Below are 144,179 nucleotides of genomic sequence, written 5' to 3'. Positions count from 1 at the left end.
GTCAAAGAAGTCACCAGCTTCTCTGGTGTGGGTTTTTACTCAGCAGCCTTGAGTAGTGACTCAGAGCCTCTAATTAGAGAAGTCCCAGAGCATAGCAACACCTCTAAAAACCTATTTTGGCTTCCATCCCCCAAGACAATACTCTTGTCACTGTCCCCTCATGCCACCTGGGTTGCAGACAAGGTGAGCGTTAGCAAACACTGCTTTCAAAACCCTGTGAGGTTCTCAGCTCCCACTTGATTACCCTCAGCAGGTGTCCAGGCACCAAACACTGCAAAACATTCCCCCAATCTTTCAGAGCACCTGCTCAGACAAGAAAGATTTCTGAGCTCCTCAAAAACCCCAGTGATTAATGCTGCAGAAATTATAGTAAAAACAGAACATCAAAATGTGTATTGAATGTACATTCCCAATGTCGTCCAGCACTAGATCAATGTAAATATATTTCTGTTCCTATTAAACTTACGAGGACAAATTCATCCTTTTAATGAAGCCATGATGATTTACACCAGCTGATGTTCTGTCCCTTTATGCTCTTCTCTTCTTATTTTCAGAACAGCAGGGAAAATTTCACTATTATAAAAAAAAAACCACAGATGCTGTTATTAATTTCCTGTAAGTTTTGGAGGATAGCGGTTGTGATTTGCTTCTGTTTTGCTCTCTCTCTCTCTCCCCCAAGAACAATCAGAATAATAGAAAAATATACCATGTTGTGATTACATCTTTTTTTTCATGCCTTCGTCTAATTTTTCTTACACTTTTGTTTATACCTTTCTGGAAGTAGGAACTCTTCTTTGAGCAAGAATCCTTACAAAGAGAAATTATAGTCATCTTACACCTAATGCATCACTGAAGAAGAAAGAGGATTTATTATCCTTCAAGTATCTTTTCACGAAGAATTTATCCCAGCAGGTGGACTCAATCTATGTGGGGTAGGTAAGCGTAAAATTTGATCCACAGATTTTAGAGCTACTGTAAAATAGCCATTTATGTTGGTACCTCTACTAATAAGTGTTTCAATTTATACTGAAAGAGATTAAATTGAAGTTCCTCTACTTCTTGATGAAGTATACTTTGGCAAATGAGGGTTAAAAGTATTCTGTGGCCGGAAAGACTTATTTCCTTACACAAAATTGTAATAAATTAAAAAATGTTTGTCCTTTTTGTGTTTTCCTTTCTTCTTCCATCCCTTCATCTTTCCTTTCCTTTCCTTCCTCTTGAAGTGCCGTAGTTTGCACACACACACTATTAGCTTCACGCTTTTTAGATTATTATCTATGAGCAGGAATAGCTTAAATCTTTGCAATACCGGTCAAGGATAACATTCATACCCTTGACAAGAGACTTTCTCAGCTCTAATCTTCAATTCTAGCTGCTGAATTATTAAAACCAGAGACCCTGTTGTCAATACCTACCTTGCTGCTGAAGCACCAGCAGCGACTGTGGAGCTGTTGCCAGCTCTGAGCTTGCACCACACCTGCTTTGGAATCATTTGGGAAGGATCAGCTATTTCAGATGAGCATGAAGAGATTCCCTTTGTATGTTTGAACTAGTTAGAAGAAAAATTCTTTGTCTTCAACATGTCCACTATGAAGGCATAGCACTTGCAGAATATAAAGTGCTCTTCAGATAACAACCCACCCCAAACCTTACAAGGAAAGCTGAGCTACTTATCTGAGCTCACAAATAGCCTCCTCCTTGATTTGACAAAAAACACATGAGGATAGGTATTGACTTGCTCATGTCCAAGCAATATTCAGGTGGGCCCAGAACTGCAGCACCTGGGACTGGGTCAAACCTGTTCTCACAACCAGAAGAACCATTCCTAGTTCTGCTTTTGCATGTGCACTGAAGTAAAGCACACCCAGAAACAAAGCTAAAGGACTGAGATGGGACAGCGCTGGTCTGTGCCACGCTTGGCTATCTGCTCATAAAGACCATTACAACAGCTCAGGTTGTACAGCATTTCTAGGCTGCTCTATCTTCATAGTTTGCAACTGATACAAACATCAGAGACCAGTGTAATTTATTTTCCCGATGCCTGACTTTCAGCTCCTTCTGGACCTGTTCATGGTAGTCAGAGCATCAGTGAAAGTTGTGATATCACATTAACTGTAGGCATGGAGATGAGCTTGTGCCATGGTGCTGTGTGGTAAGAATTTTCACACCACCCTGCTGACCTTCTCAAGTGTAAACCGAAGCTATCTTAGTTTTAGCCAAGCCAGTGTTGTGATTGCAAAGGCTGTTTTGAGCTCATTGTTTATACGTTTATTTGCTTTGCAGTTAAAAAAGAAAAGAAAACATTTCTGCTGGCCTTAGCAGCAGAAAACACTTGTTTTTTATGGAACCTATAATTTGAGTCTAATTTGACCTGACAGAGTCAACTGACCATGCAGTTACTTGGCACCTGCTGAATGCCTCCCCATTAAGCCAAATTTATAGTAATGAGCAGCAGTCATTACCATTCACTGTCATTACGTTAAATCAGTTACCTGAGACACCTCCCAGTAAACATAAATCTTGACAAGATACATTCCAGTTAAGAGCCAAATCCTTCTTTCTCATCCATTTTCACTGCTCATGTTTTTAAGGTCCAGCCACCCACCAAGCATGTTGCACATACATCTGGACACTCGTGTGCCACCTCTATTGTTGTGGATCATCGGGAGAAGGAAGGGTACAGCTGTTTGCTGCTGACATATGCTAACAGCAAACTGCGATGGCTTTTTGGCAACCACATCTGTGCCGCCCTGCATATTGGGGAGTAGACCTCAGGCTTTATTTTTTCTATCCCCACCATGTGTAGGAGAAACGTGGGATCAGAACTATTTGAAGCCTTCATTTTCCATCTCCTGAGTTTTTAATTTGTTCTTATTTTCTAAATAAGTATTTTGAGTATATTTATGTTTCCAAAAATTCTGAAATGTACCTTCTTAGACTATTGTAATATTTTATTTCATTTTTACATTATTTTTGTATTACTTTAAGACATGCCAGAAATAGAAATGCATAACGTGATTTATACAGTTCAAAGCTGTTATGCTGTATTCTGTCATGGCGTGATACAATTGTTAAAACATTAACATAATTTAAAGTTTATTGGGTTTAGCTTACTGTAAGAATAATTAAGTATAACCACTACATAGTACAGCTTGGAATGTCTTTTCCAGATGAATGTGTGCCTTCATTGGACAGCAATGACATTGCCTGACAATCTGCTTGTATTTTGTTTTGAATGTCTCCTGTTCGCGTTGAAATGAAATGGTTTGGCACTTTTAGCAAGAGAATAAGTTAATGTAAAACTTTTGTTTCAACACAAAGTGGTGGCATTTTGATATAGAAAACAAATATTTAAATACATATTTTGTACTAGCTGCCTTAAGTGATTTTAAAAATAAAATGGGGCAAAACATAACATAAAATAAAGTAACAGAATGTTTCAGCTACCATTAAGTTAATGTATCGGAAGTAACAAGGAATAACTATGACTTAACAAAGTAACAAACAAATTTTGATTTTTTTTTCCCCAGCAAAGTCATATGAAAGGAAAAAATAATTGAAAACAGTAGTTTAGGTGCAAAGCTTTGTCAGAAGTGACACCACATACTCAAAAAAAATGAAACTTTTCCAAAACACTTTTTCTTCAAATTAAAGATTTCCTGGCATCTCTAAAAATTTCCCCCTATATCCTGATCTGGATAGCTTACACAGAGATGGAAGGAGGCTTTTCACCTTTACTAGTATTCTTCCATTTCAGTTCAGACATCCAGTGATACAGGTCTACAGACCTTTTTTTCCTAGGTGACAGCATTGGAGTTTTCACTGTCTTTCATCTTCAGCTACTGAATGAACTGATCCGAGTTGAAAACACTGTTTTCAATCAACTACAGCTGAGGAGGTGGTTCATGGGAGGCGGGGTGGGGTGGGGCGGGGCGGGGCGGGGCGTTGTGGACCAAGCAGCTGGAAGCACACACCTGCTAGTGCAGGAGGGGGTTTGCTGAGTCATGGTCACACTATGGCAAGCATGTGGGCTCTGTTCCCAGGAGGAATTGTGGTATAGAATTATAAAGTGGTTTGGGTTGGAAATGACTTTTAAAGGTCATCTAGTCCACTCCTCCTGCTATGGGTAGGGACATCTTTCATTAGATCATGTTGCTCAAAGCCCCATCCAGTCTGATCTTGGACATTTCCAATGGTGGGGCATCCATGACTTCTCTGGGCAACCTGTTCCTGTGTCTCGCCATCCTTATTGACAAAAATTTCTTCCTTATATGCAGTCTAAATCTACCCTCTTTCAGTTTAAAACCATTGTCCCTCATCCCTTACAGGTACTGGTAAAAAGCCTTTCTCTCTCTCTTGTAAGCCCTCTTCAAGTCCTGAAAGGTCACAATAAGTTCGCCATAGAGCCTTCTCTTCACCAGGCTGAACAACTCCAGCTCTCTCAGCCTTTCTTCATAGAAGAGGTGTTCCAGGCCCTCTGATGATTTTTGTGGCCCTCCTCTGGACCTGCTTTGACAGGTCCATGTCTGTCTTGTACTGGCAACCCCAGAGCTGGCTGCAATACTCTAGGTGGGGGTCTTCCATGAATGGAGTAGAGGGGGAGAATCACCTCCTTCAACGTGCGGGCCATGCTTCTTTGCATGCAGCCCAGGATACATTGGCTTTCTGGGCTGCAAGCGCACATTGCCAGATCACGTGTGTACCCTAAGTCCTTTTCTGCAGGACTGCTCACATTCCATTCATCTCCCAGTCTGTATCGATATTGGGAATTACCACGAGTGAAGTGCAGGACCTTGCACTTGGCCTTGTTGAACTTCGTGAGGTCCAATCACATGGGCCCACTTCTTAAGTTTCCTTTGCATGGCATCCATTCTCTCAAGCAAATCAGCTGCACCACTCAGCTTGGTGTCATCCATAAATCTGCTGAGGGTACACTCAATCCCACTGTCTATGTCATTGATGAAGATATAAAATAGTAATTGTCACAGTATGGACCCCTGAAGGACACCACTTGTTATTGTTTTCCATTTGGACATTGAGCTACTGACTATAACTCTTTGGATTCTGCCATCCAGCCAATTTCTCATCCATCTAATCATCCATTCATCAAATCTGTATCTCTCAAATTCAGAGGCAAGGATATTGTGGGGGACCATATCAAAGGCCCTGTAGAAGCCCAAGTAGATGGCGCCAGTAGCTCCTCCCTTGCTCACTGATGCAGTCACTTCATTCCTATGCAAGGCAGAGGAAGAATGAACTCAAACACACCCCAAGTTCTTCATCTTTGTGAACATTTGTATTTACAGAGATGTGGGGGAAGTTTTATATCTTGTTCAGGGTTTCTTGGACACTCTTACTGAGTTTGAGGGATTTTTTTTCCATTTATCCAAAAATTCCCATGGGCAGGCCAGAGATATTCTTGCCAGATGTGCACTAAAAAAGTACACCACCTCTCAGAAACATTGGACTTAATGATGTGGCATGGGCACTTTTTTGTTCCTAAGAAACTTTTGATGTAAATAAGGAGGCCTTAGCACATGCATGTTTCTAGAAGCAATCATCATGTTTTTTCCAGGTAACCGAGCAGTTCAAAGTGACAGTCTAAGCCTCTTCCCCAGTGACCCAATTAGCACACAGGACCACAGTAATCCTACAACTAAATACAGGCACCACTTGTATACACAAGTTTTAATCCTCTCAAAATTAGCAATAATAATACCTGGCTCCTAGGCAGCACATTTCATCAGATCTCTGAACGCTTTACAAAGGATCAGCATCCATCTCACAGCTTTATGGATGGCGAAACAGAGGCATCACAGGGCAAGATGACTTGCCCCAGTTCACCCTCAAGGCCAGCAGCAGAGCTGGGAACAATTCAAGTCTTTCTGGTGCTAAATTTCCCACCTTCTCAAATAAACCAAATGACCTCATTGTCATTTGTGATGAATAACCCATTTATCGTAAACAATGAATGAAGCATTATAACAGCACAAATCCGTCATTTTCATCTGGAGTAGATTCTTCTTAGGCTGTCATGAAGAGTCCCTTGAAAATGTCCTTTTTTTATCCAAATGTGTACCCAGGGTTAAAATTCTATGTATGCAGATGTTTATTTTTAGATATCATCTCTATTGGTTGTTAGTGAATGCTTAACTTTCACAGAGGGTCAGAAAAGGTCATCACTATAGAAAAGCTTTATCACTATAGAAAAGCTTTGTATAAACTAACAACTCCGCCTTGGTCTCTTATTTAAAGGGAATAATATATTGCATGGGAAAAAAAATGCCTCAAGTGTTCTATTACAAAAAGAGATGACAAATCTATTTTTATTCAAGCCTGAAGCATGCCATAAAAATTTTATTTTTTGAATATGCTGAATGACATACACCCATAGACATATCAGATAATTTACACAGTATGTAATGGGAGTGATAATGATCTTACATCCTCAGAAAAAAAAGCTTTGTTAAAGCAAAGTTAAGCTCATGCATATATCACAATTAAACTAAAAAAACCCACTTTGGTTCTAAAAAGAAAACATTGGCATGCGTGGAAAGTCCCTGTTAATGCTGAATTCAAATTTTTAAAATATGAGGGTCAGGAAGTTCATTCTTTAGGTTCTGCAGTCAACGACAATCCCTTCCTATCCAGCATCAATCTCCACCCGCCATTTAGCTCACAGCAGACAAAGGACATAACTTGGATTTGCAGATCTAGGGTATCACAATGTCGTGGTTTAACCCCGGCAAGCACCACGCAGCTGCTCACTCACTCCCCTCCCAGTGGGGTGTGGGGGAGATGATTGGAAGGGTAAAAGTGAGAAAACTTGTGGGCTGAGATAAAGACAGTTTAATAGGTGGTAAAGCAAAAGCTGCACACACAAGCAAAGCAAAACAAGGCATTCATTCACCACTTCCCATGGACAGGCAGGTGTTCGGCCATCTCCAGGGAAGCAGGGCTCCATCACACATAACGGTTACTTGGGAAGACAAACACCGTGACACTGAACGTCTCCCCCTTCCTTCTTCTTCCCCCGGCTTATATACTCAACGTGATGATCTATGCCATGGAATATCTCTTTGCCTAGTTTAGGTCAGCTGTCCGGGCTGTGTCCCCTCCCAGTTTCCCATGCCCCTCCAGCCCTCTCGCTGGCAGGGCCTGAGAATCTGAAAAGTCCTTAACCCAGTATAAACATCACCCAGCAACAACTGAAAACATCAGTGTGCTATCAACATTGTTCTCACACCAAATCCAAAACACAGCACTGCACCAGCCACTAAGAAGAAAATTAACTCTATCCCAGCTGAAACCAGGACACACAATCATGCAAGAACTTGATTCCCAGTATCTGCCTACTTGTTTTGTGTTATCTGATACTCCTAGAATCCCACCAAGAGGGTGTCTTAAACTGCTGGTGGCATGGAAAGCTATTTTTTAGCATATCCTCTTCCAACACATTTGAAGAAGGTGTTTTTAACTACCTTTAGAAGAGAGGTGGAAATGCCATTTGTGAATCAGGCTCATTTGCTTCTGTCACAAAAGCAACTAAGATATGAATACACTTATTTGGTGCCCATGTAATGTGAAGCAGAAGAGAATCTGGTTCTGTGATATGTATGAGGATTGTTTGGAGTAAGCGGAAACAAAATGTGCTGGTTCAGGATTAGGCAATCCCAGGAGTTCAGAGTCTTTATATTCACAGGTTTAATACTGTTTTGCTTGTCCGGTGCATTGCTTTTGAAGAGGCTTGAATGATTAACAACTTCAGCTTGTGAGACATTTGACTGAGCAGCACTACGTCATCTTGGAAAGAGTGGGGACAAAGGCACTGAAAGTCAAACCAAGGAGGGTATTTGGCATAGGGTGTCATTTGCATTAGTTACTTGGATAGAAGGAACTTCTGGAGTTATATCCAGTCCTATTCTAGTCCTTCAGATTTCCCCACTGAAGAGTGTTTGGTACTGCTGCAGCTGTGTGCTTTTCAGAGTAATCAGACAATTGTGGACATGGTTGGACCAAGTCATTTTCTGTTTTTTCTGTTTCTGCGCTGGAGTGTATGAAGTGTATATGATTTAGAAGAAAGCGTGTTGTACAGAGTTACCTTGGGGGGGAGGCAGGGTGTGAGAAGAAAAGAACAAACAAACCTTATCAGTGCCAAGGATTTTGAAACAGTTAGATTTAATTGACAAGAAAGAAGTTATTTTTAAATATTGCCTTTTGTGAAATCTCTAGTTTTCCTTCAAGCTGCATCAAGTGGCATAATAAAGTTGCCACAGACATGAGAGGTTGTAGCAATTTCCCCCAGCTTTTCTTTTCCTTTGTATAGCAGCCTTGGGCACTGTTAGTTGTGCTCATTTTGTAGCAAAGCTTCTTGCAGTGGGAGGGAAATGGTGGGAGAGCACTTGTGGAACGAGAAAATTAAAATAACAATGGAGTCCTGTCGTGAGGTGCAACCTTCTGCCACTGACTCAGCCTCAGCGTGTTCATGTACATGTGGGCGATGGTCCATATGACTTATACTGACCTAGCTGACTAAATCAAAGAATCTGAAATAAAATGTTACTACCAACTTTGGGACTTCAAGGGGTATCCAAAGTCTTTACAAAGATCTTGTGCACATTGAGCTGGAAAAGGAAGGAAATAAATGTAGAAGCAGAATGTGAAAGAGAGATTCAAGAGAGAACTGCGGAATAATCAGGAATGCTGTTTAGTGTTTCTAATTTAATATACAGGCACATTTGTTCTAGACAAAACTGGATAGAACTCATAATTTTAGCATAGTTCAGTGTGTGAAATTTTTCACCAAAGCGTAAGTTCTTCAGTTGCCTTAAACTTTAATAGAAAACACAATACCTCTTCTTCATATGAATTAGCAGCAGAAAAAATTGGGGGGGGGGGGGGGCAGTATCTGGGATGCTGGGACGCTCAAGAGGGGACACAGTATTTACAAAAGACAATGAGATGAGTACATGGTATAAGAAAAATCCTCTGACAGTTTGAACACACGTTGAAGGAAAGCAGCAGGAGACTAGGGCTTTTGGGGAGTCTTCTGAACCTGCCTCCCTTAGCATCCTTGTTTTGTCCCTTTCAGATCCTGTCTCACTCTTTTCTGCCTCTTTCTGTTCTTCCTACATCAGTGCACTATGCTGGGTCTGACCTTAGCAGGAAGCACCAAGAAGCGAGGAAGGGAGTTTGTCCTGTTCTCTGAAACCAGACATCCATCTGTCCCCTGCAGTCTAGGGAAACCCACAGCCCAATGCACTGCAACAAACCTAAGCTGGGTTGGGAAAAAAGATGGAAATAACGCTGTCCCAAGTGTCCCAAAATAACTGTGGGCTAGCCTGGCCATGCCTCATAATGCTGACAGGGCGGTGCTCACCCACTCTGCCATATGTGCATGTTTGGAGTAGTGAGATAGAGGGAAGAAGGCAGGAGGAGGGGGCATAGCAAGAACTGCAGGCTTTCCATCAACTCTTGCTCCTATACAGCCATACCCGTGGTGGGCAGGAAGGCCGGGCCATAGCTGGAGGCATGCAGGTAACTAGGCACTTCAGCTCTGCTAAGTGCTGCCACACCGAGACCTGTCCTTCACAGCCTCTGCTAGCAGCCTGCTTCCCTTCCTCACCTCCATGAGCATTGGCCAGCCAAGTCCTGCCGGGTGATGGCACACCAGTGGGGGAGCACAGAAAAATTGTCTGTAGAAACATTCATAGAATATACCTGCCTGTCTCCTTGTTCAGAGAGGGTGTGTCAGGGATGTGTGGGAAAGGGGAAGGAAAAGAAAAACATCAATATGACTTTATCAGCATGAGTTTAAAGGGAACAAATACAAAAGTGTTTCTGGCAAGGGAGAAATGAACGTTTCATCAAACTTGGACTCTTTAGCTGCACTTAGACTCAGTTCTGAGCTTTGGCTTGGACACCTGAAAGCATAGAGAGATAGGTTTGTACTGAGTTGTATTTGTAAGGTTTTTATTGCAGCTACCAGGATTAGATGTTTTTGTTGTTGTTGTTTTTTTAAAGGAAAAGAGAAACATTGTGGAAATTACTAGGCTTCTAGGAAGTGCAGCTAGTGGAGTACAGTTATCAGCAGATTGCATGCTTTGATTTGGTCTGAATATGTTGGGTGCATGAAAAAAGAAAAAAACAACATTGCGATTTACAGATTTCTCGACAGTTTGCCCGTTTTATAAGGTTGACTCATGCACAGCAGATTAGATTGGTATGGAATAATCACCCTGGAAAGAACATGTTGCATCTTTAAATGGTCTCCCTTTGAAGCAACACTGTACAATACATAAGTTGGAACTGAACTAACTGTTTGTTCTGAGTATGTCTTGATTCAAGTGTATCCTTCAATTCTGTTGATGAATTTCTCTTCATACTAATTATTGTTAAGCTTTCCCTTTTCTGCAAGTATATTTCAGTCTTGATTTTGCTTCACTGAGATGAGTGCTGTGAGGGAGCATTTCATATTTACCACTCTAAACTGGGCTATCAGAAGCTCAGGCTATTGTTTTTTTTCTCTGAGTCTAAAACAACACATTTAAAATTGACCTAGTATTCTGTAACTTTCATAACCTTTTCTCTTCTGCTTCCCTGTATAAAAGGATTATTACTACATACATGTACTTCAGACTTTTAAATATCCTGTGATCCTTTTCCTGGCTTCCATTCTCACCTAGATTTTTCCCCTCTATGTTGGGCAGCCAAACAATTGCATTTCTTTTCCAATTTTCCTGTTGCAATGTCTGATTCCTGAACAGACACCCCAGAGACTATAAACAGAGCCCTCCAGGACTAAATGAACTGGTTTAGCATACGGCTGAGAGCTCAAACCTTGCCAGTTACCATCCCTACAGATATCAGCAGGGCTTTCAAGTCACCAGAAAGTTCTGTTCTTTCTCATCCCACTTTTAATAATGTTATTCTTGGAGATACCTTCATTGACTCTGAAAACTCACATGAAGCCTTCCACCAGGTCTCCTCTGTACCTGTGGGGTGGGTTGGCCCTGGCAGGATGCCAGGTGCCCACCAAAACTGCTTTATCACTCCCCTCCTTAGCTGGACAGGGGAGAGAAAATATAACAGAAGGCTTTTGGGTCAAGATAAGGACAGGGAGAGATCACTTACCAGTTACTGTCACTGGCAAAACAGACCTAACTTGGGGAAATTAGTTTAATTTATTACCAATCAAATCAGAGTAGGATAATGACAAAATAAAAACTAAATCTCAAAACCACTTTCCCCCCCACCCCTCCCTTCTTGCCAGGCTTACCTTCAGTCCCAATTTTCTTTACCTACCTACAAGGGTATGGGAAATAGGGGTTGCAGTTAGCTCATCACACGTTGTTTCTGCTGCTCCTTCCTCCTCAGGGCTTCTCACACTCTTCCACTGCTCCAGCATGGGGTCCCTACCACTAGAGACAGTCTTCCATGAACTTCTCCAACATGAACCCTTCCTACAGACTGAAGTTCTTCAGGAACTGCTCCAGTGTGGGCCCCTTCCATGGGATACAGTCCTTCAGGAACAGCACAGGTCCCCAACAAGGTCACAAGTCCTGCCAGAAAGCCCGCTCCAGCCTGGATTTCTCTCTGCACAGGGCCACAGGTCCTGCCAGGAGCCTGTTGCAGTGTGGGCTTCCCACAGGGTCACAGCCTCCTTCAGGTATATCCATCTGCTCTAGCATAGGGTTCTCCAGAGGCTTCCAATAGATATCTGCTCCACCATTAACCTCCACGAGCTGAAAGGGGATAGCCTGCCTTACCATGATCTTCACCACAGTTTGCAGGGGAATCTCTGCTCTGGCACCTGGAGCATCTCCTCCCTGCCTTCCTCACTGACCCTAGTATCTATAGAGTTGTTGCTCTCACATAGTCTTACTCCTCTCTCTGGCTGCATTTGTAGTTGTGCAGCAGCTTATTTTCCCTCTTAACTATGTTATCCCAGAGGTGCTACCACCATCACTGATGGGTGCAACCTTAGCTGGTAGTGGGTCCAGCTTGGGGATGGCTGGCATTGACTGCATTGGACATGCGGGAAGCTTCTAGCAACATCTCACAGAAGCCACCCCTGTAGCCCCCACCACTACTAAAACTTTGCCATGATAACCCAATACAATTTGGCATTACAGAGATGTAAAGAGGCATTTGGGGCTTGAATTTGGCAGAACAGTTAAAGAGGTTTTTTCCCCCATTGTATATCATAGAAAAAAATACATCCCTCTTACTGCTGCATACAAACTGGCTTTCCATTAAAATCAGAGCCACTCTGACTCGAGAAGACCAAGGAATTCAGAGAAGAGCAGTTGTATTGAGACAGTCTTGAAAGAGAGAAAGAATACTGCTTGGAATCCAAAACATTTGGCAAAGTTAGGGCCTGGAGGTGGAAGCAGCACATGCTTACAGCCTAAATCCCCAGTATGACAGAGTCATTGTGACAAATTCAAATCCTCCATTCAAGGGATTTCTCAGAAAACAGGGCAAACTTGCCTGGTCCGGATAACATTTGCCCCCTACACCATGGTGACTTTTAATCTAAATATTCAAGGAGACCCATAATAACACCAGCCTAAAATCTTAAAAATCTACAGGGCCAGATGGGATTCACCCAGGAGTACTGAGGGAGCTGGTGGAAGTGCTCACCAAGCCACTTTCTGTCATTTATCAGCAGCCCTGGTAACCGGTGACATCCCAGAAGACTAGAAATTAGGAAACATGATGCCCATCTACAAGAAGGGCCAGAAGGACAACCTGGGGAACTACAGGCCTGTCAGCCTGACCTCAGTGCCAGGGAAGGTTATAGAGCAGAAGAGCCTGAGTGCCATCGCATGGCCTGTACAGGACAACCAGGTGATCAGGCCCAGTCACTATGGGTTTATGAAAGGCAGGTCCTGCTTGACGAACCTGATCTTCTTTGATGACATCGTGACCTGCTTAGTGGATGAGGGAAAGGCTGTGGATGTTGTCTACCTGGACCTTAGCAAAGCCTTTGATGCTGTTTCCCACAGCATTCTTCTGGAGAAAGAGGCTGCTCAAGGCTTGAACAGGTCTACTCTTCAGTGGGTAAAAAAACTGGCTGGACAGCTGAGCCCGAAGAGATGTGGTGAATGGAGTTAAACCCAGTTGGCAGCCACTCACAAGTGGTGTTCCCCTGGGCTCAGTACCGGGGCCAGTCCTGTTCAATATCTTTATCAATGATCTGGATGTAGGGGATCTTGTGCACCCTCAGGAAGTTTACAGATGACACCAAGCTGGGCAGGAGTGTTGATCTGCTGGAGGGTAGGAAGGCTCTGCAAGGGGATCTGGACAGGCTGGACCCATGGGCCAAGGCCAGCTGTGTGAAGTTCAACAAGGCTCAGTGCCGGGTCCTGTATGTGGGCCACAACAGCTCCACACAGCGCTACAGGCTGGGGCAGAGCGGCTGGAGAGCTGCCTGGTGGAAAGGGACCTGGGGGTGCTGGTTGACAGCCGGCTGAACATGAACCAGCAGTGTGCCCAGGTGGCCAAGGCAGCCAACAGCATCCTGGCTTGTATCCGAAACAGTGTGGCCAGCAGGACCAGGGCAGTGATCGTCCCCCTGTGCTCAGCACTGGTGAGGCCGCACCTCGAGTCCTGTGTCCAGTTTGGGCCCCTCACTACAAGAGGGATGCAGAGGTGCTGCAGCGTGGCCAGGGAAGGGCAATGAAGATGGTGAAGGGTCTGGAGCACAAGTCTTATGAGGAGGGAGGTTGAGGGAACTGGGGTTGTTTAGCCTGAGGAAGAGGAGGCTCAGGGGAGACCTTATCGCTCTCTACAACTACCTGGAAGGAGGTTGCAGCGACGTGGGTGTTGGTCTCTTTTCCCAAGTAACAAGTGATAGGACAAGAGGAAATGGCCTCAAGATGTGCCAGGGCAGGTTTAGATTGAATATTAGGAAAAATTCCTTCACTGAAAGGGTGTTCAAGCACTGGAGCAGGCTGTCCAGGGAAGTGGTTGAGTCACCATTCCCGTAGGTATTTAAAAGAAATGTAGATGTGGCACTTAGGGGCATGGTTTAGTGGTGGACTTGGCAGTGCTAGGTTAAGGGTTGGACTTGGTGATCTTAAAGGTCTTTTCCAATCTAAATGATTCTGTGATTCTATTCTATTCATTGATTGTATGATATCCTGATTGTCTCTTAAAGGAAGAAACTGACGAGACATTTTTCTACAAGAAAACTCACCCTTTGTGCCAGAAGGTGAGAGCTGACCTCTGGATGCTAGAAACTTCGCCCACAGATAACATGCATATTGTATTTGCCCACAAACAGGTTTTCCCTATTTGGAAAAAAAAATATCTTTTCCGTCTCAGTATTTTCTGCATTTATAAAGTTCTTTTGTTAATGAAAAATCTTCAGCAGGGGTTCACATACTCTTAGAGTAAACACTCAGTGCAAGTGAGGACCAGAGGTGTACGCTTCTATGAAGCTGCCCTCTTCAGTTTTCACTTTATCAAATAAATTAAAGGTGCTTCATCTATACTTATAAGTACATCATTACTTCTAAGTGCTATATTATTATTATCGAAGTGTTCTTACACTGTCACAGAAAGACCTTGACATGCTGTAAATAACTTTGCCTCTCGCTTTGATACTACATAGACTCCTGCAATTGTGTTTATTGTCTGGATGCCTAATATGAAAGAACTGGAGAGCTCACACTCAAAATGAATGGATATACATTCTTTTTCTATTTAAGCCGAATCTCTACCTCAGGGAATATTTGATACATCATCTTGGGCTTTGGGACTGAACAGGCTGAAAGGGAAAGAAAAAAAAAACCCATACACCGACTCTTTCAGAGATTATTTTTCTTCACCACCCTTCAGTAATTGAAGGAGAGATAAAGCATTATGGAGGTAGCCATGGCTGAACTTCAACAGCTTCTTAGGTACAGGGTGGATGCTTAATTGTCAGCTCATGTGAAATCTTCTCATCACTAATCTTGTACTAAACATTCATATGATTCCTGGTAACTGCTGTCTGGAGCTGTCCAAGGTAGCCTGCAAAAAGAACTTGAAATATCACAGTAATTTAGTATTACAATATCCAGTTCCAGAGGGAACCACAAACAAACAAACACCACATAAATGACCCAACAGTGGGTCAAACTGCCAAGATACATTAAAGACCAAATTTTAACCCATGAACTGAGTGTCTATAACTCTAGCAAGATAAAGTCTGTAACAGCAGAAGGGAGAATGCTCATAAGCATGAATATCTAGCTTGGGAACAAAATAAAGAGCAGACAAATCCATAACCTCATCACCTTTCAGAAAGAATTGAAAATTTTACTTGGCCAAAGAGCCTTTTCCAAACATTGAAACTTTCATCTGTTCACAGACCAGCAGCCAGAGACTTTTCGGAGACTGTAAGAGCCTTTATTGTATTGCATGTTGTTTGCAAATCATTCAGATATGGGGGAGAACAATGACAATATAAAATCCTTACAAAGAGAGTTCGTGTTATTTCCAGCAACAAGAAAAGTTTTTACAAGACATTCTATAATAATCTGTAAATACAATGGAACCACTTTCCATCTATTGAAAAATCAGACGTATCTACAAGGTGACAAAAAATTCTTGCATCTCTTTCTTTCACCAAATTCTGTATCTATCTTTTCCTAGTAATGGCTGATTTTCAGTAACTATCCCCGTGTCTGTAGCTTCATATAGTCCAGCCACTGACAAAGAAAAAAGACTGAAAATATCAACAGCATTAGATGTAAAAGAAATATCCGTCCTGGCTTTATATATAAAGCCATCTTCCTTGTTATATATAAAAAAAAAATAATCTAGATTTACAGCTGCAAAGATAAAAAAACCCCACACCAAATATATAGAGAGAGAATATGAACGAAATTGCTTATAGTTACTTCTAGCTACCAGCTCTAGAATAACTTTCCAGTATAAGAATCATGGGCAAAACCTCCAGGCAATTAGTTTTCTAATGAAGCTTGATACATACAAGAAGAGGATTATACAGCTTCACTGCTTGTGACTGGGGGCCTGCTGATGACCTGCAGGGTCCCTTCCAGTGCTGTATCTTAATTTGCAACTAGGTTTGTTTCTGCTCAGATAGCAGAGCCAACCCAGGGCTCGAAAAGTTGGCTGGTTCAGATCTGCTTTCCTTTATCAAACAGTGGTTGCAGTATCTTTGTTATTGCTGAGATGTAAGCCAGAAATAAATCCCCTTAGGAAGAAGAAAAAGGCTACTGTGCTTTCACTTCTGTTTTACTTACTGTCTCTGTGGGTCAGAGCTACTCCTAAATTCCCCGCTATTGAAATATATTGATTTATTAGATTATGTATGGGACTGAAATGTAACTAACATAATTAGTTTAATCCCTGTGTATCTGTCTTTAAATGCTGTGCCCATCACAAGGGAATGTGCACACTTTGGTAGCTGAGTTGCAAGCTAGAAACAAAAATGCTGACTTTCAACTGTTACTTCAAAAGGTGCCAGCAGTTTATTAGGATATTTGCCAGAAAAATCTGAGTGACATCATTAGAACTTGGTGGCTTTTCTAGTGATTAATGTAGAGAACAAAAATGTATTTTCATGTGAATAGGAAACCATTTGCTTTCAAAAGTAAATACGCCTGAGTTGCACTGAGAGTAGCCAGAGTTTATGGTTACATCAGAGGGAAAAAAATTTATTTTACTCAAAAACATATTGATCACATTAAGTAAATATCTAAAATACTGCCTTTTTCAGAGCCAGAAGTTTAATTCTGTACATTAATGAAGTACAAATCCATGTTCTAGAAGACTGTAATAGCTTCCTACGTAATGCCTGCTAGGGTTGTGGGTTTTTTCAAGGGACTGCATGGGGTAGAGCGCAACCCTTTGCATGGCCTTCATAGGGTTATAGAAAATAACTTTAAATTTCAATGGCAATGCGTGTTATATGTTCACCACCACCTAGGCAATGACATTAGTTGCCATAGTAACCTCAGGTTGCATCATTATGAATTTTAAATGTTGACAGTTGGGAAGCATAGCTTGAAACTCTGGGAGAAGAGCAGGAAAGAGGCAGGCTTGAGAAAAGTGTAGAAAGCAATCAGAGGGCTGAGTGCTGTCTGTTGTGCCAAGACTGGCTGGGGGAACAATGGAAGAAACCGATGGCATGGATATATCAAGCAGCTTTTCTGTTTTTCTCCTGGATCATTGAAATAGAGGGGAGGGAAACTTCTTCAGCTTTCTTATTCCTCCTTTTTTACAATCAAAAAGAAAGGCAACATGTCATTTGAAACTGGTTACTGATGATCTCCTTTTGCATTTTAGACAAACCAGAAGTGCATGTGGCTGGCTGGGGAACCGTGTCTGGCTTCTCTGGAAATGGTGGTGTTTCTAGGAACGTGGTTATTCTGAGTTCCAGTTTGTTTGCACTGCTGTTGCTGTGCTGGTACTGATTACTAATGCATTATACCCTATGTTAACCAGGACATTTACACCACTGCCTTTGCCACAGCATAAGGTGTCCTTGTAAGTGTCAAGAATATCCATCATTTATAATAGGCCTTGTCTTCATCAAATCCCTCTTTAGCCACTGAACTGAATATTCACATGGGCAACACAGCTTTTAGAAGTACTTTCCATCTAAATTAAAAATAAATAAACCCAAATTTTATCCCACGAATGAGTGATTTCTATTCAGATATATTCCTGCTTGATCCCCCCTTCTGTAACCCTGCTTTTCCCAGTGGATTTGTGGTGAAAATAATGGAAGGCTGAGGTGAGAGCCAGAGGGACCTGAATGAGGTGCTCCGGTCCAGTGTTCAGACCTTTATGCCACCTAGTCTCTCCTGGCTTTTTTGCCTTAAAACCCAGTAGCTGTTGCTAACAGGCTGGCTTTGGAAAGGGATGCTGGAATTTGAGTATTTGTCTGGGAAACTACTCTGGAAAATCTTGAAGGAAGTCAAGTGTGGCAGGGAAGTTCCATGTTTTCATTGTTCAGTTATTTTACAAACATGAATGCAGTTATATTTGAATGCTATAAACACATGAAGGAAAATTCAGTTTCCAAACACAATTTCTGGATGAAGTATGAACAGTTCTGAGAGTTTCCCAGGGCATGTCATGCAGGACCTACTTTCATTCTTCCTTTTTTTTTTTTTTTTTTTTTTTTTTCTGGGGGGTGGGGGGCGCTCTTTCTGCATCTTTCTTTCTATCCATGTTCCAAATATCTGGCTATAGTGCATTCTTAGGAGTAGGAACCTCTCCCCTAATCAACCTCTAAAAATTTCCAGGCAACAAGAAAAGGACAGCAAGGTAAATACGTTAAAAAACCTAGGCTCCACAACTGCATTGGCTATAATTAAATATCTAGAACCCAAAATGTATCAAGACAGACCCTCTCCTGAGATGTCAGCGCAGGTGTTTCCTGTAACCGGCACTAGTCATTTCTAGTCATACACAGCTGAAGTCACACTTTATTTTGATGCTTTAGGAATATAAAATACAAATTTCCACCCATGATTTATCACTAATTTGGGATATAAGAATCTAAACGGGACATTAGACAAGCATATTAGTGCAAAGCCTAGCTGCTATGAAATGGCTATTAGGGATTACCTTTAAAAATATATTTTACAGCAGATATGCTCATCTTGTGGTTGAATAATCAATGGCTGCACCTCTGTGTTAAATTTATTAGCATATCTACAAGGTGCAAGTGCATTTTCATTATAGAAAAATGTACTGGATGGCTATTTTCAAATTAAGAATAAACACATGGTGAGATATATTAAGCAAAATGGAACTGATAGCAGCACTGATGTGTCACACACACTGCTATTGGGTTTTGCATTAGAAAGTATATTTCTTTGCTGTCGTTTTCTTTTTAAACACACTAAATTGTCTCACAAGCATATACATTTCTGAGTCCTAATAGAAGAAAAAAAAATCTTCCCTAGTCAGAAGTAATTCTTGGCTTTGGGGTGTTTGTAAATAAACTAAACACAATTGAATCAGAAAATTGGGAATTTCATGCTATTCCTACCAGACAAACATGTATTGTGACTAAGTCAACATGTTCTACCATAGGCACAAATGTACAAGTTCACTTTAATAATTGAAGACTTAGATGAAATTGTTCAGATTAAAGGCTAAAGAATAAAACAATCCTATCAATTGCCTGTTGTTGAAATTTACCATGGAAATGTAACACACTGAATGAAGATGTGTTTCTCCTCATATTCTGCTTCAAAATTCTGGTAGTGAAGTGGCTATGAAGAATGGCCACATCAGCTTGTCTCATGTCCCTCTCCAGCAACCCCCTACTCTATGCACGGCATCTCTCTGTGACATCTCCAAGCCTCTCATGTCCAGGAAATGGACAGCGTGATTCACATGCTGGCACCATAAAATGATTATCACAACATTTTTTACAGTGGTGTCAAGCTGATCTTCTAGGTACCATGAAAAATTCTTGAGCCAGCTGGGAGCTTTCAAAGGACACCATGAGGGAGCTGAGAATGCAACTAACTCCTTGTGGACGCTGTGGTTACTGAGATAATGCTGGGTTTCAGTAGGAGGCAAGCACTACTGGCAATGTTTATTTGTACAAATACAAATACAAATACAAATACAAATACAAATACAAATACAAATACAAAACATGTAGTTTGTCAGGCCCATGGATGTCAGTGTCACCGAGTGGGAGAAGAGTAACCCCATATTTCAAGGAACAGAGACACTGCAGAAGACAGAATTCTCATGCTCACACATCTACCATTGGCTGACATGAGTGCCAGGACCCTGGGGAGTGACAAGTGAGAGCAAGGAGTGTGAGTCGTGGCCCATGTGCTTAGGCTGAAACCCAGGAAGCTCTTGTAGGGGAGAATCGTGTGAAGCTGTGCCCCATCAGTGCTGTGGCAGAGCAGGCATCATTGAACACAATGTTCTGAAATCTGAGATAACATTTGGAGTCATGTGAATGATGCAGGAGAATGATGGCCTCCCAGATCTTTTTTGCCAATGCCAAACTGGTAGTGTGGATGTTCTTGCAAGAGGCGATCATTAGGAGTGATCTAACAGAGAAGTATAGAGATGCCAGTAACAACTGACTCCTCTGAACAGACTCAGTGTTGGGCCCTGACATGACAGCTGGAGAACTGGTTCAGTGTTTTATTGCAGAGGGCAGGAGAAAAACGGCAGCTGGTGGGAGACTAGATGCCATCTGAGGTGTATGGTTGACCCTGTTAGATACAGGCATTCCTGAAACCATCTCAAGCTGTTCCAGGCAGGAGAGCTCTTGTACTTGGCTCTTCCTTGGGAAGACAGTTCAGTTCTCACACTATTTTTTTTAGTCCGTTAATGAAAGTGCTTTCCTAGGGTGCAAAAAGTACAAGGCAACAGGACATAATAACATGTATTAGCAGTCTCTGGTATTAATAGTACAGATTGTCACATGATATGACAGTGATTAAAGTGGGCATGGGTGGAGGTCTCCCTTTCTCCTGGGAGGCACTGTTCCCCTCTGCAAACAGAAAATAAACACAGCCCTTCCAGAGCATAAATGCCAATAACAGTGAAATTTTGATTAAATAATAGATATGTGTTCAGAAGCACTTTTTATAGTATGTGATTAAGAAAGATAACTAGACATCCTTACAGCTATAATGATAATAATTACCACAACACATAAAGTGTAGAATATGACACTGGAAAGGCCACTATTAACCTTTCCAAGAGTTATTTTATGGTGTGTTTTTGACACTAGGGACAGCAGTGTTCAGAGAACTAAATAAAACTATGGCTGTGACAGTTCTTTCCAGCCATTCTCTGCTATATTAAAGAGGACTTGCAAAGGGGAGTGAAATATTTTCTATTCAAAACAGATGTTTGTTTAATATCAAACATCTGGGTAGTCTTAGAAAGACTGTTTTGCTAAGATTTCTGCAACTCTCGGTAATTCAGAAAACAGACAACAGTGCTTCCCTGTTTAAATTAGGCAATAAATATCAGCTCCATGCCCCAGACCAAAGACTTTTTTACTGCTAGCAAGCAAATTTCATGTCTCTAAAGTGTGATGCCACGTTGTCCGGCAGATCACATACATTATCAGATAACTCTAATCTGTGAATTCCACGTTATGACATCTCTGTGCCTGTGGAGAATTACAGACCATACACGATTGATCATAAATACTGAACCGCTATTTTAGATCTTACCAGAATTACTTGGTGTAGAAGGTCTGAGTAATTAGGTTGGGGAAGGCAGAAAGGATTGGCTGTGATGGCATCAGCTTTCCTAGTAAAAGAAGCAAGAATGGGTAAATTCCAGGAGTCTAAACATGAGACAAAGCAGAACATGTGAGTACAGTGAATAGATAATATTGGTACAAATCACCTTAAAGGTTCCTGTGACTGAAAAAAGGAGAGCTGGCTCTGGAGCTTTGTAATCCACCTGTAATAGAGGCTGGCTTCTGTAAATCAGTCAAGCTTGCAAACATGCCACTGACGTTCAGTTCTGCTTTTTATATGATAAAAACGTCCCTATTAGTCAGAGTCTTCACAGCTGCAAAAATGATTTTGTATGAAGGCGAGAAGATGCCGTTATTTTAAATGATGGCGTTGCAATGTAATAGATGGTGTGAAAGAAGGCTGTAAATTCTGGGTCAGTCCTCTCTGCAGTGTCCTGCAAATAGCACAAGCAATCCAGTAGTCCAAGCTTCTCAGGATGGAGTTTTTTAAACACATTAATTAAATCAAATTGAAGTAAATTCAGCTAAGCCAAGATTTCTTCAACACTTTATTATTGAAAACACAATTAGCTTGAGGCATTTGGAGGAGTTTTGTGAAATCAAAGGCTGTACTGCAACTGAGAGTTAAGTTTTCAAGCCGTCAACTCATTAATAGCAGAAAATGGATGTGCTGCTGCAAGGCACCAGATCAGAAGTAAAAATATGGAACTTGTTACTGTGAGTTCAAGAACAAATTCTAAATAGACTGTTTCCAAGCTGCTGTCACCAATGCCCTGACTTCATTCTTAAAGTTGAAACTCAGACCATTTACACCCAAAACTGCCAGTCTTTGGGCAGATCAAGCAGCTAATGGGTACAGCTATTGGGTTCAAACCTCTTTTGACAAGAGTTTTCCTGATTTTTCACTGTTTTCCCAACTCTTATTTCTCCCAGTTTCACTATCATATCTCAAGTTACTCACTTTCTGCATTGCATACAGAGATGCATCAAAAATAACTGTTACTGGAATAAGGGCCTGTTAGTCAAACTCAGGGCATAAGAAAGAAACCTGCTGCTTTCATCCGTGCCACCCTGGGAACCATGTACTTTGGCATCACAACTTCTCTGTGAAAGGAGCTGAGAGTTCAGTCCACAATAGCTGCTGAAAGGAGCAAATAGCAGAGGCAGCAAAATGTTCTTTAACTAGCAGAGCAGGGCCTGACACTCTCTGCAGGAGAGAGTAGCTGCGTAGGCACAAAGGAAAAGCAATTTTGCATTAAGTGTCTGCGGGTAGAGAGGACTGAAACCACCATTCCCATGTTCAGTCTGTAAGGGTGCCCCAAATATCCATGGTCCCATAAAACTTTTGTCCTAATAGGAAGAAAATTTAAACCCAGCTGACACATTAGTATCTGAACCTCACTGTGCAGAAGCATAGCAGGAGTCCATCCCTGTCAGCCTCAAGATTCATATTAATGTACTTCACGTGTTTCACTGACTTGATGTCAAAAGCCATTTGAAGTGAATGCTGTCACAAGCTTGAAGCAGATTTCACCTGGATGTTCAGAACTGTCTTAGGGGTAAAGAATCATCTTCCTTCGGCTCATAAACAATCCCTGTTGATGTGGGCTGTTTGTAAACTGAAAGTAAAAGTTCACTTTGTGTTCTGTCTGCAGAAAAAGCTGCCTTTCCATTAAATTTTGGTTCACACATCTGAGTTTGTTCAAAAAGAGGACTTGGGATCCTCTGATTCAGCCAGAAGCATGTAGACAGGCTAGACTTCATCCTTCCCAGTCCAAGCTGTCAAATATAAGCCCAAGTCCACATGGACCAAATAGTGTGTATGACACAGTGTCCAGACTAGTAAACTCACCTGAGCATTAAGCTGACAGGAACAGCTTATTTTTCCCTTGAGCATGCTGATTTAGGAAGAGAGCTATGCAATTTCTGAACCATAGGGGGTTTTACATCCATAGAGCTGAGAATGTAAAGCAAAGCTCCTTTGTGTAGACATGAATCCTACTTCATTTAAAGTTATGAATTGTCCTCCATGCTGCATCCTCTTCTGTATTACATTGAAAGCAAAGGTATCAGGATTAAGGAATTTTGCCTTCCTACCCTCAGATGCATTTAAATGAATCAATGCAGAAGAGAAAATGTTCATTGCTTTGTTTTTAATTCCTACTGACTTCCACTGTTCCTTGCTTTCGGAGTAGATTTAGAAAAGCTATTGTAATTCAAGGAAATCGCGTGACTGTAATAACTTTGAGTAGGAAGTACTAGAAATCTCAGGCAGGCCCTGATAAGGCTACATTTATTTTGTGATATTTTTTTTTTTTGATGCACTAAGTTCTTAAACCCCAGTTTAGCTCCAGCTCTGGGGTCACAGCATTGCAGGTTTTATCTTAGTCTGATTTGCCAAGGAAATTAGAGTTGTGGTGTTCTCCAAATTTGTGCGTGTGTGCTCATTTCTCTTTGTAACGCTGGAACGCAGTGCCCAGTTTCAAGCAAAATTACCTAGAGATCCTACCAAATATACTAACTTTTGGTCAGTTTTGTGGAAGTAGTTGATCAGATGGAAGAGTGAAACTCACATTAGTGTCCTGCTATGGAAAGGGATGCAAACTGATCTCACCAGCATCATTTGACACAAGAAAAAACAAATTGGTTAGCAACATTTCAAATGTCATTGGAAGAGAAGCTACAATCAAAGCTTATTTCTCATCAGCTTGGGACAACCCAAGTTGAAGACACAGGGCCAGGGCAGCAGCATTCAACTTCTGCTGCTCTCTGGACTGCTTGGCATTTGTCAACCAGAAGTTTCTAGGTTTCTTGAGTTTAGAAGGAAATTTTCAGAATTATAAGTAGTCATTAGAGGTGGCTGGCAACTGCTGAGGTTCAACACTTAAAGTTGGCCACACTCTGCTTGTAAAGCACCACAGCCATGCAAAGAAATTGTGTGAATTTTCTGGGTTTCCTCTTTTTTTACAGATTTAAGTTAAAGATGCATATACCTTAAGGCACAGAGGGAAACTCAGGTAAAAACAATGTTGACTTATGAAAACAGGGCTATAGCCTACCTTTTAAAAAACTGAAACAGAGGAAAACATGGGGAAAACAAAAAATGAAAAAATGGCACAAGATTTGGCAACCAATGTTTGTGGTGAAAAGTTAAGGAATTTGACCTTGCTTAGAGAGTGGAAGGGAGATAGAAGAGCAGTTTCTAGACATGGGAAGAGATAGTGAAAAGACCAGTAATCCATGAAGTCACAACAAAATATAACCAAGTACAAGCAAATGATACCTTGCTTTGAACACAATGTAATCATACCTTGCACAAATCCCTTTGTGTCATGCTTCACTGGCAACTCTGAAAACAGTAAAAACAAACAAAACAAAACAAAACAACAACCACAACAAAAATTATGAAGCTTTTGTCCCAAGCTTGGTTATTGTTAATACTTCTCCAGCCTAGTCCCTTGCTTACTTGCCCAACAGCCACAGTCCAGCCCCATATGTATCCCAATAGGACACAATAGAATACTCGTCCCACCAGAGGACAGATAATTTCTACTGCCGTGTACTTTTGAGTTCCCCTCACCGGTTTGGGTTACTCCATGGTGCCATGTGGGAGTCTCTAACACACTCAATTCTCAGGTAGGTGAGCTGGTCTCATTAAATCAGCTCGCTGCTACTGCCCAGGGCCTTAGACACTTCCCTGTAATTTATACATGAAATGAGGATGAAGCAGGTAAAAATAGCAAGATCTGAAAATGCAGAGATGACTATAGATTGGAACAGTCATTTGGATGAGTGGGTTAGTAAATCATTAAATTAATGCTATTACAATGCAGGGGAGAGGACTATATTAACCTTTAAAGGTCCCGCAGAAACAAGGGGTGCTATAGGATTCATCATGGTTGAGGAAAATGATGAATAACACAGTTTATCAAACACACATACATATAATTTTTTTTCAAATACACAATGATGGTGAAGATCATATTATGTACTTATGAACTGCCCCTCACCGAATCATTACTGCCTGTTTCCAGAGGTGTTTCACACATAGCTTTCAGACAATACAAATTGCATTCAGGAGCCAACTGAAGTAAGCTGAGCAAACTGGATATAGGGCAAGGATTAATTACAGAGCTTTTCTGAATTTCACTGCTCATGCACCCATGAGATGTCTGACAAAGCATTTTTTCATATTTGACAAAGAACACATTGCTTTTCACTGATACCATGAGCACACAGAAGCTGCTTTGATCTCCAAGAGTGAAACATCCAATATGCAGTTAAGAAACTTCTAAAAGCACGTATAGAAACTTTAGGCAGCTGCATAAAAAGCAAAGCCTGAGCAACAAAGAGTAGAAATTAGTCTGGAATTATTTTCATGTTCTCACTGGTCTGAATTCTGACCCCCTGGAAGCTGCTAGAAATACTGTCACTGCCGGTACTGAAACATGAGAAGACCTCAAGCTGCTCTTGAAATATTACCACTGATTTCCTGATGTGAACTCCCTGACTTCACAGATATGGATGGAATTTGGCCATGTGTGTTTAAGCTGCTTTTTGAAATTTCTAAATCTGAGACATATTCGAAAAACAATACATATACATGTAGATATGGGTATATATCTCAATTAGTAATGTAAAATTTTGCTTTTTTGGCACAAGTTCAACATGGTGAGACTTTTCTGTCTCCGTCCTCAAATGCTAAAATGTCCATATAAAATATATCAGTTTATGTCAGGATGTGGCATTTCCAAGAAAATGTAGAGGTTTTTTCCCTGGGCAGGAAATGGAACGGAACAGCAGCCTTCCCTATTCTTCGCTACCCCTCAGGTCGAATTTCAACCCCTAAAAGTATGTGTCGTGGACATTATTCTTGGAAAGACAGCTGTAACGTAGGATTTCCACTCTTAGTGGAAAAGTTTTGTGTTGTTCAATGCCAAAAGTTTAATACCTGGAGATCCAAATAACCACATGGGCACTTTTATTTTTGAAGCATGTACCTGACACATAAAATAATTTGGGCAGTATTTTCTTGCTAGCAAAGTGTCATGGTGTAACTCCAGCCAGCAGCTATGCACCACCCAGCCACTTGCTCTCTCCCCCCCACACCAGGATGGGGAAAGAGAATTGGAAGGTTAAAAGTAAGAAAGTTTGTGGGTTGAGATAAGAACAGTTGAATAATCTGAATAATAGTAATAATAATAATAATAGTAGTAGTAGTAGTAGTAGTAGTAATAGTAATAGTAATAGTAATAGTAATAGTAATAGTAATAGTAATAGTAATAGTAATAGTAATAGTAATAGTAATGTAATTGAATTAAAATAACGAAGAGGAGAAATAAAACCCAAGAAAGACAAATGATGCAAGTGAAAACTATTGCTCACCACCAACCCACTGATGCCCCGAGAGACCTCAAGCAGCTGCCCTCCTGCCAGCTTTCCCCTAGTTTTATTGCTAAGCATGACATCATATGATATGGAATGTCCCTTTGGTCAGCTGGGGTCAGCTGTCCCAGCTCTGTCCCCTCCCAACATCTTGTGCACCCCCAGCCTGCTCACTGCTGGGGTGCTGTGAGAAGCAGAAAAGGCCTTGGCTCTGGGTAAGCACTGCTCAGTGGTAACAAAAACATCCCTGCCACTATGAAGAAAATTAATGCTACCGCAGACAAAGCCAGCACAAAAAGCAAGCCTAATTTTTACAACTTCCTTCTGTGAACTCCAACGAATTTTTTTAAAAAATTGTACTGTTGCAAAAACCAGTATAATTGCTCATGACTGTTGAGCTTGCCAACGTTAAGGCCAGACGTCACTGATAAGACAACTGACCTCCAGCCCAGCAGAAATCCCGACACCCCGGGCTGCACAGCTGTTCCAGTGCCCATAACCTGTTTTCACACCCAACACACTCTTAACAGGACACCTTGGACATGTGTTCAGCAGTTAGATGTTGTGATATTAGACAGGATTTTGCAAATCTATATAGGAGATATATTTGCTAATATATAGTGGAGAGTATAAATGCTCTCCTTTATGTTAACGATTTGCATTTCTGATAACAGCCTATAAGTACTGCCTGGGTCATTTGAGGTAGCTTTCTAACAAAGCTAGAGCTGAAAGCCTTCTGACCTGAATTACAGTTTTGGAGAAACCATGGGGTTAGTCAGGATAGACAGACTCCCAAGGGACTTGCGTATTTGCTAAGAACAGTCCTGGACACTTAACTGTGTGAGATTCCAAAAATATCATGTAGCATCAAACTGACTTAAAATTTCCATTGGGTACCTACTGCTCCCTTGGCTAAGATATTTGTAACAAAACAACATCATCAACAACAACAAAACCCTACCCAAAAAAAGTCCTGCAGGGATGACTAAGTTGCATCAGTTCTCCCAGAGGTATAACGTATACAAATCAAATCAAAATATAAATCATTCCACCCTGTTGTGGGGTTTATGCACAGTTTCTTTTAATAAAATATGCAAATATTTTGCAGTAAATTGATTTCCCAGTTTCAGTTCTCTTATCTCCATATTTATTATTCATGATTCTTCTACTCCCCCACTTGAGTGATGAAAAAAAAAAGAGGGAAAAAAGCTGTGTAGAGTTCACTTGCTTTTAGGAACTAGCTTTATTATTGTTATTATTAGCACAATTTTATACTCCTAGGAGTGAAAGATAAATGTAGATATTACTTCTAATCTCAACCAAAGCTAAGAGGTAATACAATGACACTCTCTTTAATGCAAATCACTGCAATAAATGACTACATAGCCCAAGTGCTCTACTGCATTACAAATTGTAATGAAAGTTTGAATTGCTGAGCAAAATGACTGTTGTTTAACCTGTGACCAAGCTGGATGGTATCAGTTGTGTTGTTAAAGGTGTACACACCATGACTGCACAGGAAATAAACCCAAATGTTTCAGATATCTAAAACTGTTGGTAATAGGGTTTCTGGTTAAAAGGGAAAAAATATATAAATATTTTTCTTTTTTTTCCTACAGGAAAGCAAGCAGCTAAAATTGCTGGCCAGTTTTACGTTGCATTAGCCAATGTATGTAATTACTTTTTTTCTGTCACTATGTGGTTAATAAATTCTGCAGCAGAGAATCAAGACTGATCAAACCTGGGTGCACTGTTCTGGTTGCTGTTGCTGGAGATCTCTGTTGGAATAAAAGACAGAAAAATGAGGGAGATGCAACATCAGGGCAGCAGAGCAGGCACAGGTCATCACATGGCAGGAGAAGGTCAAAGACAAAGGAAAGGCAAGGGAGAATAAGATTCTGAAAAGAATTCAATGTTAGGTTTCAGTCCTATATAAAGAAGACTCTAGCACACCACAGGTAGTTTAAATATAACTTATTACAAGCATATGCTCCAAATAAGCTCCATTTTTGCCAGCTTTACACAAATGGAGCTACTTTCAATTTAATTAGGCATAATGATTTCTTCCCATTAAGAACCTCAGTGGATTACAGGTCTTGTTTTTAAAAATGTGTCTGTGATTTAGCAATTCAATTGCCTTTTGAAGGATTCAAAAGTTTTATTCCTTTACGAATAAAGAGCTAGGCCTGCAAATATTCCAATAGGAATACCAGTTGAGTAACAAACCCTAGAGGAAAAGAAGGATTTTTACAGATATTCTAGGTTTGTTGGACTGGCTCAAGGGTTAAACTACATTTTCTTCTGATAGTGAACTGCCTTATAGGAGAGTAGGTGACTGTAACCATGAATTTTGATCTTTGCAGAAACAACATTTTCATCTAAAAGTTCCTCTGAAGAAAAATTCCCAACAAGACCCTAAGGTGGGCTATTTGTGAGAAGAGGGCCTCTGCAAGGTTTGGCCCAAAGCGCTGAAGATCAAATTCTCTCTCAAGTCAAAGAAATTGCATCAGCATAGAATCTGGCCTTAGGTATCAGTGGTGAAAAGAGACTGCATCGCAACCACATTGGCATTGCAAATCAGGTGGGGAAAGAAGGAAAACTCCACAGAAAGACCTTAGATTTCTTTCTGATCATTTCATGTCTTCTCTGCCAAGAAACTGATTGGGTTTGTCTCTGCACTCCAGCATCAGCTTTCACCCAGCATAAATCCCCTCCTTTAAATGGAATGGCATCATTAAATTAACAGGATGACGTAGAAAGTCACACTTTTCTCTCTGGAAAAGACTTGCACGTTTATTCAACAGTAGAATAATCCTCTCTGTAGCCTGACAAGTTATTTACCGTAGGCAGGGGTTTTTTTAATGTTTATTGTTTTGACACACAAATAAGATAGGTTTTCATCAGAGAACCTGACACGTTACTAGAAATTATGACTGGCCATCTGCTTTTTCTCTACGATCTTACTCAAAGAGCTGTTAAGGTTTACCCTCTCTGCGGTGGTGCACACTGGGTCCTGAAGCAAAGGTCAGGCATGGCAGTGGGTCAGGGAGGAATAGGTTCCAGACTGCTGGATTTCTTACTGCAGTCAGATATTGCTCACTGATGCTTGGCTATATCCAGTACAGAACTTTTATTATTATTATTTTATTAAGATGTAAATTAAATTTAAAAAACTCTGTGAAAGAAAAGTCTGCTTGAAAAAGTTTGTTCATGTTGCAGAGTATTATCTGTAAGTCCTCCAGCTAGGCTAAAAGCCTATCCCACTGCTCCTTGGGATTTCTAGTGAATTAATAATGTCACTGATGAATATTCAAAAGTAGGCAGCTATTGTGCCTCCAAGCACATAATTAATTATTCATTACACATTTTTATTCACTGAATTAAAAAACACAGGGTGCTCTGGGAAATGAAGTGTAGTTCACTGCAGGGGCATGAAATTCTACACTGCCCCTTTAAGGATTATTACTCTGTATTTATAGTTGCCAGGGCAACATAAATGCTGGGCAATTAGATCATGGGTTGTCCCTGAAGACTGATGGGATAATAAGCAGTAGTCAAGTATTAAGTTGACCCAGTAAATGTCCCACATGAATAAACCTGGGCTAGGACCACAGCTGGCATCTTTCAAATAAAACTTTTACATTAATATAGTTTAAAAGGTGCATTTATCCGGGAATTGAGCATGCATCCACAGTGGGAAGGCTGTGGAAAGGGCTAATACCACTTCCCGGTGGTGGTCCTCAGGCTTTGTTCCTCAGGCTGGGCTTTGTGCAAAGTTAGGAGCATATTGAGCCTCTAAAAAGCTGAGAAGAAGCAGGGGGAGCCCCACGTTTCCCTCCAATGTTCTGTGTCAGTGGAAGGTTTTTTTTTTCTCCTAATTATTCTGGAAAACTCACCAGCAGGGGAGAAAATCAGTTCTGTTCTGAGTTTAAAAAAAACAGGTATTAACATTTGTAAAAAAAGATAACTATTTAACTGGGTATGCTTTTGCTTTAAAATCTGTTTAACAGAAAAACAGCACTAAAAGAACCCCTGCAAATTATTACCTGTGAAAGAGTTGTGTTACTGAGGGCATTTTTCCAGACAGTGAAGAGTCATCTAAAAATATGAAATGAAAAGGACCAGAGAGATTCCCCTAAACTACTTTTTTTTTTTTTAGTTTTGTTGCAGTATCAACTTCAAATTGTTGCCAACTACTGACCATCCCTTTTTCCATTGAATTAATTTTCTGCAAATCCTTCCACATAATTTCAGAAATTTATCTTTCTCTCAAAACTATTTTCAAGTTTAAAAAAAAAACATGGAGAACCCCCCCACAAACACATTATTCAATTTTTTCCCCATTAATACTTGTTATATTATTATTGTGTTAACTTAATGCTTTCCACCATCCGCACTGGCGACACAAGGTGATGGTTTTATTGTGCTTTTAGATCACTAATTTTGTAGAGGAAAATGGGAAATCATAGCTTATCTCTGCCTGCAGACACTTGGCTATGCCAGAGCATGAAATAGTTCTCAGTTAGAGATACAGTAATGCTTTCCATAGTTTTGTAATACAGGGGAAGAAATACAATTCCCAGGAAGTATTATACATCCCTCAGTGTAAGAGAAAAGACACATTTTATCAGTGAGTGTGTGTGCACACAGATTTATCCAAACATATAGATACACATCACATTGCCCCAGACAGTTGAATGCATCTGCTCATTCATTAAAATTATGTTTATATATAATGAAATGACTAGCTTTGTAGTGAAAATATTTTCAGGAAGAAAGCAAGTGCTTAGACACAATTTTTCTGTGATAGTATTATTTGTCAAGATGTCCCTAGCTTTCAATAGACTACAGTTTTAATCCTTTGGGGCATAATTCTAGCTGGCAAGCAGAGAGATGTACTTTTCTCCTAAGGGAGAAAAGGAGGGGCACTGTAAATTACTGAGGGGGCAAGCTTGCCCAGACCACTTGGTCAGACACTGGGCAATGTGGCTTTGAAACAATGACTTATGTGCTTACAGTTAAACGTGTTTTAATTATTTTTTACAGAATCAGATCCTGAGAGCTAAACAGCTTGTCAGACTGAATTCTAAGTCTAGTTATGGGATTTGGGTCATGCTTGCCATGTAGGATGGGAACAGCATCCTCACGTGCTCACACAGGAATTTGGTCAGGAAACGGAGCAGGAATACCCCTTAGTGTAGCCAAAAACCCTGAGCTGCAATATTCAAGGACATTCACCCTGTCAGGGCTCTTTTCCACCACATAACGAATCTGCGGGGATAGCAAACCTTAGGATATCACCTCTGATGCTTTTATTACTTACTGTTGGGTCCTGTGTGTATTTCCCAATGACAAGCCAAGAGGTACATGGGAATATTTCTAGGTACAAAATATATTCATTTTCATACTTATAAATATGGATGTGGTTATATTTTATATATGTGTATACAGACACTAAAATGGAAAATGTCTAGAGCAAATTAATTTGGTTGCATTTGTGGATTTGAAATATCAGCAAAATACCATTTCTAGCAATTATTTTTAGCTACAGGTAAATGATAGAGGACTGACTGCTTCAGCAGCTTGTATCTATTTATTAATTACAAGAATGCAAAAATTTGACAAAGACAATTGAGATTTCTTTCATGGCATTGTGAATCTCAGGACAATCTCCTGCAGAATTGGCCATTAATTCTCCACTTGGACATAGTCCACAAGAAACCCGACAAAAATCAGCTGCAATGGATGCATCTGCAGCATTCTGTTCTGGTTTGTCATTGCAGGAAGACACAAAATAACAGGCTGATGGGGAATCTCTGTCTTGCTTAATAGTTAGAAAAATCAGGAACTGTCCTACTCTGCAAGGCCTAGTAAGAAAAATTGCCTGATGAAATAGAGCTGTTGATTTTGCTGGAAGAAACGCGCTATCCAAAGTTCAAAGTTGGCTTATATGGAGATAATCAGTTGCTGTACTCAGAGCAATACTGAAGAGATGGGATTTACCAGGCTATAGCTTTGGCCAGAGAAGTTATATCCAGTGATTTCCCAAAAGTTACACCTTAGCTTCATGACATGGTAGCTCTCACTCCAAAGTCCCAACAAGTTCAGCCCAAGGCAAGGAGCCATTTCCACCAGTATTTCTAGGTCTCCTTGAAGAAAGGATGGGCTTTGGTGATAATACACTACCCTTGGACTGTACAGATGGGCACTGAGTTCCCTTATTGACATTCAGCTCAAGACAGGTTAGAGTCTACACAGCATATGAGAGGACTTGAGGGGAACTGGGAGTATCAGAATATTGATATGTGGGAGAGTAAATGCTAACTAAGGGGTCACCCAAGCATGGCATCAGCAAGGTCCATCTTGGCAGTTTCCCAGACAAGGTAGCAAAAAAATCTCATGCTATTATCCAAGTTTTAAATTAAGAGAAAGACACACACAGCCGTTATGGTGACTTCAGCATGCATTTTACTAGGTCCACGGCAGTGAGATTTTTGGGATTGGTGGTTGTTTTTTTTTCTTGGTTTAACCATTACTGAACACCCAAAATAGAAGCCTTGCATTTGTAGAACAGGAAGACCTCCAATATTCCATAGGAGCTGAAGTACCTGCCTTTAGCAGGTAATTGCTAAAGCCCAAACAAAATAATTGTCTGTGCTGGGAAAGTCGCTGAAAGAAAACGTGAGTGGTTTTGCTTTCATTAGAAATGTGGAACTGGTCCCCACAATAGGAAGCTCTGCCTCAAGGGCCAGAGCACAGTGACAAAGACATTTGGACAACAACTTGTGTTGCTAAAAACTGCTTATAAAATTCCTTTTACAATTAATTACACTGCATTCAACCCTCTGTAGGAAAGGCAGAAGGTGGAGGTTGGTGGAAGTGCAAGGTGCACAGACTGCATCTGAAGGAAATTTTCTGCTGCAGGATGGCAAGTCATGGTGTCAGGCATGATACATCATGCATCCATGATTTCATCTCTCTTTGGCAAGTAATAGTAAAGCCAGGCACCCAGCTTCCTGCATTTAGGGTCCGGTTAAAGAGTTGTTCAAATACATATAAAACTAACTATTTTTGTAGGCTCAGTTTCAGTCTTTATTTTTAACTGCTTGGAACCAGCAAAGCCTCCACATCACAAGTTCTCACTGCCTGGGCATTACTGCAGTGACTGACAACTATGCAGAGGCACTGCTGTCACATTTATCCAGCCCATCCTTTACAAATTCATTTCTTTCACCCCTTCTTCTCCCATTCATGCCCATTCCTTGACATTCACACCTTCTGCATCAGAAAGAAAATCCTCTTCCAAGGCTCATATGTCCTGTCTGCTGTCCTCCTCCCACAGCAGTGTGCCTGTGTTTATGACAAAGTAAATGTTATTAAACCTAAAAATGTGGCAAACTTATTGAGGAAACAAGAAGCCTTGTTTGTTTTAAGTCTCTGGCCTGTCTGGTGTTTTGTTACTAAGTGTTGTCAGCTCTTTGACACCTATAACAAAAGCTCCTTAGGACAGCCAGGTTGTCTTTGGTGTGTCTAGGAAGTGCTGGGCACACATGAAGAGTCTGTTTCAGGGCTAAAAGGACAGCAACAACACTCAAATGAACACAGTATTTAAATATCTAGCACTCACTTTTTTTCCTAGAAGAGGAAAATTATTTTTGTATATATATAATGTACTGAAAGTCCAAAGTCCACACTAAGTGGAAGTGTCTGTGTCTAAAACATCAGGTCTTAAAAGCAGCAAAAGTGACAGGCTTTTTAGCCACAAATGGCATAAGAAACCCATCGTACATTTTTTACACTGACAGCGGTCACACTGGAGATGTACCTTCACCAGTTGTGACTCTTGCTCACTCAGTGATCAGAAGCTACACATCGATGGCATCAGCACCTGAACTAATTAGCTCTCAGTGGCACAGTGCTGATAGACCTAGACTTTTGCAAGGCGCTGCACTTCACAAAGTAGATACAGGAGCATGCCTGGAGATACCAGCACCATGTGCCATTGCACAGCATTAAAATGACTCAAAGGATTAATCCAAGGTCATGGAGGATAAAAGTGACAAAGCCAGGATGGGAGACATAGATTTCCTAAATTCTCATCCTGTGTTTAATCCCTCTGTCCCTCCAAGGAGTTCAAGAATTTAATGGGACAGGTTAATGTGGGGTGATGTTCATGCAGATTTGCTCCATTGAAGTCATTCTTGATTTACGAAGGAGGAGCTAACACTGAGAAGATCGCATCCCACAGCCACTGTGTTATAAGGGTTAAAGGAAGAGAGTTTTTGGAGGGTCACATTTGCCTTCCAGGGCATCCACAGTGCAGCAACAGGGAGGAGAGGACAGAAAGAACAGAAGGAAAGACTGGAGTTAGAGAAGAAGGGTAAATTGTACTCTATTAAACAGCATTACTAAAATTATCATGAAGGAATATCTACATCCCAGGCAACCCAGGCCAGTCAACCTAATTCTTATAGCTGATCAGGAGCATATGATGAAATCTTCTATTGAATGAGTCTGTTACATGACTTAACAGATCCAGTTATGTATAATCTTATGGCTGAATATGTAGAGATATATGTGTGCATGTACATCTTTATGTATATTGGGAGAATAACAAAAGACATTTTTAACTGCCTATTTCAAGCAGTGCACTTTAACTAGACACTAGAAAAATGAAGGGGAGAGAGAAAAAGAATGGGAAAAGGAATTTGTCTCTCCTGCAACTCCCAATTCTTAATTACAATACACAAATAAATAAGGAGACAGGCAGACAGGTAGGCAGAAGGGCACAGATAAAAGGGCGTGTATGTTCAAAGAAAACATAATTACCTGCTATTCCCTTGCTCTATGGAAAAAAGTTCAGACTTTCAATACTGACAGAAGCTAAAAATTGATCCATAGAAAAATGTTCACTTCACTAGAGGCTGCAAAAGAGCCTCAGCAACTGACACAGAGGAAAGTTGTTCTGAATTCCTTCAGGCAGGTTGGAAGGCAGCTCTGACTTGAATAACGCAAGAGGCCTTTGAGGCATACAGATGCCCTCCTTTCTAAAAAGTTTTTCTTGGAAAGCAAACTTCCTCCTCTCAGCTCATGCTTGGCAGAGGGGATTGCAGTCCAGGCTTGCTGTGCAAATTATTTCAATCCAGTATCAGTGGACACAGCTCAAGAAAAGTTAATAGCCTCTTTCCTGCTTACAGTTTTCTATATCAAACACAAACAATCACCCAACCTCCCCCTTCCCTCTTTCCTCTTCCCTACCCATCCTAGCTAAGTTCTGCTTCTCCCCTCTGCTTTCAGACAAGCCCAGCCTGGGGAAATGCAATATTTGGTCCTTTCCAAGCCCTGTGCCCTTGTAAACATAAAGGATTCAAGCACATCTGGAGGTGAACAGATTACAGACTTTCATCTCTCCAGTGTAACACGTGGTATTAATCCCCCTGCCCACCTTCCCCCAGATCTCTCCATGGGCCAGGGAATAGCTCTTTTGCCATGTTTCAACAATACCCAGCAAGGTGAAATCCTGACCGAGCCTTTGGACGTATGCATACTTAGCAGTAACACTGATTTTGAAAACTTCGTTGGCTGGACTGGAGTATCTGAGGCTGAGACTGAGCGTGCAGCCAGCAGGGCTCTGCTAGCCCTGCATGTGCCCCTGCTGCTCCTCCTCTGCTCCAGCTCAGCACCAAGCTTCTCCTACTACTTTTATATGAACAAGGACAACTTCTGTAAGGCAGTATTAGAGGTTCTTCTCTGCCATCATCTTCAGTCATGTCCATATTTTCTTCAGAGCAATAATTAAAACAACATATTCACCAGCTGGGTTATTTTTTTCCCTAGATTTAATCTGTTCAGGCTCTGATTTACATATTAAAAGCACTAATTAGCCCCTCTGAGTGTCTGAGCACGGATAGTGCAATAACTGGTCATGTAGTCACTGGAGACCACTCCCTAGTGCTTTTGGTAAGATCTCATGTATACAGCCTCAGTCTCTGGATGGCAGGAATGGCCATGTGTAGAGGGTTGTCTGCTTTGTTTCATAGCATTGAGGGACTGTAGTGCCGGATTGCTTCATTCTTGCATTTTTTCTTCTCTTTGAAGTGTTGTGTTTGATCTGTCTGCTTGTCTGTCAGGTTTTTCCCCCTCCCCCATTCCCCATTGCGTCACGTGTGAGAGCCTGCGAGAGGATGGACTGACTGCCTTTGGCCAATGCTGGTGCAGAAAATTCCAATCCAATCAAAGACACAATGGCCTTTTCTCTCAGCTTTGATGCAGCATTCAAATAAACAAGAACTGTGCACTCAAAAAGAAAAAAAAAATTCAATAACCCTCTGAGCCGTTCTTCTGGCTAAGGATATTCAAAGGAATTGTTTAATTTTCTTTGCATGTTTAGAAGTCACCTACAAAATGGCTCATTGGTCTGGAAGCAATGTTGCATAGCCCCAGGTGAGAGGCCTGAGTCTGAATCCTGATTGAGCTTGTTTCCAAAGCTGCCAGGAGCTGTGAAACCTCCAGGGTGGGAAGAAACACTCTCTAAACCCAACTAGCAGGGGTTTGATACTCAGCTCCTTCCTGGAAATATGTAAAAGCAAGACAAGCACCCCTTCCCCAGCAATCACTGTGAATACTCCCTGATTTTAGAAGACGCAGAAGGTCCAGGCTTGGAAAAGGTACAGGGCTTGTTTCCTCACATGCAATGCTGCCACATGAACATGACACTTTTTGCTTGGGCAATGGGAGCTGGTATCACCACATGGCATTGAGCTGCATTGCCTCGTGGCACCAGCCCCCTTGGAGGGATATTTGCACCATATTTCATCAGTATGTTCCTTTGGAAAACACAACAGAGCAACTGGGCACCAGGCAGCAACGCTTCCCCCTCTTCTGAAGAAGCTGTGCCATGAGGCAAAGGAGGTTTTTAAGGGGTTTTGAGCCAAAGCTAGGGAGAAAGCAAGAACAAACCATCCAAATTAGTGCCAAGGGCCTCAAGAGCAAATAAAGTTCTCCCCATCGCTCCACTCATGCATCTTAAATAACCTTGCGTGAATATCCTAACTCTATCACCTGCCAGGCAAATGGTTTTCAGAGTGGGAACTTGTCTTGAACATCAGTTTGAGTAAGCCCTAACACTAGGAAAATGATTACTGAGTAGTATTCTCTTTGCTCTAATTGCTACCTGGCCAAGGAAAACTACCCTTAATGTTGTGATTAACCCCTAAAACAGTGTACGACTGGGACTCCTGGGCACCAAAGTAATGCAAGTACTCAGCACAGCAATATTACAAGCCAGGGAAACGTGGCATTTAGGTAGATAAAAACAAGCCTGGGTAAAAGAGAGCAGGAAAAATGAGTATTTCTTGAAGTTGTTGAGCTGAGTGAAACGTAGCATTTTGATTTAAATAACGATTTTTGGTGCAATTATGTTTCTTTGCCTAGAGGAGCCCTAAAGCCTATGAGGAGTTGCAATACCATAGAGGAAAGAGCAGATGGCACCTACGTAAGCACCAGAGGGTTTGGCCAAAAACCAAGGGGAAATTGTCTTGGCTGTGCCACCATCTTTGCTTGCTATTTTCTTCATAACAGCACTATACTTTTCCAAGAGTCCCATTTCAGAATAGTTTTTTTTTAAAAAGCTTGGATTCCGGTGTTACCAGGAGCCAAAGCTGCAAGACAGCCCAAGAGACTGTATAAACCATAGCTTCTAAAACTGTTGACTTCTCTTCAAGTGAAAGTGAGGAAATCATATAGTGGGATGTAGGACTGGTGACACAACTGTGTAAACCACCCTCTGCTTCCAACAGAGGCAGATACCTCTGACATATTTAAAAACTTCACGCAAAGAAAATATGTCAACAAAATCCATTTGATTTAAACTATAGGCTCCCTGAGGCTATCAGAACAGACCCTCTGTCTACCGAGGGAGCTGTTTGACTAATGCCAGCTCTTGTGAGATGCCTCTCCAACCTTTAAATGGGTCGGGAATGCTCAACAGACATATTATTCTGACTGGTGCCTTTGAAATTGCAGCTGAGGCTTGACTACGCAAACACCATCATCCACAGTGTGTGTGTCAGTGATTTCAGTAAGAAAGTCCCAGCATAGCTAGCCAGATCCCACAAAAAGGAAGAGAATGACTGTATTTAGGAACTCCTCCTTCAAGACAGGGCAAAACTTGTCTTGAATTGATGAAAGCTGATGAAGATTTTCCAAGAAAAACCTACAGTTTTTCTGTCAATTTTTTGTAAAGCATTATCTCAGAGACCTCCAGAGGAGGGAAGACCTTCAGTCCTCAAATAAAGGGCATCGTTTCTTATACAAATTTCCTTTTAAAGAGTGTGTCTCAAGACTTGTTTGTCAAATCCTGTGATAATCCAGGTAGCTAATTTCCCCCAAAATTCCCAATAACCAAAGCCATATGTTTTGCTTTGATACAGGTTCTATTGAATTAAAAGATTTGGGAGGAAACATAATTGTAGCCAGTATTTACTACTAAATAAAGAATAGCAAAAAGTTAAGAGTTTTTAATACGAGCTTTTGGTTTGGGATGACCTACTAGAGAAGTAGGTTGGAGGGCTCCATATAACCAATGTTATTAGCTGGTGCAAAACCTCCAGGAAACAAAACACCTTTGTGCTTGCCGATGTGCCTGCCTTAGAAGCACATGGCTTCATGCTTCTTCCTTCCTCTCTTCCTCTTTGTGCCTTATCACCTTCAGATGTCAAATGAGAGATCTCCTCTGTTCTTACCCACTCAAATAACTTCTCCCCTTCCTTTCTGCTCTTTAAATCTTTCTGCTGTCACTCTACCAATGTCTTCTCTTCTTCTCTCTCATTTCCCAGATAGAATATATCTGGACATCCTCTTGTTCCTGTATTTCAGGGCTCTGCAATCTCAGTGCTATTTTCAGTGTCCAGTCACCTTAGTGATACTCAGCAGTTTAGGCCCAGCCTTTTATCGCAATCATCATAAAAGCTGAAATTTAGGAGATGATAGACTAAGAGCTTAACAGAAAAGCATGTTCTACTTCCCACTACCGACGTGTCACAGCAAGCTCTCCTTGCATGCTGGGGCAGCAAGTCATCATACTCAGTACTGTTGTCTGTAAGCACATTTGGAGTGTGTAACTTTGAGAGGGGCAGGGGACAAAGGCTTATTAAAAGCTTCCGTGATGCCCAGTGCAGAAGTAGCAGTCATCAAGTTTCATTTTATAGCCATCCCTTCAGTCTCCTTAAAATGGCAAAGCAAAACTCAGTTGCCACCAGCAAAGCCACACAATAATGCAAATTCTCAGTTGGCTCACGAACTGTACCGATCAGTCTCACTGCAAATTGTCTACATCAGCCACCACTGCCTTGGCAGAGCTGGCATGACTGTGAAGTTTGTGGTCAAATAAGACAAGCTGAGCAGCCTGTGATGCGAGCTATGGTGGGAATATTTCCCCAACAAATCAGCTCTATGGTCTCACATCCTGCTTTAGAACTATTTCTCCCTGAAACTTTCTCTTTACTGTATGAATGGCAGTCCATGTGCATCCACAGTTAGGGTAACTAAGACATTAACTCCCATCACCTGTTTGCATTCTCATCCTGAAGAATCCAAGGCTTTCCTTCAACTGCCTACTGCACGTTACACCCAGCATACGTGTGACCAGCTTAAAAAAACCCTCAGGCTTAACCACTGCAGCTGCTAATTGCTGGTTAAGACAAAGCCTTGTGCTGATGACCAGGCTATCCTTTTCTCCATGCTGTGCAGGCTCATTTTGAGGTCTGCAGTCTGGATTGTGCTCATCAGTGAGCTAGCAGGGTAGCTCTTACCAAGCAGGCCAAGGTCCACAGTGCCACATTTTGGTAACAGAAAGACGTTGCTGAAAATAATTGGGCCTGGCAGCACTCGGTTGGTTTCCAAAACCAGTCCATTAGTTCCAAGGCTCACTGAGTGTTTGGTTGCTCTGTAAACCAGCCACATGCCTAGATATTGTGCCCAGTTAATCTGGAATGAGTTTGATTTAGTAATGTAGATTTGCAACAAGCTGCTTCTGTTTAAAAAAAAAAAAAAAAGAAAGAAAGAAAACAGGGGGAAAAATATTCTTTGTTTTATCCCAGTTATACCTTTTTCCCTTTCATCAGCTGTGTGGCTGCCAGTGCCCACAGGTATTCCTCAGGGATGTGGTAGGAGACAACAGAACAACTGGCTTCTTGACAAGGGAGGGGTGGCCTGCCAACTGCTACCCATTGACTGGAGTGTGTGCTTGGCTCTGGGAGGCAAACACTGCTGCAATATGCTCTCCCTTGAGAAATCCATCCTCAGAAATCATGACTAGTGCTGAAATGTTCCCAGATCTCACTGCACTTTTAAAGCATGGAAGTTGCACATCAGGGAAACCAGTTGAAAAATATGCATTTAACTTGCTGGAAATAGTAACGCTGTGCTTCCTCCCAACACCATTTCTGCAGTTTTTTGAGTTGTTTTTCACTGCATCGACTCTCCATCAGCAGTAACCACACAGACAAGGTGGAACCAGGCTCCAGAGGAATGCTGTCTCCTGTCTGGGTTTAAGACACACTCTCCTTGGAGGAATGAAGATTCTCCATTCAAACAAGTTTGCAGACATGCAGCAATGCAACCGTTTTACTGTTGCTTTGCTGGATACTCCCCTCCCCTGCGTTGCCACCTATAAACCAGTTCTGTCAGCATTACACGGACTCATAACGTGCAAGAATGCCCATCCTTTCTAGCTCGGAAAATAGAATTTATATTGTTAGAGGTGTGTGATTTAATCTAGTGACCACAGTCACTAAACTGTGGGTAACACAGTTACCCTGATGCAACTCCACAGAAAGCAGAGAAATCAAGCTAGTTACTAACTTCAGTGATATTTCAAAGAGCAGCATACGGTTACAATGATTTCTAATAGTCTCCAGCGCTGGAAGAGACAGAATTTACCTACGTGAATGGCATTGGAGAGTACCTGAACACGAACACTGGGAAGCATTCTTCCACCTCAAGTATACTACGTTTCAGCAGCAGGGATGCTCAGGTTTCAGTGATGGCCTCTATGACATTGAGAACATAATAGAAGAAACTAGATTTAGTTTCTTACTCAAGAGGACCCTAACTTCAGCTTCCATTTTTCCCCAGCCTACTTCACCTTGCACTATTAGATACAAGCATTAGTCAGAAAATGCAAAATTATCACATTAGTGATAGAGCCTAAAAGAATTAAATTACTTAATGCATTATGCCCATTGGGATATCAGCAACTTTTAATCAGTCCGTGAAATACTTCTTCACACTAGCTAACCAGTCTGGGAGGGAGGAAGCTGGATTTAAATACAACTGCCCAAGTTCAGTCAGCCCAGCCTCAACTTCTGAGCAGTGTTATCCACCCTCCCATTCAATGCTCAAAGAGTTTTGTTAGATTGTCTGCTTCCAAATCCTACATCCTACGGCCCCCCACTTTCCTTCCAGCAGACAAAGCCTGGAGTGGGGAGTTAGTTTCCATCTTTTGGCTTACACGGTAGCCAAAAGAGACAGTACAGAGCACATACCACCTCTGGGCACCAGAAGTCCCTGTCCCTACACAGCATAGGACTGGAGCAGGAAGGCACTGGCTTTTGTATGATTTCCAGACCAAGTTTTCCTTGTGAGGGAGGGGGGCAACAGTGCTGGCACAGGTTTATCCTCTTGGAGCGTTTTACCCTTTCGCAAAGCCCTCCCCAAGCTGTGCATGATCCAGCCCTCCAGGACAGCTCACATTTCTGACCAGATTGTGTACGAGGTTCCAGCAGCCGCCTGGAAAGTCACTCCAGCAATTAAGTGTTGGTAGATTTTTTTTTTTTTTTTTTTTTTAAAATACGAAGGATATGGCCCACTGTGCAGGGTATTGCAGCCACCCTCCCTGTCAGGCCGTTTCACAGTAGTATTGTGGCGCCATGGAGAGGAGCTAATTGGATTTGTTGTCACCTCCCGAAGCTGCCAGGAGCTCACGTCTGCTCTGGTTACAGATGAAGACATCACGGTGACAGGCTTAGAGATGGCTCAGCTGGCATCCTAGGGCCACTAATAGAGCCATGTTGATTTAATGTCCGAGTGGAGAGGTGCAGACAAGCTGTTCAAGTTTTCTATTCCAAACAAAGCAGAGATCTGTTATCAGTTGTCTGTGGATCAGTAAATAAACTTCCATGTGGCTCTCACAGCACCTAACCATCACTACAGAAGAATGACAAAGTATTTTAACATTGAGATGGTACTTTTAAATGAGAGCACTGTCTCTATGGTTTATATTGCCCTCAGGGAAATCAGTTAATTCTTTCATACATAAATTTTACTTAACTATGTAATTATGGATGAATCCTATTAGTCTTTAAATTGCTCACTAGTTAAAAGGTGTGTGTGTGTTTTCTACATCTCTTTTTTGTGGAATGAACAGATCATCTGCACTTATGAAGATTAAAAGCCTATTTGGGGATTTTTGTCTGTTTGTTTGTTTTTTCCGCTTTTCTTTTAAGTGAAAGCATAGAATTTATTTGAAGAATACAGAATGATTTTTTTGCCTTTCCTGTATAGTACTGTTTACTCAGAGCACAAAACTGGGCTTAGGCTGCATCTCCCTCACCCTCAACACTCTTGACATCTCTGTCAGCACTACCCTGGCCCCTGGCTGCATTCACATGGTATCGCCCACCTCTCCCTTGTGCTGCATGTTAAATGATCACTCATGCCAGCATCATGGGCGTGTGAAAGACAGCTCAGACAGGACAGTGTCCTTTGATACCCATTTTCACAGCTCTGAGCCAAAGCTGAAGTACAGCTCTGAGTCACATTTTTGAGGTCTCGGCACCCAATACCACATCAGACTTCCCTTCAGCAGCGCTCAGGTCCAACTCACACACTTCAGGCTGTGGTTTCTGAGAGCACCGCAACCATGTTTGCAGCCAGAGTTTCAAAGAAGCTCAGTGACTCCCATCGTAGTGTCAAAACGAGAACTTTCCTGGGTGATTCAAGGCAAGTGGAGCGCTTTGAAGAATCCAATCATGCCTAAATCTACAGGCATTTATGAAACAGTCCTGTGGTTGTTAACATCTCCAGTACTTCCACTGGTCCTGTTCTTTAGGAAACCCCAAATTCAGTCACATCTTGAATCTCTGAAAGGCAAGAGCACAGCCAGGACAGCAAGGTGCTTCCACAGTGCCACCAAGAAACACACTGAGGCCTTGCCAGCTGCCACCACCATCACTTCCAGCCAAGGAAAGCAGCGACTCACCAGTTTGCCTGATGCCTTTGGCTTAGAGGATAAGTCAAGCTGGCAGAGGGACCTCAGGAGGGCTCAAGTCCTCAAGCTCAAGCCCATCCTCAAAGCAAGGTCAGCCTTGAGCCCAGACCAGGTTGCTCAGGGCTTTCTCCAGCTGGAAACTTCCAGGGTAGGGCTGTGGCTGTCCATTGCCTGTCCTGAGGCATGCCCGGTGGCAGGGCAGCCTAACCCCTGAAACACTCAGGCAGGGAAGTCACAGGGAAGTAATCTGGTGTGCTCCACAGACCCCAGGTGGATTGCAGAGCCAGTGGGTGGTGGTGGGACTAGAGCAGCTCTGAGAAGCAAACACTGGGGAGTTAAATGGTCACCAGAGGAGGGCATGCGCCTGCTGGCAGTGAGGTTCTGCTCTGCAGAGACAGCCGGGCCATTACTTCTCTCATAGACATGTGGAGGTAATGGAGGAAGAGGCCCACTGTAAGGCCATTCTGAAAATCTACAGCTGAACTTAAAACATGGTTGTCTCCTGCATGTTGTCCTCTGAGGTGTGGATGGAGCCTTCACACAGCACAATGAAAACAAAGAAAAGCCTCTGACAAACTGCATGCAAGTCCAAGCCAGAAGCCATTTTAAGAATGGTCCAGGGACATGAGCAACAGTGGATTTTGGTGGCTTCCAAAACTCAGTTGTTGTCCTTTTCTCAGGAATGCAGGTCAGGATTTTCTGTGGTACTGTACGGAAGAACACTAAATGGTTGGGCAATGAGGACAGGACAAGCTTAGACCAAGTCCTCCTCACCCAGTGGTGCAACTACTGTCTGAAATCCTATGGAAAGTCACCCCCTCATACAAGCTGACCTCTCACACCTCCAAACTGCCTTTTTCAAGGGTCATTAGGGGCACCTTTTTCTTGCCAAGCGATAAATTTTCATCTTTAACACATCATTTTTCTGGCACAGCAGGAACTGTACTTGGAAGAATAGCCCAAAGAAGGGACACCACTTCTCAACCCTTCTTTTCCAAAAGGAAACCTCCTATCTGGTTACCATTGTCAGTAATCTCCACTGACAGTTATAGTCTGGAGAACTTGGACAGATTTCCCCTCTCTTCTCTCCAGGCTGCAGTTCTAGCTCCTTTTAATACTCTTCCTCAAAGCTGTTAGGACAAATGATTCCAGCTTCATCTACATTCCCTCATATTAAATGAGCTAATTTGTGTGTTGTAGGGTCAACTGAGTAGATTAAACAAAGCCACCCAGCTGGAGATGCAGTCCAGTACTCCAGATCTTTCAGGGTAAACATTTCTTCTGAAAAATAATTCAAAAGGATATGGATTGAGATCTGGATTAACTGAATTAAGATAATTCTGTCTCCCAGAGGCTGGCTGGGACTTTTCCTTTTCTCTTCAGGTATAAGAAAAAGAGCGTGTTAGAAATAAGATGTAAGAAAATTATGACCCCAGATATAGTACACAGAGGGAAAAGCAACACAGGGCAGGCAAAAGGAGTATTTTAGCTTCTACCTGCTGGTCTCTACACCAGCTTCATACTTAGCTGGGAGTACAGTTAGCAGCATAAACCTTGGCTAAGGGAGTGATACACTCCACAGTGCTCAGTAAGTAGCAGATTTCAAATTCCACCTTTCTAATGGTCAGGAGCAACAATGACCTTTTCCAGGGCTGCAGTACACATCCCAGGTCGGTTTGTTTGCTGTAGCTCTTTCCTGGGGCTGACCCCATACTTCCAGTGTTACCTCACTGATTCACCTGGCTGTGTCCAACCATTCTCTGTCTTGGCCAAATGACCAGCACAGTCCCTCACTACAGAGCACATGTTGCTCTTCTTTCACTTGTGTTCACAGAGCCCAGCAAATCTTAACAGGGAGGAATTAGTATCTAGGTAGTAGCTGCTTGTAAGTGTGTCAGCACCGGCTGCCCTGGCTGCGTTGGGAATGTGGTTTAAAGTCAGGTGACCAGAAGCCGACTTCATCAGTGAGAAGGCAGGACATGAGGAACAGTATCTGAACAAAATTCTAAGTTGCTAAGGCAATTGAACCCAGCTCATTTTCAGCTTCCTACCTTTCATTCCATTAATAAAGTAGTGAAACAGAAGACCTTGTGGCCTTCTTTCTCAGCTACACTGAATATTTCACGCTTTTCTAGAGGAATTTGTTTAATTCGGTTTGATTTTATTTCCACTGACGGCTGGTTCCAGAGCTCAGCTACATAATGCTGCACCCTCAGCTCTCCCTCTCATCCGGGGCTTTATCACTTAGGGCTCCCCAGTCTAGATTTCTGTTTCCTACAATCACAAAGGCTAGGCATCCTTCACCAAGACTAGGACAAGTCTAAAAAGAGACCATTTCTTTTCTACACAGGTAGTTCAAACAAGTGGATTTAATCACAGCAGTAAACAAGTATATTTATGGATTTATACTGCAAGTTTACTCTAGAGCCAGAAGCAACAAAGCAGCTCCTTCCCATCAGTAAAAATGAATTCATTTTCACCTCTGCCAAATGCTTTTTTCTCAGATTCAGCAATTAATTCCATGTTCACTTGGACAAGGTCCCAGCTGATCCAGTAGCCACTGGCTCATCACTATCAAGCTGCCTCTTCAGACAAGTCATACCTATCTGCAAGTAAGCATAACTGTAGCAACCAAAAGCTTGCTATAGCAGTCAGCATTCACAGTGTGCAAGAAGCAGGCTAGGGCAGCTGATCAAAGTACATCACTAGCAAAAGTGATCATATCCTGAAGTCTTGAATGACAATGACTAGTAATGTGAGCATCATGGGAAAGGAATCCAAGCAGGATCTAAAAGCAACGTCAGAATGCAGCGTTGCGCCACTTGCCCCATTATGTTTTCCAAGTGTATGTGGGGTTTTTTACAGTAACAGATGACATAAAAATTGCACCTTTAGCCACAGATCCCAAACCATGTTTAGTAAACTGATGTTTAATTTTAAATATCTATGATTCACCCATCACTGAAATGGAGTGAAATGCCATCAAAGATCCGCAACAAAGAAAGCAAATTAACATGATATAGCAACATACCACAGAAGACAAGGAATACGACATGCAGTTAGGAAAAGAGGACACTTTTTAAGATATGCTGAACATAATTATCTAAATTGGTGGTTAGTAGGAGAACACAACAAATGCCCTCATTCTTACAAGTAATACCATAAGAGGTCAGTGCTAAAGACACTGAAGCCAGCCAAAGAATCTGTTCTGTGATGGGGGAGAATTAGCAGTTCTGGATGGGAAGAATGCCTTTGTTAAGCACCAAAACCAGTGTGTGTTTTCTCTGGGAGCCTCCTTCTGTCTGGCTATAGGGATGTGACCAGGTCACAGCCTGAGGCAGTGTTATGGCACCAGACAATTCCAGCTCAGATTTTCTGTGCTACAAATGCTCTGCTCTGCCTTCGTTGATTATAATCTTTGTATCATGGATGAAGTATGCATACATTCTTCATATTTGGAGGCATTAATTCTAAAATAAGTCATCAAATACCTTATGGGCAAAAGGAAAATCTTCTGGGTTGCTGGCTCTGAACGTGTAAAAGAAACCCCAGTGCTACTCTTGTTATGATTTATTTTTAGAGACTACTTTTGAGTAAAGTTCACTCATGACATTTCATAGCCTAGACCTCTTTGCCAGCATTCACACTCTTGCCCCAAGCCAGAAGGTCCTAGATTCATCTTGCATCAGATGTCGGCTCACACCCAGCACTGACACTGCAGTAAAATATTAGAGAATAGCTGTACTCACCTTCACAGGGACAACCTGAGGGCACACTAAACCTCCCCCAAACATCAGAAACAATGACTTTTTCTCTGCAGGAAAGGACACCTAACTCCAAGTCCTGCTGCTCTGAGGGCACCTTAATAACTTTGGGTAGAACAGAGCAAGGCTCTTTGTGGCTAGTAGAGATCCAGGTATAGCAGCTCCAGATAAGTTAATTTTTTTCCTTCATCACTGCCCACTTAGTGGAGGAGAACAGCACTGGGGAAAAGCAACAATAAGAGTTGCTGACCAGCTGCTCACATGGGGACCAGTGCCTGAAGGCCAGCTAGCTCCCTTCCCTTGAAACCCAGCTCCCAGTGAGGCACAGCAGCACCTGGGGCCTTTTATCTCCCAAGCTTCATGGTGACCAGCACAGACCTGCCCTGGGCCCTGGTGCTTCCCACCCAGCTGGACACTGCTGGGAGAAGCAGGACAGGTGCCCACATGCCTTTGGCTGTGCCAAGGACACAGAAGCACCTGCACAGACCTCAGCACACCTCCTTCCCTCCCCACTTTGGTGAAGCTTGCAGAGACTTGAAGGATATCACAATTAAACTCTGTTTCCCAGTCAAAAAGGTGAATTTCATCTCTCTGCCCCACAACCTCTCCCCCTTCACCCAACTATCCTGCACCTCTAGAATGCGTAACTAACGTACCCTAACACAAGCTAAGTTAAATTGATAAGGAGACCCTAAGGAACTGCTCAAATCAGTCCTGGCCAGTGTGAGGCTGTTCTTGACATGCAGGCTTTAACTCAAAATCCTTTTACCTGATATGTGTCCTAAGTCTCCACTTAAATGTGACTACGACAGTGTTATTTCCATGATGTCAGTGCCCTGAGCCTTCTGATAGTTATTCTTCAGAAAGTGCCTTCTTATACTCTTGCAAATATATATATATATGTATACATATAATATGTCCATTTTGTCCCATCACAAAACAGAAACTTTTGAAACACAGCTGAAGTGACACGACCATACAAAGCACAAAAAAAATCAGACCCTGGATTCACACGCTAACGTTTGTATCTGACACTACAGCCACCTAGAAGTGACAACCCACCCACCCAGTACCATGCTGGTTTTTCATGTCAGTAAAGGCTCCCAGTAACCTCATTTACATTGTGTTTTCTTTTACTACCCCTCTCAACCCTCCTCAGTATCCACATGTGACCTTGCACCATGCTGTTCAGATGCACTCACTTTCCTCCCATAAGGTTGTGCCGTCTAGAGCAATCACTAGAAACCTTTAAGTTGTGCAAACAAAAAGAAGTCCACTGCAGAAAGCTTTCTTGTGCCTTTACTCTTCGGTGGGTTTCCCTTAGCTCAAGAAAGTGAGTTTGCAGTAGTACATATATTCCTGGCAAAGCTCTGTTTTCTGTGCTTTGCTGAACTCCTGAACACAGATGTCCCATTTGTGTTTCATTAGTACATCAGCCTCTCTGAGGCTTTCGACCTCTGCACTAGGCAATAATTACCTGGCGCAGACCCATTCCCTCGCCAGCTGGCCTGGGAGCTGCTCTGCTCAGACCAGGGCTCTCTCTGCTGTCAGCCCTTTCCAGTCAACTGGACAGCTCAATCAGCAGAAAATATCAAATATGGTTGTTGTTTAGCTCAGCCAGCATTATTTCTGCTTGATCTGACAACACCTCTCCAAAGAAAGATTATGCTTCCTAGGATCTAGACATGAGACAGAAGAGTTAAGATGTATGACAGGGTTTGTTGAATTTAGAAGCTCTTTTGCAAGCAGTTTGGGCTGATCATGTTCTTCCCTTACAGCAAGCAGTGTTGCAGACACCGCCCTCTCTCAGGCCCAACGAATGTTTAATTATTTGTACAAAGTGTAACGACTCTGAGGAGTGAGAGGGTGGCCAAGACTGACCACGGTCCTGGGCTGAGGATGCTCACCCAGGATCTAAGTAGACAGTTTACCTCTGATTCTTCCAAATTTGTGTCCTCTCCCACATGTGCATTCAGGGTGGTGGGAATTATTTTGCTTCTACAGATACTGAGACGCACACAGGTTTGCCTCAACACAGAAATTAAAATCTTGGAGTTGCTCCCGAACAATCCTTGTCTGGTGCACCAGAAACCACACACCGCAGCAAAGGGAAACCCTGTGCCCGAACCAGAGCATCTCTGGCCTCCCTGCCACGTTTACAGTAGGGCAGCCCTCCCTTTAGGTGTTCTATACCAAGGGAAGCTGTAGGAATCAAGGCTGAAGATCATTTTTTATGCAACAGTCCTCATGTTTTCTGAAAGTTAATAGTGTAAACAGAGACAGGAACAGATTAAAAGATGGACTAAGTGACACAGAGTCCCAGGCAGATCTACATTCCCGAGATATCTTTTCAGTACATTTTAGAGAACAGGAGACTGAGCAGCATCCAAAGACAGAATATGAACCATGGGTGAAAGGGGAAAAGATAAACAAGGAAAAAAGCAGTGATGCTGACTGATGACTCAGCTCAAAGAGTACAGTCAGGCACATCTCCAGTTTGGTTGAAAGAAGTAACAAGGCATGGTACTTCCAAATTTCACTACAGCAGCACTGCACAAAGAGTTTCTGGATGAGTTGGAGAGTTCTGAGGAATTCCAACTTCTTGTTTTACTCAGCAGATCCACTGCAATCCATAGGAGCAAAGGAAGGTTTCACAAACTCAAAGATAACTGCTAAAAGAAGGCAAAAAAAATACAGTTCACAATGATAATCCAACAGGAGAGAGGTATTGGAGACCAGTTGGTTATATGATTTCCTACAGACTTTCTTCTGGGGATACTGTTTTCAGTAGATAAAGCAACAGACTTTAAAGGATATTTTACTTCAGGTAAAGGAGCAGGACTTTAGTCAGAGTCCACTGCGGACTCTAATTTTTAATATGAAAAAAAAGATGGGAACATTCTGAAACAAAAGGTGAATCTTTTATTTACAGGAACATATGTTCATTATGTGTCTATTCTCAAAAGCACAAAGGTAGAAATAAACCAGAGGAACAAGAAGGTAGAGAGGGTGATGGATAATGTGATCTAGTGGGCCTAATTGAAAAATGGTAGGGTGAGATTTATAATTGAAATACTGATATTGATGAGTTCAATCTATACAGGATAAGAATAACAATAATATTTAGCAATGATGCAGCACTTTTCATCTTTAGAGCTCATTAACTAATTAATCTTCACAACACCCCTGAGAGGCAGGTAAGTATTATTATTATTAGCCCATAAGAAAGATAAATCCACAATAGAAGCAGAGGAAGGTGTAATTAAGAGCCAGAAGTGACTTTATAATAGGGATGAGGGTGGAAAATAACTCCCTTGTCCAGTCACAGCAAGGGGCAATTCCTTTACCAGAGGAAGATGCCCTGGCACAGGAAATATTCTTATAGGATATCCATCCTTTCTTCCACACCAGAGTAAAAAGCACAAAAGATGAGACAGGAACTCAGTCAGTGGAGTAAAATCCATAAAAGGAAAATAAGGTGAGTCAAAAGGCAGCAGAATGAATTAATGCAAGCCAAGAATGGCAAAGGGCAACAAGATAATGAAACTTTGAAACCTAATGTCAAAGCAGTGCTTTTTCATGCTAGAACTGAACTATTGGACTGCATTTGAGTAGGAAAAATAATAATAATGACTGTGTTTGTAGACGGTGAAGAATTAGCAAAGGCCTTGTTGATAAAGCTAGCAATAAAACACAGGAACTTGGCTATGCTGATGGTAGACTGGCAGCAAGCTGAAATCACAGAAATCCCACCTATTTGAATGAGATAATTCTTGACATTTAATTCTCTTATTCTCTTACATGTGGGAGAAAACAGAAATGTTGAAGGGGAAAATATAGGAAGCAGGCATAACAGTAATCTTCCAAAGAAGGCTGGAACTCATGTGAGCAAGACTGGAAGAGCCGTAGATCAAACTGTTTGAGAGTTGGCTTGATTTCTGTGTATTGCATGGAGGGTCTTGTATTTTAGAAGTCAGAGCATGCACAGATTCAGCTGGCATAATGACACTGTGCAACACACAGAAATTTTGCCTGAGATCTGTCTAAATTTAGCAGTTAAAAAAGAAGTCACAAAATTGTTGAGTCAATTTGAAGAGGTTGTCCATCTTATTTTCTGCACTTCCCCATCTCCAGTAAAGTGGAGATAGTTCCAATTTTAACATGAAATTTAACTTTACGTGTAACTACAGTGTTACTGTATGCCTGCAAAATTGCCAGTCATGTTTTTTTTTTTTAAATACAGAGATTCTCAAACTTACAAATGAGTGTTTGCCAGGATTTCTATTATGAATAACAAACCAGAGGGCTTAAAGATCGATAGATGACCATAAGGATGAGAGGAAATCTAAAGAGATAGTAACTGCCCTCTGCAAAGCTTGGCAGTGTTTAGTCTGGAAGTCAAAAGAAACTATGTTATTCCTGAAGTTTTTCTACCAGTGCAGGAAAAAAGACTGGCCATGGTGAGGAAAGCTGGGAGGGTCACTTTCTGCCCCACACAGACATCAGGACTTGACTTTTCTACATCCTTTTGATGTGTTTCCCATTTTAAACCTAGCTAAAGCCTTATATTTGCTTTTCTGAGAGCATGGTTGAAAAAAGAAAAAAAAAAATCTTTCTTTTTCCCCCCAAGAAAATCTTCTGCAAATGTAATTGACATTCAAAAATTATTTCTCACCACACTTCTTCCTGCACACAGACCTGACCTAAGAATTAGGGAGAAAGCAAACCCCTCCCTGGTATCCCAGAGCAAAAGGCCAGTTTCGGACCAAAGGCACATACAGCCAACCAGCAGTCTGCTGCTAAAGGGAAGGAAGCCCAGTGATTTTTCCTTTAGATCTTAGACTTCAGCTCTTGCACTCCTTTAGCTTCTCCTAATTTTATGAACAGAAAAAATGAAAGATACTGTTTTGTTTGGAAATGGCAGGTGAGAAACTTTCTTCCCTTCATCCTTGTACATGAGAAGTACCACAGCTAGGGCCTAAAATTAGAGGCTTGCACAAAAGCTGGAGCTTTGGTCACCCTGAAGATGTGCCACCAAGACGCACACAGCGTTTTCTCCAATCCACATATTTTCATGGCTGTATCAGAGATGCTACAAACTTTGACACATGCCTTATGCAGCGACACCACAACTTCACACTGAGTCTGGTCATCCAGGGTGAGAAGCAGCACTTCTGCCCTAGAAATTGTGCTGTTTTAAAGGTTTATGAAGCACTCGCCACTGGCTGCTTCCCCTGGGGTGGGCCATAGTTCTGCCCTTGTTTCTTTGAAAAAAGAAAAAAGTCTAAAATAACTTTTGTATTGTTCCTTGTACGAGCTGAACTCGGGAAATGAATCCATCACGAAGGCTGATCCCAGGAGCGTGCACAGTTGTCTCTTTGGTCACACACTGTATCGTGACACCTGCATAGCATCTGGAATGGGTTACTGATACAGAAACTACCCACACAGGAGTAGTACATGCAGAATATGTAATTTCCACAAAGCACACTTTGGGGGGGGGGGGGGGGGGGGGGGGGGAGGAAGGCAAAATACACTATCCTGTATGCATTAGGTATGGCCCTCAGTGGGGTGTAGTTCGTTCATTCCTGTACCAAGGATGGGAAAAAAAAATCTTTCTGCCTTATTCTAGAATTTCCATGGTGCTTACTCATTATGAGAAAGACTTTTGATTTAATAAGCTATTTCCCCTCTGCAGAAGAAATCACTCTTTCTCCTAAAGAAGGAGGAGTGGGGGGGAGGCATTTTCTGTGCTTTTTATTGAGTGAGCCACATGTAGGAAGATCTGAATAATCTTTGGAGAAAAAAAAACAACCACCAAGACATGAAATTCAGAGCATGTGCTTTTGTGTTATTCAATATGACTGATAGGGAAGGATAAGGTTGAAGTTCAAGGCAAGTATGGAAGTGTAATTTCTCTCTGCACAGTCACAAATAAAATGAGTCTCAGCTCTACAGGATTAAATTAATTAAAGATGGATCTTGTGCTTGATGCTAGTTTGATAGAACTAGAGTTTGTAGTGGTTGTATCATGAACATAAGTGGATATCTCTAGTGGCTAGCTAGTATTTTCTTTATACTCATGAGTGTTTGCTATGGCACACAAATGCTAACCGGTTTTATCACATAGTCATTATCATATCTTCTTCTCTTTCTCTCTACTATTCAGGTGTTGCTGCTACAAAATGATTTCATATCAATTAGGAATTCCATTTCCTTCAAGGGGCTACTGAAGGAACAGCCACCTGTAATGCATGCTGTTAAACTTCAGCTGCTCTGTGTCTTCACAACAAGATCAGGGTTTTTTTAAAATCCACGTCCAAAATTGCAAGTTCTACCTAGGTATTTTTTCCTATTAAAAATAATAATAAGAAGAAATCTACACTGTACCTGGTTGCATTCTGGAAAATTTAGTTCTTATGACACACAATGTATGTTGTGAAAAAAATCTTCCAAAGGTGACTTTAAAGATAAAAATAAAAGTTGAAAATATATCGGATTTTTCAGCCAGCTTAAAAGTCAAACAATAGCAAACAAATACTACAAAGTTTCTGTGCTGCTGTTGAAAGCAAATGTATTTCATTAAGCACTCTCTAAAGATGCCAACTTCTTATCTAAGGGACAGCAATAAGAAACTCAACAGACAACTTTTAATGTTTTTTTAGAGAGGGAGCTCTAGTTTCTGTGGAATTTTATGGAAGAAAATATATTCTTTTTTCTTACATACAAGAAATAATCCATTTGATAACAAGAGTTCCCGTCGTACCTTCACACTGGTTCGTAAGTAACATTAAGGGGAACTGTCTGGCATTTGGAAGGTTAATTTTCTTATCAAAACTATACAAAATCCTAATTTTGCAGAGTAGCAATTTGGAAAAAAAAACAGCAATGGGAAAATGTTGGTTATGCTGCACTAGACATTCAGTACTCAGGGGATCAATTATAAAAACACTCATTCAGCTATTTCTATTCAAATGAACACCTGAAGAGGAGGTCTCAATGGTTTTAAAAGTGTGTGGATATTACTGGATAAATGTTAGTCCAATAAAAGAGATCATCATCTGCTATTTGTGTGCATTTAAGTTGACACTAAAAAGATCTTTGTGGAATATTGCTGCTTCTTTTTCTTTTTGTGTGTGTGCATCTTTTATCTCATATTCCCTTAACACTTTGTGAACTGAAGAAAATAGACCAAATGAGCTGTTCTTTAAGATTAAAGGGGCAGCATTTAGTTGAACACACCTGAATGTGGAAGGAGTGTATTTTCCTCACACTTATGAATATGTAATGATGTGCTTGGAGGCACAGTCACGAACCCCTAATAAGAATTCACGAGTCTGTGTTTGAAAACAGACATTTGCATTTGCCCTCTGGTCACAGTACATGGGTCATTCTTATTCAAAAATTTATTTGCTTTATTTTTCTATTCCCCCTCCCTTTCCTGCCCACCTCAAAATATTTTCTCATTTCTAGGTTTTGTTTTGAGAAAAATTAAAAAGGGAGGGCTAAATCCCTCCAGAACGTTCAGGATTCAATTAGAGTGAGCTTATTCTGGGATATATACATTTATTTGTGCAAGTGAAAAACTCCATTGTCTGATTTGAGGAAAGTATTTTTCGATCTCACAAACACACTTGCTCTACCAAAAGCATTTGGCAGGATTTGAGAAGAAACAAAAAAAATCCTATATAGATGCATAACACAACATTTTAAACAGTGAATATTGAGAATAACGTAATAGAAATAATATGCTCTAGATTAGGGATATACTTCATAGAATTGCATGAATACTTAAGAAAAGATACCGCCAAGAAAAAAAACAACAAAGCCTCATAAACATTAATATAGTGAGCTAATCGGTGTCATGTGTCAGACTACCAGCTTTGAAGGCATGGTATCCAGGTGGGGAAGAACAGGCAGTGGAGATTGATACTTACTGAGAATATTGCGTATCCCTTAAAATTTCTTGTTTAAAAAGCTGTTGGGGAGCTACTCCAAAATATACTCAGAATCATACTTTTGTTCGTTTTCTAAACAGGATGTTTTAGTTTCAAATTAGGCACAGAGGAAGATTTTGCTGAGATTTTTTAAATCCCCTTTTTAAAGTTCTTTCTCATTCCCTTTTTTTCTTCAAAAAAGAGCAAGGGGGGGGGGCGGGGAGAAAGAGGAAAGAAAAAAGTGAAAGAGAGAGTAAACTTGCAGCGCTTTATTCATTATCTTAATAATAAGCATGGAAGAATCAAGCCTATTTACCCAAAAAGCCAGAGACTATTTAAAACAAACAAACAATCCAAAAAAAAATAACCACAAATAAACGCAAGCAAATTCATTTGCAGAGAACAGAATTACTGAGCTACTGCAAATCACCGTAAACAATTTCAGATGCCCGCTATCAAATCCCTGCGTTAACAGTGACACATCGTACAGCTGTATTTAAGATTTCATCATCACTTTGCTAAGGGTCAGTGGAAGTTAACTTACCCATCCCAAAGCACGGGAGGATTTCAAAACACTCAGACTAAAAGTTGTAAGTCTAATTTGTAGAGATGTTTAGGCTTACTGTAAAGATGCTGAGATAGCTCTTGGTGGGGTGCATATGTGCACAGATATACACCTAAAGTATAGGTATGCCCTCAGTACACACACAAGCGCATGTATGCACAAAGACACACTCACACAGAGCTTGAATAGATTACGGTTTACTACACGTTTTCTAGATTTTACATTGCTATTATCACAAGTGTGACTTTGGTAGGAAAAGAAGAGTCTATTGTGACAGCAGGAGTCGAAGAGGAAACCATTATTCCAGATCTAACAGTGACACCTGCAGTTGAGCCCCGCACACTCACACGCAAACATCTCATTTAGAAAAATATATCCATATTTTTGAATCGTACATATCTCCTGCTTAATTATCCTCGTGTACCTCAAATTTGCCTCTCCCGTTGGCAGCAGAACCAGCTTCCACACCAGCATGAATCAGCTTTTCCTCTTATAAAGCAAACAGCCTTCCATAAAGTATATAAATAGCCCAGAAAAGCTTCCTTGAGCTGCTTGGTGGGAGTAGAGCTGCCCATGCATATACATACACACAGATCTCTCCTCCACAAGCAGGCATTTCAGAAGAACCACCTGCACGTCTGAAAGGCTCATCTCCATGTTTCAAAGATTTAATCACATTTCTGTTAATTGCGATATAAAGTGTTACATTTGGTATGAATAAAGAGTAGATAACCTGATGAATCCCCTCCGTTTTCACTGCTCCCTTTTTGGTTTTGGTTACCAGCTGGGGAGTGTCAGTAACGTGGTCATTTTGTTCCCCTTCTCTCCCAGACTGTCCAGGAGTTTTCACTGGTTCCTCATTATTTAAAGCGCTCAGGTTTTTGGGTTTGGTTGTTTGGGTTTTTTAAAATAAAAAACCAATGTTGTGCTTTGATTACTGCTCTGAAGGCTACTTCAGAGAGGCCTGACTTTCCAATTAAAGCAAATAATATGTGAAAGTCTGTATTTCATTTTTTGTACCTTACTGTTTATTCAGCTTCGTCCCATATACCAGAAAACAAGCTTCTCTTTCCCTCTTCAAAGCAGAAACTGAAACTAAAATGTAAATCTTACTTTGCTGTAAGGTGATTTTTTTTATCACCAATTCTTTTGACCCATTTCAACTGCAACAGTTTCTAACCAAGATCGGTTCTTGTATTTCAACCAAGAATCTGGATTTAATTTACAGCTCTTGGAGCTACTTCTTTCTTCATGTAAGCATCTAGAGCCTCACATATAAATGTGTGTTCACATGAACAAAAAGATTTCTTTATAACTTTTGTCAATATTCTACTGATTGCTAGTTCAGGAGCAGATGTGCTATGCTTAATGGTGCATATACAAGAAGCATTCTCTAATCCCTAAATGAACTTCTTATCTCTAAATATATACAGGATAAGCTATCTAAACTCAATTTAGCAACTATGCTATTAAATCTACCAGAACCAGTGAAAGAATATTGTTAAAGCCAAGCACCTGTTAGCAAAAAACAAAGAATCCTACTAAAACAAAACACTGCTAACCACAGATCAAAATAAATCAGATAATAGTTCTACACAGATTAATTTCTATTATCAGTGCATCTTGAACCCCCACGTCTTCATTTCACAAGCGCATACACGCAGTTTTAAACTCCTCTGGTTTTGTTAGTGCCACACTCTGTCAGTCACAATTCGCCGCAGAAAAATGAGTTGTCATCAGATCAGACTTTTTAACTGCATATAAATGCAGATGGATCCATTATGAGATTTAAGAGAAGTGAAAAAAGAAAAAGAAAAAAAGAAGGTAGTGTCATCTGCTGGTTGGATTACAGAACCTGGAAGCACACCTTGTGGTGTGCATCACCAGTTCCTTTGTGACCCCAGCATGCAGTTTGATGCAGCACCTGGATACCTTCATCTATGAGATGAGAGCACTCTCACCTTCATTCACGGCCAGAGCCTCAAGCCTGGCCCATCAGCTCCTCAGCAATGATCCCTCCTGTCCCTGGACCATGCAGAGGAGAAGGCAGAGGATGCTTGGGGCAATCCAGAGGCAGGCCTCACCATCCCTCAGCTGTCCCCGGTGCAGGTCCCTGAGAGTCTCAGCTGCAGGCCACTGCCTTCCCATCCGCCCCCCTGGACTGGAGCAGTCTGCCAGGTGAATCCTTTGAGCTAGATTAGATGCAAGATTTTGCAGTCCTGAAACTGTAACTCCCACAGCAGGGCTGGGCAGCAGAGACCCAAATTTGCTCTACAAATGACCTCTGGCAGTTTAGTCTATGGGTTTAATCTATAGGCAAACTCCTACAGCCTAGGGAGTAGATTTCCTTCCCTATATTCCTCCTTTCACCTTTTTTCACGTGCACCGGAGCAGAGTGCCACAGGGCCAGAGCAATGAGAAGCTGATTTCATTTTTTCTTTGGAAAAAGCACTGAAATTTGGTGCAAGGAAAAGCTTGGAACATCTCACAACCACACATCACCTACAACTACTAGAAAATAAACATTGGCTTCACTGCAGCCACCAGATGCATCTTGCATTTAATAATTACCTGATCAAAAAAACCTGGATGCATCTTTTTTATTTCCACACAGGTATTTCTTAAAATAGTGGACTATCTGTGAAGGCAGTAAAAGCAAGTATACAAGGATCAAGACAAGGCAAGTTACAGGCTCACAAAACCAGTGACTCCTCATGTTATCTGCATGGTGGATGTTACCTGCTGTGGTGGATAACTCCACTGTAGCCCAGAGGGTTCTCTTCTACTTTCCCTGCACTCCCCTGCCCCCTCTTATTTCTCTTCCCCTCAGCATGAAGAAGATCACATAGCGCAAGATGAATACCAGAGACCCTAAAAATCCATTTTTTTCAGCCTCTAGGATTTAAAAGTAGCATTAAAGAACTTTTAGCTTTGCAGAGTTTGGTCTAAAGTATAACAAAATCCCAAGCAAAATCGTTGACCGCCTTCTCAGAAACAGTTGCATATGGAAGAAGAGAATCCCAGCTCAATACAAGAGGAGGGCTCCAGTCTGGGACCAGAGAAGAGGATGGAAAGTTGCCACAGAGGTGCGTTTTCAAAATGCATTTTGTGGCATCTGCCTATGTTTTCCTCAGCCTGTGCTTGTGTTATTGTCTTATTACCTTGGGAGAAGTGTTGTAAAATCACCACATTTAAAAAAAAAAAGAAAAAAGAGAAAAGAAAAAATAAAAAACCCAAGGAAAAATATAATTTTAAAAGAAAAGGCTATGCATATGCAAAGTTGATTCAAATGCGTTCAGATTGCGCCATAGAAAAGCTGTGGCCTAGTTTTTGAAATACATATTTCACTTTATTTTGCACACAGCTGGGTTTATATTGGCACTCACACTAATATGCAAAATCTTATATTCATGAATGACTCTTTATAAAATGCCAGGAGGGCACCTGCTTTCTTTTCTTTAAGTCTATATCATGACAAAGAAGCAGCCTGTATTAATGGCCAACTTCCAGCTCTGACCACAGCCTGGAGGGATTTATGCCAGCTGTACACAGGTTTGGAAGTAAACAACATGCCCTGGTCAAAAGGAGTTTCTTACACTCCACAGAAAGAGATTGCTAATGAGATGCAACGTACTGAAGGAGGGAGTGCACATCAGCACTAACTGCACGGAGCTGTTACAACGTACGTGTGCTCTCAGATGCACTGCAGACATCCTGGTACCATCTAGTAAGTAAGTCCAGTATATTATGTACATCTTCCAGTCCTTCTAGCATTGCTATAGACACAATAGCCAAACATCTTCCCACTCCTGGTGGCTCTCCGGGCTCAGGATCAGCGGCTGCCAGGGCACTGGGTAAACTAATTAAAGGTACCCTGGCCAGTTGTAGGTGGTGGGATTTCTTCTTTTTTTTTTTTTTTTTTTTTTTTTTTTTTTAAAAAAGAAAAAAGGATGCATTGTATCTCAGTGGTTTAGAAGGCAAGCTACTCAAAGGGTTCCTCATCTTGAGAAGCTGCTTTGTCTACCATCCAAATGTGACAGGATCTGTGCCCGTTGAACTTCAGATCATGATGCAAGACTCATCTCTCTCTCACGATTTCCCCCCCAAAGATCAGAACAACATACATGAGACACCTTGAAAGAGAAAGATTTTTCTTTAACATAGAGTTGATTAAACATGTACTTAAGAAAAAACTGTTTCTAAATGAGATATGGACAACAAACATCAGATTAATTTCACGGACATTTGTGCAGATGCTTGGAACTTCAAATAGAAATTTTTAAAACTCGACTGATGTATACTTATTATGTGGGCATGTGGACATTCAGGTCTAGCCTATGAACTGGAGTTGATAAAAAATGTATTACTATCTTCCTATACTAAATTTATTCAACTTTTCTACACTCTGCAAGACTGTTCCTGCAACGTGCTTTCCAGTTCTGATTTGGATTAATTCTTTCCCCTGACTAAACAAGTGTGCAATTCTGAAGTAAGCAAGGTACTGTAAGGTCAGATCAGCCTGAGTTCGATCAGAAAGTTACTGAGCTGGTAGCTTTCCATCATTACAGCACTGCATTTCATGTGCCGTTTGCTTGCCAGACTAGAAATGGCTGTATTTCAGTGGTTATCAACCTACATATTTTGCCAAATGTAAAAAGAATGTCCAGTAATGGATGTGACATAGAAATAATAGAACAAGCATATGCACAACGTTACATCAAATCCCCTAACCAAACCTTCAAGAAAGTTAAAATGTATGGAAACAGAATTTTATTTGTGATCAGTTCTTCAAAAAGCAACAATCTTTCTTCCATTTCCCAACTCCAGACTTAAGCGAAGTCCTTATTCCTACATCAGGAATAGGCAGAACCAAAAAAACAAGAGAACCATCAACTGGAAAACAAAACAGTTGTTAAACTAAACCGTGTTCATGCATTTACCTTTGTTTCCCAACTCCCTGCAGCAGCTTACAAAATGCTTACCACCAAATGCTTTGCCACTTCCATCAAGTACCAGAAAAATTAGAGGTGTTTATTCCTGGACAAATATACTGCATATAAAGTATATGTCTTCCTGCAGGAGTTAATTTGTAACTTCTTGGAGATGTCCCACTGAAAGATGCAGTTTGCACTGCAAGATTCAAGTTTAGCAACACAGCACCTGCAGCAGTCTGAAGCTCAGAAACACAGCAGGAGATTAAGTAGTTCTTAGCTTAATAAAGACATTTGATGCAAAAAGCAAAAATTTATTTATTGATTTGATTGATTATCATTGAACTAACTTGCAGCATCAACTATTTTACTAGTAGCAAGAAGAATCAACACCAGGGGCAATGAGTTTCACACAGTCACAGCCTAAAAGCCCTCCAGAAATTTTTCATGGCCTAAAAGAACTCAGAAATGAAGTCACCCTGCTTAAGGCAAGACCAATGTCCTACATGAAGGTAAAGCTCTCACATGATGTACCATTTTTCACATACACACTTTTCACATACCGTAAGCAGGAAGCCAGATTTCTCCATTTTTCAACCTAACAGCAGGAGTAGGTATGTGCCTTCTGTATTCAGGTGACAGGATAGATCCAATAAAGTTCTAACGAGAAACAAAATCCTATCATGAATACTAAGCTTAAGGTGCTCAGACATCTATCTCCACTCTTCTTTACCCCCTCTTCCCTACTCCATATTCCTGTTAATCCCATTCCTCATACGCAATATTTTTAAAATACTGGATAGCCTCTTCTTGGATGCAGGTAAGTAAACCATGAAGAAACATGGTTCACACATCTTAAATATTAAACAGAACTACAGGTTTGAGTCATTACTTTTTTTTTTTTTTTTAAATTATTTCTTTCACTGGGCCGGTTGCATGAAGCAGATAATTATTTTTGCAAAGACAATTCAGGATTGTAGAAAAGCTCTGGTCATTGTCAGAACACAAACTGCAATTATTTGCTGTATCCATCCTTCACAGCATTAAAAGTTTCGTTGTCATCTGTAGTTATCTGGGAGAATCCGATTTAAACCTAGCGATTAGAACAGGGAGTCAGGCAGCTAGTTTTCTACCTGTTAGCTCCACTGCTGAATTACTAGGTGACCTTGGGCAAGACAACTACTCTGTATCTTCATTCACCCATCTAAACTGCTCCTATTGTATTTCTTTAGCTCACAGGGGCATCAAGAGGCTTAATTAATGTTTGCAAAAAGCTTTGAGATCATCAGATGAAAAGTGCTTATGTAAGTCCAAAATATTATAAAGTCAATGAGGAAAAAAAATGGATAGGTGCCAAGAGAGTCAATCGGACAAATGGCTTCTCCTATCAGTATTGCCCACATTTCAGTTTCTAGTTTATTAGTGGAAATATACACGGCTGTTTAAATAAAGTCTCATGTGTCTTCCACTGTGTACAGAACCAGTCACCACAGTTTGTAGATCTGAAAACAGTTAGAAAGATGTAAAAGAACTCTTAGGAAGACACATAATCTGACTTCAACACAAAACAAGTCTTCTCCAGAGTGATTCTATACTCTATAGAAAAATTCCCAGTAGCAGTTAGCAGCACATACACGGAATTTGATTCAACTTTTTTATATACTGGAAGTTTTTGATCAATGGACACCAGGAAGCATCTTCGCATCTTCCCTTGGCTGTTTTATGAGGAAGAGCTTGAATTTAGTATTTGCAAGTGCACAACCACTGCCTAAATAAAGAGATTCCCCACGTCCCAGGGATCCCAATACTATAGCATCTAGGTCACCGCTATGAAACTCTTCCTTAAGGAATTAGAAATAACTCCAAGATCCCAAGGAAACTCCTATTCCTTGGCTGACTGAATCCCCATCAGAAGGCACCATTTTCATAATTTTCCTCATAACCTGTGATAAGTAGTCTTGGCTTAAAATTGCTCACAGAAGTGATCTAAGATACTGCAACACTGTCCTACCTCAGGCAGGACCAGGCCAGCCGAAGATGGATTTGCTTGGTCCCATGGCACAGCCCCTCCACCCACCCCAAAGCCTAGATCTGGGGTCCTCAAACTACAGCCTGCGGGCTGGATACGGCCCCCCCAGGGTCCTCAATCCGGCCCCCGGTATTTATAGACTCCCCCCATTCCCCCCGCCGGGGGTTGGGGGGGGAAACCAAGCAGCCGCAGAGGGCTGCCTGCCACTGCATCCGCGCGCCGGCCCCCTGGTTACAAAGTTTGAGGACCCCCAGCCTAGATAATCCACACCTTTTTGATTCATGGTTTTTAATTGCAACCTGTCTCCCAAAAACAAAGGGTTTAAACATGCTTGTGTGGGAAGGGAAAGCGCTGCACTGATCTCTCCAACAAAAATACACCTAAAGCAGCAGACATGAAGACACTTTAGATACTTTGAGGGGCCTTTGATAGAGACAGGCTCAGGTAACGGGGTAAGATGTGTGGATAGCAAGCAAAGCATTATCGGTAAGCGTTCAGCATAGCAGACTTTAACATAACTCCCAAATAGCTTTAGGTTTTGCTGCCTCAGTTCAGTCCTCCAGGTAGAATGAAGTAGGAGGAGTTATTTCAAAATACTAGGACTACTTAGACTACTGGAAGTAAACAACAAAAAAATTGGAAGGTGTTGAGAAGATCTGAGGGAAAAGGGGATCACCATGGGGCACGTCCTATTCCCCAGAACAGGGGTGCAGACACTTGCTTTTTGGATTAAGTCTGCCAGCCTGGTAGCAGTTGTCAAAATGATCATTACACAGTCCATGTTACTTCCAGTTTTTATTCTGCAGTGTTGCACAGGCTGGTCCTCAAAAGGTGGCGAACTTGAACTGCCACTATGTGCTAAAACTGACTTCTACATAAGCCAAGGCAGTGCTGCTGTGCAACGCCATGCGCACCAGAGTAACAATGCTTTGTAAAACCATCGCGCTTTTCTTTCATCTAGACCTGTCAGACATACTACATTAAAAAGGACTTTTAAAAAAAAAATCACCAGAAAAAGAAGCAGTAGGGGTTTTTTGCATTTACTATGTAAATTGTACTTCAAAAATAAATTTAAAAATTAAAACCCTTAAAATTAAACCCCTCCACACTTACCATTCTGAAGAACCTAAATGCAACCCATGAGCAGACTCATACAAAAGTGTCTTCCCCCATTTTCAGATAAGCTTCCATATGAAAGCAACTGGAGCCTGGACAACTAGAAAATGTCATAAATTGTAAACAGAGGAAAAGCCAGTCTTCCAACAAGGTCCTCAACACCTCCATTGTTTTTGTTTACAGGGTGAGAGAGACCGCAGATCTACATCATTCATTTGTACTGTCAGAAGCTGAAGAGTGGTGTAGCCAAATTTTATTTTCATGTTATACGTAGTAGACATTGTAACAACGTATTAGTGAGCTACAAAGCCTGCAGACTACACATAAGCAAACAGAAAGAAGACAGGATTAAACAGCTGAAGATCAGAATAGCAAACAGGTATACAGCTTTCAGGACCTAAACCCCTCTGTATTTTTCCTGGGGAAAAACTACCACACGCAGGTCTGTGTGTTTATATAAAAATATTTTTTTTAAAAAAAAGGCAAAATAGGACAGCAAATAAGAAGTACCAAGTTGGCCAATTTTGTAGTTTTCCTCTACCGGAAGACTGTCTTAATAACATGTTCAGCAACCTTTCCTTTTTCACGTGATGCCCTTAGAACTAATTTACAGCAGGATATAAAGATGATGTATCTGATATAAAACAAAACACAGACTGGAAAACTAGTGTATGAGTTTCAAGTGGAGTATGATTCATGTTTACAGTAGAATCCAATGGAATAATTTTAAAGCATCTTCTATATGAAAATTCCAAGATAGTATTTGTGAAATATTTGATAACCACTAATCTCATTTCATATACGAGGCTGAAGCAAAGAGTCAATAGCCCTGTCAAGGTCACATGTACACAAGTCAGGAATGGAATGCAGGTTTGGCTTTGCTGTGAGCCAGTCTTTCTAACAAACTGCTTCATATGATAGTGATGAGTTATAGCTGGGGTTTGTTTGTTTACTTACACATTACATATTATTTCTCCTCTTATAGCCACATAAAAGCACCTTTGAAATAATACGACTATGACGCCTTTCATTTTGAAGAAACTAAAACACTAGAATTCTAACAGGAAAGATCCTACGACACCAAAACGAGCTGTTACAGCTGAAGGCGGCACTGATGATATGTGACTGTGGAATGCAGAGGAATGGACAATTCATTCCCACAGTTCTTTGAAAACTTTTGTCTGTTGTCAGGTAAGGCATGCTGCCTTCAGTTTGATTCATAACAGTGGGGGCTGGAAATAAAAACTAATAATTTGAGGTAATAAATAATTTAACATACTAGAACATTAAATAGTGATAAGTAATAAAAAGCAAAAATCTCGCTATTTTAAACAAAACTAGAAACCTACTTCTGTAACGGATGTTCAGATTATCCTTGAAAAACTAATGGGCCAGAAAGGAAAAATCAACACTGTGGTGATTGCAACAACTCAAAAGCGTGACTTCCATGCATTTTTAAAAATACAGCATATAATAAATGAAATGTAGAAGTATTCCTTAAGCTAAAAAAAGAGTCCTAATGGTACTAGATCAAACTTGCCATTTTTATCTGCCAAGACAGAACATCTGGCGTACTTCTGGCTCAGACAGGTCCTATTCAGAGCAACACTAGTGAGGCTATGAACCAATGCCTACACCTTCAAAACAAGTAGTGAGTTAGCTTATATCCCTACATTTAAAAAAGGAAAAAAAAAATCTTCTTAGGTTACTGTACTCACAAGTCAATTAATTGACAGACTTGAGATTCTCCAGAATTAAACCTACATTTTTATAAAACAAAGTTTGAATGTTTTAAGCCAGTCAAGAAGCAAAATTTAAAAACTGAAAAGAAATGCCTTCCACCTGTATCAACTACTGGAAAAATGTTTCTACAATTCAACATTATTTCTTTTTTATTCACAGCAACTACTACAAAACAAGATTTCATCCTTATCCAGGTCAAAGGCACATAGAACAGAAGGCCTTTTTGTAGTGTTTTACTGTTTTTTTAAGTATATATAAAAATGCATTAATATATTGGTGAACTACTACATATTTCAATCCAATTAAGAAACACCTAAGAAACCATGTCCTGTGGGAAATAACGCAGGAAAAAGTCTATACTAGCATTTGTACAATTTGTCTACAGAAAATGATCTACCACTGCTTACTGTGATGAGACCAAAAAGATTGATCTTCCTCGTGTAAATATATTCAAAAGCAAAACATTGAAGCGTGAGCTATTGAAACTGCTTTTTAAGTCATTGATCTCAATTGTGGTTGCAAGGATCTTTTTTATCTCTCTACCTATGAGGACTAGATGCAACAAGAGAAAAAAAACCAAACCAAACCTTCTCCTAGAGGAGATACTGCATTTAGTGGTCACAGTGATCCTTAGTGTATAGAAAATCCACACACTGTTCTGGATGAAAATAAGAAACAGTAGGAATAATCACTGATAATTCTAATATGCTGCTTGAGCAGATGGCCTAAACTATCAAATGTTTTATCAGTCTTACTGTTTTTTACATCGTGATGGGTAAAAATTATACATGATAAGCCATGGCTGAGACAAAGAATACTTCCATCCATCATTTTGGGCTTCTCTTATTCCAACGATGTGACTGAGTTGAATCAAGTTTATGACATCTTGGCAGGGAAATTCCTACAGAAGCTAATATCTCGACTGAGTACATGAATAATGCATTTATTCCCCATAAAAGCAAAAAATGTTAATTTTAAGAACAAGGGATCTCTATTTCATTTCATTGAACCAGACCACAATAAAATGCTTTAAAAGTCCTAGCATTGCGTTCACAAAAATTTCAGAATGTATCTACGGTAGCCTCTACAGTGCTGCTGAAACTGATTTGTATTCAAGAGGGCATAAAGTTTTTCAGAAATTTTATGACGATCCTAAATAAAGGAAATCTCACTTTAAGAACACAAGCTAAAAATCTAACAGAAATCCTTCCTATAAGCTGCAGACTCCTCTCCCCACGCACTGAACAGTCTTGGCACAGCGTCCAGGCATGGCCAGCTCTCTGCTGGGGGCAACGTTCTTGGCTGTGAAGGCAGAGCATGCCCTCTGTCACTCATGGCGAGCAGTCCTGTCCAACTGTCTCTTTTCAACAACTTTATCATCAATCTCTTTATTAACAGCTCCACTGCAGACTGAGAACGCAAACAAGGACAGTGCGCATGCCAGATTTCTGGAAACACACAGCCTCAGACACCATCCAGGGCAAGGCTTCCGTAAAGCTGAAGCAGAAGCTGCAGCACAAAAATCTTACATGCCATTTTAAGAACTATCATGTTTATTATGTTTACTTAGAATCAAACTTCTACCTGGGGAGAGGCAGGGGAGGGGGAAGAGGAGTCGTTTCTCAAATATCCCCCCTGCCTCTAGTTTTATTTTAACATTTGAAATGCCTGATCAATAAAGGATATGTGACCTAGCACTCCATTCACTTCTAATAATTTTATCTGCTTTAGGTTAACGTATTTCCCTAACTGAAGCAAACACCACAGAAATAATCGTAGATTAACTGAAAAGTTTGAACCGATACGTAGATATTAAGCATGCAAAACATTCACTTAAGAAGCCTTATTGAGGAAATCTACTTCTAAAAATACAAACATAAAATGTGTCCATAAAGGAGATGTGCTAGGTTGCAAAGAAGATGGACAAAAAGACATTTACACTTGTAAGCTGTCCGGTATCTGTGCGGGCCACAGTTATTATGGGGCAGTTTAAATGCATTGGCTATTTTCTTAAGTTAAATAAATAAAGGCAGCTTTCCCTACCCAACAAGTTGTAGTTTTTATCACCTTACATCAACAGTAATTTTCCTCTTTATCCTTTCCTATTACTTGCCTGGGTTCTGGCTCTTACTTAAAGACTAATTTGCTACCAAAAAAATCAAGCTTGGTAATATCTGCATATACCATTAAGTAGGTTTTTTTCCAACTATTAGTATGCTGTTAAATTTGACTTTTTCTAAATTCAGTATCTTTGGAGTTAATAAGGTAAAAATTTAATAAACTCTGTACGACATTGTCATTCTTTATTTTAAACATTCTACTAGAATACAGAGATCATAAAAATACTTAGGTCATTAAAAAAACAGACATGCTGAATAGGAAGTGTGATTTGGTTAATTCATTAAGCATGGGAGGAAGAAAAAAAGTTACCTAAAGATAGCATTCCAGAATTTAGTCAGAACAATACAAATATGCCTAAACTTTATTAAAAAACCATTAGAGTTTAAATATCCAAAAAGCAGATGGGACATCCAGCAGTGGTTCATCATATTATCTTTTTCATAATAAAACATGCCCTCTGAAGTTTGATATCAAAGTTTGCATTCTTTTGGTGATAATAGCAGCAGATGTCTGATGTTTGTAGATATCTCAAATTATTAGTTTGAACTTTGTAGGCGTATCAAACTGCATCTGCCTCTATCAACAAATCCAAGATGGTTTGTTTCTATGGAACAGATCCTTAATTTTACCAAGATTATTAAAGTAAATTAAAAATGGTTTACTGCTGATGTTTTCCTAATACAAACACTGGATCTTTGAAAAAGTGACTCTACCCAGTACTTGGCTAATCTACATGCATACAGATATTTGTGAGTGCACTATTAAGACCTGTGCATTTTTACGCGACAAAATTTTGGTAAGTATGGCTCAGCCACAACGATGTCAAAGAGAGACTAAGCATAGCAAAGCTATGTAACTGGTGTGTTTATAGTTACATAAATGATGCACTTCAAAACGTCAAATGCCTTCTGTACAAATGCACCCAACTTCCAAAAAAATACGTAATATGAGAAAATAAACGCATTTACTTCCTCAGTAACTATCACAGCATTCATTTCAGTACAGATTCTGGCTCAGTAGTATCTAGTGTGTTCTTGGTATACTGAATTATTTTTTGCTATTCTACAAACTGAAGAACTGAGTTTTAACTTTTATTGTTCAATTAAAATCGGTTGTTTAAGGTAAATTTACTATCAACTGGTATTTGTTGCTACCTACTACTACTTGTAGCTACAAGTGTAAAGATTTTGCAGTTAAGAAAAAAGAAAGAAACCAAGAAATGGCATGCACACATACTACCTACAGCAAGGAAGCACAACTTTAGCGAGAACTCATCAACTCAAATGTCTGATTCAAATCAGTACATCTAAAGCCATCTGTTAGAACCATGGCTTATTAGTGTTAATTATTTTGGCTACAACAGTAATTTTCAGCTTCTTGTTTGCAGATCCTTTTGAGTCCATGAACTTACTTCTGGAGGTTCATGACTGGTAACTTGGAAAAACAAGCCTATTGCCAGTAGATTGAGAAGCACTGAACAGAAATTTGTGTATCTACTAGCAGATTTTTATTGGTCAGCGAAAATAAAAGAGGAATTAAAGCCATAAATAACATCAGCTGTGATGAAAGGGAGACGGGGTGGGCAAGATATAAAGATGATGAATCTTTTCTAGACAAGACATGCAATTGCATGCTGTGAAAAATATATACAACACAAAGGTTTATTGTTTTAGGCAGGGTAATTATAATATGAAGACCGTAATCATCAGTGGTTTTAGCAGTTAAAGAAATTTTAGTCAAAAGGAGACTACTTATTAAAGTTACTCACATCAAGCATTTGGAGGATTGGGTTCATGCTGATACAAAGATCAATGATGCACAGTTACTTGTAATTTTTACTTTTTATTTCAGGGCAAGCTTAAACTATGACAAGAAGAGAAATAGTGCCATCTGCTGACATAAGAAATAGTCACTTGCAAGAAAAGCAAGTGTAAGATGCCAAAACTGTTACAGCTGAAAGTTTTCAAAAAATGGAATTCCAACTTTCAAGAAAATAGTACAGCCCCAAATTGTTTATGCACACATTTCTTCTAGTTTCATCAGCTTTTAAGAATTCAAGACTTTGAGATAGACTCCTGATCAGGAAACAAGGAATGGATGCTCTTAAAATGGATTTGTTTTTTTTCTGGCAATACACTCTGCCCCTGCCAAGTCACTGCACAATCCACAACTTTTCCCTTTAACAGACTAGAACTCAACATCCTCCCTGAATGCTACTTCCACTTCCTATATCCATCATGATGCTTATGTAGAGAACATTCACGTCTTTTAGGCCACATCATATTTTGTCTTCACAGAAAATTTAAGAGCCAAGCATGAATTAAGAGAGTAAAATCCATTTTATGCATTCAGAAAAATCAGACAACTATGGGATTGTGCTGTTTTTTATTGTGTTTTCAATGGAGAAATACATCATCTGTTTACAAAATAGCTCTTGAAAAATACAAGGAGTACAGATACTATAAAACAAAGCAAACTCCAGTCATGAGACACTACGTACATCATGCGAAAGCAACAGTCTGATCTCCAGGTTATGAAAACTAGAATTAAAAAGTCACTATACAGAAAAGTTCCAAGTTTCCAGCTTGGCAAAACTTGGGTGCAGTTACATGAAACGTTTAATAAAATGAAAAAGATTTTCTGATGTGTAAACAAAATGACAAGACTAAATTTGTGCCTGGCAATTTCGATCTAAACTCCATAGCTACACAAAATACACAGACACCTTGTACACTTCAACTGTTAATATAACCTTCTTTGGGGGGTGGACGACAGCAGGCTGCACAGGGCAAGGAAAAGAAATATTGTATACTAGACATCTTAGACAAATGGCAAAAAAAAAAACCCTTCAGTTACTGCACAGCCTAAGTAAAAGATAAGCTACACTCTGACTTTGGAGAATTAATTTAGAAGGATAAGGGGAAGAGTGTAAGTAATTTAATTTTAACATGAAAGATGCACGTGTAATAGGATGGAGCACAACGGGAGAAGGGAGTTCATAAAACATGCTAATCAAAGTATGGGAAGTATGATTTGACATCCCACATATTTCAGACTTAAGTAATAGTAACATGAAGTTTCTTATCTACATCTGGTATTACTGTTGGTATTCCTCATGTTCCTCAAATACTGATGTCCTTTGCCACAAGAGATTCAGTTCTTTCAAAAGAAAAAGTTGTTACTTTTTTGATAGGACTACAAGAACAAAAAATAAGAGTAAAAGAGCTTACTAGATGTCAAGTGCTTACTAGAAATATGATTTTTAAAAATTCAGTGTTGTTCAGTATGTAAAACTATTTCTGATGAGCCATCTAAAAATAAAAAGGTTAAAATACTTAGGGAAAAATCTTTTTGCCTTTATTTAAAATTTGAAGCTTTTAAATGCATACAGGACTTTTATGGAGTGTACAAAAATCATCTCATATTTAGCAATTCAAAGGCCATCAAGACAGGTGTTTTATTTCACAGGCACGCAATATTTACTTAAACACTTTAGTCATGGGACAAAATTCTGAATTTGTGCCTACAGGCCAGAAGGTATTACAATTAGATAAGTGGCAGGGGGAAATCCAAATGAGTACATAGCTTGTTTTTATTTTGTATAAATAACTATTGTCCTATATGGTGCATACAAGCTGGAAAAAAACACCAAAAAAAACCCCCTCACCAACCCCCCCACCAACATAAAATGCAAAGCCTTTCCCAAGAAGTAAAGGGATCAAAAAGGGAATAAGGAGTTTGATTAGCTCAAAGGAAAGTTTATTTGCTGTTTGACTGCTGATCTGTATGCACCTTAAAACAATCCTATAAATAAAAAGTAGACCACATCTTAATCATGTCCCATCAACACCAAAACTTCCCAATTACTTCCTCAAACTTGTCATATAACCTCAAGATCTGACATTTCACTTTAAAGTTTTACTGCTGCTTGATGGCAGTTGAACTAGATATGCTATACACTTTGGTTTCAATGTATAGTACATCATAGAACATCACCCAATTTGCAGATTACTACTATTGAAGAGATCCTTCAATAAAACGAAAATGTATCAGCTGACAATCTAAAATTAGTCATACTCCAATAAAAAAAGTACATAAAAGTGCATTTAAGGGATTCTTATGCCAGTTTTATCTCAATTTTGAAACAATGCAAAGAAATTCAATCAGAATGTCAAATATGGCTACAAATAGTGTTCATGTTTTTAAAGGCAGTAATCCTTCGAAATATTTAATGCAACTGTTGCTAACACATTAATTGTACTCCTGGCTTCACATACTAACCTGGACTTCCAATCAAGTGGTGATTTTAGCCCAGAAAGGGAAGTGCACAAAATATACCTAAATCCATTTGCAATTATGTTCTAGTCTTGCACCCTCCGTTCTCCTTTTTTTTTCTAGCATTAGAAGACAACAGGTTGAGTTGGCAGATACTGTTTATGGACCCCTGAGGTTGTTTTTACCGGTTCAATCTCAATTTTATTGAATTCTTGATAACAGGAATAGGATTTGCAGGGAGAGCAGGGATATCTGAAAGGTCTGTACTGGGTGTTTTCTGAAAAGAAAAGAAGAAGTTTGGTTGTATTTTAACTTTGTAAATATCAGAAGAAAAATATTATAGTAATGGCACTAACTTTCAAAACCAAGATCTTTAAAAGAGTTTTTAGGAATACACCAAGATAAGGATAATTATAAATATAGAAGCAGGTATTTCCTTTGCCTACACAGTCATTAAGAAAAATTTGTACAAGAGTCTTTCATGATGTACATTTCCTTTTTCAACAACTGAAAGAAATTAGGAAGATAAATCTGCAGATAAAGCTGAGCCTACTGGTAACCTGTAATACAATAAAACATAATATTCATATAATAAGGGTGCTTGATCAGTGACATCTACTACCTGACCTAGATGTTTAGTATTTCGAAATTCCTTTGAACAGTTCAGTGTTAAGCCTCAGCCCCTTACAGATGAAGGATGATAAACTGTCCCCAGTGCAAAGTATGTGTCTTCACACATTCACATTTCAGACTGTTTAAAAGCTCTGTACAGACAAATTTTCAACTTTTGATATTGGTTTAGATTTATATGGAAAAGGTAAGACAAACTCTGAAACAGTGCCCACTTAAAAGACTTAAATCCCATTCAGTAAAATTGTATCTGAAGCCAAATAAAGGAAAGCACAGAAAAGGAATACTCAAGATTCAGTGCGATTCATTAATTTCTCACAGGCTTAACAAGCCTTTATTGTTGGGTTGAGTTGGTTTTTGGTGGGGGGGGGGGGGGTGGGGGGTGCGGGGTGGGTGCATGTGCGTTTTAAACTTCGAAGGGCTTCTTTTCTCCTGCACCAGATTATTTGCTATCCCAGTAACCCAGTTATTATGCATTACTTCCCATGATTTATCATCAAATGTTTTCTTGTGTTATAAGCATTCAAAATTAATATAAGGTACATTTGATACATGGGAAAAGCTGCATTAAAATGACTGCTCTTAATTGTTGTTTTATTAAAAAGTCAATTGAGTTAGCACTGACTGACAGTAGCAAAGCACAGTGCAAGAAGGACTCAGGGCACAAAAGCTCTGCCTGCCTGCCTCCCCCCTGCCCCCAGCAGCCCACTCTGCTTGGTGCTGACCTGCCGTTTAACATGTTTCTATTTTCTACAACACGAGCAGTGTTTTAAACAAAGCCTGCCAGAATACTGAAAAATGACAGAAGAGGCCCACCATTCTTCTGCAGTTTCCAGATTCCTAAAGTAACAACTACATAATTTTGTAAAAGCTACAAAGCTTCATATAATCCTCCCTCAACAAAAGGTAAAATGAACTTAGTGTACTAAATGATCTAAAATTTTCCCTGAAGCAGTTTAGAGTGCCGAAGTAACATCTGGAGTTTTGGCCAAACAATTTTGTTACCTTTATTCATACTGCTCGTATAGCTCAAAAAGTCTGATAACAAATACTATTAATACTATTGTAATATATCTCCATTTTCAATCAATACATTTACTACACATTTAATGAGTGAAGTGTGCATAAAATACTTTGTGATAGTGAAACTTTAATCAGTAGAGCATGAAGAGTAACTTAAAAATGCTAGTAAGGACAAAGATGTGTTCTCTACAAGTTGTTACAGTATTAGGAACAAAAATTTGAGTGAATGCCAGAAAATTAACTTTGTCTATTTTTCCAATGCTCCTCACACTTCTAATACCTTCAGGGAAGCAACACAGCTGGCTAAGAAATTATAAGATTACAATTTATCTCTCTGTCACACCAAACAGCAGAATCTGGTTACAGTTCAGACATTCTCAACCTCTACCAGGGTATCTTTGAGCAGCAGCTATTTAAAGCATTTGTTTCCTTGTTAGAAAGGATTATTCTGTGATGTGCAAAGCACAAAGGAATAAACTGAGCCCCTTACTTTGAAGGCACAATTCAGAAGAGCGAATCCAGCTTCGGTCAGTTTGTATGGCAAGCCATACATGTTTAGCTACAATGCACATTCAATAAGATCAATGACCATCTAAAACACAAAAATTGCAACAGTAACAACAAGCAGCTTTCCACACAATGGATTTATATTAAAAAAATACACATTTATTTTTAATGTCTGGACTCATTTTAATGTCAGTGTTTTCACCACAGATTAGCACACACGCATGGAGGTGTTCTCAAAAACAGTACCTGAGGAGCTTGCAGAGAAGTTGTCTGAAGAGTTTCTGTTTGAGAATTAACATTCACTTCTGTCTCAAGTTGCTCCTAAAGACACAAAAACATCGACACAGTTATACCACTTCCAATTATAAAAGCAATATCGAACTCCATTAAACCGAATGCCTTTAAGTTAAGCATATACAGCAAAAGAAAAGAGGCAAATATTGGTACTTGCTGCGTTGATACCCATCCTTTTGTTCTCTAGTGTGGGATTTCTGTATTATGTTTTGCTGATTAGAAATCTGACATCAATACAAGCTAAATCACTTCTCAACTGTCACTTGTTTAACCACTTAACACCTTTTATACAGAATCCTATATGAAAACATTACATGTCATTCAACTCACGAAAGACAAAAAGTATAGTATCAAGAAAGACCATGTGAAAAGCTATTGAATTTGTTGCAAATTCAACTGCTTTTCCACTGCTTTCACCATTCCAGCAGAAAAAGTTTTCCTACTACTTCAACAGGTTGTTGAATCAGCTTTGTGGATGAACAGATTTAACATCAAAGCCAGTTTTTCAGGTACAACAGTGGGACTGCACAGCTAAAGCAGGGTAGTAGCACATTCATTTTAATGAAGACAGCCTGTTAGTTAAAACTATCATTTAGTAAACCATACCCTAACAAAAAGGCATTCATTTCAATGGAAAAATACTTATGTTTATGTTAAAGCTCATTCCACCATTTCCTTCTGTGCCTATTAAGGATATAAGATTTAGAGGAGACTAACAATAAAAGCTAACAGGAGTACCTTTGTCTTTTACAATGATCTGCACCCAGAGGATCTATTTTCAACATTAGAATTAAATGCTTACTTGCATTTCTGACTTCACCTGTCTTGAATTCAAAGAGATTTCAATGTGACTACATAACAAGATACAATTCCTCACTTACGGGTGTGTAAACTATAAACCAAAGCACTTCAAGCATTTTATTAGCTATTTTAATTTCTTGATATGTTTTCCAGAGATTCCAAAGACAACAGAACATGCCCTACAAAAACTGTATGCACCCAAGTGGAGAGCTGCTATCATATGGCTTAAGATAGACTGTCACCCTTTCTGGCCAATCAGTAAGCAGAAAAATTGTCTGCTAAATTACAAGATACAGGAGAGGCATGCTTGAATCTTTGGAAGTCCCCAAAAGGTATGCTGCAATTTCATAGAATAATTTCACTATCAGAAAGTATTTATTTACCATCATTTGAAACTTTGTTTTACCTCAACAGTGAACAAGGTAGCACCTGGCTTCAGGATTCTCAGCCCAACATGAAAAAATCCCAATGGAATACATAGGACAACTGTTCTTTAAGTAATATACATCAAGTTTGGCATGCCGGCAAAGCAAGGCATATAGACACATGCCTGATCTGATGCAATATAAATATCATCATTAATTTTTTTTGCCATGCATAACACTGTGTGAATGACCAGCAAAGAAATCGCTGTCCTATGCGACCATGGACTCAGGCTCAGCTTAGCCTGGCAACAGATAATGTACTGCAATTCATTAATCTTGACATATACATTGATAAAATTATGTATCATTTTGCTATCTTTACTGGAGAGTCTATATTGTATCTATGAACACTCTCAGTCATTCCTAGAGGCAAACACAGTAATTTTCAAAAGGAAGAGTCCTGATTAATATACACAAAATTCTATGGTGTAGGCATAGATACCTTAGTTTCCATTTTTTCATGCTCATTCAAATCTATACAGCTAGTATCTTCACTCATTTCATCCTGCTGAAAATGAAAACAAACCCAGAAACTATTAAAAAATCATAAAAACATTTTTTAAAAAATCAACAAGAAAATAAGGTCATAAAGCGGTTTTGAAAACAGAATTACTTCTGAGACTTAACATGTTGTACTCAAACAAAAAAACCTGCTTTTAAGACAAGAATTTAGAATCTAAGCATTTCTGAGAATTCTCAGAAATGCAGCACGTGTGTCACGTGACAAACATCAGCCTAAGAAAAAAAACACTAACACCTAAGCAAGCTGAATACATAAAGCAGCAATGCAATCAGAATAGGAAATATACACCCTGTTTAACAAAATATTTGAAACACAAGAATCAGCACTCTGCAGCTGAAATGAATATTCAAAGTTTTGGACATTGCTATGTATGACCCCAAAATCCAAAATACCTCTTCGATTTTCATTTTCTTGGGAGACTCTTCTTTATGGGGAGAAGATGTCCTTTTCACTGCTGTGACAGGGCTAGGCATTTTTGTTGCAACATTTCCTGAAGTTCTTGGTGATGGATTTAATAGATATGCTGAGGAAACAATTCTAGAGATGGTAGGCTTTGGTGGTGGAGAAATGGCTGGTTGTGTGGCAGTTTGAGGAATGCTTTCATTTGAAGTACCTGTGGATAAATAAATAAAAAAGCTTCAACAAGATGAGATGACACCACCATTTCAGTTCACTCACTGGTATTTTTGGTCTCTACTCAAACCCACAGAAACCAAGCAGGCATGACAGCAGTGGTACAGTTAGTGTTATAAGCATCATGTTTGGAATGACACAGCGCAGTTTAGTTTCAGGCTTGTTCCAAGAGAGAATTCCTGTACCAGATACAGGGTAGCCATGTCAGTGACACTGCCTGGTCTAAATAACCCTGCTTAACAGCTAGGTACACTAACCCAGACAAAGCTCTGTGCTAATACAGCTATTATTTTTGGTACCCAAAAGAAGTTTTACTGTTTCTGTACTCAGCCATATAAATGCATTGCCAAAGACTGCCTGAAATAAAATTCAAGACCAATTTGATACCACTTTTGTCACTCAAACATGAAATTTACCACTTCTCAGGCTCAGAGTACACAATGACAGATATGAAGTCATCACAGAGCATCAAAAAAAGATCTGACATTCCAAACATCTTTTGGAAAAATGCTCCATTTGAAAAAGCTCTACCTCATCAATTGCCTACCTCAAACCAACAAGCACACATAGGGAGATGCTCCAGGATAAGAAAAATTACATTGAGGAACTTTTTTCATTAATAACTATCAGGTGACTGCTTTTTGATTAACTAAAATACAAGAACGAACAACTTCCGATATGTCTACAAATCCAAAAAACAGTCATTCCATTTAAGCTCCATTTAGTGCTCATGGACTAACTCACTCACATTGATGCATCTGTGACTTACAATAAAAATCAGAGAACAGTTAAAAGACTCCACCGTGCCACATGTGAAGGAGTGAAATAATAGAGCTCTCATCTTGAAAGGCTAACCAGTTGGTCCCCTTTTCAATCTGTTTCTGACTTGCTCCTTGTATACAGCTAAAGTGCCATCAAAAAGAGCAGCAGCTGACACTGCCAAGTGAGTATTTTCACCAGGTGCTTTTGTTCTTGCACTAAAAAGTCAATTTTTCTTAAGTATTAAGTGAAGCGTAGTTTTTATTGTAGAAAATATGGAGGGTAACGTCAGCACACACAGTAGGACATATCTGAAAAGATGTAAGCAGAACACATGCTCCTTATTGACACCTGAGTCTTTTTCATTATTAGAAACAATTTCATGAACAACACGAACAGTAACATGGAAGCACAGATCACAGACAGTACAGAATCAGCTCTTGGGTTTAACTACAAAATGGATTAGGATAAATACAAAAATTGCTCTTCCATCTTTAGATAGTTTTTCCTTATTTGATCAACTGAACTACAGACCTACATAAAGCCACTGGAAAACTATGGCTATTGTGAATGTAAAATATAAATCTCTAAGAGTAAAAGAATAAACAAACATCACGGCACAAAGTATTCTGCCATGGTTTCTTGAGTCCTAAAGAAATTAGTTAAATCTGTACATCAAGGAGAACATGTTAGAGCATGTGTTAAGTAAAGACCTCAAACTGGAAGAAAAACTGTTTCACAGACATCACAAAAAACAAACAAACAAAATCAATAGAAACAATATACTGTGCCACTTTCCTTACCCCCTGAGCTTTCACTGGAATTTATTTGTGGCACAGTGACTTCAGAAGCCTGTATGTTGGTCACAGATGCTGCTGTTACAGCTGGCGCAGGACTGCTTCTGCTAAAAGGGAAAAATGACGAAATGCTGAACATTAGTAAAGCTATGGTGCTGTATGTCCCGCCTTTCATCACATCACATGCATGGCCAGTAACCATAGATGATAGATTTTACCTACATTACAGAGCAGAACTTACAATACTATGTCACAGCAGGAAGACAGAAATGAGCATTGGTAATCTACTGTCAAACTTGAGCAATGGAAGCTATTTCAAATATTTAATCTGAATCACTTCAGAGACAGTTTTTTAGACCAGTAAGGAGTTGCATTAAAAAAGGGCAACAATTGAAGCAATGTCTGCCCAAATAAGGTGCAGGGGAAAATGCAGCAGCTACTTCCCTGAAGAACGGAACAAAACCAGTACAGAAGGACCAAAATAGAATAGAAAGTTTGTTTTCCATTTACACACACCGTTATGACTATGCCCAAAAATCATAATGGGGCAATTTCCACTACAAGCGTGACTTCCTAGATATCATAGACTTGTTTTAATATCACGGTTAGCGGCATCAACTATTGGAAATCATTTACCACAGAAGACCAACTTAAAGAATACTTGTCAAAAGGAATAAGTTTAGTGAACTTAAGTATTTTATCCTATACAACATCCTGTAATATACATCTAATCCTGCACAATTGTAGGCAACTGATGTTAACTTGTCTCTGCATCAAACAAACACGGGACTCTTGAAAGAAGAAAGAGCAGAATCCCATTTACTTGGGCAAACAAATTTAGATAGGCCAGGTCAGATGTGGCTTTGAGCAACTGGGTCTGGTGGAAGGTGTCCCTGCCCATGGCGGGGGTTGGAACTTGGTGATCTTTAAGGTCATTTCCAACCCAAACCATTCTGTGATTCTATGAAAAGACCATACAGAAAGACAGGCTTAAGATAAACATTAATATGTACACTTTGAAAATACAATAGAAAATTATGTTCATAAGCTTAATTTGCATGGATATCATCAGTAATAGGAGTAGCACTACTGATTTCCCAGACAGAAAGCCTAAACTCCTGTACTGTCTCTCATTTTGACCAAAACTCACACAACCCTTATTCTCACACTTCAATTTCCTGCTTACTACCTCTCACAGCCTCCTACTGCAGTGTCCCCAAGTTTTTATATCACCTTGTTGTTCTAAGGATTTCTACCCAACTTTATAATTCCTTATCTGAAGTCCAATGCCATGCTCCCTATCCCCCAAATTTAGCCCTGCTCTAGTGCTCAAACTGGAAATAAAGATTGTCTGCAAGTTCCAGTTTGGAACAGTCACACCTTGATAACCGTAGTATCTCACGGATGCAGTATCTGCTATGCTTTTAAATGCAAGTAATTCAGGAACAGAGAGCAGCCACAACACTGAAAGTCTTCATTACCCCTGAGAACTTCCAGAACTGTTCAATGGACTCGTCTTCATAGCACTAGTAGGCGAAGGCACAGACGTGCTGTTATCACTGTCCATAGACAAGTCTAGGCTGCTGTCATTCAGAGCTGTCAACCGGATTCCTTCTGTTGAATGCTGCAATCCACAAGACAAAAAGACAATTACATTAGTCTTAAAGGCTTAAAAATCAATGAAGATTCAAATGATGTAATATTTCAGTTATGCAAAATGTTAGCTGTTACATTTGTGAAGAAAAAACAAGAGATGATTTAACAGCAATGAGCTTCCACCACAAACGAAGCAAGTATGCATGCCTTAAATGCAGGTAAATTTAAGCATGTTTTCAGAAAAAAACAACCTGGAAGTAGAAGCATTTAAAAATGCAAAACATTAATGGACGATTAATCCTTTTACATGTAAATAAACCACTATTCTGTCACTACAAGCATTTACATTTTCACATTCGCAATTCAGGTACAGATTTGTCTGAACCAACGATGTTCAAAAACATAAGATAAAGATGAAAATACAATTGCTAAATATAGTAACAGTTTATTTCAAATGTCTTTGGTTTTGTGGGCTTATAGATACTGCTTTCATTAACTTCCCAGTAATACCAATGTACACCAAACCCACAATTAATACAAAGAATTTAGAGACTGATTAGAATTTAAAACAGTCAGTGGAGAAGAAACACCCTCCTCTGACACATTACTACTTAGGAGATGCATCACTTAATATTTACATTGTTGTCTGGAATGTATTACAAACAGATTTACACTTAGTATCAATACAAGATTTCCTGTTCATTAAAAAAGCAGTTAACATAAAACAGCTATAGTAACAAAGCATGTTATTTAGATATACCCGAGTATATAACAGTGGTGTAGTTATTCACAAATACAAGCAAACTCGTATTGCTCTCAGATTAAGCTAACACAAAGAAACAGGAATTTTGAAATACAGCCTAAATTGTTAAATTCCACGTTCCACTCCCTTTGTTTTGCCTCCACTGAAAGTAAATCACATCCAACACAATTAAAAGTGTTACCATTCTCATGTATGGCCACACAGGTAAACTATACACTGAGGGAGAAAATACCTACCCTGGCTAGGCAACGGGCAACTTTCTGGTGTCAAAACTGTCATTTAAATCTTTTCATTAAGAACATACAATATCAAAAGCTGCCAAGTTGCAGGCTGAAGAATACTTCCCTGAAAAGTATCCTCAAAGTATTCAATCTCAGTTACAGCAACTGACTACCATTAGGTACAAAAAAACAGCAACAAGTTCAACATTCTACTCTCCTTCTATGTGAAGAGTTGCAATTTTATGTTTAGGAGGCTTACAGGAAAGTCTAATAACAACTTTAAGAGGAAAAAGCTGGCGGTAGCAAGAATTGCTTGACTGATTGTTTTATTGGTATTGTTAATGTGCAGGTCACTTAAAGGAAGCATCATTAGAGTACTAAGAGAGCTTTAAAATCTTAGATTACGCTTTTTTAAATCTGTTTAGTTTAGGAAGGCCAAAACAACGCGGTATTTCAGCCAGACCCAAAGATACTATTCCTGTTCTTGATGTTCAGAGAATCTAGAATTGTATTTCATGCATGTAGTAATACTGCTAGTGTCAGATGAGATCACATTGTTTATGCAGGTAAAACTAAGCATTCAAAATGTGATTCTATTTCTTCGATTACTAAATCTAAAAACCTGAGGTATCATTTCTCAATAGCATTTTTATTGCTCTCAAATATTAGTCCAGTTTACCTTTTTCTTTTTCTGAAGCACATGATTAGGTAGCAGTTGGTGAAGTTGCTTACGTTTCACATGCCTTGCAGCAATCTTCATATCCATCTCAAACATCTTGCTATTTATTGCTTGCCTATAAACTACACAATTAGAATAACATTAAGATACACTGAAGTATTTTGCAAAGTCCACTTACTTGCCCAGGCAGAAACAATTTGCATTTCAGAACATTTATTACCCTCAAGAACAAATTCAGCATTCCCTTTCCTGGAGGAAGAAAGTAAACCGCCGACTATGCCAGCACTGACAGTGCAAACACTAAAATGTTACTTTGGTAGGGGACCTGTTGTCCAAGAACAGTATCTTGCAAGCATGCAGTTCTCTAAACTATATTGTTTACAAGTTTTAATAGTAACAGCACTAAAGTGAATTCTTCAGTTCAGCTCAAATGAACTAAAGACAGAAATAAGATTTCCTCATAAGAATTACAGTATTTACATAAAACTATTCTCTTCAATTGATCCAGCTTTTATTTATGCAGCTCCTACAAACAGGTTCTAATTCTGGAGTTTAATGCTTGTGTCAGCTATTATATTACAAATCATTCTGGCAACACCAGATACCACCACATTTTTATACAGAAGTGATTTGTGTTTGGTTTTTTTCTGCTATGTTTTGGGGGTTTTTTTGTTGGTTTGCTTTGGGCTTTTTTTGTTGTTGGCTTTGTTTCTTTTTGTAATTATGTCTACTATAATGAGCTGTTTCTCTTCACCTCAGAACATTTACTTCTGGTGATTCAACACAGTGCTAGTAAAGGAACTACACTGCAACCCAACATCTTGGGTTCAAGTAAAGCCAGATAAAAATGAAAAATCTGTTGTTCTTTCACATCAGCTTTCTATAAAATGTTGAATAAAGCTGTGGCAGACGAATGAATAAAAAAATCATTCTGTAGATCTTAAATACAAAACTTAGGAGGTATCTCGCTTATTCACTGTCTATTCTCATTGAATAGGCTGTGAACATGTAATAAAAAAAGCTGTTAAGAGACAGACACACAAAAAGCTCAATGACTACTGCATATTAAAGTGCCTACTAGACTAATTCTTGGTATTGAAGAAGCTCATAAAACCTCTGTGTGAGGCTTATACAAGTTATAGTTAAGGTAGGGTAGGGGCATGCTCAAGCAAGCTAGACATGGTTAAAGCATTCCATATTCCTGACATTAGGTGTTACCAAAGTCTCAATGGAAAATTTTCAAGGAAAACCTAGGCCACTCTTCATGGCTCTCCTCCTCCCCCTGCTCCTACTATAAAGCAAGCTATTCCCTAATTTCATTCTTGAAAATACTTCAGTAGTTTCAATAAAATCTTAGGATCTATTCCAAAATATAGGACAAACAGAGGTTTTCAGGATGGATTAAAAATGATGGAGATACACTCACATTGATTTGAGGTGACAAAAACTCACAAAACAGAAATTTTTGTTAGTTGACTACCTTGGAAAGTGTATTTAGAAACTGAACAGAAAACTGCACATCACAGTCTCTAAATTTTGATTAAATGCTACTTCATTTAAAGTTCCATGTATTTAGCCAAATTTCAGATTTGAATGTAGTGCAAGTACACCAGATTCAAAATCCTATGTGCAACTTTTAGTATTTTCATATAGAAAAAAACCTGATAAGTACACTATTGAAATTCATTTTTTATAAACAACAAAAGATCTAAGACACTAATTCATTAATTCCTTCACTCCTTCAAAGCAGCAACCAAGCTTTTCCAAGTTCTCAAAAATTAGAATGATGCGCCTATAGTTTCACCTTCACCACTTATAATCAAAGGGAATATTCCACCCCTCTCAAGAAAATACAAATCCCTTCGACTGACACAGACACACACACAGAGACCCCTCACTGCAGCTATAAATGACAATAAAGAACTTTCAAGCCTTGGCATAGTTTACTTATAAATATACATTATTATTTTATTATATTCACTCATACATCCATACCAGGGGGTGGAGGTGTACTATTTCCTTGCTTCCAGTCTTACCGAGTCTTAGAAATCCAAAGACCAGCATTGCATTAACTAGCATTTGAACCTATTCCTTTAACTCTGTAAACATGTAATACTTGAGCCTTAACTGTCATTTGTTTAAAACAAGAACTGCAAATTTTTAGTTAATCTTCTCAAAGGTATTGCTCCTTTCTTAGGCTTAGACTAGAGAGTCACACTCTGCAGCTGTTATCAATTCTTTCCTTAAAATTTCTCATTCATGAATCAAAAAAGAGAACACTGGAAAGTCAAACAGGTTTCTTGCATCAAGTGTTGGACATGAAAGTAAAAAGTTACTGAATCAACTAGCTACTACGTAACACCATGGAATAAAAAGCATTTTGTTCTAGAGTCTACTATATAATCCGCTTTAATCCAATGATGAATTCAGTTTCACAAGTAATAAGAATATTTAAACTATACACATATTGTCAAAAAGAGGTTAGGTTGCATCATGGTTACATGATAACCAATTTTCTTCAGTAAAGATCACAATGTAATGTACCATTTTTAGTGACATTAAAAGATGTGTGCATCATTTTAATCAGTTTTAATGAAAACAAACTGAAAACAATGTCTGAAGTGTCTAGAAGCATTAAAACTCATTAAAACTGTATTTCATTAAACACCCTAACTCCTTAGCCTAAGTCTAGATTCTACTACTGAAACAGACTACCTAATGAACAGAAACAGTAACTTCAACAAGTTCATAAATACCAGAACATCTGGAAAGCAACACTCACCTGTGTCTGTAAAAGACTGAATGTCGTAGGTAAGATCGACACTTAAATTTTCAGAATTTTCTGTTTTCTTAAACACCAACCCAATCACCCACATTGTACGGTATTCTTCCCTGGAAAAATTTACATAAAAGAGTCATATAATACTGACAGAAGAACTGAATAATTTACTAAGTTATCTGCTGCAATAGACAACAGTTGAACATTTTAGTGGAGCTAGCCATACAAAGACCAAAAACAAAGCTGACAATGACATTCCCTTTGCACCCACAATACCAAAAAAAAAAAAAAAAAAAGAAAAGTGTCACGAAACACTGACCCATCTACCTCCAGCAAACTTCATGAACTAAGATCATAAGTAGATTAATTCATTCAACTGTGCTTCTATATATAGATTGTCTCATTTTTAGGAGTTATAACTAGCCATCACAACTGTAAAGGACAGATTTGAAAGGAGAAGACAGATTTCCAGCACGTGATGCTTGAAGTAGTTAGAATCTACTCCTTGATTAGACAGCTTCCATTTTGCTAAACGTCTTCCAACTCTCAAATTTCTTAGCTGTAACTGACCACAAAGTGCAGTTTTCAGGTAAGATGAGCCTCCCTTTGACAGCTCACCTTCACATAATATACATGAAAGAGGAACTATTATAGTCTAGCACAGAATATAGCGTAACACTTCTACAGCAGCTCAAGAAATTTAATGTTTTAATTCAAATGTCTTTTCCCTGCAAGACCATTTCAGAAAAACACTGCTTTCCAATCAATCAATGAAAAAAAATTGGGCAGGCAGGTGAAAGAACACGCATAGTTTACATTGGGAAAATAACCTTGCCTAGAAAAGTTGCCCACATCAAGTCCTCTGAAATAAGAGCTAATGAGAGACTGTGATTATGCAGGCAGTTGTAGCTGTATTTACCCACTTAAATGGTGCTGAAGAGGTACTGCCTGCTTTTGTCCAATTTCACCTGGAACATGCACGTAATTTGCATATATAAGTTTTTAAAAAGGGAGCACCATACTGTCACTTGAAGCACTTAAGTCTGGAAAAGGCTGGGTGGAAGGTAAACAAGGCTTTTCATATACTCCCAGTGAAAACCACAATTTCTTCCCCATTTTCACACTTCATTCACTTTTTCACTACACAAAAAAAATACGATTCCTTACAAATTAATCACAACACTGCCTAGAAATAAAGTCTTAAAAAGCGTTTTGAGCCTACACACTTGCAATCATTTTTTGAGTGGCAGAGGAAAGGGTGGAAGGAGCTGAAAAATAGATAATCCTAAACAATTTGAAGTGCTTGGTATTTTCTCCACTGTTTCCACATCTTGAGGAATTCTAACATCAGCCATCACCAAGATTAAATGACATGCATCTCAACTGCTAAATTTAATAACTTTAATGTACTTAATTACTCAAGATTTTGGTTCTACTGTGCCTGATGTTCTACCCAATGCTCATGATGCTTCATAATTAAAACTGTCTTACCAAGTGATGCTAGATGCTCAAACAACAACAGCAGCTAAGGAGCAGTAGCTGACATGGATTAGTGGCAAGAAATTATGCAATTAATATAGTTATTAGCAAAAATATATTATTTCCTTGAAGTTATTTTCTGGCTCAGAAACATTCTTATACAGAATAAATATCTAGTTTTACAAATAGTACTTGAGAAGAGCTTAAAACTGTTTGCCTTTAGATGCTGTCATTAAAAATTAAGCCATTTAAGACTCTATAAAAAATGCTAGTTTATTTGTTAATGAACCGGTATTTTAGCTAAGTTAGTTCCTGACTATCACATGAAAGAACACTTTTGCTTACTTGTCAGGATTCTCCTTGGGTGCTGGGAATGACTGTGGATTCACATGAGCCAGTGTAATGAATTCATTCTTCTCCAGGTTTCCAACTAGAATACGGATTTTTGATTCCACCAAGCCCACCCTGCATAAATGTCATTTATTAACAAGTTCTCATTAATATGAAATAACAGAATTATCTATCATCACATACCAGGACAAAATCCTTAACATACTCCTTATACTAATACTTGACACTACAGATGTAACTAGCGCACTATACATGACATTAATTTAGATCAATGAACCAAGTGAATGCGTTGCAAAAACTAATGCAAGGGAAGCGTAAGAATGCCCTGAAGCTCTCATTATAACCCAATTTTACAAATGGAATTAAATAGCAAGACATTACACATCAATTAAAAGGCAGTCAGCAAGAAACTAGTACGTATTTCTCCAATATGCTTTTGACTTCAGATGATGAATTTTAAACATTGAAGAAAAACCCAGTATCTGACAATCTTAAAACTTCTCTAACAAAAGAGAGCAAAAACAAGGGAGAGGCATTTTTCTTTTGAGAAACAGTACTTCAAGAGATTGAAAACATACCTCCTCACACTGCTTATTAGAAAAGCACAAGAGGCTTAAAAAAATAAATTTGTAAAGTTAACCTCACAGCGTTGTAAAGTAGCAAAATTCAAGCAACAGTCTTCACTCCCTGGCTCTTCATTTTTACTGGTTTTTTCAGAAGTGTAACATCTTCATCCATTTATTTTTGAAACACTGAAACTCTATTTCATTAAAAAGATACTATACATATCAGATATTCCCTTGTGTCCAAGGCTGTAAGGGTTTTTGGTTTTGTTGTTTGGTGATTTTTGTTTTTCTTTAAATACCAAGCATTATACTCACCATTCTAGTCGCTGTTTTTCTGTCGGTGCGCTTGCTAGAAGTACAATATAATGCCTTTGGAGATAAAGACAATATGCTATTCTATTTATACTTCTAAAACTAGACATTCAAACCTTAACATTAAAACTTTGCAGTAAATTCCACATTGCAACTACAGATTATTAGCTTAAGTATATACCCTATAATAAAATTAAGTATTGTTCATTAGACAAAGGGGATATGTTCCCCAAGCATGTGACTAATGGACTTATCAAAACATTTTGGATTTTAGGGACATTTGCAACTATACTTCCATACCAGTAACCTTAATAAAAGGCTAGGAACATAGCACTAGTTGAAAAACAGTACAGGTATTTCAATACCTAATAAGATGAAGGATTTAACTGACTACTAAATATTCCTTGCAAGTAAAACCAGTTGTTCACAACCATCTATAAATTTGTCAGTTGTCTTTGTCACATTATTTCTGAATAGTTAAGTGGTTATCACATATACGTTTGTTCAAAGTCAAAAATAACACCATCAAGTGTGGTTTAAAAAAAAAAAACAACTGTATCTGCATTTTAGAATTGTCTGAAGACACTTATCTGAAACTTCACAAGGAATGTTTCCTCTGATGATAATTCTTAAGCTCTCAATTATATTCCAGGATAATCAGTGTATACCCACTGTAAGTAAATTTCAAAGAAACAGTATACAAAGCAAAGATGTATTTTAAACAAGCCCAAAGACAGTGGAACAGGAGAAGATTACTTTCAACTTGAGTTCATAAAGGTGGTAGGGGAACCTGACATGTCTACCATCAGGTTTTTCAGAATTTTAGCTGGGAAGTCTACTTTAACATCCCAAGTCATTCAACTTGGCATTACTTTATACTGATATGGTATTCTTGGGTATCTTCAGAGCAGGATTTAAACAACAGTAATAACGTGAAGGATTAGACCCTAGTACATGTACCTCATAGAAAGCAATGCAAGGTCAATGATGGTAACTATGGTGTAAAAAAAAAAAAAAAAAAAAAAAAAAAAAAAATGTCCTCTGATGCTATAAGGCCTTCAAATCACAAACTTAAACCAAAAGAAACAGATGAAATCCGTAACTTCATGTCTCTACTTATCTTTAGGTGACAGAGGGGAAAAAAAATAGGTAAATACTAGAGTCTTCTGAATTCAGTCAGAGAATGTCAATGAAGTGAGAGGACTAGAAAAGATATTTGGAAAAATTCTTCCCCCTTCTGAACAGGGCATTTACTTATTTTTTGCATTTTGGCAGTAATAACTGCTTCGTACAAAATGTAATGGTGTTTTTCCTGTGATCTTATTGAAATACTCGTTTTAGATACTTGCAGGATACCATGACTCAATCAATTATATTACAAAAAAAAAAAAAAAAAAAAAAAGGAAGGGTTCTTTACTCAAATTCTGCATGCGAAGTTACCAATTTCGGATATGAACTTCTACCAGGGAGCACCATTGCCCTTAATATCCCTACATCATACATATCACACACACTTGCAGAATGGTTCATTTAGTAGGGAAGACAATTCAAGCTTTTTGCTGTTTTTAACCATATAAAACTGAAAGAGACAAATCTCAAATCTGGAAGTATTTGGAGAAATGAATTTTCCAGCTACTTATTAAAAACAGCTCTTTGAAACAAGCTTCTGAAGAACAACTGAAAAAGATAATTAATTTGGCTATGTCTAGAAGTCTCAACTAGCTGGTGGGCACACAGAAGAAAACCCTAAGCCTTATTTATGAAAATAAGTATAATGATTAGCTATTTTTGCTCAGATAGCACTAGCTGAAAGAAAAGGGAAAGGTGCAATTTCTCCTGCCACCCCCAACTGTTAAACAGTGTGGAGAGGGAATTAATCACTGGAAATCTGTTATTGCCATGTTCAGTAAAAATTTTTAACAGCTTGTGCTATTTTAAGACATTAACTTAAGAGTCTAAGGTCTGGCTGCTAAATTTTACAAAGATTTGTGATCGGTTCTTCATTCATAATTCTACCACAAAGAATACAACTAATTCAGAAGTATCCATTACTTCATGATAAAAAAAAAAATAAATCCGAAGTTAAGCTTCTATTTCTCAATGGTGATTTTTTGATGCAGGGTGTTTGGGGTTTTTTTGTTGGGTTTTTTCTTTTTTTTTTTTGGGGGGGGGGGGGGGGGGGGCGGTGGTCGGTTTTTGGTGGTTTGGTTTTTTTTCTTTTAGAAACTGGTGCTGTTTCTCTCCCACTGTCTCCCTGTCATCACTACGTTTTCATAAAAATAACCTAATGTAGATATTATGGAATTGTCTTACACCATCAACATCTTTACCTACAAAAAAACGAATTATTTTTAAGAGTCATACTAATTTCTGAAAAAACTGAGAACACCTGAACATGTGCCTTTCAGGTTTTCTCTATTAAGTTGTCCAGGATTTACATTCAAATTGTCCAGTGATTTCAATAAAGTCCTACCAAAGCCAAGAGTTCAAAGTACCTTTTTAAAAGGTATGTTTAAATTCTACTTATTTAGCAGGATATTTATCTTTATAACAGAGAACCAAAATCCTAAAAGTCATTAAATGAGTGTTATTTCCCGCATCACCATACTTCTCCTTTGGTTTTAAGCTCTAGTAATTTCATTCTCATCTAACAATTCATATTCATGTTATATCTATTTGAAATTATTCTTGTCATTTCCCTGTAAAACGCCATATCCAGCAAGTGTATGTTCTTTGTTGCTGTTTTCCCCCAATCTGAAAAAATTAAACCTATATGAAGGGCAGGTAACACAACTCCCTAACTCCAAGTAATTCTTGACATTGTAAAAATAACGAAAATAAATAAAAAGAGATTTCTCCATTCTCCCAATTTCTAACCTGCTCCTGCCATGCAGGTATGCAGTAGTCTCAAGATTTCCTTAGTCACACATCACTAAAGTTTATTTTAAACATTGCTTACAAGTCAAAAGTGTTTACAATCAACACAGATGTTTAGAAACTAATTGCCACTGAGAGCAATACAGATTACCAAAAAGCTATGCTTTCAGAAAAGAAAACTTTTTAAAAGTACGTCTCATAGCAAGGATTAGATCTTCTCTTAACTGGCAGAGAACTACACATCGCTTTGATTTTCAGCAGGAACAAGTCAAGGCATCTACAATTTAAAGGACAGTGCAGGGAGGGGGGGGGAATCCAAAACATCTAGCTTTCAGACAATGATCTGACCAAGAGGTACATTTATTGCATACTGATGACTGCAATACAATGATTTTATTTTGTAGAGGTTACTAACCAAAGCTTTAAATTAACTTACTAACCTAAAACATAGAAAACCTTGGGTAATTTAAAGCAGGCTCCATAATATTATACCATAGTTTTAAAAAAATAATTCAAGCAAAGACATTTTGTGCAAAACATACAAAATCTGGATATTTAATGTTGGCAAGAGAAGCTTTTATTATTAAAACTGATAAAATGGCGAAAGCTGATAACACAAAAGGCTGTATTAAAATGGAGATTATTTCAAATGACATTTAGTGTTTCCTACATTTTCCTAGTTTTTAAAGAAACAAAGGAAATGTACTAGGGAACTTATTAGCAACCTCTTGAGCAGAAACTGATTTGTCTGCCACCCATTTTTAACTTCAAAAAAACATAACTTTACAGTGCTCTTACGTGTTTTCAAACTTAACCTCCAAGGTACAACATAAAAGCCATCCAAATGTTTTAAAGCTTTTATCATGCAAAAGGTATAGAAACAAAACACAGACACATTATGAAGGTCATCAGTCTCTTTTAATGGGGGAACTGTATATTTCAGTCTTGTTTAGATTAGTACATCACCAACCAACCACCCAACACAGAAACAAGTGTAAAATATATTTGATCTTGATTCAAGAAAAATGGGTCTCCAATTTCAACTGAGGGCAAAGAAGATGTAGTCCGTATTTTAATAATCCATATTTATTGTAAAAATACAACTTTCAGCAAGTTCATATACATTTAACAAGCTTCTGCCCCACAAGCATATTACTAGAAACCCTAAATATGTGAAGTGTGAACTTCAGTATTTCCCTTAGAGACATCACAAAATTAGAGAAGCTCAGTGTGAAAGAGTATTAATAAAGAGCCAAAAGCCTTAAGCTTTAATGGAAAAAGATCTAGTAATAACTAGTACATCTGGCAGTTAGTCAACACAATTGCAAAAATATCTTTTATTATCAGTGAACTGTTGACTATATTGACAGAAGAAAACATACAGTTTCAAGTACGTATTCATCTTAAATGTTGACCTTCAGAACTGGTTCTTTTAATATCTTGTTTCCTGGGAGGCAAGACCCATTTTTAGAATGCTTACTGACACCACTAAAGAACATATCAGCTGGTTTGACCAACAGAAATGTCTTCAATTTTACTAGTAGCATACTAATTGTGACATTAGCATACTAACTGGTGACATTCTAAGTATATGGTCTGGGACTAAAAGGTTTCTGAAATGCATGCTAAAGACAAAAAAAAAAAGGTATCTGACAAAATTATTAATTCTCTAAGAGAAAGGACAATAGTGCATTTACTCCCCCTCTATATTAAAAGATCCTAACAAAACACTTCCAAGAAGTTTAACGTATGCATATTTAAGATCCTGTGCTACAGAGCATCATTAGATATTTTAACTGATAAAACTTAAAATATTCTGCCATGCTATAAAATACATACTTGTACTTTTGAAAGAAGTTTGGAGCTTCAAAAAGTTTGGACCACTCTGCCTTACTCAGCAAAATTTCATCTGTGATAGCAAGACCTAAATTATAAAAAAAATTTAAACTTTTTTTTTTAAAAAAATACAGTTTAATACCTAGAGTAAAAACAGCTTATTAACTTAGCAAAGGTTACTACAAATTATTTCCCCCCTTTAAAGGAATTTATCAACAAGCTTTATATTCCAGTCATACCAAATCATATTATTAAAAAGAACATCAATAAAACACATTTAGAAATGTATGTTAAACGATCAGACTAATGGTATTTTTGCTTTGCAGCGTAACATAGCTCAGTTTAATCTTTTGTGTATGCCACAGTAACTACTCAGTGCGAAGATAAGAGAACTACTTCTTTACAGTAATTGAATCATCTCTTGTGCAAGACATTGTACAAGGCAAAGAAACAGGGAGACAATAAGCTACTGCTCTGTCCGAGTGCTACTGGCAGTGGCTCTCCGCGTCAAGTCTACTCCTTGCTTTGATAACATCTTCTCTTACCTACTATAATTACCTAAGCAGATTACTAGGATAAATCTAGAGGACTCATCTCTGAGCAAGTATATTGTTTTATATTAGGCCTAGAAATGGCCGTACAGTGGGACTACTACGCTATTCTTCCACGTGGCATGACACGATCTAAAACCACTAAAACAAACAAAAAAGATATTGTACCATTAGTTCTCATTTTCAGAGCACAAGGCATTCTTATTAATTACCCAGTTTCCAGGAGTGAAGGACAGACCTCCAGAAGTTTCTACTTAATATAGAACTTTAAGCCACATAAGCTAACAGGCCAAGTTCCACCTCCCTCAGAAGAGCGTCATGTCAAGAGGCTATTTAACACCCTCCCACCTCCCCCTCACAAAGCATACCCATGATGGAACTATTTTAAATCTGTTTGCAAACATTTAGAGAGAGAGCGTAAGATAATACTTACCTTGTTTAAATTCCTCAACCATGACCATCCGTGTAGAAACGGACACATTGTAGGTAGAGTTCTGCTGTGGGTATGCTGGTGTAATTATAGGCATAAGATGGTACCTATCACTGGGGTTTACCTATATATAACAACAGCCAATCAGTTTTCTTCAAGCATACACATGAGTTAACAAATTTGGATTTCTCCCTTTACTACAACAGTTAAGTTCTAAGAGACCTTAGATATCAGGCCAAATAAATTACCAACAGTTCAGACAAAGTTTAGAAAACAAGGATAACGCCTTCACAAAGGACACCATTCTGAACCACAGTGATGTGGGAGGGCTGTAACCTGTCAGCACATCATGGTCAAGTTGCAGGCATTTCTAAGTCCAGAAATACCAACTGAATAGAACAGTTTCTCTCTTCAATAGAAATGAGCTTGTGATTACATCACACCACATGAGCACCTTCAGAAGAATGACTGTCTTCAGACCTTGCAAAAAATATTTTATACTTTATTTCTGTAACACTACTGAAAATAAAGAGCCAGCTTAAGACAAGAGGCTCTAAACCACCTGACAGAAGCATCACTTGCATTAACGTATCTTTTATTAAACCGCACACAGGAAACAAAAGAGAAGGGACAAAACACACATGCGCAAAAATACATTTAAAATAGGATCAGCGTAAAAAACTTGTAGACTGTAAATTAAAGATAAAACCCTTACCCCACTTTGTTTGGCTACTACAACAGACAGTTCCCATCACACACTGACCTCAAATGCCCTACCCCACGAATAACAGTTAAGACTCGAGAACACTTTTTCAACTGTCTCACATTATTTAAATGTGGACTTTTGCCCAAAAAACCAGATTTTAAGTACAAAAGTAGGTACAACTCAACCTCTGGTGCTTACACTATTCACCAAAAAAAGGTTAGTTGAACACCAACTATTCTAAGATTGACCGAGCAGCGTCGAACATCTTCACCTTACGCCCTACTGAAACCTCAGAATGAGAGTTGTGCAAGCTGCTTTACTGACTGCCTGAAGGGCAATGATGTTCAGTGTCCTTAATTTAATTGCTACAAAAGTGGAGATCAAATATTATAAGAAGAACTTAAAGACTTCAAGTTACGATCTTCTTTTATCCAAGACGAAAACACAACTATATGGACCCAAACCATCCAGCTCTGACTGTTGCACCAAATTGAATTTAATATACTTGCAAAAGTAACTCGTCTTAAGTCAGATGCAAACCATTTTAAGCTAAGCAGTTTTTTAAAAAGGCATTGCTTTACTGTCTATATCTAATTACGCTGAATATTTATTAATATCATGTATTGCAAAACTTGGGAGAAAAAGTACATTGTTCAGCCAAGTGTGCTTCAAGCAGTCAGTTTAGAAAAATGAAACTTTGTTCCACACCTAAAGGTTACTTATAAAGAAGACATAATACCAAAATATTAAGTTTAATAAACCCAAATGAAGCTCACCTAGGATTCTTTAGAGCAACTAGAATTTATTGTACAAAGTGACTTATAGGGGAAAAAATAATACACTAACCCTTGGGTCCCATACAGGCAAATTAAGATTGCATTCTTCTGGCTGTTTCAATAGCACTGGATTTGGCCATTCCCTGTTCAAAAAGGATTGTAGCACTGAATAAGACTATTGGATACAACCATGTACGTTCAACAAACAATACTTCTGAATGCGATCCTTAACTCTGCTCTCAAGGTAAGCATCATTTCCTCAAGATTAAGCTGGTCTAACTGGGGTTGTTTTAAATAAGCTGTATTGCTGAACTACAATACAGCTGTAATTAGCTCCTCCAGAGCATCAGAACAATGAATTTTCTGTAGTCTTGAAGCTTTATAACCACTGGTTTAGATTACTAATCTCCTCTAAATTCTTCTTAAAAATATACCTATCAAACAGAAATTCTTCTATGAGATTGACACTGGGTCCATCTTCGAGCTAGCCGTTTCATGACAAACTAAAAGAAGAAACAGCCAGCATGATTACAACATTATAGCATCACTAAAAGCATATGTATTAAAAAAAAATCCAAATCAAGATTAAATAAACCCATGAATGAAACACTAAAAAAAATTAACACTTCTGTTCGTCAAGCCGTCTCTACTTCCATGAGTAAAGTTATCTTCCTACAAAGAGTAAAAGTCATTTCATCTCTTCGTATTTGCAGATTAATGCTCCTGTACTATGCACGTATAAAATGGACAGCAGTATGAGGAACACATTAAACAGAGCTTGCAACCAGTTCTTCCCTCTATTAGCTTAGCATGGTAAAAATATTACTAAACACTAGGTACCTCAGAGGCTATAACACAGGGGTCCTCAAACTTTGTAACCAGGGGGCCGGCACACGGATGCAAGTGGCAGGCAGCCATCTGTGGCTGCTTGGTTTCCCCCTCAACCCCCGGCGGGGGGGTGTGTGTGGTGTCTGCAAATACCCGGGGCCCGATTGAGGACCCTGGGGGGCCGTATCCAGCCCACCGGCCGTAGTTTGAGGACCCCTGCTATAAAGCCTACGGATTCAAGAGAGTGAAACTGTGGAAGTTACCTTCATGTTAAGGCGGCACTACACTGGAAGTAAAGCAACAGCTTGGTAAAATTACTCTTAAACTGTCAATGTTTCATGAAGACTACAGGTATCCAGATATGCTTTCTTTCAAGAAAAACAGTATTCACTTTGTAAGCTGCAAAATACGCTTTTGTCCCATTCAGTCTAAGTTTACTTGGAATGCTCCCGTTGTTCTCATCAGTTTTTATTCAAACCACCTTTCTGAGGTAACCAGCTCAGGAATATGAAATCATATTTAATCTGAAAACACCTACCTCTCCACACTGACAAGATTAAAACTCCCACTTTTGTCACTGATTCTCCTAAACTGCATTTAGGCTATGTGCCTCAACCACATACTGACATACCTCCTTTTCCCATTATCTCAGTATTTGAAGGTTCACAGACTAAGTTTTGGGGTGTCTGCTCTCATTTTGCGCTATGTAAGTATTTTAACTGAAAAGTAATGTTGAGTTACAACAAATACTTAAGACAATTTTAAATAAAACATGGGTGGTTTTGTTTTGGATACTTTAAGAGCAAGATATGTTGGATGACTTACTGGAAACCTCAAGGTAACAATTTTCTGGCAGCAAAAACAAAGCCCATAACTACCATCTTAATCTGGTAACAGCTGAAAACGATACCATAAAAACAGGACTAAAATTCAGTGTCTACAAACAATTTTATTTTAGTGTAATCTAAATTTTAAAAAAACACATACCATTTAGAAAATACCAAGAAAAATTTATGTACAAGAGTTGATGCTATTGCATTTGGATAAAGCTGGCAAGTTCTTGCTACTAGCATAGCCCAGGAAACACCGCCAAGGAAACCTAGTATATTGGAATAGATGTTGTGGCCTGTGGATTGAGAAGGAAAGAGACAAAAGAGTTATCAGTAAGCATGTGAGTTAATGAAAACTTCACAAATTTTGGAATAAAACTGCTTACGTTTTGCCCACAGTTTGATAGCTCTCAGTGTTAACCTGAAGTTGTCAATGTTTGGTACTAGATGCAGAATTTCATCGGTTACCCGGCAACCTGCCAAAGAAAAAAAAGAAAAAAAAAGAAAAAGAGTCCATTACACTTGCTGCCTCCAAAGTTTTTTCTGCTTGCTTACCCTCCCCCAGCTTCAAAGCCACCAGGCTTTTTAGATGAGCACACTAGAAACTAATTCCTTATTTTGATCACTTGTTTTGGATTAGAAAGCTTAACTTCCCCCCCCCCCCCCCCCCCCCCCCCGCCCCTTTTTACTGTTTTACAGCAGCACTCAGGCAGACAACTCATGCATGTTGTTTAAGAAACAAGTTTTAAGTTCTGCTGTTACAGGACAGAACACACAGAAAAATTAAAAAAAGGAGCCTTCATGGAGCTACAAACTAAAAACCCTGAAAATTTTATGTAAAAGCTTTGATTGAATTTATGAGAACAGGCTAGAAAGAATAGTTTTTAAACACAAAGTTGTATCATTACTTTGATGGGGTATTTTCAGGCTTAAGAATGACATTACAAATGACAAGATAAACTGCTTTATTTATTTTTTTTTAATCAAGAATAAGTAGTTGTTCATTGTCACTGAATTGTTTGAGAGAGCTGGTTGCAAGACAATCATTATCTAAGACCAGGAGTTCTTTTCAAAGCAAGTAAGAGACAAGTATGAATTTGAGACTACACAAATCTGAGTTTCACAAAACAGTGCAAGTCATTGTGGCAATCTCAAGTTATCACATTTTCAGCTCATAACCAAAATTGGTGATATCTCGTATGTTCTCTTCCCTGCTAAGTTACATACAGGCAGCTAAATCCCCTACCATCCTGTACATAAATAACAATTTTTTAAGCTGTGGTATTATAGAAAAGTTAAGGCTTACACAAGCTACTGAAGACCTAACCTCAAACTGACAGTATTTTAACATCCCAATTTTATCACTGAAGCAATTTTGTGTACATTTATAGATATTAGAACACATACAAATTAAAAAACATGCACACATTTTATTTATAGAAACAGATAGTGCTCAATACAAAAGTCTTGCAAGTCCCATTAATTTCTAGACAGCACCATTTACAATCCAAAGAAAAGAAAAAAATTTACAGAACTTTGGTTAACAAGAAACAACCCTTCCCTCCAAACAAGGTATATAAAACTGGCTATGACTTCATTTCCAGATATGGAGTTGCTGTATTTTCAGTCAAGTCCACAACTAAACTACTGTATCAAACAAAAATATTTATTGAAAGATTAGACAAGACCTTCATATGCAAACGTGTATATACATACCATTAAGACTTCGTATGCATCTAATGTCTAAATTTTTAAGTAGGCTATCATCTCGTAGGTCTAAGTCCTCAGGAATAGTTTGCAGTGCTAATCTTGCAAACAAAATGTCAATCTTAAAAAAAAAAAAAAAAAAAAAAGAGAGGCATGGTATTAGAAAATTGTTCTTGCTTCTGTACAGTTAAGTCCGCAACCCATTTTCATCACATTTACTAATAAAAACAGTAGTCTTTCTAGTACAAAGACTATCTTTAAACAGTACATAACAACACCCTGCACAGACATTAAAAGAAACCCTTTCAGATGCTTCATCAATCTTATGGCTCCTATTCCAAGAGGATAAAACACACATTACGATCAATACCAGCACACACATAAAAGCTATTGTCAACTGTCAGTGTAAATAAAAATCATTTGGGAATGAGCACCACTTCTAGGTCTGGAATACACGATTTTATTATATCAGGGCAAGTGGTCAAAACGTAATCTAGTTTTAACCTAAGCAGTCTCAAAATTATCACTGAATTACACAAAAAGTAGGAGACCTTTCCCATCTAGCAATGTAACGCACACATGCAACTAGCTGCATCAGTATAGGGCCAGTATTTATGAAAAGTCTACATATTTGATGACAGAAAACAGGAAGCTACAAAAATTCAGCAAGCTACTGAGCAAGTGTACGAACTTATGTAAATTTTGAAATCATGTCAAATTTCTTTGCTATTACTTCTGCAATAATTTATTGTCATAGTTTTTCTAGGTCAAGAACATCTCAGATACTACTCAACACTGAACTAGAATTTTACATTGTCCCACCCACAGCCAAGGACATTACACAGAGCAGAGAAGTCAGTTTGCCTTTCTAGTCTTAGATTAGGCATCAGTCAGTCATGATGAGAGTATCAAGTGCACATCCACAGCTGGTCTGCACAACAAGCCCCCTTCATGAGATGAGACTTTTAATCATGACAAACTAATAAATGCTTCACATACAAGACTATGAAATACCTGGTGGTATTGCACCAATAACAAAACAGGTTTGGTTACATTAAAATTCTCTTGCAGATAAAACAATGCTGAAGGTATCTTAAAATGAAGAACTATTTGTAGGTGCTCAAAACTTAAAACATCTGTTTTAAACTATGAAGCACTTCTCCAAAAAAAAAGTAATTTCTGAAGTATCCAATGGACTTTTGATTTTAAAGTCTTTAGTAACTGGTCTTAACAACATTTTGTCCAACAAGCTTCTACTTAAGATAGAAGTGCTACTCTTCAATGTTCAGTGTAAAACAAGTTCAAAATTAACTTCCGCTTGCAGTTCTATTCTGATCTCCAGAAACTCTAGCACCTCTAAAGATTCAAAGTTCATTGACAATAAAAGGATTTTTCAAATCAAGAAACGAATAGCCTGTGCTATATCACATATATACTTTTTCTAGGGGGGAAGGGGGGAGGGAAGAACAAAAGCAGTATCAAGAAGGTTCTTGTTTATTTTAAGCAAGAACATAAAACACATATGAAAAAAATGGTATTGGCAGAAACTTCTGAAGTTTAACTGACAGGATCACCACAAAACTAAAGTCCTCTTCCTCAGTTCTAAGGTTTTCTTTACAGAGGGAATAACTTCTGACACCTCTTGCCTGGATTAGGAAAAGAAATATTAAAGTCTTCTGATGCTCACATACTTGGCACAATCAGAGTCATCAGAGATTGTGGCCTAACAACACCTGTATATATAAAAAGAGTGCTTACGGTAAGTTAGTGTTCCAGACAAAAGAACTCTCATGTACTGCCAACAACATGGGTCAGGTCTTGCTCATAAACCTAAACCATCAGCACCCATCATAAATTACTGTATTAGAGCAAGAAAATACTATCCCTTCAGCAGAGAATCATTTTATTTCCCTATTTAGACTTGCATTTTGAATTTAATTTTAAAAAAAGGAGAGACAACACTGGCTTGAATGTAAACAATTGAGAAAAACATACAAAAACCAGACTAACCAGAGGATGCCTATGGCAAGTTTTAGTATTTGCAATGAATACCTAAGCTATGTGAACAGATTCTCAAGAGAAACGTTCCTAGTGTCAACTGACACAAATGTCAGTGAAACTACAAATAAGTAAAGCTGGATGGATGACAGCAAAGTGTGTGGTTCATTTTCCTGAGACTCAAAAACTGCCAGTACCCTAACAAATGACCATTATAATTGCAAGGCAGAGATTTAACTCAAACTGGGAAAGAAGGAACTGTCCAGTCTTGTGTACAATACTATAGCTCTTCAAATCATGTCATATGTCAAAAAGATTAGCATGGGAACTCTTCCCCCACTGCAGGTACCCTTCTTATACCCACCAGTTACTGGCTGACATAATCCAGCTACATGTCTGTTAAACTTTGTGTATGAACAGTTCCTATGTTTTTGTCTTGTCACTAAGAAAACATGACAGGTTGACTACAAAACAGTCCAAGGAAGATTGTAACAGAGTATCTTTTGAAAGCAGTGTTCCTGTTTTCTCAGCAACTTTTCACAAAATGGTCAATATCAAGTTAAGCCAGTTCATCACTCCAAGGCAGCCGATCGATCCATCAGGCTACAGGCACCCAAGCCACTGTTTTAGTCAAGTGTTTACAGACATCTGAAGAGATGAGGACAAAGGGGATACCCAGTTTGCCTTCCACAATGCCTTTTTGAGAACAGATCAAAGATGGCAAAACTTCCTATAGTATAAGATACTGAAGCAAACATGAATTTAAGGTTTGGACAGTTAACCATTAGCAGCCAAAAAATTACTGAAGCCACATAACATTTAATAGAAGTTCATAAGTAAAGTCTTAATAATGCCAATACTGGCACTCTACAGGTCAGTGAGCTAATCAACACCAGTGGGTAGCAGCGCCTAAAGAAAAACAGGAAGGTATTCTACACACAGCTTTTAAGTACATCAAGAAAGACGTGGTTCAGTCTTAAAGGCCTACTTTAAATTACACAACTGAGGACTGTTCTCAAAGACTTGGGTGTGAACTTAGGAGTCACTTTAATAGCATTCATGTTAATAGATACTACAAAAGATATGGAGATCTTGAAAACTGTTTTAATCATGTTCTACCAAAACAAAATAAAATGTGATCTTTACCTCTATTCCATCAAAACAAAGTTTAATAACAGGGACAAAAGCTTCTTCAACAGCCTGAGGGAAAAAAAAATAATAATTTTTCAGTATAGAGAAGAACATTTACAAGCAATAGCTAGCAGGTCTAAACAATCATGATGAAACGCTATTTATGCAGAGATGATTTTCTGTTTTCAGTTCGATTTTTGTCAGTGATGTCTTTCTCCACCATTGAGAATTTATGCAGTAAGCACTGATCCACCAAGTGCTAGAGCTGTCTAGATGTTAACTAGAACCCAAACGCATACCAACCAGCTCTGATATTACCTCCATGTCCAACTCTTTCTCTCAATACAAGCAGAACATGACCCAGCATCTTTTACTCCTCACAGCATCTCAGTATTTTAAGGTCAGCCTATGGGTATTCTTACTCCAGGAGGTCTCTTCTATTGTTTCTGCAGTGAGTATTTTTATGAGAAATTACAATATGACAACTGTGCACCTATGCAGTCTGACTTCACCTAAACCAGTTGCAAGTCACCAGTCTCCAGAGCTCAAGCATCTTTTCTAAATGTGGTTATTATTAAGGTACTTTGACAAACAACATCCACAACAAAACCACAAAACTTGATGTCTACTATGCAATCAGCTAGGAATACCACCTTCCTGAACTGGCATCTGAACTAAATGCAGATTTGCAGAGCACTTCTTTCACAGAAGCAGAGACGACTGCATACCTCTCAATAAGAAACAGGAACTGCCACAAGCCAAACACTGTTCTAAGAATATTCTAGTTCTTAAGAGGAGGAGACAACACCACTACTTCGTGCACTTAACCTTAGTTAAGGTTACCTTAATGTTACGGGTTGGTAGGATGGATCCTAAGCAAAATCAGAAGCTCACAAATCTCTCAGAGTCACTCACTAGAGCCAACCTAGGTTCCCTAAACACGGGAGAAGTACAAATTTCCTTAGATCTAGCTGGAATGAAGTGTTATGACACCCTGATCTAAAGGTTATTTGCACCACTGCAGAGCTACAACCAAACAGCGTACATTTATCTACCTTGCTGCTAAATGAACTACATTAGCTTGAGTTAGCTACAGTTTACATCAAAGTTAACTGGAAATCTGAAAATCAGAATGCTCACAATTATAGCATGTGGATATAAACATTACTAGAAGTGTTCAGATAATAAAGCATTCAAAACAGTTGTTTCAGTACATACAGTATTACCACCAGATGTTTGCACTACACTGGTAGTTACCAACTACAAGGATGCACAGAGTGGAAGAGTTGCAGTTGTATTTTTTTTATGGGAGCAGGACTAAACTAAACAAAGTTTAAGTTTTGCCAGCCAACTATCTTAATCTAAAAAAGACTTGCAGCAGAAAAAATTTACTCTGAGCCAACAGCGAGAAGATTAAAGCTCCCAGCAGCTGACCTAGTGGGCTTGTCATTTAGGTATGATATCATTCAGGTATAAAAAAATAGAAACAAAATACTGTATACCAGTGTGTCTTCCATTCCTACAAGGGAAATCTTCATGTCAACATACTAAAAATCTTGCACAAGCATCTAACACTGAGACATACTAAAAACAACTTCCATTGAAAACGCACAGTTGACAGCCAATATACAAAGTTTAGTTAATATCAACCACTAACTGTTTCTATAAACATGAAATTATAAAAATAGCAACATAACAGTATGCTTTAAAGTCTTCATTAAGAACACATAAGTTCAGTCCTGATCTTTTTCAAGCTAACCACATTTGCATCTGCCTGCTGCTAGACAGCAAGCAGAAATTTTGCAATACTAACATACATGCTAGGAGATCATTCTGCCATCCAGGTGCTTAAACTACTGTCTCAAGAGGAAACAGTGAAAACTTGGAAGAATCCCTATTTATTTCACTTATGGTGATAGGTTTTGCTGCAGGTTAACTGAAAATCCACTGCAAGCTTTAACAGTAAAATTATATTCGTTTGATGCATCATCTTTCCCTATTGATTTTTCAGCATCATCAGTTCAGCTAGCTGTATCAGGTAGTTCACATACCCTCAGATCTTTGACTTCTTCTTGTTGTTTCAGTTTTTCATAGAATGATGTGAAAAAATCACTTCTTTCCACATGTCTTGGTGCAACACAGAGGGCATCAATATCAGCACCTGAAATTGTTTATTAACACAAGTTACACTTCACAAGCATGAAATGCCAGCAATAGCTAGAATTTTTTTTGAAACCGAACAGGAAAATTTAATTTCTCTTCCCATAGAATGACTTTTCTTTGGGAATACTAAGTCAAGCCAAATACAAAAAAAAACGTTAATGGCCATTAAGCATACTGAATACATACATCCTTCTTTCAATTGTGGAAGACTTGTAGTAATATTCAAAGAACAAACCATGAGAATCCAAGTATACAACTTTCTCTATTTTTCAGTATTTTACAACTTTTTTGTTTGTTTCCCAACCCATGACAAAAACGTAATATAGGAACATATTTCTTATTTATAATGAAGACTGGAGATGGCCAACCAAAACAACTAAGAAAAAAAATAATTAAATAAACCACAATACCCAAACAAAAAACAAAACCAACCCCAAAATCAAACACATAAAATCCTAACATCACCTCAAAAGTCAGGAATGTTTTGTTATTTAAGTGTGACATTTACAGATACATCACTAGCTCAAACACATGAGTTTTATAATAAAAGTGTTACCTTTTGTATGAACCCCTAATCTATAGGATCCAAATGTAAAAATTTTTCCTCCAACATTTTCTATTACAGACTGTGGAAGATTCTAAATGGAGCAAATAAAATTGGTTATTTTACTTTTCAAAGTTATAACAGCACAAAATTTATTTTAAAACAAACGGAAAAGTATTCCACAAAATTGTTGTTGTTTAAGATGTAGTTACTACTGAAATAATAATCTTAGTATTTACAGAAAACAGAGGTACGTTTGCCACTTGAGAACTATTTGCAACATTTCAACTACATTATACATTACTGCCTCAAACCTGGTAATTGTTCCAGCAGTTCTACACTTCTGGTGCAACAGCTTTAAAATATTACAGACATTAAAAATGTGTTGCTTTATCAGACTGACTTAGAAATCGATGATGGAATCCAATTTAGAACCACAGAATAATACTATTTACAGTGTTTATCAGTGTTTATTAAGTTACTTACAGAGACACCCATACTACATTATTTAAATAAAAGACTGGGTTTGGGAGAGGTATTTCTTTTATGTCAAAACTGTTGAGGAACATCTGTCAAAGTTCCTAGACTTGTACTTTCAAAAAACTCTTGAATCCAAGTACCATGGGCAAAGACAGTTCCCTTTCATAATGGGATGCAATGTTAAAACCTGAAGCCCTACATTCATGGTTACACAACAAAAGATAAAAACAAATTGAAAATTAATTATATGTATATTGAATTAACTTAAGCAGTTTCCACTCTTACACCAGTCAAGATACCATTACTATTCTGTTTTCAAATATAAATATTCAAATGACAGTAGGGTCACCCCTGCATATAATCTTGGTCACATATAAATTCCCATTTCAAAAGAGAAGTGTACAGAAGAAATACAATCCTAAACATACTCCAAGCAAAACAGCTTAAAAAAAAAAAATTCAGGGATTTACCCCTAAAAAAAACCACTTATAGCTTTACATTTATACAAGTCTATAATCATTCAAAAAAAGGTGTGTGTAGGGGTGGGGAGGACTACAACCTGGCAAAAACACTACTATTATTATTACGAGTCTACAAAAGTAACATCAGAGAGAAAAAGGCCACAGATCATAAAGCTACAAAAAGTCCATTTTAAGATCTAGCACCGCTTCAAAAAGCTAAACGACATAAGTATATAGTTAACATAGTACTATACAAATGTATTTTGACAAGAAGTCAAGCTGTATTTCTACCTAGGGAAAAACAGGAACAATTGAAAATTAATATTACTACCATTACTTTTTCCATTATTTATGAGTTTCCTTCTTTGACACAGTTTTACTTTAAGTGGTAATGCTGCCTGGAAACAAAAGCAGCTATACAAAGGTAGTTTGTTTTTTCAAATTTGATCCCCAAATTAAAGATTCACCCTGTTTAGACTGGGAGTATATTTTGGAATTTTCTTCCTACAGAAGTCTTAGTATGATCAGTTCCATGTAAAATATAACCATACCTTGCTTTCACTGATTTCCCGTATCCACTCCTTTACCAGGTTATTTAGTTTTCCCAATATTAGAATCCTATTGATAAAACAGCAGAATCACAGGTCATGAACTCAGATCAAACTAGTATTTTTTAAGACCCTGAACATGATTACACAGTAAGTCAGCTACAGTAACATTGCCGATCTAATTACAGATTTCGTTATATATATACACACTGAAATAAAGCCACTCTTACAACACTCCCACTATTTTTCTCCATTAATTCAAGTGATTTAAGCACAGAAAAAATGCAAGCAAGCCAGCCCTGTATATATTTCAGGTATATGAATTCTACTCATCCAAAATACAGCCTCAATTCATAAAACACATGAACCTAAAAACAGTGAGAAAAAAACTCTATAGAAAGCTTAATAAAAAAAAGTATAGGCCACTACAACAAAACAGTTATGAAGGGGAAAAAAAGATATGTAAGCCTGCCATCAAAATTTAAAGATAATTTTTATTCCTTTATGTGTTCTGAGGTATTTCTCTTAAGGTGAGAAAAATCAAGCTTAATATTCCACTAGGCTTTTAAGAAAGCATCTGAAAGAACATAAACATGCTTGGGGTTCAATAGTCAACTACATGAACCTCAAAACAGGAGAAAACCACTGCTGGAGTGTTTACTCACCTGCGTTGCAGTTCTTCTTCCTCTTCAAATACACCGTAAGGTTTTAGGGTTTCAATTAATTTCTGGGTAAGCATGCAGTCAGACTCCTTGGGGGCAGCTAAACTGATAGGTGAGGTAATGCCATAATGCTTCTGTAGTTGCTGTGTTTGTGATCCCTGGGTTGTAACGGGACTAATAAAGGCAATTAGATAAAGTTACTGACAGAAACAACACAAAAAATACTAAAATACTTTTTCTCATCAGAGTAGCAGACAAGAGAGATGTATCAAGAAAATGAAAAGTTAAGCCTCCTGTTAGCACTTTACATCCCAGATCAATCTGTATTAAGGACAACAACAGAATTACCTTGCAGGGTTACAAGTTGCTATGATGCACGACCTTTTACATCAGCTGACTTCACACACTCAAAATGCTCACATAAGTAAGGAGGCTTTAGTATATTTTGAGCCCATCAGCAGCATAACAGTTACTTTTAAGCTGATTTCTGTGCTGGCTAGCATAACAGGACGGTTAGATGAACAGTGCCAGCTCAGTCTATGTTGGCAATATTACATGTCATCTTGCTGCATGAGCGGGGAGAATACCAGGTTTGTGCTAGACTCTGCCTAGCACAAGTACCAAGGATGTAAGCAGTAATCTCTCCAGACCCGTGTTTCCTTAACATGACATTTTACTTTTAAGTATTTCTCTAAATAGGGAAGCAAGCCTAAAGTAAACCTAACCTACCACAGTGGGTTAAATGTACAAGGGCCTAGTTCATTAGTAAACTGCTCCATTCCAAGCCCTCATCGCATCCTTGCCTTGCACTTTTCAAGATACACAGACAGGTATGGAGCAAAACCTCAAGTACAAGGATGATATTCTTAAAGTCAATCCCCCATATTTAAATGTTGCAAGAAGGGAGAAGAGACCATACAAAAGAACTTCAGCAGAAACACAACAGCAAAGTTATCATTACGTTGTGAAAACTAACAGCTTTCCTAGATGAGCATTCTGGATGAAAAGCACCTATGCAGTTTTTCATAACAGGCATATATTTGATTGTGACATTCTCATTTAAACACAGCCTTACTTTCAGAACAGTTTGAGCTTTAAGGCTAGTAATTCGAAGTGTTTCAAAACTAAACTTGGTCCTGCATAACATACAGCTGTTTGGATTCAGTGATTACTGCATGCTATACCACATAGTTAAAACTTCTTTGAACTGATGCTATCAACAGGCAGCCATTAAAAAAAAATCTTAAATATATTCAGTATTGTAGAATTATATACTAAAGATTTAAGATAGCCAAATTCTAAACTTAAAAACACTTAAATCTTGAACATTATCACAAGTTTAAAAAACAATACACTACTTAAATCTGTATTTAAAAAGATCTAAGTGTTACTTGCAGCATTAAATACTAGTTTTACATTGACACATAGGTAACTTTCCTCTAAGCCATAAGCATTACTCCACCACCTTTGATTTTTCTAAGTGACAAATCATTGTTTTTAAGCATACTGAAAAGCTTTTCTGAAACCAACTTGCAACTTAGTCAACCCTTCAGAGATCTAACAGAAACATTATGATCTCTCATCAAAATACACGTTTCAGAAAATTTAGCTATTGCATCAACAGATGTTCAAAAAGCCTTAACAACAATTAAAGCAATTATGTAGAAGCGTTACATCTGCATTACTTAATTTATACTCATACTATATAAGATTACTCCCTTTCAAAGGTATAAAATAATGTTTTGCTTAATACGAAATGTATAACTAATATTTTTAATTCAGATTATGCATTAGCTTCCCCTCCTGCCCCCCCGAAATTCACTTATTCACTCTACTTGGGCAAAAGTTTTATCGTCAGTTTGGTCTCCTTCAACTTTCAGAGAGATAAAGTCTAAAGAAAAGAGAATCCTCTGTGAAAAAAAAAGTGTACAACATTCCCCTGTATATTGCTTCATGTTTAGACATGTTATATACTATTTCTGTAATACAAAACAAGAAACAATTTTTCAGGCTAACTACGTATTCTGGGTGGGAAAGCTACAGAACAATTTCATTTGTATTTACATACTGTTGTCATCATCTCAGGGTTTCATTCTTCATTTCCATCAAGACTAAGTGTTAAAAAGAACATCTTAACTTAAAATTGATGGGAATCAACAAAACTTAGTATTTTTCCACAAGTTAAACCCATTTTAGAACTATTTTAAGTACCATAATTTTTGAATGTTTGAAATCAACAGTTCAGTCACAATGCAAAGCAGTCAGAAAACAAAAGGTCTCAATACATAAACATCCTTTGTATATTATGAACATTTTTACTTATACCACAAAGCAAGTAGTTAAATTTGAACTACAATTTCTCCCTTTTTACCAACTATTAATTTGAAAAAAATAATTTGCTTTTTAATTTAAGATTTTACAGTTCATTTTTACAGGTTTTTAAAGCAGTAATATAAAGCAGTCAATATTTTAGTTTTGTGTAACTTAAATGTCCTGATCGTAATTTCCACCCATCCAGAAATAGAAACTTTATTCAACAGTTATTAAGACTTCATTGACAGGACAGGCAAAACACAGCCTGTCAGACACTTACTAGGTTTCAAAAAAAAAACAACCCACCACTCAATGTCACTCAGGCCCAGATTCTGTGAAGCAGACTCCCAAGCCAGTAACGCTGATGGAACCCCCCGTCTTCTACCTGCTTGTATAAGGGCCACGCTTCACCAATCTGAGAACTAGTACATTAAAAATAATCCTTCACCTTGCTCCCAAAATTATAACACATAAAAGACAACCAAATGTCTGATCACTTCCCATATCTGGTTTACAGCATAATCCTGCCAGTGCCCCGTGCAGGTCTGTCTTCACAGAACACCACATTGACATGACTTCAGCCCCTGCAGGACCATCAGAGCATGGTCACAGGGCACAAAATAAGCTCTGAAATTGTTCACTAAAACAACAGCTTTAAAGAATCTATTGAATCAATCACCTAATATACACCTTTAGGAATTGTTACAGCTACTGCTTGAATATTCATGTATTTTATAAGAATGAAAACAGCACAGGACCTTACCACATTTGTGTTGTGCCTGTGTTTGAAGGTTGAGGAGTTAACAACACTTTCACTGGGATGGTACCTAATGATTCTAAGCACAGCTGCCTTCTAGATTTTACAACCCCAAAAGATACAATGAAGCTTACATTTTAACACGTATTAGTGTTGAAGAGACTATAGGTTATTTCCAGTTAAAACCATTTAAAATGAAGCTCAACTGTTTACACCTGCTATTCTAAAGTTTTTGTAGCATATCAACAGATATCATAAAACTGCCTTTGTAAAGTGGCAGAAAAAATGACATTTGGGAAGAAAGTTAAATCCATTCAAGGATGCAATAAACTAACTAGTGCTAGGCTACCCATGTTCATTCATTTAAATAAGGGCAAGTCACCAAAGTTACTATAAAAACAAACAAGTAAAGGTGTATCCTCTCCCCACCCCTCTACCTACCACAAAGCCAAGAAACTTCAAGTAAAGCATTTGCCAGCTGCTTTTTAAATGAAAAGTTATCACTGAGAAAAACCTTAACATTACATGCTCATTTTTCCAGCTTTAATGTTGCATTTACATGTAACATTTTAGCCAGCCCTGAGGTTCTAAGCACTTCTTCCTCTTCACTCCCAGTATTCTACCTCAGTTCTACTAGTAATGTTTTTATCATGTTAAGGTTTTAGAATTCTTATCAACAAACAAAATACAGCTGCAATCAGCACCACATTATCTAAACATCATACTCCAGAAATCTGGGATGCTTCACAGAAATGAAAGATAATATGAACAATTGAAATCTTTAAAACACATGCCATAGTATTTAACAAATGGCAACAGTTCTGATTCCCACATAAATTTGAAACTTGTCTCCGATCCACCCTGAAAAAGACCTTAACTACCCAAGATCTAACTCATCTAAATGCATGTTCAGTGCATGCAAAAATCCCTTCCTGCCTTGCTTTTGCTACAAGTCATACAAGCCCTTTCACCTATCACTAAACCTCAGCTGGGGATTAAGTCTGTCCAGACAGGCGTGCACACTAAGGCCAGCAATGGTGAAGTAAGGCAAACCGTGGGCTGTGCACAGTGTCCCAAAACAGTGCCAACAACCCACTGAATGTTAACTTTAAACTTCTGTCAGGACCTTTGGCTCATTCAGTCTTACCTCCAGATACCAAGACAAAAAACACAGCTTAAGGAATCTCAATGACTATCCTCTCTTCTCCATTTGGCTCTACTGATTACCTCAGTAATATTCAGTCTTTCTTATTTACTGTTGTTAGCCACCCAAGTCAGATACTTGAAGCAATAATGGTCATCACATCATCTGGTCGATCAACTGGAGTTAAACTCAAAATTCAAGCTCCAACTGTGATAGATTTCAGAGGAAGTGTTTTGAAGAGTCTCATTTGCTTGTTTCAAAGCCTCCTCCAGCAAGGACTGACTGGCAATTTCAGATTAAAGTTTCTGGCTTAATGCTAACACCATCATTCCACACTGAATTTCAGAAATCTAAGCAGGAAACCTTAATGAAATCTGCATATCGTTTACCAGGGACAGTATGTTTCAAATGGTTAAGACAATCCAGCTGTCCTTCCTGACCAAAAGTTTTAAGGTCTAGCAGAAAATTGCTGGATCATTTAGACCATTAATTAAGTTTTCAACTGTCAGTATGAGATGTTCAAGATTCCCAAAAGAGATATGAACATGGGTATTGGAGCAATGACAGGCAATGGACCTATGGAAAAAGAGACTCACCTATGGCAAAAGAAAAACATTCATACACACTCAGCTAACCTTTGACTCAATCCTGAGTTCTCACTGGCTCTTGCATTTGCACGGAAGAATAGTGAAGGCACAAATGCACACCCATCCACAACATTCTTGCCAACAAGAGTCTCATAAGTTTCTCAAGTTCAAACAAAAGAAATTTCTACTGAAGTCTGCAGGCAGCACTTGAACCACAAATGAGGTTTATAGCTATTCTAGAGACAAAAAACTCCAGATGCAGCAATTTAAGTAATTCAGTAAGGATGGATCAAAAGATATCAGGGAGTATCAAACCAAGAACTAGGAATACCAAGAAGCATTTCACTAAGAGGTGCATTTGTCTCAGCGGTGAGATCTGCTCAGCCCAAAAATAATTAGGTTTCCAAGTTCTGTGCAGTACAACTCCATGATAATGGGTATAAGCTCAGTCTTTTTTGGCATGGCATTAGAAGACTGAAAGCTGTTGCAAAACTACATATACTTGCCACCCAGTTCTTCTGTACTGCATCTAACAGTGTAACCCTCAGTACAGACTTTTATATTAATTTCTTCTTGAGTAATAAAGCTATCACTTTAAGGCAACTGTTCGTCTGAAGTAGGTCCTGTGCTTTAAAAGATCAGAAAAAATTTAATTCCTTCCATAACAGTTTATAAAAATCTGAGCACTCCGTGTTCAAAAACATATTTATCGACTCCCAAACAGTACAAGCCATTTTAAATATGCTGCTGTACATCACCTGGCATACAAGTTGACAGACACTAATTAAAAGTCAAAAAAACAATGACTTTGCATATGTCTAAAGCCAAGTTCAGTGAAAGAAAACATACAAAAAGTCCTACTTCAGAAGTGGGAATAAGCTTGACTGTCTACAATAAAGATAAAAAAAAAAAAAAAAGGCATTCCAAAACTCTAATATGGAAGTTACCAATACCAACAATAGTTAAAACTTACAGTGATTATGGCACTTTTAAGTATTCAGATGTATGACTCAATGCACTTCTCCACTTCTGGTTAAAAAACAAACATAAAAAGGCTTTTTCAATGATTTTAGCAGACACAGAAGTTCAGCAAAGATGCTGGAAGTGCAATAATATCTATAGCTTAACAGGAAACAAATTCATGGTCCTGTTTCTCTATTTGGAGGGTCAGAAAGGCCCAGGTTACACAAAAAGACTAGATCATCAATTCACATAAACATAGCTGCTGCTTCACCGAGTCAGTAGCCCTTCCACGTAAAATCTAGCCTTAACTGAAACATATGAACAGCTTAAAGAGCTTCATTTCTCCCTGACTTCTTATGTTTCTGATAAGGCACGGGAACATTCCACATCTAACAGTTCACTAAAATGTAGCTTCATAATGGCAGAAATATCTTTGACCTAATCAGTTCTGAATAATTGAAAATTAAAGAGATATCCCTTATAGGGCTGCTATCTCTTCACACAACACATTAATGAAAATCGTAACAAGAAGTCATGTAAGTTTCCAGGAAAAAAAATCTGGGTTTTTTCAATATTAAAAAGGCTTTTGCAAATGCCATCTATCAGCAGAACAGCAGTTTACTCTTGTAACAGCTGTGTTTGTATATAAATAATTTTCTTGTTTTCATAGTTTTGTACCATACTGCAGAATCAACAGTGCTGTACACCTCTTGAGAACTCTGAACTAACGCTTTTCAAGTAAAGAATGACAACCTCTGGTTGTATGGGAGATCAGCTCTGACTAGGCCTGTCAATTATAACTACCACCCTAAAAAATGAAGTTTAAAGGATGTATTGAAAGGGAAGGAGGGGGGGGTGCGTGTGTGTGTGTGTGTTTATTTTGTTGGTCATCTTGAAAACCTGGCAGTGACATAGGGCTGTTCTAGTCTCACTCAAAAATATTATCATTCAAAAGTATGAAAGCATCAACTGGAAATAATTATACAGGAAAGCATTATACAGAAAAGGAACTTCCTAAGCTCGCCTTTTTCTCTAAACTTGTCAGAGATAGGTATCACTTCATAACTCAAGAATTAACATTAAAAGCATTGCAACTTACTAGCGTTAAAATGTTCACTTTGTATTATTTAGTCAAGACTTAAAAGTCAATCATTCCAAAATCGCAAGTAATGAACAAATGCAGAATCTGAGAAAGCTTTGATTTTCCCAAATAAACCTCCTGTATTAGTGAAGTTGCCAGTAACATTTATACTGAAAATAGCAATACATTACTGCAAATATAACTATGCAATGTTATTTAAGAGTTTCTAGTTCAAGTACCATAAACACCTACATTAAGAAAAACGACCAAGTCATTCCAAACTTGTCCAAGTTGAAGATCACTATTACTACAACTCACTGAAGTAGCCCAAACTTTCAAATGCTGTTATTAAGCATTTGGAATTTATGTAGTCACAACAAAATAAACTAAGAATAAAAGCAGTCAGAATACGCACCCTCCCATTTTCTGGAGGCCAAAAGCCTAGCCAACTTCAAAGCTGGTTTCTGGTAGTTTTTCATTGCCTTAATGAACATGTGCAAAACTTAACTATAAAGACATCGCAGTCTCACTATACAAGCGTTAAAAACTGCCTGGCATAACCATTTTCCTTTCTGCACTCACCCACTGTGTTTTTCCTGCCATAAACTCTTTCAGGTAGGTTTGCCTGGTATTATCTACCACACAACTAACTTAGCCACATTTTAGACTGAATAAAACAAGCACAACAGGCAAGCATAGTTATTCTTAACATAAAGTATACACGTTTAAAACAACAGTGAATAACCTCAAATAATAACAGTGAAACAATAATAAATAATATCGAATTCTTTACATTTCTCCTTCATTGGCAAAAAAAAATCCCCAAGCAACAAAAAACAAACAGAAGCCTGCATATAAACATGCCTTATTCTTAAAAGCCACTTGAACACCTACTCATCCACTGGTTCCGTGAACTTATATAGGACAATAATATAATAACAATATGGGCTACGGAACTGACGAGCAGGAAGTTTTGTCGTCTCAACCTGGAGCCGTCAAAATGTCAACGAGGGGAAAGAAAACAAAAAAAAGAAACAAAAACAACAACAAAAAAATAACAGGGGGTGGGGTGAAGGAAACGGCGAAGAAATTGGGATGTATTTATGCCCCACTTCGTTCTTCACGGCCACCAGCAGGGTTACAGCGCGGCAGGTCCAAAGCACAAGGCCTGCTGTTTCAGTGAGAGCCCCCGGCTTCCCGGCAGCGGAATGGCGCGGGGGGGCGCGGGGCCGCCGCCCGCCACTGCCGTCAGGGGGCGCTGCCCGCACGGCCGGCAGCCAGCTCCCCTCAGCGGCTCGGCACCTCGGGGCCACCGAGGCCCCAGTGAATTTCGCAAGGACCGCGGGCTCCGCTCGGGTCTCCTGCTAGAACCAGGGCCTGCGTCCCTCCGGCCCCCGCAACGAGGCAAAACCCTTCGCGCGGCCTCTGGGGGAGAGGCACTACCCGGACTCCTGAGAGAAAAAGAGCTTCATCTTTGGCGGCCGGGGCCAGAAAGGGACAAACGCGCGGCACTGTGCCACTTCGTGCGGCCTCTCAACAGTGGGTCGAGGGGGGCCACGGCAGGCGTTCGCCTCGTGGCCGCCCGGTGCCTCGCACTTGCCGCTGCGAAATCGCGAAGGAGAAGACGACAACAACAACAACGTAAAAGCCACATCAGCATCTCTTAGGGACTCACGGCGATGGGGGGCGGGGAGGCGGCTACACGAGCAAGCAGCTCCTCGCGGTCTGGGCGGAGAGCAGCGGATCCACAGCCCCGCACACTGCGGCACCGGAAGAGCCCGGCACCGGCGGGGGGACAGCGAGAGGGGGAAGGGCGAGAGCCAGCAGGAAGGGCCCGAGCGGACAGGGAGCACGGGGCGCTACGGGGACAGCGCTGAGTAAGGGCCGGCAAAACACAGGCCTTTCAGACACTCCGCGAGCTTTCCAACTTACAACGGCATCGTCTCTCCGGCCCCTCCTCCTCCTCCTCCGCCGCCGCCGCCGCCACCACCACCGCGTCGTCCCCTTCTCCCTCCTCCTCTTCTTCTTCGTCCTCCCCCACCACTGCCGCCTCCGGACCGGTCACTCGTCCCGCCAGGAAGCGGGAATTGTGACCATCGCACGGGCCGGGGTCAGGCCGCAGAGGGAGGAGAAAGCCACTCGCTAGGCCCGGCCGCCGCCGCTTCACTTTCCTCTTCCCCTCCGGCCTTCTAACATGGCGCCCAGACGCTACCACAGCAACGTTCTAGAGCGGGGGGGGCCTGACGCAGCGCCGCGGCCACCCCCGCACGCGGCGCACGCTGGCTGGCCCCCGCGTGCCCGGCGGGCGGGCGGCCGAGGGGCACCCTGGGGGCTGTAGTTCCGGCGCGGCCGCCAGCCCCGGTTTGAAAACAAAGCGCTAACGGCTGCGAGGCGGCGCGTGCGCGCAGCGCGGCGCGGGTTCGCGCCGGGCGAGGCCGGAGGCGACCGGGACGTCCCGGCCGGGGAGGGAGTGCGGGAGGGGCGGCCGCACCGCCGGGAAGGGTTGGGCGCAGCTGGCGGCGTGCCCGCGCCGCGGCCGGCTCCGGGCGAGGGGGGGACGCGGGCTTTCCTTACGGTGGGAACTGAGGCGGTGAGGCCGCGGGGCCGTCACCCAACACGCCGCCCCAAGGGTCCTGAGGCGGGCCCCGCTGCGGCCGGCTGGCGGCCCGGGGCCAACGGCTGGCTGCCTGCGGCGAGGCGCCGGGAAGCGGGGCGGCCGCGGCCGGCCCTGCCCCGGCCCCCACCGGCGGCGCCCCGCGGGGGCACGGCGGGACTGTCGTCACCGGCTCACAGGGGCCGAGCGCGGCCCGACTGCGTCCCTGCCTGCGGCTCTGGGACGTGGAGGCTGTGGGCTCGAAGCCATCTCTGTGCTTTGCCTCGCTCCCTGCGTCGGGCTTATCGTGGTTTTCATTCCTCACACAGAGCAAGAAGAACCTTTTCTGTTACTGGTTTTTGGAAGCTCTGCCTCTAATCGACTGCCTAAGTTTCACAAAAAGCACTCTTTGCAGATCAGCTCAAAACTTTATTCTTAGAAAAGTAAACACATTACAGCAACTAAAAAGCACAAAACCCACCCTGTTTTATCATTTTATAGTGTCCTAGTTTCATCTTTAGTCTGAAATATAGAAATAAAGTTTCATCTTTAACTGCCTTACGTGATAAACAGTAACTTGGACAGGCAGCATATAGGAAGCCTAGATCCCATAGAAATCTGTTTCTTAGAGCAGATGATGGTTCTGAACTCTGCTCCTGGCTATCATCACTGACTCAGCTGTGTGACTCTGTGAGAAAAGATGAAATAAGACTGTTTCTCTAAAACTATATTAATGTATCTGAATAAGAACATTGAGCTTAACACATCTAAAATTCTACTACTAAAAGTAATAGATGAAATAATTGTGAAATGCTTATATAAACATTCTTTCAGTTCTTTCTCTTCCCCCCCCCTTCTCACAAATGGCCCTTGCTTTCTGTTTTGACAAAATCCAGTATTTCTTTTACACCAAATACGCTATCAGTTTCAGCTTGGTGAGCATAAATCTTGACAGTTTCTGTGAGAGGTATATGAAGTCAATAAAAAAAAAAAAGGGAATGACAGCCACATGCTGGAAAGTATAGATTCTTCAAGAATCTGGGAAAAACGTATCAAATATTGAATGGTGAAGAGAATTAAATGAGAACTACACCCATTTGTTTGACAGCAAAGAAAAAAACAGGTTTTATGACATACCTATGCTGGAAAACTTTATTAGTTAGTCTTCAGTGCAGCACAAGAAGACTATGTTGCATGACTTTCTGCATCTTGGTAGCTGGGAGGGGAAATAAGAGAGCTTGCTGCTTCTATTTATTTCCATTTTCAGTTAACACACTTTTTAAAAAAAAAAAATTCTCAGGCTAGCTGCCTACATCTGCTACGGATCAGAACAAGAATATATTGCTTAAATAGAAAGTGTAACTGAAAAAAAATCCAGGAAGAAAATTTTGGAGAGAGAAGATTCCTATGGTTCACAGTTTCAAACAGACATATGAAATACAGATGTGTAAATGTATTAATCTGTGCAGTAAATGTTACTTTTGTAGAAGGATAATTAAAACCCCAATACAATATAGTAATGAAGTATGAGAAACAAAAATGGAGATTACATGATAATTCTAAACAAAAATAATTTCAGAAACCTAAGTATTTTGTTTAAAAATAACATTAGGAATGAATGTTCTCCCTTTCCATTTCACAATTTCTACAGCTATTATGATTTAATGTTTATCCTATTCGATATCAGGACTGTTCTTGAAGAGATATTCTGCCTATAAATAGAAAGTTTCAGAGTTAGTTATTTTCAAGTCTCCCGTTTTAAAATTTATACAAAATAACAAAAATACAGTGGATAATTTTGCTTTAAACTAAATTGCAGAAACTAAGTGGATCTAAAATATAATTTCTGACAGATATGTCAGAGAAACCTCTTCCACACAAATACATCCAAATACCATCCACATCATTCTCCCTCTTGGTAGCAGTCACCCCATCTCTGTGTTGTGGCAAGAGAAGGAAGTGAGCCATTTATGAAAGTATTTGTCACTCCATGGAAAATTGTAGACGATATGCTAGGGCCTGATTTCTGGACCCAGAAAAGTAGATAATACCGATCTTTAAAAATTAGGCAGTTAGTAGTGAAGATATCATGCTCCTGCAGCTACAGGTAGTTGTCACACATCAGTAAGCAAAAAGGTTAAAACAATTAAACATTCCTTAGTGCCTAAAGTGGGACCCAATACTGATGCTATTATTTTAAGCTTTTTCTTGGCTATGAAATATTTCTTTTCATTAAAACTGTGGTAGCTTGTTAATTTTCTTAGGATGTGCAGGAAGAACAGCGGTACAACAATAACTTCACAGCATCTGAATCCTTGTCTGAATGCAATGCTGTCCCTGCTTTCAGCCAAAAGTTGAAGTAGATAACTTTTTGAGGTCCTTTGCAACTGTAATTGCCCTATGAATATCTTACAGGATTTACTCAATTTATCTGTGTATTGTGAGGGGGATTACCAAAGAGCTTGCTTTCAGTCATTGTTACAAAAATGTGTTCTGCTGTGCCTAGAGGGGCATAAGCAGGGTGGAGAGTGATGTCCCCCCTTTCTGCAGGCTTCTGTGTCACAGCAGAATTGGTAGGGTCGGTAAGATGTGCAGGGTGCATGTACCAAAGAGAAACAGATTCTACTACTGATTTTTTGTCCTATTACTGTTTAGCAAAGCTGGATTATGCCCTTACTTGATACACAGTATCAATTGATCTTGAAGAGTACTCAGTAGGTTTTTAATTTTCACATTCATTAATGCTCACTAGAATTGCAGATCTAACCATTAATTAATTGTTACCATGACAGTGACAAAAAAGAATTTAAATCCTTATGTTAACAGAGATTCCTTGGGTGTACTCAAATATATTTAAGAAAAAAAAAATTGTAATCACCTTACCAGAAAATCAACTGGATCATCTGGCCTGATCCTACAGCATTCAGTTATCCCTTGCATAAGTGTTGGCATGACATTCTTCATTAAATAGTTTCGTAGTGGCATGGACTGAGCCTCCAATAACTCTTGTTCTTGTCTTTTCACTTCCTCCATATGTTTATTCTATAAATAATGAACAAAATCACAAAGAATAAGGTTTATAATGTCTACCAAATAGCACATGACTAAATAATAATGGTACCCTGAATTAAAAAAAAAATAGTGTTAGAAGCTGTGGACAGAACTTTAAAACTCACAACTCTGCAGGAAAAACTATGTACTATTTATTACATTTCAAGCACACGACACACTGAGGACAAAGAATTGAACACAATGACAACTGAAATAATCTCCTTAGTAAAAAAAAAAGATTTCTGTTTAACTCCTAAAAGGGGGCTTATTCTGAAGTGTTCCGGGGCTCCTGCTTCCACAAGATACTTGGTGAAATGCTTGGAATACACTGTATTACTTAAAAAATTAGTACTATTGCGAATGCAGACAGTTTCTTGAGAGTTCTTCGAACTGGGGAGTGAGGAGAATATTTTTACTCAGAAGACAAACCCAAGTTTCTAAATAACTAAATTGTGTTGCGGGTTTTTTTGTTTATTTGTTTTGGATTTGGTTTCTTTGCTGTGTTTTGTTTTTATTTCATGTATGCTAGTTTTTGAGGGGGATGAGAGTTAAACAGACTAAAACCACCGTAAATAAAATCTCTATACACCATCTAAATTTATTCCTGGATTCAGGTTAAATCAATTACAATGATTACACTCAAAAAGTAGGAGGGGTGGGGAAATAAAACTGCTGCACGTTTTTCTTTCTTCCAGTTAATAGCACTTAATAGCATGCATATTTTCAGTAGTTTTAGCCAGACCTTACTCAAAACCATTTTTATTGTCCTCTCTTCTCTCATTTTATTCATCAGTAGCATGAGTCATATATAGATACAGAAAGCCAGTGATAGTCTGAGACTGCTTTTCTAAACTCAACACAAAAACAATGTTCAGGTAAAAACAACATACCAAAATCTGGAAAATATACTTACCTTATTCACTTAATTCAGGAGTGCTAATAAATCCTGCAAGTAAGTGGTCTTTGGTCACTACTCAGAGACAGCAGCTAATCTACAGTCTCAAGGGCAAATGAATAGTTGCTTAGATTTCCTACATGTCTGCTTATTTAAAAGGATAAACTTAAGTACACATTTTATTTAAACACCTTCTTTAGCTTTAAATAATGCAATTTGCTCTTGGAAGTTAGATGGTCTTGGATTGAATATAGCTAAAAATGTGTTAACTACCCTTACTGATATTTTAGACAAGCTTACAGTGAGTACAAAATGCTATTTAATGTTGAATGAGGCTGTAAATAAGCATAGAGATAACAAAACATATTTACGATCCAACATCAGAGCAACGCAAATGCTTCTTTAAAAGTCAGTAATTTCTGTGTATTATTTCCCCAAAGATGTTTATGGGCCTTCAAATGTAAGAAAAGAATTTCACTGTGAAACGATTAGTTTGGGTTTAAATAGCTCTAAAGACAATGGAACTGCCTTCTGGTGAAACAACCTGACTTTGGGTGTGAACAAGAACATTATTACAGTATGCATTTCACCTTCTTTCCTTAAAATGTTCTTAGGTGTGGCAAAGTAAATAGGGAAAAAGCAACTTGTGCAAATCCTGTGATGTCGAGTAGCCTAAATACCAAGTACTTTTTCGAGTATTAGCACTCAAAAAGCATCCTTCAGACTGCATCAAATAGTTCTCTGCAGTGAGGACTCAGCTCTCAAAGGTGTTTCTCTTGCAGGCTCAGAAACCTTTCTGCGATGCATACTGGAATATTGACCAGTGTTGAGTTAAAAATCTTGTTTGAAAGGCATGATAATTAAGACTTGGTGAGCTGCTTAAAGTAAAGTGAGCGAAATGCAAAAGTCCTAGAAAAATGGTTATGGAAAATCACCATTGATCATAGTACATATTTAGGAATGGTAAAATAAAAGAGCTATGGTGCAGCAAGAACAAGAAGAGTATCATGAAAGTATTTGAAAGACATAGTGATACCAACATAAAAAAAAAAAGAAAAGTTATGTCTGTAATCAAATAGAGACTATTCTTTAGGTTCAGCCTCAAAAAGCACTGTGAAGATACTCTAAATAAGATCTAAATAGGATATAAGGAACTAGAGAATTTATGCCGCACTTTCCAAGTGTATTTACATAGCAGATTGCTGGAAGACATATAAAACACATAAATAATGGATTCCCCAAAATATGTATTAACCTACCCACTCTTCCCAATTTGCCATCCTTTCAGCCCTCTCCTCAGCTTGTTTACGCTTTCGTTCAGCTTTTTCTTGAGCTTCTCTGACAAGGCATTCTTCAGCTGCTTTGCGTTCCAATTTCTCCTTTTCTGCATCTGTTAAACCATAATTCCGAGGTTCCCCAATTTCTTTGATGATCTCTTTTATGATAAATCTGTTCTCAGGATCTTCAAATTTTGCTACATCTTTTAAACAATACAAGAGAGACTTTGCATGACTTTTATCAGTTATCAATGGACATTAGTAAATAACTGCAAGACCTAAAAAATATATAGTGTTCATGTTGTTTACATTTTCAAGTATAAAATGTTGTTTTCAGTTGCTTATAGATGCTAACTTTTTGCTACACGAAATTAAGCTTTATATATCTGATTTTCTTTACTAGTTTCAGCTAAAATAGTCTGTCTTTTTAAGATGATGTAAGGGAGAAAATTATTAAAATAATTTTTACAATGATTCTATTTATCCATTTCAGCTTGCCTGGATTTCAAAACTTTAAAATTAGGTTATTCAGCTATCAGAGATGTTCCTGCCACCAATGTAATCAACTTGTCAACTTATCCAGGTGCATAAACCCATCAGCTTTTGACCCCGTCTCCCCTGCAGGTTACACAATAAGTTGCTAGGATTTGGCAACAAACTGCAGTTTTCACTTACACACATTTACAAATACCCAGACCTATCTAGTTGAACTCTTACTGTGTTATATCTACAGGACCATAAAGACTGAGCAAGAACTTCTCTTTCATTCCTTCTCCATTTTAATTGCTGGAGGCTAGTTGGGTATTAAACTTGCAAAAAAGGCAGGAAAAGAAAAAACACAGAACAATGGGGACTGTCCTCAGGGCTTTCTGGGCTTTATATGCATTCAGTGTGGGGAGGCATCTGGCAGAAAGGGTATAGAAATATACACAGAAAAGAGTAAAAGTGAGTATTTCAGGTATTCAGAAAATACAGGGGTAAAGGGCTTGTTCAGTGGTAAGGGACTGGAAATTTAAAGGTACAGAAATGGATAAGGAGACCAAGCAGAGGAAGGGGAAAACGCAGAACAACTAGAACAGAGAATCTGGATGAGACTCCAATAGTCCTGACTCCACAGTCTGCTTTATGGAGTTATTTTGAAAGCCATTGGCAAAGCATGCTTCCCATGTCTTTCTAATCACTAATTCAGACAGAAGACAGCTGTCCAATACTAACACCATTACTTCAAGAGTTTAAATGTTTGTGACTTGGTCTTGAAGTCCAAACTCTGCTAATAAGTTGAGGAGAAACCTACCATAATTCTACATGATAAAGTTTCTTTTACAGCTTCTCCTTCAAAAAGAAAAATCAGGTATTCCATATTAAAGGAATAATACATTTTCTACTTCAAGGAGTCCTTTGTTTCTGCAATTTTAGCTGCACCTGTATATACAAAATACAGGGCAAACCCACTTCTCTAGTCATTTAAAGTACTGCTAAGAACTCTAACAACACTGAATTTGAGGTCTCAAAGACTTATTTTTTTCTGATGGCCAAGGGAGATTACAGTGCAAATATTAAGGAAATCATAATTATCTACATTTATCCTCAAAAATAAATAACTTTTAAATATAAAATTAGGTTATCACTGTTGCTAATTGAAAGGAAAGATCACCAGAAAAGGAGTTCATAAATTAAGGTCTTTGAAGGAAATTGCTGTTATCACTTTAACATGCCTTTTTGTGGATGATCTAATATGCCTGTGTCACCACTCCCAATTTGCAGATGAGAAAAACAAGACACAATATAACTGACTTGCAGACTTCATGCAGTGAGTCATTGTAGCAAAATAGGGTTTCCAGAATCTTGAAGCCCACTCCTTTGTACTGATCGTACTTCAGACTCAGAAAAAATAATTATCATAAAAGCAATCCATAAGGCCATATGTTACAATTTTCTAAATTTAAGGTGGAAGATAGGATTAATTTCAGTCAATATTTAACAAATCAAGCACAATTTTTTAACCATTCCCCACTAAATTCCTTCAGAATGTGACTGAGAAAGCAGTTGGCACTCTGCTTAAATCTGACATTATTTAATTCTATGGATCTGATAAACCAATTGGAACATCAACTAGAATGAAGGCGTATTGGCAGAGCTGAAGGTTGCTCACAGAAGTTATCTTTTTATCTGTCCTTGCCATTTTACAACTGAAAGAGGTATGGTTGCATACTTTGGAGGGTAACAATCAGCGATGTGAATATAGGTAAAGAGGCTGTTCCTGAGATAAACAGGACATAAAGACAAAGCTCCTCTGAAAATGAAAATCAACACTATAAACGGAATGTTAAAATCATCTGGATGTCACTGAAGGTCATAGTTGTGATACCTCAATAATTAAAATTACTAGGCCAGTGAATTTCCTTATTTGGAATGGACTAGAGTTTAAGAGTAATCTTTGGGAATAATTCCTAGCAATATTCTATCAAGCAGTAAACACTTCATAGTCCCCAGCAAAATAAAACTTGTTCTTGCACGGTGCTACTACTTGTGTATCCAGAAGTGTGCAAGGTAAGAAAATAACCAATTGATGGCATCAGATCTTAATACTTAATGTTTCTTACATTTACATCCTGTAGCAGAATTACCTCAATTCTAAAATGATTATACTAAAACACTGTTTTTTCCACTGCTACACTTACTAACAAACTTGTGTGGTATTATTCTCAAGATAATCTCCATGACTGATATTAAATAAAAAAACCCAACAACTTAGGAAATCAGTTACAACTGAGACTGTTTAACAATTAACTTCTCATAACTCATCTCAAATGGACATTCCAAATATCAGCAGTTTGATTTTAGCTGCAGGGTTTTCCCTTTGATCTGCCTTTTCTCCCCCTCCCTAAGAAGATACACCCTCCCTCGTTTTTCTTAAGAATGCTGTCAACTTGATCTCACTGTTTTTGAATAATCAGATTACTATAACCTTCTCAAGATTTTCCAGTGATCGCAGTTTTCTAGATAGTAAGGGCAGACAAATTTTCTCACATACAGGTATACGGCAAAACAGATTCAGTCCTAGCCTTCCACCTTTAAGATCTAATAATTTTCTTTCATGCTTCATCATTTACAGATGACCTATATATTATTATGGTATCTGAGGATAAGTCTGAAGAAAAAATATAAGCAAATCTAATATTGGAAGTCCATGAAAATATACTATTACACCAATCTGGAAGGATGCCAGTGCAGAGGTCTGTAACCTGAATCAGAAAATTGTTTCGAACATTTAGCCTATACAAATGAACAATTAACCCCCCTGTTTTTTAAAAACAGCTAACTGTATGACAACAATTCAGAATCCTTATGACTATACAGATATTTTTGCAGGTATACAATTAAATGTTTGTTGTATATGTGTCCTTCAACATTAATTAAAAATATTTATATATGTACACTTACTATATGATATTCGCAAATGTTACATTTGTAATAACAACAATTTTTAATTCATATTTTATATACTAATGTTATTATTTCATACCAATAAACTGAGGATATATTTCAAGCTCATCAAAATAGTTGAGAACTGTCTTATCATCTGTGTTTAACTCTCTGAAGAGATTCAGAGACTGCAGGAACCGGTCCTGGGTATAATGAGTTCCAGCAACAATTCTCTCTGGCAGATTTATTATTCTGTTTATAAGGAATTCATCAGATGCAGTCAATGAAATAATAAATTCTGTGAAGAAGAACACATTATCAGCACTGATGTATTGTTTTTCCTCTTTCTTACCTATTTTGCATTAATAATAACTTTTAAACCACAACTGAACATAAATAGATGTGAATTGTATATATCTTCACAGCGAATTTAATTAGCAAATGCTTATATTCAACTTCTCCAGATGGAGCAGTCCAATAATATTGAGACATATCTGTAAAGAAGCTACATATTCAAATTTTGCCAAATTCTTCATAGCACTATCAACAAGACTATTCCTGCAATAAGCAGCACAAAAATCCTAACAGCAGCAATGCAGCATAGTCCAAATTTTCTGACAAAGCTATCGTACAACCATCACATGTAATAAGTATAGGAGGAAAAAAAAAATCTTATGAATGCAGCCAAAGCAGCAAGTAACGCTGAAAAATTTAACAACTCACTTGTTTGTCAAATCATCAAAAGTTATCACTCTGTATTGTGATTTTTAATCTCACAAAGGTGTATCAGCTGAATTATTTTTTTTTTAAATAATCAAATAGTACATTAAAAATACTATGTCACCACATGCCACAAAAATTAGTGCCAATGTTATTTTAGTGCTATCGGTACACAGTAACACCAGAAATCTTTCAAAGATCCATAAAAAACCCATCTCCTTTCTTTGCATCAAAAATCTCACATGTGTATTTTCATTAAGTTGAATCTTGCAGTATTTTATTAATTCAGCAATCAATTTGTATTTATTATATATGATTTTATACAATTTATCACAATATATGCTGATATTTCTACTAATAACATTACTCAGTACTACTGAAACCCATTAATTTAACAAAGCCAGGAAGCAAATTTCCAGACAGAGAAATCTGTAGAATCAAGCACAGACACCACCACTCCCCACCCAACAAACCTCAAAATAACCCAAAACAAACACAAGAAAGCCTTCCCAAATTAACATAAATCCTTCCTGAACCATTCTGTTTTCTAAAACAAGTTTTCTCCAAGGTTGAGAAGGTATTTTAAAAGAGATCCCATGCCTGAAGTCCTTGTTATGGGGGAAAAAGTGGTACTTCTCCAGCCCATCATAATAATTCATTCACATTTCCTCTTTTGACATGGTGGGTAAAAGTGGTTTTGTTTATGAATAACAGAAATTATTTACTTCAGAAATCATCATAAGTGGTTACAAACTTGTAGAAGCCTGCTTTTTAAATCAAACATCTGTCCCCTTCACGTAAGTGCAAGGACTGAGGAATTTTTCAGAAAGTTCTGAATTTTCTTCACTTCCACTGAAGCCAGCAAATTATAATTTACTGAAACACCAATCGTTTGAGATAGTCAACCTTTATACTATCTAACCGTACACATCTTGTAATGCAAAATATGCCAAATGTATTGTTTGAATGTAATCAAAACTTCCAAAGAAATCAAAATAGTGAAAACACCAGGTTGAGGCCATTTCTGCATGGAGGGAAACCACTCTATTTTAATTCCCAACTTAACTGATGTATTAAAGTGAGTTTGGTAAGATCTTTCAAGTGATCATACTAGCATAAACTTATGGGGTTTTAATATGCCAAGTTCAAGAGGTCATTTTTATTCCATTAATAGCTGCTGTAATCACAACAAAGGCAGCCACTACTATTGTTATTAGCCAGCAATTGATGGCATTTTCATAAAAATAAAAAAAAAAGAGATAGAATAAAATACCCACAAACCAAACCAAAACCTTCCTTTTGATTAACTGCTCACTTTAAAATAAGAAGGCAGCAGCATTATGTGAATTAGATATTTATTTTATGTTAAATTAAATATGAACAGATGGAATGATATTTTCAACTTCTCGTTGGTGGCAGCAGTACTTGAAAACTCCCCAGTTTATATAAAGAGAAATCTATCAAACTTACCAGGTGTGATTAATTTATCACATTTATTTATTTTGCCTTTTACTTCTTCCTCTTCATCTTCACTTTCCACTACAAAAAAATATTATTGGCATTTTCATTTGAAGCAACAATATAATTATATTTGCCAAAAATGTGCCCAGTACAAACACAGGTTTATCTATTCCAATTATACTAGTTGTTGGAAATTAATCTAACCTGGACACAATTTAGAGAATTCAGTAAGTAATTCATGCTGCCAGCCATCACAGAATCCTGCCTTGGGACACTAATAGTTGTTAGCCTATACAGCAGAAGTATGTGCATGCACACACAATTTTAAGATGTGTCCAATTCTAAAACTGCTGTCCTGACCCTGGCCTCTCCTCCTGCCAAGTACATCATTCTACCAAAAACAGAGGCAAGGCTTGGAACACTGAGTAGAAATTTTTTACAGTATTACGGTTAAAATGGTTTCTGCTGCTAAGTGACTGCTGTTCTGAATAGTCAGTAAAACTGCCTGAAGAGCATCAACTGAGCATGATTAATTTACAGCTCAGTTTATTAAACTGAAGAAGACTGTTTTCCTTCAAAACTCATGATGTAATTTACATTTGGAGATGGTCTTAATGCATTGACAGTCCTTGCTCACAATTTGAAATGTATGTCACAGAGTTCCTCTGGAGTCGTAGCTAATGTAGCTGATCTAATAACCCACTCCAACCTGGCTCATAAAACATGTTGGTGCACTGGGTGGATCCCCTTATTAAGCAGCCCTTAAATATTATGAAGAAATTCTTAGAGCTTTCTTGGGTAGAGTTGACTGACACAGAACAAGCATCCTCCATATTTGTGCATTTACTCAGTACTTTGCCAGGAAAGGTAGTCTGAAAACTGACTTGTGCTTAAATTAAATAAGGTGCATTATAATCCTTCTTACATTTTAAGCATCATGTGAAAACATCTTTGTTTCGCTCCTGCACTGCAGTCATTACAGCGCTGATGCACTTCGACTAATACGGTGCTGATAATAGTAATGATCATGACAGTGTTAGCAGCGATAAAAACAAAAGCAGCAATAAAAACAGAGGCAGCGGTACTTACAATTATAAAGATCTTCTGCCTGGTCATATGTCTCTGGGAACCCATCTAAAACATATCCCTGGTTTCTACAAGGCATAGATTTGAGTTTATCCTTCACAAATTTAACAACATACTGATCATCTAGATGGCCTAAGACACAAAGAAGGTTAATAGGTACCTAGTTTATGGAAAATAGACACTTGAAATTATTTTACTAACATCTTCATTCATTTATCAGTGAAACTTCTTTTAGACTCTAAAAAATTTATGTATTTTGAGTTACTATTTGTACAATTACATGTTGTCAGTGATCTATGGAATATAAATGTGTAGCTATAAAATAAGATGACATTTGCGCTTACAAGGATATAAATATTAGAACTTCAAAGATAGTAAACATGAAATTAGTTGGGTTTTTTTTTTTTAATGCAATCAGGTGTTAATAGAAGCAGCAAAGAAATATTTATAGAAAAAACATGAGACAAAGCAATCATTTTCTATTTACAGCTAACAGTAAGACTTAAAGATAGTCTGGCAGAACAAACATGAGATAGGTTTTACTAGTTTTATTTTAAGATTAATAGATTGAGATATGAAGTGGTTTATTATATTGTCCAACATTGTTGAGCAAACGTGAGAATAAAGAGTTTGGTTTGACCTGATTTTTTATCCTTTTGCCAGGCCAAACCATTGACTCCAGTTTCCTACTTTAGTTTGCTTTGGCTTTTAAAAGTCTTGAATATTTATAAACTGTTGTAATCATAAAGGTATGTTACTAATTTAAAAGGCTTTATTATTTAAAACAACAAATCAAGGCATGCAGAAGAGATGCTGCTATAGATCTCATTACGGAAGCTTCTGGCTACGTTACAAGTCCATTGCTTTGTAGATACACAAGATCCAAATTAGGTAAATATTTAGTGACAGAATGCAGTTTAAAAGGGGTTCATACCGCATGGAAAATTTTAAGCACTAAGTCAAAACCGACATGACTTTAATCATATATAGATGATAATTAGTACTTTTCAGTAACAGCAATTTATTGGACCTTTTTCAATCTCCAAACTTTAAAATTCTTTACAGGCTTCAGTAAATACTATTCACTTTTTAGCGATGGCCAAAATGAGGTATAAAGTACTTTAAAAAAAACCACAATCTCATATGACAATGCACTAATTCTTTTTCTTACTAGAATACTTTTCTACTTTGCAAATTTGATAAAGATATGCTTCACCCACTTTTTACTTTATATTAGATAAATTATGCTCCCTGTTCTGAGAAGAAAACATGTTGTTTTTAAAAAAATCTGGCCAAGATTCTTATGCTTCTGAGTATATCGTTGCTATTTAAATATCAACTTAATTCACTAAAAAGAATTATAGAAAATGTATGAAGAAGTAGGAAGATGGAACTTCTACAACTAAAAAAGTATCACAATATTTAAAAAACAGATCACACTTAATATACAAGGTATATAATGTATATTGTAAAACATTGTATTCGATTTTTAAATAAGGTATATACAAATGGACAGGGCATGATTCTTGCTTTTAATAGGAAGTAAAAGTTCTAAAGCACAGATTTATTTCTTGATTTTCCATTTGCATAGGGTCACACTAGTTACCTAAATCCCATCATAGTACTTTGTATTTCCTACCTGCATTCTGCTCCATGCTTTCTCTTATTCCAGCTAATAACTTGTGTGCTGCTTCTACATTTTTACCCTGGTCCTCTTTGTTGTCTTCTCCCTCTTCTTCCACACTGTCAGAGTCCTGTTCTTTAGGAGCCACAATTTTCTCCTGACCACAACAACCAAAATATAAATAGGCTCAGAAATTCCATAGCCAAATTCCTTTTATACACAGATGTAATAAAAAAAAAATAATTCAACAACTCATTTTACATATGCTCCTGGACAGTGAGATACTAAGCAACCACCTTTAATCTCTAAAATCAGTTCAGTGCATCCCCCAGAGGTGATCAGTAAGTCAAAAGATATTTCCATTCTAAAATAATGGAATTCAGACTAATTTTTAAATTGTGCCAAACATTATAAACCCACAGAAATTAAAATAATAGCAATATTAGAAAACAGCAACACACCAGATTTGCTATTGTTTCAGAAATCACATCATTTATCTTAATGTGATGTAGCTTGTAGTATTTGCAGAGCTGTTCAGCAATGGTAGATTTGCCAATGCCAGGAGGACCATGAATACAAACTTTGAGAGGCTAGGGGAATAAAAAAAGAGATAAAAATGTAACATCATTCAAATAATACAGATGGTTTTATGTAAAAGGAACGATCTTTTTACCGTAACTAACAGGAAATAACAAAAATCATTAAAACTTAAAACATATTTTTGTTTTATTCATTTAATTCTCACTGAATATTTCCTATATCATCCACAAGCTTTGAGTAACACAGTTACTTAATTTAAATGTACAACTTTACCACTGGAGAAAAAGCACGCTTCTATTTAATAGACCTGCAAACCAACTTATAGCGGCACTATTAGTGTTTGAATGATCAAAAGAGATGAAACACAATCCTATAGATAGGACACAGTGAATTTTGGAATGAGGTGGTAGATATTCTACTATACACATGCCAAAGCTCTATTTCCCAACTAAGGTAGAGTTGCTATCATCACAATGGTTATTTTGACCTAAAAAATTTCAGCTCCATTACAATTGCAAGATATTAGCCGTTTCTCATTTCAGCCTACTTAGCCTGTGGGTGAGTAAATGTAATTAATATTCCAGTATATGCTTATTAAATATGTTATACAACAAACTCAAAATCATACATCATTAAATGCCTATCTTAATTCAGTAAATCTGATGATGCAAACTACAAATTTAATAGTGACAGGGACAGAGTTCTAGCCAGCCTTCACTCTCCTTGCCACATGGTATGTCTATATTTTGTACCGAATTTTTTGAACTAGATGCATATGTACTCAGACACAGGAGTTTAACCCAAACACAGATATGATAATCCTTTCAGAGGTACACAGGGACTTTTAACAAACAATCTTGAATGATAGTAGTTGTATTTTGTTTTATACCTCCTGAACTCTTGTTCAAAGTCTGAACAAGATTTAAACATGCTGAACAGCTTTATCATGCCAATAAATACTTCAATGTGTGCAACCATTTTTCTGCACCTTTCACTAACCTTGCTCATACATTTGAATACAGAAGTTCTAAATATTAAACTAACATAGGAAACAGCAAAGTTACTCACTTCATTACAAAACAGAGCAGGGTAAAATGAAATCTACATTGCAACTGAACATCCTGGCTCACTAAATATAACGAAGGACACAAAATACTTGCCTAACTAGCGACTATTATAAAAAAAGCTTAAACAAAAGATACACTTACTGTGTTCTTGCAGCAAAATATACCAGGAATGCTGTATCTGGTATACAGAAATTACTTTCAGAACAGCAGCTTCTCCTTCAGGAAGCTTATTTGCATTTACAGGGTTTCAGGTTTATGCATAAAAGAAATACAATTTAATGATTTTTGTTTTAATTAATATCCCCTCTTTTTTAACTTCTTCATTTTGATTTTCAGGTTTCGTGTTCATTTATTTTGCATCTATATCAGTCTTTCATGTATTTTTACTCAAAGAAATTAAAGCTTATGTTTATATAACCATTTCTATTGGGAAAAAAAAGAAAGGTGCACTTTAAAATAGCGTAGACCAAACCATTACCAGTAATCCTCGACTTTGCTTGTATTCCTTGATGATTTGTTCAATGTTCTCCACCAGTCCTGCCTGAGCGACCCACTTAATGTTGAAAGTCTCTTTTAGAAACATAGATTCCATTCGCAGGTTCACAAACAACATATCCAAATGCATTTGCTGAAGGAGCAAAGGCTTAAGTTATGCATGTGAATATTGTTAGCTTAAACTATAGGCTAGAATGGAGGGATGAGAATAGAAAGAATTAAGGCATAGGGAAAGAAGGTTTGTGCAAAAAGCAAAACAGACATTTTAAGCTTTTTAAAACTATGAGCCTTTTCAATGTGTATTTGTATCTGAGTATTCTCATGATCTATTAGAACATGAAATGTTAAACAATTATTCTGTACAATGCAAAGGTTTCATATAATTTTGGGGAATAACCTCTTTCATAAATTTATCAAGTACCATCTTACAACTACCTGGTTATAATTTGTTTATTTTTCCTATAAACAGTTTCTCCCAGATAAATAGTTGGATACAACATAATTGATGTATCCTATGACCATCAGCCTTAGCAGCACCTCATTATTAAATTTTTTTGTTATTTTTATCGTTTTGTGTAGGTTCTGTTAGAGTGCTCCAGTATGCTAAGTGCAACAGTGACATCAGTGCTTTTCTAAATCAGGCTGTAACTCCTTAAAATAGTCTGTTCTATGATGGTTAAATTTCAGTTTGTTTATTTTCTAAACTTAAACTCATGGTACATATTTTTAGACATGTTTTAGAGCTATAGTTTTCTGATTAAATGAAAAAAAATAATCATCTATTTAATGATATTATACTTTTCAGTTTACATTCTTTTCTTAAGTAATAAAAGGAAGAAAAGTACTGACCGTTAATTCTTTGCTCAGGAATGCATTTTCTTTTGGAATCTTCTCAATTTTTCCTGGTCCAATATTTTTACTGATACACTATCAAGAAAAAAATGCACTTACCAAATAAGATACTTAGAAAAAATTGAACAGGATTTCTCTGGATAAAATATATGCTTTACATTTTATGTTACACTTCACCTGAAAAATCAGTATTCTGATTTGAAATGGACAGATCAAAGCACAATATATTAACTTTAATGTTAGTATTCAATGGCTTTGTTTTGCTATATACCACTTCCCCTCTAGCACTTGAAATTAAAAAAAAAAAACAAACAAAACACACACACAAAAAACCCCAAGAAACAGACAACCCAAAACCAAAGAAAAGTATTCCAAAGCTCTTAAATGTACATACAGCTTCCTACTGCTCAAGACCTATTTGGAGACCTATTTTATTCGCCAGCACTTTCTCTTCAGGTTCTTGATGTATTTGATTCTGTTAATAATCAGGAAGGGGTTTTAGATCAACACCACCAATAACTCTCCATATAACATTTTCATTTCATTGTTAGACAGAAATTGTTATTTACTCCTATAGCACTTTGAAATAATTAAAACCTCTGCTAGATTCCATAAAATCATAAACATTTGATATAGAGCATCAGATCAAATCTACATATATTCCAGCATTCTGTCTCCAACAATGTCAATTGGTGGACACCTAAATGAAAGTAAGAATGGGAAAAGCATATGATACTCCTTCAAAATATTTTTCTAATCTTCAACTACCTTCAAGTCAAAGATTTCCTAAACTAGAAAGAGCTGCTATATATTTAAGTAACTTTCAAGGTATTTCTCTCCCATGTACCTCTCCAGTCTTCCCCTGGGCTGGTACAGCTCCCTGTAGTGCCCTCTCCAGCAGTCCCCCACTGGCAACTTCCCATCTCCCCAAGAACTGTTCACTTATTCCTGCCCTCTATTTCTCATTTCTAAACAAGAACATACCCACAAAAGGACCCAACCACTTTTCTTAGAGTGCCTAGCTGCTTCTAAACAGCTTTTCATGATGTGCTTCTTTGAAAGCCTCTGGGAATTTCAAGTAGACTACATCAGTTTGTTCAGCCTTACCCACATTCGCTGGTCACATTAAAGAACTTCAGGAGGTTTCCAAAGTATCTGAAAGTACTTTTTTGTAAAGTATTTATTGGGAAAATATTTTACAAAGTCACATTGACTCTTCCCAAATGGACCATATGTATCTGGATGTACTTTAATGCATCTAATTTATTATAATGTCCAATAATGTACCTAGTTATTAGCCAATGTTATTAGGCATATTGGCCTGTAATTCCCAAAACATTTCAGGAACATCTCTTTTTACATCTGCACCACATCTATCATCCTCCAGTCTTCAAGTGCCAGGACAACGCTAAACAGCAGATTGTGTGTATGAATTTGCAATTCAGAGTTATTTCATCCTTGAGCTATTTCAGTCCTCTTCAGTAAATACCATCAGACTTTGGTGGTTTTTTAGTGTTCATTTGGTCAGCTCATTCTACAATCTTTTCTACAGTAACTTTCGTTTTATACAGATCCTCTAACAAGTTATCCACAAAGAGATCCTGAAGCATAAAGATGCCTCCAAGTTCTTACCCATCCACTAATGCAAAGCATCTCTGCTATGGCCTTGTCTGCTCTGAGTGCTCCTTTTATACCATAATCATCAATTTGACTTAGAGATTTTCTGTCAGGCTTTTTGTTTTTTAATTTCTAGAAAAAAATATATTCATTCTAAGTCTTTCCTAATAGTTGATCTTCAAGTATTTTACACTGACACTGCCAGATTTCATGATCTTTTCTATTCTATTTTCTTCACCTGGACATAACCATAACTTTTTGAAGTCTGTCATTTTATTTTCCTCAACCTACAGTTTAACCATGCTAATTTTAATTTTCTCTTTCCTAAACTTTTCTTAATAAGTAGCACACAAGGGCCTATATGGCTAAAAATGTAAGTTTCAATAGTTTCTACACTTCTCCTGTATTTAGTATTTTACATGTCTTTTGTGTTCATTTTTATATAACGCTCTTTCTTATGGTTGACCATGGCTGCAAAAGTTATTTTGACCTTTGGTTTTTCCATAGGAATGTTGACTAATTGCATTATGGTCACTTACATACAATGGATCTTCAACTATTAACTTTTCAGTGAGACCCTGTATAATTACCTGAACCAAAACAAAGGCTGCATCTTCTTGTGAGCTCCCTAACACACTCTTCCATGAAACACTCTTTGACACAACCAAAAAATATTGGGCTGTTATGTTTGGTCCTTAAGTAACATCTGCTCAATCGACATGAGCAAGTCTCCTATTATATCACATTTGTTGACTCTACCAGTGTGCAGTTCAACAGTGTCATCCAGACTATTTCTAGACTTAATTTCAAAATGCTTGGAAAAACGAGATACCTTCCTACAAAATGAAGGGAAAAATATCTTTACGATTTTGAGTGTCTAATTACAGTACTCTGAACCCCATAACAATTCACCAGAACCTTCTTAAGTAAAATTTCTAAAGTTAATGGTAATACTGCAAAGGTTCTGCAAAATCAGGTCCAAGTAATGTATTTTGTTCAAAGGACAGGACTCTTGGAGGATTTAAAAAAAAAAATTCTATGTAATTTAGCACACAAGACACTTCAGAAAGACCAATGAACTTCTACTTCAGTAAAACTTATAGTTTTTAAAACCTTAAAGATATCTGGAAAAAAAATATCAAATCTCTTACCTTTATTAATTCTTGAAGAGTGTGCATAGATGCATCTACTGCAAGTATGTAGTGAGTCCTTGGCCTATGGTCTGCTACATTTTGTAACACTCTGAAACACGGCAAGTACAGTCAGGGCCAGTAGTTAGATAAACATACTGGGCTTTCATTGTCAAATGCATTTCAGAAACAGTACAGAGTTTGTAAAATCTCACAGAACTTTTCACACCATGACATTTTCATATATATTTTCCTTAATAAAGAAGCACAGCTAGATGTTTTATTTGGAAAGAAGTTCAAAGGATAAAATGCAACACTTGTAGAAGATACTAACTTAGCCTACTGTAGAGTCCACAATCCATTTCCAGTTCTGTGCAAGTTAACTGGTATCACACTCTAGATTGAGCGTTGCTAGTCATTTCTTAAAAGCATAGCACCAGTGAAACAGTCAGATAAGGTTTCCAGAAAGCATATCTAGTACTAAAGAAATGGAAGTCTCTGAATCAGTAAAAAGGGTCAAAGAGTGTTCCTAAACCCACCCATCCCCACCCACCCAAATTTAAAAGCCTCAGTACTTGCTAGTAGATATGGATTTGTTATCTAGCTAGGTATATATTATTGTTCAGGGGATATATTTTTTTACTTACGCTGCTAAATCAAGAATATGAATGGTTGGAATAAAATTGTTTCCATCTCCAAAAACAGGTATTGCAGGACTCTCACTAAGCCAACCTATCTGAAAATACAGAGAATAAAGTGAGGAGAAAAAGGTTACTTTTAACTAGAGCTAAAAAATGGTGCATTTGTTTACTAGGCAAATTTATATATTCATTTGCTTGGATGATTAATGGAACTGCAATAAAGGAAACAATTCTTGAGAAATACTGACTGCAGCCTACTAAAAACAAGAAACTTTTTTTTAAAAAAAGAATATTCTTTGATCTTGACAAATGTTATTTTGTATCCCAAGCAAAAGAAATGCTTGGGAAAAAAGGGAACATAATGTTGAGAAGACCGACATTTTTCCTGATTCCATTGATATGACAGGTAAGTTCTCACTGTAAAGTACATATGGAAATACTGCTCAAAAACTATGGAAAAAAAATAAAATACACATAGAGTCAAAAAAGTGGAAAACACTTCCACTGTAGCTAAAACATTTCGAAGGGATCAGATAACCAGTTTTGTTCACAAAAGCATTAAGCTTATGGCACCAAATCTACTAAAAATGCATTCGATTTCATGTGGTTTGCCCCTAGAAATGAAATGACCCTTCAAAAATAGTTGGATGTCTACCTTAAAAAAGTAGTGCAAGACTCCTTCCTCAGCTCCATATTGAAGTCCTGAGGCAACAACATAAGTTGAAAATTTATGTTTGTTCTGTGAAGTAAAATCAACAAGAACGTTTTTATAAAACTATGGTACTGCAAATGGCATACTAGCTTACCCTGAAACTTGAGTACTTGTGTACTAAATATACAACGTGTGTAAATTATATCACTTCACATTTGTAGTGAGACCAATTGCTGCATATCCTGTAGTTTCATAAGTCATATTGCTAATATTTCCTTCCAAAAAAGCATCAGTCAATCAGAATTACATGTCTACATATGAACTGAAATTCTAAAAAAAAAAATTAAGAGTTAAAACATTTGGAAGTTATGTAGATCAATTAAATGAACAGGATAACTCATGTGTCTGCGTTCTGTTTTCAAGAAAAATAACTCTGAAATTCATTTAAGCTATTACATTTAATTGCACTATGTTTGCATGTGATTGCCTAAAGAAGTGGGAAATGCTGTGTATAATGATTTTACAGTTGCTTTACTTTCATTTTAATATACAATTAAAAAAAATTAAAACTCTGTGAACTATCTAAGTGTTTTCCTAACCACACACCAGGATCAACCCATATTTTTGCTGACCATTATTGCATAATGCCATAAATTTGCCTGTCCTGCTTGCCTGTTCATGTATAATGTCACTGCTTGTATCAGTGTTGAGGATGGCTATAAAGAGAAAAAAACATTTTTTCAAAAACCATCTTTAAGGAGAAAAACTTTCAAGAAAATCTTTTATATTAGGACCAGTCACTTTGAAATTTTTTAAAGTGAAACAAATATTTGAAATAATTCTTATGTTGTAAAGATCGTAGACATTATATATCTACTAATACTATGTAAATGAGCCTGCATTTAGGGAATAAATGTCCAGATTTGGGATCTACTTTTTTTTTTGGGGGGGGGAGGGGGGAGGGATGGGGAAGGCATCTTTCGTTATCATCTTTACAATATTTCAGAAACATAAAATGAAGAACACTGTTAGCCAATGATTGTATAATCAAAGCGTCATATAAAGGGATGACAAGTTACAACATCAGTGTATTGTATGTCTGTTTACAAAATAAAATTTTGCAATAAAATCTATCGCAACTCAGTTGAATGCAACAACTTGTTAGTAATCACGAGAAACATTAAAATTAGAAGACATTACTGATAGCAGAAAAGCTCCCACACTTAGGCTGACTTGGGAAGTACCATGATAAAAAACTGCTTGTACCCTAAAAGCAGCCAGCTCCTGGGATTGTGCTGGACAGACTGCAAACATGCTGCAGGAGAACACATGCTGTAATTTCCATCTCCCAGCAGGAAAAACCCGGCTCTTGTGAAAGCACAGGAGGTGCTATTTCTCCTTTTCCCTAAGAAGAATGTAACAAACAGGATTTTCTTCCATTCACTTTACAGTAGCTTCTGCAGTAGCCACTTGGGGAGACAAACTACAGTTCAGCACTGAGTGCTACACTTCACTGAAATACAAACCTCTGAAACAGGTTCAAGACCTCTAAAAATATCTATTTAGTAAGAAGGTACTACTTGAGACGACTTGGATAGAATTTATTCAAAAAGTAAGGCAAGTATTAGGCCAGCTCCAGTTACACACTGCATATTTAGTCACGGGTAAAGACCTTCAAGTTCCTGTGTAATATTCATTAAAGCCACTAGATGTCACGTTCTAGCTGTTGCAGTCAGCTCTAGCCTTCGATTGTTCTGTTGCTTGCTTCCTTGTTTGGTTTTTGGTTTTTTTGGTTTTTTTTAATTTAATTCTAATAAAATGCTTGAAGTGGGAAACAGGTCTAAATTATTCAGGAATTGTAATGCCACTGGCAACAGAGCTAGGAGGTGAAGAGTCTGTAGTAGACAGATGTTTCTCCAAGGATTCTGAATTTGGCAGGACCTCAGCGTGAGCAACTTCTGAGAAAAGCTACACAACCCGAATGCCCTGCCACAAAGGTAAAGGCAAAAAACTGCTAGTGGTAAAAAGCAGAGACTTCTAGCTCACAGCTTGTTGAAATTCAAGCAAAATATGGGTGACAGGTACACTAACTTGGAGGTGACATCTTGCTTTAAGCAAGAACAGCCATTAAATTGCACTCTGAACAGTTACCAAGGCTGAGACCCTCCTATTCTTGGTGCAAGATCTCTGCGTGACTGACACAGCTGCTGAATCCTAATATCCCCTGCTGAGCTCTTTGCAGGCAGTGGTAACACTGTCATTTCTTTCACAGACAGCACATTCCCTCGATGCCACTGAATTTAAAAATGAGTAAGAACAGTAATCCAGAAGTCTCCAGCCACCACAGGAAGTTAATGTATCTGCTGGGAAGAACAGATGCTTTGCATCCTTCCTGTTCCAAAGTGCTGACAGGAACTAGACAGGGGTAATAATCCCTGTTGATGCTGCCCCTGGGGTTCTGGAGGAAAAGGACTCCTTTTGAAAGGCCTGCAAGAGGCATGTGTTGAAAATACTCAAGTTGTTTTATCATGTACTGCTGGACATTCAAGCCTGGCAAACATTTAGAAGCTAATTATATTAATTCCTTTGTTACATAGTGACTCAGTGCTTTGGACTAGTCAGAAAAATTGAGTCAATAGTTCGTCTGGATGTTAGTAGTAGCAGAAGTTATTGCAAGGTTTCGTGGACACTGTTTACTGTCTCCATGTTTCTGACATCACAAGTATGAAAGTTATTCCATAGTCTTATAGCTCCATGTTAGTACAGTAAAAGTAAGAACAATTACCACTGATTTTTCAAGCTGTAAACCAAATTTTACTAGCATTCTGTACTATTAAACCGATATTAGAATAGAATGTAATTTCTAGTACTATTTTCTCAGCAAGGCATAAGATGAGAAGTGTAAAGGTTTTTCCCCCTCCATAATTAGCCTGATAAATTTCTGCAATTACACTGTATTTATTATGGGAGACAGCTAATGCACAAAGAATGACCAAATGACACCTTCATCATACAATGTATTTGTCCTCCAGTTCTCTTTCCTAACCACCACAGTACCCCATCACTAATGACAAGAGCATCAATCTTCCTGAGCTGTGAAGGCACCGAGACACATCTGAGACACTGTTGGTATTTATTTAGTAATAGCTCTTAAATACAAAGACACGCATGGTCTATTCTCTAGTAAATTTAATAGCCTAATCATGTTGAAACAAACAAAGCTGAAGGAAGTGATTTTAAAACACAGATAAAGTGATAACATATTCTAGTTATTCTGGGTCAGCTTTATGGCCAGTTATTCTGGGTCAGCTTTATGGCCATGATTTTAAAGTGGATTATAGTGTGGAATGAAAGTCAATAAGCCCTCTGCTTCAAAAGTACAAACTATCCAGGAACATGCTAGGTGTGGCCAGAACATCTATGTATTTAAAATATTAACATAGCTTGCTACAATTGAAAAATGCTGCTTTACTGTAAAGCTACACTAATATCCCTTTCCCCTACAGGCTTTCATCCTTAAGCTTCTCCCCACACAGGCCCCAGCTTAATTCTCTCTGATACAACCAATGAAACATTATTATTTTTTCAGTAAGACAAGCATTTATCTTATTCACTACCTAAGGAAAAAGGATAGATTTTAGGATTTGTATTATGTAGACACTTATGTTTCAAAAGGCATTATAGTCTTCTCTATACTTGATAATTTATTAGTAATTGATATTGTCCCTATCTATCAAGAGAGTAACACACTCCTAAAATTTATTCAGATTGTTGGTAATTTCCATTACTAAGGAGATGCTCTAAGTAAGAAGACCAAACAACCTATGTTTATAAAACAGTTCTTTACATACAGTTTTCCCAAGTTTGAGAATGAGTTTTTCAGCATTTATGTGTTCCACAAAGTTAGGATGAGATTTTCTTCTGCGATAATCTTCATCAGTAAAAGGAATATTAGGATCTTCCTATGAAGGGAAAAATGTGACTGTTATACATATCTTAAAACATAACAATTTTTAAAGGCTTAGGTGATTAAAATAAGTTCTTAAAAATATTTTTTAATCTGTTTTAACTTTGTTTTCAGTTGAAATTCTTAAAATTTTTGATGCTGATACTTGAGGTTCAGTATTTTGAAACCGTCAATGTTCAGTTTTCACAGTAAAAGATTTTAACTACTTTTTAGATTAAAAAACCCATTAGTTTTTATATATAGTATTACAGAATCTTGAAAAACTCTATTTCTGTAACACTAAATTTGAGAACTGCAATATCATACACATATGTACAAAAAGCATCCCACCTGGTTCCTGACAATACCTAACACATATAAAGATCTATCTATTATCTTTCTATACACTGATTTAAATATGTATTTCATTAAATAAGTAGTAAATGTGGATTTTTTTTTGTAACTGAAGAACAGCGCATATTGTGGTTAGCATAGGTCTTCTTGTCCAAGCAGTGCCTACATCACTGTAACCCAGTGCCTAAACTTCTCTGTCCAGTGGAATAAATTTAACAATATTGGCAGTAAGTAGTGGTCCATGGTGAAAATATCATGAGAAAAACCACACTTCTGACACTAACTTTATTAGCTATTGTTGAAGTATATATGAAGCATGAAATACTTTAACTGAATTTAATGAGTATTTTCCATTAAATGAAAATATTCAGTTAAAAAGAAATTAATGTTTTTGTATTACTTACAGGGTCAGGGGATTTGCTTTTTGCCCAGCTCATTATTGTTGAAATGAGGATGAATATCTTTGGTGTTGCAAAATACTCTATTTCTGTATGTAGAGCTGTTAAATGAAAGCAAAGTATTTGATTTATTCTAAACTGTGTTACTCAAACTGTATTTTTGCTTTTATATAAAGGTCCTATATAGCCATTTACACCATAATGTTCTATGTGATATGTATTTTTAAGCAAAAGTCTTTATTTAGGTTGCTATAAATTAAAGATAATAAATCAGGAAAGAAAATAAATAGACAAACAATAGTAATAAAGAATCAGATTATTGGGAATCAACAATCTTCACAGAATTACATATCATAGAGGGAAGAAAAGTAACAATCTATACTAGGAAATGATTAATCTTTATTTAAACTGCTGAGATACTGAAAGAAAATAAAAGAGTGGGGTTTTTTTTTCATTATTTAAACAAAATCTATAGCAATCCACAAAAGCTTCCTTATTTTAATTTAGAGCAAAATAACTAAATGTGGGTTATGTAACTTATGATGTCCAAGTATTTATACTATAAAGTATAATTTGGTTCAACTATCATATAAAGAAAAATATTGCACTGTCAACATAAAAAGATTCCAGATTCCTATTAGAATTTGGATATAACAGTCAGGAGAAACTTTCAGAAAGACTGTTCGCAGTACTTTTTATTGGACTTTTTAGTCAAAAGATATTTAAAATAATTATATAAAATTTTGAAACATTGTTTGAATATCACAGGAGCAAATTTTCTACCCACTTCCTAATGCAAATAGATAAGACGATGGTTGATAGTTATTTAGGGAAATAACTGCCTACACAGATATGTCATTTAAAGTATTGGACCATTCCATGACAGCTCCTCTACCTTATAAATGCTAAAGTATATTCCATGGTTCCTTGCTAATTAATTGAACAATTCTTGCAACATTTCTCCATTAAATAACCTAGTTTTGTATCATAGTAAATGATAAATCCCAGATAATTTCATTATGAATTTATGGTAAATTTTGATGGATGTATAGCAACCACTTTTCAGTCCAGTTGATAGCTATACTAACCAGAAGCAGCCCATGTTGCTTCCTCAATTTGATTTGCATCTTCAGTGATATTATATAAAACTATCTCACACTCAAGCAAGTGACTTAAGAGCTCTTTTCGAGAATAAACCTGAGAAAAAAAAAGTTAGAATCTGTCATTTAAAAAAGTAAAAAGAAGAAAACAAATATCCAAAATTAATTTTAAGATTTAACTTTCTGATAGAATGTAGTTTTCTAACACTAGGATGTTAGAATAATTCATAAGACATATCAAACTTTATCTGTCAGATACAAGTAAGGTGATGAAATATAAATGAAATGCTGAAACTTCTAATTTACAGTACACATTAATATAGTTCAAAAAGATGTACAATTTTTAGTGGTATTTTAGGATTCATATTTTCAGTGCAATTGTGAGTATCAAAAAATATGACTTTTATAGGTATTTCAAACAAGGATCACTTGGAAGAATGGAGAAAACAAAATAAGATCCATTGGTTTGCAAAATAGCATCCTGTCATTTTTTTTAAATGCAGCTTGTCTGCATCACTTGAGCATGTCCAACAAACACTTTGGGCAAGAGCAGTGGTTAAGATTAAATACCACCAGCCATAATTTTCTGATTGAACAGCTCAGCTGTATAGATGTTTAAATCAAAATTTTCAAATGTTTGAAGACATTCTGGATAATCAATTTGAGACAAAGATAATTTTAGTTTCAGAAAACTAAATCAAGCTATAAGAAATGACATTCTTAAAAGCAAGCCTCCTTTAGTTAACTGAACGCTGGACATTATACAAAAAAGTAGGTATTCAGAACAAATGGCTGCTAGCGAAAGCTGTGATTTCAGTGATACGTTGATAAGGGGTACACTGACTTTGATTCCAGCACCACAATCTTTAAAATGCAGATAAAAGACACAGAGGAGACAAGGGAGGTTCTTGAGGTGTGTGTTTTGAGAGAAAAACCAAAGCAGTCCTGTGGAACATCAGGATAGATGATGTCCTGTCCATAACCATCCTTTTAAAAAAAACTAGTTTGAGTCTGAGTTCCTTCCTTCTACTCTTTGCTGTATCAGGCCTAGCAGGGTCACAGCAGTGTGCAAGAAGCAGGAGGAATAAAATATACATACACAGCTTCCAGCAGTAAGAAAAGACTACTTAATCAATGCAGGCCATTTTACATGACTTGCAATATTACCAATATTCTCTAATGTCAATCTGAAATAAGACTCTTACTTACTGTATAAGTTTCCTCTGCAAAATATGGTTTAGTACTCCCTGGTTTAGAAAGGCTACCCACTATTTGGTAGACTCCTTCCTTTGGCCTAACAGAAACTTCAGCAGCTGAATTATTTTCGTCTTCCTCCTCCTCATTTTCTCCTATGTTTTCAAGCGATGCCCCAACAACACATCCGGATAAATACTGCAATATACAAAGACACACATTTGTATGCAAGTATATATTGAACGCTACACAGCTTCTCATGATCTTGGGAAGACGCTAACTCTGACTAGCCCTGATCCCGCCATAGGTAATGTAGCTCAGAACACGGCTTTCCAACGGGAAAACGTTAGAGACTCCTCAACCTTAGCTGTAATGTTTTGTCTCGACTTCTGGCCTGTGCCTCAGAGCCGAAGGTGTCGGTGAGTCCCTGAGGCCACCTCGATGTAAAAGGGCCCCTCTCAGGCAGGTGTTACAGAGACGTCACAGAGACGTTACACCTCCCCACACTCATCACCTGCGGCCCGAGGTCTCCAGACCGGCTTTATCCACACCTCCTGCTCCTCTCATTCTTATTCCGTCTTATCTTAACCCCTTCGTGCCCTCAGTCCGTCTCCTCAGCAGCTAGCTTAGGTCACCTCAGCTACCCGGCTCCCTGCCGCGCTGCCGGCCGCGGGTAGGGCGGGCGGACGGGCGGTGGCGCCTCAGGCAGCGACCGCCGAGGAAGAAGCCGCGACCGCGGGCAGCTGCGGGCCGCCCCTCGCCGTCACCTCGCCGATGCCGCGGCCGCAGTAAGAGTCGAGGTGGTTGAGGAAGACCCGGCAGTTCGGCGCCGGTCCCGCCGCCATCGCCACAGTCTGCACCGGGGACGCGGCCCGTTGCTACGCGACGCAGCGGGCGCTGTGGGCGGCGCGGCCTCCCCTCCCCTGGCAGCCGCCGCGGGGCGCTGCGGGCGGGCCGGGGCCGCTCCTCTGCTGCGGGCCGTCGGCGGGGTAAACAGGCACGGCGTGTGTAGCTGTGCCGCTTTTCTAATACCTAAATCAATGTATTCTAGGACAAACAGCGCCAGTCAGCACATAAGGGACTTTCCCTGACTTCTAGACGCCGCACAGTGCAAAATATACGTGGTACTGCCGAGACCAAAAGTAGCTGTAAGGAGGCGGTTGGGCATCGTGTCAGCTAGCGGGCAGG

At 38.4% G+C, this 144,179-nt stretch overlaps 2 protein-coding genes across 5 annotated transcripts; both read right to left on the bottom strand.

Moving 5' to 3' along the window:
• Nucleotides 1-70,454: 70,454 nt before the first annotated feature.
• Nucleotides 70,455-115,132, bottom strand: PAPOLA (poly(A) polymerase alpha). 4 transcript variants are annotated; one of them, XM_055794447.1, is made up of 22 exons: nucleotides 114,805-115,132; nucleotides 106,031-106,201; nucleotides 105,369-105,435; nucleotides 103,889-103,970; nucleotides 103,221-103,330; nucleotides 101,185-101,238; nucleotides 98,050-98,161; nucleotides 96,720-96,809; nucleotides 96,491-96,629; nucleotides 94,746-94,818; nucleotides 93,197-93,317; nucleotides 92,216-92,300; nucleotides 87,503-87,556; nucleotides 86,616-86,735; nucleotides 84,795-84,904; nucleotides 82,013-82,134; nucleotides 80,235-80,377; nucleotides 78,760-78,857; nucleotides 76,957-77,177; nucleotides 76,484-76,549; nucleotides 74,768-74,842; nucleotides 70,455-72,638 (listed from the first exon to the last, which is right to left on the bottom strand). In XM_055794447.1, the coding sequence occupies exons 1-22, from the start codon at nucleotides 114,810-114,812 to the stop codon at nucleotides 72,543-72,545; spliced, it is 2,217 nt and encodes a 738-aa protein (XP_055650422.1). In that variant the 5' UTR covers nucleotides 114,813-115,132; the 3' UTR covers nucleotides 70,455-72,542. The 4 variants fall into 4 exon arrangements, with proteins under 4 accessions (XP_055650422.1, XP_055650413.1, XP_055650428.1 ...); XM_055794438.1 differs by having other exon boundaries at nucleotides 78,760-78,860; nucleotides 114,805-115,128; XM_055794453.1 differs by lacking the exon at nucleotides 70,455-72,638 and adding an exon at nucleotides 73,356-74,606 and having other exon boundaries at nucleotides 78,760-78,860; nucleotides 114,805-115,131.
• A 982-nt stretch (nucleotides 115,133-116,114) lies between these two features.
• AK7 (adenylate kinase 7) lies at nucleotides 116,115-143,836 on the bottom strand. Its single transcript, XM_055793906.1, has 18 exons — nucleotides 143,759-143,836; nucleotides 143,007-143,189; nucleotides 141,786-141,894; nucleotides 140,704-140,798; nucleotides 139,851-139,961; nucleotides 136,003-136,086; nucleotides 135,354-135,442; nucleotides 134,728-134,818; nucleotides 131,957-132,034; nucleotides 131,091-131,240; nucleotides 129,467-129,595; nucleotides 129,021-129,162; nucleotides 127,385-127,513; nucleotides 126,305-126,373; nucleotides 124,215-124,412; nucleotides 120,671-120,891; nucleotides 118,349-118,507; nucleotides 116,115-117,177 (listed from the first exon to the last, which is right to left on the bottom strand). The coding sequence occupies exons 1-18, from the start codon at nucleotides 143,834-143,836 to the stop codon at nucleotides 117,139-117,141; spliced, it is 2,154 nt and encodes a 717-aa protein (XP_055649881.1). The 3' UTR covers nucleotides 116,115-117,138.
• Nucleotides 143,837-144,179: the final 343 nt, after the last annotated feature.

This window comes from Falco peregrinus, chromosome 1 (assembly GCF_023634155.1).
Source record: "Falco peregrinus isolate bFalPer1 chromosome 1, bFalPer1.pri, whole genome shotgun sequence".
NCBI lineage: Eukaryota > Metazoa > Chordata > Aves > Falconiformes > Falconidae > Falco > Falco peregrinus.
The sequence above is the reverse complement of the archived record's forward strand: the minus strand, read 5'-3'. Positions and strand labels throughout refer to the sequence as shown.

Bases quoted from the DNA above. Each gene is read 5' to 3' on its own strand.
- PAPOLA (XM_055794438.1), bottom strand. The intron at 103,331-103,888 runs GTAACACTTTTA...AAACAATTTCAG, and splicing joins ATTAGGGGTTCATACAAAAG to GTGCTGATATTGATGCCCTC. The intron at 87,557-92,215 runs GTATGTATTTTA...TTATCTCCAAAG, and splicing joins AACTTCTTTCAAAAGTACAA to GCATTATATTGTACTTCTAG.
- AK7 (XM_055793906.1), bottom strand. From the start codon at position 143,836: ATGGCGGCGGGACCGGCGCCGAACTGCCGGGTCTTCCTCAACCACCTC. The intron at 143,190-143,758 runs GTGACGGCGAGG...TGTATATTGCAG, and splicing joins GCGGCCGCGGCATCGGCGAG to TATTTATCCGGATGTGTTGT. The intron at 129,596-131,090 runs GTAATGGTTTGG...TTATTCCCCTAG, and splicing joins AGCAAAGTCGAGGATTACTG to CCTCTCAAAGTTTGTATTCA.